Source organism: Mobula hypostoma, chromosome 5 (assembly GCF_963921235.1).
Source record: "Mobula hypostoma chromosome 5, sMobHyp1.1, whole genome shotgun sequence".
Classification (NCBI taxonomy): domain Eukaryota; kingdom Metazoa; phylum Chordata; class Chondrichthyes; order Myliobatiformes; family Myliobatidae; genus Mobula; species Mobula hypostoma.
The window spans coordinates 154,969,363-155,113,541 of NC_086101.1; the positions used below are offsets into that span (position 1 = coordinate 154,969,363).

The 144,179-nt window shown below is 41.4% G+C and overlaps 1 long non-coding RNA gene across 1 annotated transcript; it reads left to right on the top strand.

The window, feature by feature from the left end:
* The first annotated feature begins 6,442 nt into the window (after nt 1–6,442).
* On the top strand, nt 6,443–57,067 carry LOC134346319 (uncharacterized). Its single transcript, XR_010017903.1, has 3 exons — nt 6,443–6,661; nt 50,100–50,195; nt 56,661–57,067. It is a non-coding gene; the product is annotated as an uncharacterized LOC134346319 (long non-coding RNA).
* The last annotated feature ends 87,112 nt before the right edge of the window (nt 57,068–144,179 follow it).

The following is a 144,179-nucleotide window of genomic DNA, read 5'->3' on the forward strand; positions in this document are numbered from 1 at the left end:
AATACCTTGATGCCACCAGTCATATTTGCACTGCCGGTTTTCTTGCAGGTGTTCATCTCCAAAGCGAGAACATGTATTTAATATTTAATGGCATTATCACATCTAGTTACCCACTGATAACTTCCTTGAGTTACTGTTAAATTGAGAAAGAATGAGGTCAGAATCTAAATATTCTCTGATGAGTAAAATGTAGGTCCTACCACATTGAAGAAGCTTGATTTTATCAAGGACAAGGTAAAGCAGTTGATTATCATCTAATCAATTTCCTAAATAGTCATGTTTCCATGACCAAAAGATTGTGGCTTCCGTGCGTACCATCTATAACATTTATGACTGAAACTCACCAAGGTTTTGTGACCATTATTTGAAAAACCTGTAGCATCGCCCAACACTGCTGTTCGCAATATTGCCTCCAAGGTATATAATAAAATGAACTGGAAATGATGCTGTATTTAATAATTCGTGCAAGTTTAATACTATGAAACATTCATGTAATGTCAAGAAGGTGAGTCCTCTACGGTTTTTCAAGGGCAATTAGGGATGGACAATAAACCTATGACTTGTTGGTGATGCTCAGATTCCCAGGGAACAGAGCAAAGGAGAAAAAAGGTCTGCATTTTTATCAAAGTTTTAATGTGGCATTCAGTCTGTTGGTGTATATCCACAGGATCACCGATCATGCATGAAAATCAAAAAATCCAGTCAATATTCCAGACTATATTTACCCATCAAATCAAGAACCGAATTATGAAACCTTGTGCAAATAATGTGTCCTCTAAATGCCAAGCTTTCTTGCATTAATGTTTCTGCATCATGACTGCAGCAACAATAATGTATGAAAGAACTTGTAGATGTCATGGAGGGAATACAGTAAAGATTTACTGAACGCATTCCCAGGAAGTTAGGAATGAGATTTGAGGAGAGATTGGGGTCACTTGGCTTATGTTCACAGGAGTGATCTCAGAAAAAAGCTGCACATTCTTAAAGAACTACATGGAGACTCTGCATTTGGTATATTGTGCTCAGTTTTAGTCATTTTGCTACAGTAAAGATGCTACTAAGCTGAAAAGAGCACAGAAATTATTTATGAGGACATTGCCTGAACTCAGGGGACTGATGTAGAACTGATGTTCATTGGGGTAGAGGAGTATGAGGGATGACCCTATAGAGTTGTATAAAGTCATGAAGTGCATAGAAAGGGTGATGAACACAGTTATGTCCCCCTCAGGGTTGATGAATCAAGAACTACAGAACATTTGTGTAAGGTGAGAGCAGGGATATTTATTAGGAAATTGAAGGAGAATATCTCCATCTGGAGAGTGGTCCAGATATGGAATGAGCTGCCAAAGTAAATGGCTGAGGCAAGCATATTAACAACATTTACAAGGCCCTTGCAGAAGTATGGCATCTTGGTCAGTATGGATTGGCTTGTCTGAAGGACCCACTTCCATGCTGATTCTATAGAATAAATATGGGGAGAATATTCTCTATGACAGGAGAGTCCAGACTCAAGTAACGAGATATCATGTTAGTATGAGAAGAAGAGAAACTTTTTCACCTGAAGATTGTTAACCCGTGAATTCTCTACAACAAATGTGAATGGAGATCTTGTAATTAAATGCACAGTGCCTCTAAGAAGTATTCACCCTCTTGGAAGTTTTCATGTTTTATTGTTTTACAACATTGAATCACAGTGGATTTAATTTGGCTTTTTTTGACACCGATCAATAGAAAAAGACTCGTTCATGTCAAAGTGAAAACTTATCTTTAAAAAGTGAAGTACATTAATTACAGATATAAAACACAGAATAATTGATTGTTTAAGTATTCACCCCCTTCAAGTTAGTATTTAGTAATTACACCTTTGGCGGCAATTACAGCCTTGGGTCTGTGTGGATAGCTCTCTATCAGCTTTGTACATCTGGACACTACAATATTTTCCCCCTTCTTCTTTACAAAACTGTCAGATTGCATGGGAATCATGAATAAAAAATCCTTTTCAAGTTCAGCCATAAATTCTCAATTGGATTGAGGTCTGTACTCTGACTTGGTAACTCCAGGACATTAACTTTGTTGTTTTAAAGTCATTCATGTGTAGCTTTAGCTCTATGCTTGGGGTTATTGTCTTGCAGGAAAACAAATCTTCTCCTAAATTACAGTTCTCTTGCAGACTACATCAGGTTTTCTTCCAGAATTTCCCTGTATTTTGCTGCATTTATTTTACCCTCTACCTTCCCAAGCCTTCCAGAGACTGCTGCAGGGAAGCATCCCCATAGCATGATGTAACCACCACCATGATTCACGGTGGGGATGGTGTGTTTTTGATGATGTGATGTGTTTGGCTTACGCCAAACATAACGTTTAGTCTGATGAGCAAAAAGCTCAATTTTGGTTTCATCAGACCATAGAACCTTCTTCCAGCTGACTTCAGAGCATGCCTTCCGGCAAACTCTAGCTGAGATTTCAGATCAGTATTTTTCAATAGTGGCTTTCTCTTTGCCACTCTCCCTTAAAGCTGGGACTGGTGAAGCACCTGGGCAACAGTTGTATGCACAGTCTCTCTCATCTCAGCCACCGAAGCTTGTAACTCCTGCAGAGGTTTCTTGATGGCCTCTCTCACTAGTCCCCGTCTTGCACAGTCACTCAGTTTTTTAATGATGGCCTGTTCTGTGCCATATTCTAGCTGAACCCCTCACTTGGTGAAACAGAAGGGACAATTCAAGCATTCTACATTCCCGCCATGGTTCCTGCTGGATCAAATGTCTCCACTTTGCTTTTTTTGCTTCAAAATTGCTAGTAAGATGTTCCACCATTGTCTATATATTCTCTTTATGTCAGCAATAGGCTGCTTATGGATCTCTCAGCAAGGATATGAAGGAGAGTTGCATCCCGTGGTCACTTGGCAGCTATCCTAAGGATTTCCTGGTTTCGATGGATGCTGGCTTGGTAGATAGTGCAAATTAAAGTGCTCATGCACAATTGCTCCTAGGTGATCTGCAAATTAGCTGTGCAGAGCAGCATTCTGTTTATGAAGCTGATTGCATCAGTGGTTTTCAAAGTGTCCTGCCGCAGAATAAAATATAGCAACTTACATTGCTTGTACTTTTCTTTGGGAATAAAACTAATGAAAATATTCAGTTTGACAGGTAATTCATCTGTTTCCAAGTACAATGCTGAGTCGTTGTTCTGTCAATATTTCTGAGATGAATGGAAATGGTACACAGGAATTAAGATCAAGTAATTCTAACAAAGATGTCCATCTTATCAATGGACAGTTTAACTGGAAAAAATTCACATATCCTAATGGTTGTCTCCTTGGTTAGGCAGAGTTCAAAGGAAAAAGAAAAGTTTGCAAATATATATGATTGCAGTGCATTGTCGGTTTAAAATTTCCATCTGCCATGGACAAATGGAGTTCCTAGGTTGCTAGCTATTTCAATTCCCCTCTCCATCCCCGCACCAGCATATCTGTCCTTGGACTACTCTAAACACAACTAGAGGAACAGCCCCTCATATTCTGCCTGGGTAGTTTATGACTTAACAGAATGAGGATTAACATTTCCAGTTACAGTTAACTTGCTCCCCCTGTCCCTTTTCTCTCTCTTCCTGATCTACCCAATCTGACCACATCCCTCCATTATTTGGTTCCATGCTCCAGCTTTCGTTACTATCAGATTCCATCACCTTTAGTCCTCTGTTGTCTCTACCCATTGTTATATTTTGCAACTCCAAACTTGAAAAGTAATTGAAAGCAAAACACAGAGCTGAGAATAGTGTGGGTACTCTAGTTTCACTTTTACTTCAGTTGGTCACATGCATATGATGCAGTGGTATTCACATACTTTTACATTTAACCCATAAACAACAAAAAATGTTTAATCAAACAATATATTTACAGTATTACTCAAATATTAAATGCATACCACTCCTCCCTGCTTAGCTATGAACTCCAATTCAATACAGAATTCATATCAACTCAAAAATGTAATGTATTGCTCTCTAGTTATCGTATATTGAATTTGTGTTTATAGCTATTCAGGAAGGAGTGTTGAACTTTTTATGTTCCTCCAGCATTGCTTTGAATTTCTAGCATCTGCAGCATTTCTCGTGTTTATACTAAATTTTAAATTGTCATTTAGGCTTAAATATTTAATTACTGTGGAGGATATTTTACTCTTGTTGGATAATGTCTTTCTTGACTGGTGGGGGGAGGTCACTCTGTTAGGCATGTGAGAACTCTGGCTCAGGTGAAACAATCTCAGTCTCTGGGGCTTCCTCTTTGGTGGTTGTAAGGAATTGTCTTTGGGACTGCAGGAAGTGGTTCTCACAGCTCTGAACACCTTTCTTCTTCTTTGTTGTGTTGGCATCCTGAACAGTGCTTGGCAAACCGCTCGTTTATCCCAGGCTACCAGAGGAAACTTTGAGCCAATGCTTTCATTTTGATCAGAGTGCAGCTCCTCCAGCATTTTAGCTTTCAACTTGGATGGTACAACTGCCCTGTCAAGGGCAAGTTCATCCTAGCGCTGGTAAAAGTGGGCGAACTAGAATTTCTGCTGAACAATGCAGCTATGTTGGTTGGCCATGTAAAAAAGGGACAGAGTGGGGTCTTTTCTAGTTTCCCTTTGGATCATCTCTGCTGTACTAGGGAGACTATTGATTTGAGTTAGAGAGAATAAATCAAAAGGAGTGTCAGCTTTTGAAAATTTTTCAGTTATTTCCTTTTCCAAGGATAAACAGGACAATTCAACTGTCACAATCGTGGGCCACTTGGAGCAAGGGTGGACCCAAATGCAAGACACATCTTGTGAGGTTAATTAAATTTAGTTTATTGTTCGATACCAGGAGAGCTAGGCAGGAGCAGGAGTAGTGAACTGGACAAGGACTGAGGACTATGACTAGGCTGGGACCAAGGGTCTAGGCTAGGACTCTGAATCAGCTCCCAGAACTAGAGGAGACATGAAGAGGCTAGGGTATGGACTCCGAGCCCGAGACTGGGCAAGGACCCAATACCTGGGACTTGCCTCGGGCTCGGACGCCAGAACCAGGCATGGACATGACATGGGTTAGGGAGAGGAGGAACATGGAAAACAGAGCCTTGGTCTCGGGAGAGCAGGTACATGGAACCATGGACACATTCACAGAACACAGAGTCGGGACCCCTCCTTGGGTACAGGACATAGGGCTGGGACTCACACACAGAACAGAGAGCCGGGACCCCTCCTTGGGTACAGGACATAGGGCCAGGACTCACACACAGAACAGAGAGCCGGGACCCCTCCTTGGGTACAGGACATAGGGCCGGGACTCATGACCCTCCGCGGGGCAGCGGCAAGATGGCCTGACTTACCCCACGGAGGCAAGGACAAGACAAGACAGAACATGACCCCCCGCGGGGCAACGGCAAGACGGCCTGACTTACCCCACGGAGGCAAGGACAGGACAAAACAAGACCAACATGAATGAGCACCAGATAGTACCTATCTAGCTCCGGTGATGGAACTAGACTGAAGTGCAGGTGAGGGCTGCAGATGAGGGCTGAAGGCGAGAGGGGCAGAGAAGGGATTCAGACAGGGGGGTAGGACAGGAATCACAGACCGCCAGGGCCAGGACTTGACTCCGAACTGGGAAGCCGCCAGGGCCAGGACTTGACATGGTACTTGAATGCCACTGGAGCCAGGACTTGGACATGGCACTTGAATGCTGCCAGGGACAGGACTTTGACATGGTACTTGAATGCTGCTAGGGCCAGGACTTGGACGTGGTACTTGAACACTGCCCGGAGCCAGGACGTGGATGTGGTACTTGGATGCCGCCAGAGCCAGGACGTGGATGTGGTACTTGGATGCCGCTGGAGCCAGAACGTGGTGCTTGGAACCTCTGGGTAGTGCCGAGCTCTCAACTCGGCCCGGGAACAGTAGACAGCGGCTCTTGATTCTCTCCGGCGGGTTAACTGACGGACCCACCTTGATGAGGAAACTTTGCAGGCTTGCTTCGGCGAGGTAACTGGACAGGGTTGCTCCGGTGAGGAAAGGTGAATTACCGGCGCTCGCTTCGGGAAGAGACAAGGCTTGCTCCGGCCAGATGACATTAGCACGCCGTGACTTTGCAGACGCTCCCGCGCCGAACGGCTGAAAGCCAGAGACTATAAACTACCGGTTCAGCCGAACGTTAATTGCCTCTAATCACCAAAGTCGAGGGACACGGGAAAACAGGGAATCAACGGTCCAGATCGTAACATAAACAAGGTAAATTTAAAGGGACCCTGATCCGGGCCATGACATCAACAGCGTTTCCATGTTTTGTCATCCTCCTGAAATTGACCTTGAAATTGTGTCCTCCAATAAAAAGCACCCATTTCTGCATTCATGCTGCTGCTGTTAGTGGAACACCCATCTGTGAATTGAAAATGGACACTAATGATCAGTATTTAAGGTAAACTTTCTCCCATACAACTACACTGGTTGAAATGTTTTACACTCCAAACCAGTCTCAAGGCCTCTCTGTTAATATATGTGTAATTTTTCTCTGCAGAGGTAACGGAACGTGATGCAAAGGCTCAGATGTGTTCACTACCATCACTCATAATATGTGACATGACTGCATCTATACCATAAGGCGAGGCATCACAGACAAGATTCTCTGGTGATGTAGATCATGATGTGTGAGTATAGTGCATGATATCACCATCTCCTTTGCCTTTTTGAAAGCCCCCTCATACTGCTTTGTCCCAATCTTTAGTAATGAGTTCAAGGGGAGGAGCACAGTGGCCAGGTTTGGCAGGAACCTCTTTTAGTGATTGGAAAATCCTAAAAAGGACTGCAACTGTGGCACGCCCTTAGACTTGGAGCATGCACCGCTGCTTGAATTTGCTCAGCATACTTGTGTGTCAATGGCGTGACCACAGTGAATGATGCTTGGTTTAAAAAATTCACATTTATTCATGAATCACGGTTTCACGAATCCATCCCAGACATGGCCATCCAGCGTATTTCAATGTGTTTCATGCTGACAGAAACCCAATGATCTCAGGCAAGACTCATGGTAGCGGAAAATGTATTTACATAAATAAGAACTGTTGTACGGACGCTTTAGCAGAGGCATCCCACTGTTCACCGATGAATGAGCTCATTTTTGTGAATAGCAGACCGTTTTATATACCAAGGGAGTTCACTACAATTGTGTTGGTAGCTGTATATATCACCCCCACCCCCCCGGCCGATGAGGCACTGCGTGAGCTCTACAGTGCCGTCAGTGATTTCAAACCAAACACCCCGATGGTATCTTCGTTATCACAGGTGATTTTCACTATGCAAACCTAAAGGCAGTCCTGCCTAAATTCCACCAGCATGTTTATTTTGCTAGCAGAACTGAAAACACACCACATCTGGTTTGCACTAATATATTTAGAATTTAGAATTTATTTAAATCTTACAACCATTCCACAATGTGAGGGAGTAAAAATCTTTGTGTTACGACTCCGTTACAATGTACAGACATGTGAATGTGAAAGTCTAATAGCTTGTAGAAAGAAGCTGTCCCATAGCCTTTTGGTCCTGGCTTTAATACTGCGGTAGAACTTGCCAGACGGAAACAGCTGGAACAGTTTATGGTTGGGATGGCTGGTGCCCCCATTGATCTTCCAAGCCTTCTTTCTACACCTGCTGCTGTAAATATCTTCAGTGGAGGGAAGTTCACATCCACAGATGTGCTGGACTGTCTGTATCACTCTCTGCAGTGCCCAACGATCAAGGTTGGTGCTGTTCCTGTACCAGGCGGTGATACAGCTAGTTAGTATGCTCTCAATGGTGCCCCTGTAAAAGGTCTTGAGGATTTGGGGGCTCATGCCAAACTTCTTCACTTGCCTGAGGTGGAAGAGACGTTGTGTGTTTTTTTGCCACAAAGCCAGTATGTACAGTCCAGGTGAGATCATTGGTGATGTGTACACCGAGGAACTTGAAACTACTCACCCTCTCAAACTGCACACCTATTGATGTTGATCAGAGCGAGCCTTTCTCAGTTCCTACTGTAGTCCACAATCAGCTCTTTTGTTTTTTGGACATTGAGGGAGAGGTTGTTATCTTAGCACCACTGCGTCAGGCTGTCAACCTCTCCTCTGTAGGCTGTTTCATTACCACTAGTAAAAAGGCTTATCAAAGTCGTTTCATCTGTGAATTTGATCAGCAGATTGGAGCTGTGTGTGGCAGTACAGTCAGTTTAAAGGAAGTAGAGAAGGGGACTCAGGACACAACCCTGGGGGGCATCTGAGTTGAGGATCAGAGGGGCAGAGCTGAGGAAGCCCATCCTCACCACCTGTCTGTGATTCAATAGGAAGTCTAGGATCCAGCTACACAAGGTAGGGTGCAGGTCAAGGTCTCTGAGCTTCTTGTCAAGGCTGGAGGGAATTATGGTGTTGAATGCTGAACTGTAGTCCAGGAGCAGCATCCTAACGTATGCATCCCTCTTCTCCAGGTGAGTGAGGGCAGTGTGTAGTGCTGTGGCTATGGCAGCATCAGTAACCGGTTCCATTGTTAGGTGAATTGTAGGGGTTCCAGTGTGGGTGGTAGCATGCTGCAGATGTAGTCTTTAGCCGGCCTCTCAAAGTGTTTGCTTTTAATTGAGGAGAGTGCAACAGGATGGTAATTGTTCAGGCATGCTGCTTTGGTTTTCTTTGGTACCGGGACAATGATGGATGATTAGATTAGATTATGAGGACACGCAGTCCTCTTTTATTGTCATTTAGTAATGCATGCATTAAGAAATGATACAATGTTTCTCCAGAATGAGATCACAGAAACATATGACAAACCAACTGAAAAACTAGCAAAACCATATAATTATAACATATAGTTACAACAGTGCAAAACAATACCATAATTTGATAAAGAACTGACCATGGGCACGGTAAGAAGTCTCAAAGTCTCTCAAAAGTCCCATCATCTCATGCAGATGGTGAACCTCCAGCGCCGCAACTTGCCGATGCAGCATCCTGGAAGCATCTGACCACAATCCGACTCCGAGTCCGTCCGAGAACTCGGAGCCTCCAACCAGCTCTCTGACACCGAGCGCCGAGCACCATCTCTGCAAAGCACTTTGACCCCGGCCCCGGCAACAGGCAATAAGCAAAGCCGAGGATTTGGGGCCTTCCCCTCCGGAGATTCTTGATCGCACAGTAGCAGCAGGAGGGCACTACACACTGGGAGAGGGAGAGATTAAAAACGTCTGCAAACACACCAGCCAACTGTTGAGCACACACTTTGAGGACTTGCCCTGGGATGCCATCCAGCCCTGCTACCTTGCATCTGTTGACATGTTGGAAAGGTCTACATACCTCAGCCTCAGAGATGACCAAGGAGCAGTTCTCATTGGTGCCTCTCCTTGGAGGTTCAGTCCTATCAACCTCGAATCGAGCATAATAAACATTGAGCTCATCCAGGACTGAGGCAGCAACGTTGGCCGTACTACTGTGTTTCCTCTTGAAGCCCGCGATGGTGTGCAGTCCTTGTCATATGCTGCGTGTCATTGTCACAAACTTGTGACTGGATTTTGTCCATTTTGTCGTTTTGCCACCTTGATGGCTCTACGTAAATCATAGTGGCATTTCTTGAGCTCCTGTTGGTCTCCAGAGGCAAAGGCTTTGTCCCTTGTGCCAAAAGCAACACTACTGAACTATTTATCCAAGGCTTCTGGTTTGGGTAGACCTGGACCAACTTTTGGACAACAATATCTTCAATGCACTTTTGAATGAAGCTTGTGATCACCTCAATGTATTCAGAGATGCTCTCAGGTTGAAATACCTCCCATGAGTTGCTATCAAAGCAGTCTTGTAACGTTGAGCCAGCAGTGGATAGTTTTCACTGTGGCCGCTTCCTACTTCTGTATCTGCCTGTAGGCAGCAGGAGCAAGATGGAGGAATGATCAGACTTTCGGAACAGAGGATGGAGAAGTACTTTGTAGGCACTGCGGAAGGGAGAGTAGCAGAGGTTGAGTATGCTTCCTCCCCCATGTGCTCACCTCCATGTGTTGGCAGAACTTTGGGTAAGCTTTGGTTAGTGATGCTTGGTTAGTCTCCAGCGATGATGAAAGCAGCCTCTGGGTGTGTGCTTTCATGGATATTGATGGTTTCGCAAAGTTTATTGACAGCCAGATTGGTATCGGCTTGTGGTGGGATATAAACAGCTGTAATAATAGCAGACGTGAATTCTCTAGGCAGCCAGAAAGGTTGACGTAGCAGCATAAGGTACTCCAGATCTGGGGAGCAAAAGGATTTGTGGGTGTGCCCGCTACCTGGGACGCACAAACCATTGTTCACCACGAAACATTCTCTCCCCTTTACTTTTCCCAGAGAGGTCATTAGACCTGTCTGCTCCGAACACAGAGAACCCAATGGGTTCACTGGCTTGGTCTGGTGTTTTCTCCGACAACCAGATTTCCGTAAAACATAAGATGTCACACTGCTTTGTTTCCCATTGGTAGGATATTCTGGCTCTCAACTCACACAGCTTGTTGTCCAGGGACTGTACCTTAGCCAGGAGTATGCTAGGGAGTGGCGGCTGATTTGTGCACTGTCTTAACCTAACCAAGATGCTGGCTCCTATTCCTTGCCTCCAGTAATGTTTCCTTGGTAATTCCAGTGTGGTGAATGAACCTGACATGGTTCGTGCAAGCTGGGGTCCCAGTGGTAGAAAGCTGGCACATTATGATTGAATGCCATCTTTCTGATGTTCAAAACAGTCAATCGATCATACCTGATGTGACTTTTAGCTTCTTGTAAGAGAAGTGCAGAAAGGAGTAAAGAGATAAGCAGACAATTACAACACCAATTCGGAGTACACAACAGGCTGCCATATAATGGCACCATCTTGGAAATCAGATGCCTATAAGGCAGTCCCTTAGCCCCACATTGGACTCCCAGATCACTTGTCTGTAATGTTGATTCCAGCATACAAACCAGTGATCAATTGGGTCAAACCAGTTCTAAAGGTGATGAAAAAACCTGACCTGAAGGTGCAATCTCTACACCGCAGGACTGCTTTGATAATATGAAGAGACGGCTACCAATAGCAACCATGTTAACATGGAGGAATATGCGGATCCTGTGACCAGGTACATAGAGAAATGTACTGAGGATATTTCCATCATGAAACACATCCAGGTGAGGGCAAATCAGAAGCCATGACTTACTGCAGAGGTCTGTGTCGGGCTGAGGGGTTGGGATGAGGCCTTTATATCGGGGGATGCAACTGCTCTCCAGGAAGCAAGAACTGTGCCTTCCTACTCCATCAAGAAGGCGAAATGGGAGCATTCTCAGAGAATTTACAGCCACTTCTGCGATACCAGAGACACGCGTTGCAAGTGGCAAGGAATTCAGAGGATTACAGAATACAAGTCTACCCTGTGCGCCAGTGACCTGGATATTTCACTCCCTGAGGAGCTGAATGCATTCTATGCCTGGTTTGATGCCCAGAACAGAGTGCTGGTGAGGAAAGCACCCATCCCCCACCCCCCAGGAGAGCAGGCACTCCGTCTGGCTGAAACTGAGGTGAGGAAGACCCTGGCCAGAGTCAACCCACGCAAAGCTGTGGGGCCCGATAACATACCAGGTTGGGTTCTGAAAGACTGTGCAGCCCAGCTGATGTAGGTGCTCACTGATAAATTCAACATCTCTCTGGAACAATCCATTGTCCCCTTTACTTTAAAGGTGGCAACCATGTTCCAGTGCCAGAAAAAGCAGTAGTAACCTGCTTAAATGACTAAATGACTATCATTGTTGACATTGACGTCAATCATTATGAAATGCTTTGAGTGGCTGGTCATGGAGCATATTAAAACCTTTCTCCTGGCTACATTGGACTCTTTGCAGTTCGCATATTGCTCAAATTGATCCACTGACAACGCAATAGCCTCTGACCTCCTCTGTTCTGTCCCATCTGGAAAGTGGAGTCTCATGTGCCAGACTGCTGTTTATAGAATTCATTTTGGCATTCAACATCATCATACCCCAGAATCTGGTGGGAAACTGTCCTCACTGGGTCTCAACACCGCCCTCTGCAACTGGATACTGTACTTCGTAACAGTAAGACCACAGTCAGTCCATGTGTGCAGCGATGTCTCTCGTCCCATTACACTGAGCACTCGTGCTCCCCAGGGCTGTGTGTTCAGCCTGCTGCTGTTCACACTGCTGACAATGACTGTGTTGCAGGATCGAGCTCAAACCTTGTCATCAAGTTTGCAGATGACACAACAGTGGTTGGCCATATCAAGAACAATGACGTATAGAGAGGAAGTGGAGCAACTGGTGGATTGATGTGAGAACAACCTACGCCTGAACGTGGAGAAGACCAAGGAAATCATTGTGGACTTCAGGAAGGTGCGGATGAACCATCCTTCTCTGTGAATACATGGCTCCTCCATAAAGGGAATTAAGTGCGCCATGTTCCTGGGAGATCATATCAGAGATGACCTCATCTGGTCCTTTAATATCATCTCCCTGAACAGGAAGGCACAGTACCTCCACTTCCTAAGAAGAATGATGTAAGAAAGACTCCTCTCCCCCATCTTAACTGTGTTTCACAGAAGCACCATTGATAGTGTCCTGACAAGATGCATCAGCAACTGGTATGGGAACATTCGAGCATCAGACCAGAAGACCCTACAAAGGACAGTGAGAACAACAGAGAGGATCACAGTGGTCTCTCTACCATCCATTGGGGAGATTTATCAGGAGTGCTACTTACACAGGGCCCTTCGTGTTATTAAGGATTCTGCCCATCCATCCACCCAGCATCCTCTTTGACTTTCTACCATCAGGCAGTAGACTACAATCTATAAAATCAAGAACGGTAAGAATGAGAAACAGTTTCTTCCATCAGACCATTAGGCTTCTGAACACCCTGCCTCATCATATTTGAAGTGTCACTGGTTAATCTGTTCCGTATCTTGCAATATTTAACATTAATGCACTTTAATTTGTTATGTATGTGTGATTCATCTGTAGATTTTATCATACCTTCATAAGATATTGTGTGTTATGTGTAGTACTTTGCTTTACTCCCTGGTTCAAAGACATGTTGTCTCATATGTATATACATTATATGGCTATACATGTTATATACATGTATGTAGTTAAATGACAATAAGCTTGCATCATGATCTGAGCCCATAATCGTCTAACATCATCTACTGAAGGCTAGATATGTGGCATTCAATTCTGGCAACCCAGGCTGTACTAGAAAATCAGGTAGGATTTGCAAAGGGCTATTTCAAAGGCGAAGGGACAATTTCAAATGAGGTTGGAAGCAATATCAGATGCATGGCAACTCCGGCAGGGACTGCAAGATATTACTTTCTACAAAGCGAAACCCAATAGTATGAATGACAACGATGCTTCATTACCAGATGAACTCAACACTTCTATGCATGCTTTGAAAGGGAGAACACAACTACAGCTGTGAAGATTCCTGCTGTACCTGATAACCCTGTGATCTCCGTCTCAGAGGCTGATGTTAGGTTGTCTTTAAAGAGAGTGAACCCTCGCAAGGCAGAAGCCCTGATGCAGTACCTGGTAAGGCTCTGAAAACCTGCGCCAACCAACTAGCAGGAGTATTCAACGACATTTTCAACCTCTCACTGCTACGGGCAGAAGCTCCCACTTGCTCCAAAAAGGCAACAATTATACCAGTGCCTAAGAAGAGTGATGTGGGCTGCCTTAATGACTATCGCCTGGTAGCACTCACGTTGACAGTGATGAAATGCTTTGAGAGGTTGGTTATGACTAGACTGAACTCTTGCCTCAGCAAGGACCTGGACCCATTGCAATTTGCCTATCATCACAATAGGTCTATGGCAGATGCAATCTCCATGGCTCTTCACACGGCGTTAGACCACATGGACAACACAAACACATACGTCAGGATGCTGTTCATTGACTATAGCTCAGCATTTAATACCATCATTCCCAGAATCCTGATTGAGCAGTTACAGAACCTGGGCCTCTGTACCTCCACTGTAACTGGATCCTCGACTTCCTAACCAGAAGACCACAGTCTGTGCGGATTGGTGATAACATATCCTCTTCGCTGATGATCACCACTGGTACATCTCAGGTGCGTGCATAGTCCACTGCTCTACTCTCTGTATACACATGACTGTGTGGCTAGGCATAGCTCAAATACCATCTATAAATTTGGTGATGATACAACCATTGTTGGTAGAATCTCAGGTGGTGATGAGAGGGCATACAGGATTGAGATATGCTAACTAGCGAAATGGTGCCACAGCAACAATCTGGCACTCAGCGTCAGTAAGACGAAAGAGCTGATTATGGACTTCAGAAAGGGTAAGACGAAGGAACACATACCAATCCTCATAGAGGGATCAGAAGTGGAGAGAATGAGCAGCTTCAAGTTCCTGGGTGTCAAGATCTCTGAGGATCTAACCTGGTCCCTGCATATTGATGTAATCATAAAGAAGGCAAAACTGCGAGCGGCTATGCTTTATTAGGAGTTTGAAGAGATTTGGCATGTCAACAAATATTCTCAAAAACTTCTATAGTTGTATCGTGGAGAGTATTCTGACAGGCTGCATCATTGTCTGGTATGGAGGGGCTACTGCACAAGACTGAAAGAAGCTGCAGAAGGCTGTAAATCTAGTCAGCTCCTCCTTGGGCACTAGCCTACAAAGTACCCAGGACATCTTTAGGGAACGGTGTCTCAGAAAGGCAGCGTCCATTATTAAAGACCTCCAGCACCCAGGGCATGCCCTTTTCTCACTGCTACCATCAGGTAGGAGATACAGAAGCCTGAAGGCACACACTCAGCGATTCAAGATCCTTCCCCTCTGCCATCCGATTCCTAAATGGGCTTTGAAGATTTGGACACTACCTCAGTTTTTTTTTAATATACAGTATTTCTGTTTTTGCACATTTTTTAATAATAATAATACAGAATTGATTTACTTGTTTATTTATTATGTTTTATTCTATTTATGTTTTGTTCTCTCTCTCTGCTAGATTACGTATTGCATTGAATTGCTGCTGCTAAGTTAACAAATTTCATGTCACATGCTGGTGATAATAAACCTGATTCTGATCTTTTTAACATTGTCTTGAGATTTTGGTGATGTTCCTTGTCATGCTTACCGGTAACAGTGATGTTATCCAGGTAACACTGAGTGCCTGAGCTACCTTGTAACATCTGGTTCATAACTTACTGCGAGATTGCAGGTGCAGATGCTACTCCAAAATAAGCATATTATAGCAATAAAGCACTTTGAGGGTGTTCATGTTGAGAAAGACTTTGGACACATTGTCCATCTCCATCAGTAGGCAGGATTCAGCTAAGTGTATTTTGCTGAAGTGTTTCTTTCCAGAAGGTTTTGCAAAGGTGTCATATATCTTGAGCAGAGTGCATTGATTTACTTTCAGTACTCAGTTGATGGTGACCTCAGGATCACCATGGATCCTGACAGACCCATTCTTCTTGGCTGCTGGGACCACTGGCATTGCCCATGGGCTTCATTCTCACTTGAAAGAATTCCTTCAGCCTCCAAGTGGTCCAGCTTACAGACTACTTTATCAGGGGTAGTATAAAGGACCAGATTGTAAATCTTCGGCATAGAATTTTCTTTTAACCCAATTTTAGCCTTGGTATGATTGAGTTTTGCAGTGTCATCCTTCAACACTCCAGTGACATCATCCAGTACCATTCTTAATTTGCTTTCATTTGACTATGTTACAGGGGATGTGATGTGCAAATGCTGGATGGATCTCCAATCAAATTGTAGTTGTTTCAGCCACTCAGCGCCGGTCCTCATGTTTTTACCAAGCTCAATGTGGCTTATTGGTTGCGGTGTTCCACTGTTATTAATGTCATTATCTTTTCTTCACCATAAATTTTCAGTTGGTTATCTGCAGGCTTCAGTTCAGTATTTATGAAATACGATTCAGACTTATTTTGTGGAGTTACTGAAACAGCCGAGTCAATGTCCAGTCCTATGTTAATTAACTTGCCATACACTTCCAGTAAAAGCCATATTGGTTGCCTTTTGCAAAACACATAAACTGGTGGAGGAATGTAGCAGATCACTTAGCATCTAAGGAAATTAATAAACAGTTGATATTTCAGTCGGAGATTCTTCTTCAGCACAGATCTAAATATTATGCTCACATCTCTGTAGCAGAAGTGAATCAGATTCAGAGGTGAACTCAGCCTAGTGAAACCAGATTTCCTCTGGTTCCACATGGTCCATTGGTCAGGTTTCTTTGGGTTGGACTTATAAGATAAACTCCAGAAAAGTGGATCTATAATTGAACTATTGAATCAATTGACACTGGTGCATCCCAACTAATTAGGTTTTATGCACATACTTAGGCTGCTTTTAACACTAAAAAAAATCGCATTTGTATTCTGAGAGAGTCTGAAGCCATCAGTATGCATAAAAAAAGAGAATGATGAAGAAAAAGAAAGCAACACACATAAAAGTTGCTGGTGAACGCAGCAGGCCAGGCAGCATCTATAGGAAGAGGTACAGTTGACATTTCGGGCTGAGACCCTTCGTCAGGAGAAAGAAAGTGTAACTCTATAGATACAGTAGATGGAAAATCTTAGAGTGAACGATATAATTATTTCTTTAAGCTGTTTAGTATCATCTTTGTGTCCCCAAAATTTTCAGTTACTGGGGGCTTTTGTTTTCTTCTCTATAAGCCATCTGTCAATGTCAGAGATGAATTGCTTCCATTCAATCCTCTGGGTTCTGGTTGCTATCCCGAACCTGCAGACTTAAAAACTGGAGAGGCAAGTGGGTCTTGGCAAGCCTGTTGAGTAGGTTGTCTGGGGTTCTGATTCTCCCCCATTTGCCTCTGGCTTGTTTTCCATTTGCTTCTGTTAGAGCAGTTAAAATTGTACAAGATATCTTTGGTATAAAAATTGAAAATATTGGAGTCGTTGTACAGAAACTGTAGCATCTGATGAGTGAGAAATAATGTTTTGGGTTGATGATCTTACAATAATTTTGGTGAAAATTAACCAAAGTCTAACATTACTTCTAAACAATTTAATTTTCAAAAAATATTCTGTATGCTGCTGAGAATTTACAGCACTTTCTGTTTTTACTTCTGATTTCGAGTATCTTTAGTGTTCTGTTTTTTTTTTGCAGGGAGCAGATGTACACACACACATAAGTGCTGTTACATATAATAATATAGTGACTACATTTGGAGTTAAGGAGAGATACAGTACAGAAGCAGGCTGTTTGGCCCACAGCATCCATGCTTACCTTAATTCTCATTTCTTGGTTCTGCGGTGGAGATGATGATGATTGAATACTTTATGATTTGACTTTGGAGGATAACTCCTAAAATATGTTAATTGATGTTTGGTGAGATAGGAACTGGTTACTGGATAAGATTGTCACTGATGACTGACTTCCAAATTTGAATATTTTAGAGAGTGATATGCAAGTATATTTCCTAAAGACTACTTCCATTTTTTTAAATTTTGGATGTTTTCAAGCTGCATTACACCATATATCGTGTAACAGAATTCCCAGCAGTTCCATTGTGATATTGGTGCTAAATGAATTTGTTCTGTTGCAGTTGTCACTGAATTACTCTGGCCAGTTCTAGCATCTGACTCTCATTCTTGTACAACTCACTTCACGTTCTTTGTCCAGTCCTTCCTTTGTCTACCTCTGACGTTTTATTGCATGTCAGCAGCTTCACAGAGGAATCATATTCAAGCTGTGAAATATGCAGTGTTGTAGCTGTCTTTGCTTCAATTGTTTTTTTTCCTCAGTCTATCTTCATGTTATGTTATTCTTGCCACTTTGAATACATTATGTATTCTTCTTGATCAGTTTCTACTTTTAATGTATGATCTCTTGCACAGCGCATTTTAGCACTGAAATCCATATAATAAAATTCTGTTGATAAACGCTTCAGAAACTGATTATTTGTGATTTTACCAAAGACTTCCGTGTCCTATTTAATCTTTCAAGAGCTGCAAAAACAAACACAGTCCCTCTTTTGACATCTTTTTCTTAACTTCCATTTTCTGACACCAACCATCAGCACAAACATCTCTAGATTTAGCTTTATCCTTGTATCAGTGCAACTTGTTACAGATTTTTAAAAATCAGTTAGCATGTTCACATGTACTCGATTCACATGTGCATTGTATAGCCTCAAAGTGAAATGATTACTTCCCTCATCTGGTAAATATATTTTTGCTTCTTTTTTTCAAAGATTTAAAGCATCTGAAAGTAGAGTTCTTATAAATTTTATTGCAGGCAAATGTTGATAAATATAAACATATATTTTTTTTTCATCGACAAGACTCACAATGACAGCTGTTGCTATTCACACATATATCTCCCCCGCATTAACAGTTCCTAACAGTAATTTGCTGGCCGTCACTTTATAATAGCTGCCACTTTTTATGTGCAACCTCAAAACAGGTGTTGCTTCTCTCTGTAGAATTCGTAAAAGCCAAACATAATCATTATGATATCAATACAATACATCATTTTCCTGAAATAAAATGTCTGCAATTTAATCACAAATTTCTTTGGAAAAAAATTACAAAGAAACATTCAGATATTTACAGAATATTTTCTTTAATCTTGTGTTGATGCCGGAGATGTGCAAACTGCACTTCTTCAGAAGGTAATTTGTGTCTTCACTGCTGAACATTAAACTGCTTCTGCCCATTAAAACACAAGAAATAGGAGCAGGAGCAAACCATTGAGACCTTTGAGCCTGCCCCATCATTCATCAAAATCATTCTCAGTGCCCCCATGCCCTGTGATTCTCTTAATGACCATAAGCTTGAAATCTGACCATCTCTGTTCTGAATATACTCAGATGATCTGCCTCCACGGGGAGTTGACTATTCTGAGAGAGACATTCCATCCACTTCAGTCCCAAACAACCCCCCACCATTAGGTTGACAATGAACCCCCGATCCTATCCTCCTCAGTCAGGGGAAGCATTTTACCTGTGTTAAGCTTGTCGAGAAGCTGCAATGTGAAAACCCCAGTTAAAGCCATCTCCCGCATGTGTGCTTTTATTTAATGCATATGTAGTTGTGCACAGACACAACAAATTGGGAACGAATGCAAACCTGGATGTCAGAAAATGTCACGAACTGCAGCAGCAGTTGCAGGACAAATAGCGAGAGTTGAGCTGCACGAGAATGACAAAGGTCCCACGAGTAACAGTGAAAGACGGGCTGAATTTAAAATGAAAATAATGTAGTGATGTCTTCAGTTGGGGAAGTTAATGAAATTGTTAGCACTAATGAAGGCTGGGAGTTGAATGTCGTGAGGATGGAACTATACTGTAAAGTAAACAATGTGGAAGAGCAAGTGAAAGCCCTGACAGTTTTAATGGGCCCAAGAACATACAACCTCTTACGCAACTTAGTAACACCTGCAAAGCCAGCAAGCAGAATGTTCGACAAAATTGCTACAATTTTACAAAATTACTTGAGCCCTAAGCCGCTGGTAATAGCTGAGTGATTTAGATTTTACAAAAGGAACCAGTCAAAAGCTGAAAGCCTTTCTGGATACATTGCAGAACTGCACAAACATTCTCAATACTGTGACTTTAGAGATGGACTTTCTGTTGCATTAAGGACTGCCTTGTATATATCATACATAGTCAAAGCACTCAAAAGAGGCTACAGTCCAAAAGAGACTTCACCTTAGAAAGGCATTAACCATTGCAATATTTTTAGAGACTACAGCAAATGATGTAATAGAACTACAGAAAAGGAGGTTAGAATGTGAAATTCTCAAATGTCCCTAAATGGCACAAAGAGCCAAAAATGTCATCAATGTGGTAAAATCTCCCATGATGCAAATGACTGTTGGTACAAAGATAATCTCCGCAGAAAGTGTCACAGGCAAGGTCATATAGAGACAGTGTGCAAGTCAGACAAAAAGCACAACGAAAGAGAAAAACCACACAGAGTAAAGAGTTTCACACACAAAACTAAGCAAATGCATAAAGTGACCAATTGTGAAACAAACAATGCAGAGTCTGATGAAGTGAGATGTCATTCCTAGAATTGCATAGTATCACTGAAGCAGATCACAAAATCATATGGATCACAATCGACGTGTCTGGTGTAAAACTGAAAATGGAGCTAGACACAAGAGTTAGCATTGTCCATAATTTCAGAGGCTGATGACAACAGACTGTTTTCTAAGATACCATTAGAGAAGACCTCAGTGATGCAAAAGATCTACACAGGCGAAAATGTGTCTCCCAAAGGCATACTAAAGATAAATGAGATGTATGAAGGCTGCACACAACAGTTAGAGCTTTAAGTATTGAAAAGTGGAGGACCAACAGCTTTCAGACCTGAATGGTTGAGAAAAAATCACACTCAATCAAAGCTCTCAGTGTGACATCAACAGGCAAATGCAGCCCAAATGGTAGCACTAACCAGAGGCTGTCATAGCTGCTTAATGTAATCAGAAGGGGTTCGAGAAGGGAATAAATAAACAGATTGAAGACTTGACCAAAAGTCTGAGGGTGGATAAATCTCCTGGACCTGATGGAATGCACAATCGGGTTCTGAAGGAAGTAGCTGGAGAGATTGCGGAGGCATTAACAATGATCTTTCATGAATTGATAGATTCTGGCAACGTACCAGATGACTGGAAAATTGCAAATGTTACACCACCTTTTAAGAAAGGTGGGAGGCAGCAGAAAGGAAACTATAGACCTGTTAGCCTGACATCAGCAGTTGGTAAGTTGTTGGAATCGATTGTTAGGGATGAAATTTTGGAGTACCTGGAGGCACATGACAAGATAGGCCAAAGGCAGCATGGTTTCTTGAAAGGAAAATCCTGCCTGACTAACCTACTGCAATTTTTTGAGGAAATTACAAGCAGGGTAGATAAAGAAGATGCAGTAGATGTAATGTACCTGGGTTTTCAAAAGGCCTTTAACAAGGTGCCACACATGAGGCTGCTTAGCAAGATAAGAGCCCATGGAATTACAGAGAAGTTACTAGCATTGGTGCAGCATTGGCTGATTGGCAGAAAACAAAGAATGGGGACAAAGGGATTCTCTTCTGGCTGGCTGCCAGTTACTAGTGGAGTTCCACAGGGTTCGGTGTTTGGACCACTGCTTTTTACGATATATGTCAATGATTTGGACTATGGGATTAATGGATTTGTGGCTAAATTTGCCAATGATACCAAGATAGGTGGAGAAGTGGGTAGTGTTGAGGAAACAGAAAGTCTGCAGAGAGACTTAGATAGTTTAGGGGAATGGGCAAAGAAGTGGCAAATGAAATACAATGTTGGAAAGTGTATGGTCGTGCACTTTGGTGGAAGAAGTAAATGGACAGACAATTATTTAGATGGGGAGAGAATTCAAAATGCAGAGATGCAAAGGCACTTGGGACTTCTTGTGCAGGATACCCTAAAGGTTAACCCCCAAGTTGAGCCGGTGGAGCAAAAGGCAAATGTAATGTTGGCATTCAATTCTAGAGGTATGGAATAGAAGAGCAGGGATGTGATGTTGAGGCTCTATAAGGCACTCGTGAGACCACACAGAGTATTGTGAGCAGTTTTGGACTCCTTATTTTAGAAAGGATATACTAACATTGGAGAGTTTCAGAGAAGATTCACGAGAATGATTCTAGGAATGAAAGGGTTACTGTACGAGGAACATCTGGCAGTTATTGGGCTGTATTCATGGAGTTCAGGCGAATGAGAGGAGATTTCATTGAAACATTCCAAATGTTAATAAGCCTGAACAGATTAGATGTGGCAAAGTTATTTCCCAAGATAAGGGAGTCTAGGACAATTGCACGACTTCAGGATTGAAGGATGTCCATTTAGAACAGAGATGCGAAGAAATTACTTTAGTCAGAGGGTGGTAAATCTGTGGAATTTGTTGCCAAGTGCGGCTGTGGAGGTCAAGTCATTGGGTGCATTTAAGGCAGAGATAGATATGTTCTTGATTAGCCAGGGCATCAAAGGGTGTGGGGAGAAGGCAGGGGAGTGGGGATGACTGGAAGAATTGGATCAGCCCATGATTGAATGGTGGAGCAGACTTGATGAGCCAAATAGCCTACTTCTGCTCTTATATCTTATGGTCTTATGGTCATAACAGCTGTTCAGAATGTTAAAAAGTTCAAAATGCACCCCCACAGGTACCAATACACCGCTAGGAGTTGACATCTTCACTATGGCAAAGAATATATATTGACTTTTTTGGGCCTTTCATGGACTCCACGTTCCTGATTGCTGTGAATGCTCATTTGAAGTGGCCTGAGATTATACCAATGAAGTCAACAACCTGAGCAAAGACTGTTTCCGCTGTGAGGAATATCTTCATCAGAGGTGGGTTGCCAGGACAAATCATGAGTGACAGCAGACCAGAATACACGTCAGAAGAATTTCAACTGTTCATGAAGTTAAAAGCCATCAAGCATTTCAAGTCAGCTCCATTTTTTTCCCGATGACTCCATCATCGGGACGCCGTCGTGACAGCATTTTTTTAGCAGACTTTCTTACTTTTATGAGGCCGAGTTGCTAGCTCGACGCTCAACCCAGCACGGATGGAAAGCATGCAAGGGAGCAGGCTGGATTCGAATTCGGGAGCCTTCGCTCCGAAGTCTGGCGCTGACGACACTACGCCACCAGCCGGCCAAGTCAGCTCCTTACCACCTAGCAATGAATGGTTCAGCTAAGAGATTTATCCAAACCTTCAAAAAGTCCATTAAAGCGATGGACAAGGAGAACATTTCTGTACAGCACAAGGTGGACAATTTCCTTTATGTGTATTGGAACACTGCTCATATGATGACAAATCAAGCACCTGCAATGCTGTTCTTGAGCAGGAATCTGAGAACTCCTATCAACCTCCTGAAACCAGACATACGGAGGGAAGTGCAGGATAAACAGTTCAGCCAGTTGACAAGTGAAGCAGCAAGGAGCTTTGAAATTAAACAGGAAGTCCAAGCATGTGATTACTGAGAAGGCAAGTGGATACCAGGTAGGATAGCTACAAGAACTGGACCACTGATGTACACAGTGTATGTTGGATATCAGATATGGAGGCGTCATGTGGACCAGATTCTGGATGCTCAACTGTAGAACACACCTGAGTCAACTGCATCCAACAAGACAGACACACTACAGTCACCAGAATTACCTCTCAGTGATGATCATGTCACTGACAACAACCTTGTCATTTCTAACATATGATATCTGCCAAACCTGATGCCACTCCGAACGTTCAGCGGCGGGGGGAAGGAATTGCTTGGAATGGGGTATGGACTTGATGGACTGTGTGACCTCCACTATCAAAAGGAAATATAAGACCATAAGATATAGGAGCAGACTGAGGCCATTTGGCCCATCAAGTGTGCTCTGCCATTTCAGCTTGGCTAATCCATTTTTCCTCTCAGCCCCATTCTTCTGTCTTCTTCCTATATCCTTTTATGCCTGACCAGTCAAGAACCTATCAATCTCTGCTTTAATCATACATGAATACTTGGCCTGCACAGCTGCCTGAGACAGCAAATTCCACAGATTTACCACTCTCCGGCTAAAGAAATTCCTCATCATCTCCATTCTAAAAGAACACCCTTCTATTTTGAGGCTGTGTCCTCTGGGCTTTGACACTCCCACCATAGGAAACATCCTCTTCACATCCACTCCACCCTATGAGGGTCTTTCACCATTCGATAGCTTTCAGTGAGGTCACCCCTCAGTCTTCTGAATTACAGTGAATACAGGCCCAGAGCCATCAAACACTCTTCCTATGACAAGCCATTTCGTGAACTTCCTTTGAAATCTCTCTCGTGTCTGCACATCCTTTCTAAGATCAGGGACCCAAAACTGCTCGCTATACTCTAAGTGAGGACACATCAGTGTTTTATAAAGTCTCAACGCTCCATCCTTGCTTTTATATTCTAGTCCTCTTGAAATGAATGCTAACATTGCATTTGCCTTCCTCACCACAGACTCAACCTACAAATTAAACTTTAAGGAATTCTACACAAGGACTCTGAAGTCCCTTTGCACTGCAGTTTTTTCTATTTTCTCTTCATTTAGAAAATAGTCAATTCTTTTATTTCTTCTACCAAAGTACATGACCATACACTTCAACTCACTGTATTCCATCAGCCAATTCTTTGACTATTATCCTAATCTGTCTAAGTCCTTCTGTAGCCTCCCTATTTCTTTAAAACTACCTGCCCCTCGACCTATCTTCGTATGTCTGCAAACTTTGCAAGAAAGCTATTAATTCCATCATCCAAATCATTGACATATGAAGTAAAAAGAATTGGTCCCAACACAGAACCCCATGGAAAACCATGAGTCACCCGATCCAACCAGAACAGGCTCCCTTTATTCCCACTCTTTGCCTCCTGCCAAACAGCAACTGCTTTATCCATGCTAGAATCTGTCCTGTAATACCATTTAGCTTGTTAAGCAGCCTCATGGGCACCTTTTCAAAGGCCTTATGAAAATCCAAGTACATAACATCAGTTGATTCTCCTTTGTCTATCCTGCTTGTCATTTCTTTAAAGAATTCCAACAGATTTGTCAGACAAGACTTTCCCTTGAGATAACCATGCTGACTACAACCTATCTTATCATGTGCCTCAAAATATCCCAAAACCACATCCTTAACAATCGATTCCAGGACCTTCCCAACCGCTGAGGTCAGACAAGCTGGCCAATGAGATTGTTGCTTTGGCCCCTCTCCCTTCTTGAAGAGTGGAGTGATATTTGCAATTTTCCAGTCTTCTGGAACCATCCCAGAATCTCTTGTTTCTTGAAAGATCATTCCTAATGCTTCCGCAATTTCTTCAGCCACCTCTGCCAGAACCCCAGGGTGTAGACCATCTGGTCCAGGTGACATGTCTAAATTCAGACCTTTCAGTTTCCCAAGAACCTTCTCTCTAGAAATGGCAACTTCACACACTTCATGACCCCGACACCTGAACCTTCCACCACACTACTAGTATCTACCACAATGAAGACTGATGCAAAATACTTATTCAGTTCATCTGCTATTTCCTTGTCTCACATTACTTCCTCTCTAGCATCATTTTGCAGCAGTCTTAAATCTACTTTTGCCTCTCTTTTACACTTTAAATATATGTAAAGAACCTTTTGGTATCTTCCTTAATATCGTTGGCTAGCTTATTTTCAGATTCTATCTTTACCTTCTTAATGTCTTTTTTAGATGCCTTCTGTTGGTATTTAAAAGCTTTCCAATCCCCTGACTTCCCGTTAAGTTTTGCTATATTATATGTTCTCCCTTTGGCTTTTATGTAGGCTTTGACTTCTCTTGTTAGCCACAGTTCTGTCACCTTGCCTTTAGAATGCTTCTTCCTCTTTGAGATGTATATATCCTATGCCTTTTAAATTGCTTCCAGGAATTCCAGCCACTGCTGCTCTGCCGTCATCCGTGCCAGTATTCTTTCCCAATCAATACTGGCCATCTCCTCTCTCATGTCTCTGTAATTCCTTTTACTCCCCTGTAATACTGATACTTCTGACTTTAGCTTCTCCTTCTCAAATTTCAGGGTGAATTCAATCATGTTATGTTCAATTTCCTCTAACGGTTCTTTTACCTTAAGGTCTCTAATCAATTTTGTTGTTCCCCACCCCCTCAACCCTGAATAGCTGATCCCTAGTGGGCTGAAACATGAGCTGCTCTAAAATGCCATCTCGCAGGCACACCAAAAACTCCCCCTCCTGGAATCCAGTCATGATCTGATTTTCCCAATCTAGCTGCTTATTGAAATTCCCATGACTACTGCAACCTAATACTTTGTATGTGTTTTCTATCTTCCATTGTAACTAGTAGACCACATCCTTACTACTGTTTGGGGGTCTAAGTATAACTCCCATCAGGACCTTTTTACCCTTGCAGTTTGTTAGCTTTATCCACAATGATTCAGCACCTTTCGTCCCTATGTCACCTCTTTCTAATGATTTAATTTCATCTTTTACCAACAAAGCCATGCCACCTCCTCAGCCTTCCTGTCTATCTTTTTAATGCAATGTGTATTCTTGAACATTAAGCTCCCAGATATAATCAGCCATAATTCAGTGATGCCTACATAAAATAAAATGGAGCAATTAAATGACATAAAATAGACTTTCCATTAATATAAAATTCTTTACTTATTTATTTAACCTTAAAATGACAGTGACTAGGTAATAAAGTCAAATTAATTGCCTGGAACTTACAGAGAACACAGCAGTATTATACTAACAGAATATTGTTTCTCAGCCTCACTTTCCCATTCCCTTCTTTCTATCCTTTTTTACTTCCTTCCTGGTAATTTTAATGTGGTCCCATATCAGTTATATTTGAGAAACACTGGATAGTAATTGTTGCTAAAATAATTAATGGAAGGATTGTTCTGCTTTCAGCATGAGACATGTTGATGCAGGCTTATTTTCACGTATCAAAGCTAACAAAGATCAGACACATTGAAAACTGAGATTCATCTATGCGAATGATTTGATATACAGCAGCCAAAACATCTAAAGCAATTAGGAAAGGAAAGTTTCAATATGGCTCTTTGATGTGTGATCTTTCATAGGATGCCATTTTTTAGGACTGTTGTCTTTGATACCATACTGTCTGGTGTGAAAACGTTAAAATCTGATACAATTTATACAGCTAGATGTAAAAATTTCTGTACATTTATTAGCCGAGTGGATGTTACTCGAATAAAATGTATCCTACAGTAAGTCACGTTCACATTAGATGTGGTCCCAGTGAGCATTTTGGGAAGTAAAGAGTTCACAGAAATAACAGTGAGTTCTCTTTAGATCACATGATGAATAGTTCTGAGCAGTTCTGGGTATCAAAGGCAAGATGTTAGCTGCACTACCATAGTGAGGGCAGAACAGTCAGATCCAATTGGCTGTGAGACACTAACAAAACACTGGTAGACTGGGAAGGCACCAGCTGTCCATTGAGCCCCAACTACTCTTGTAGGACTCAGTCACAATATCCCTATAGGTTCACAGAGGTATTGTTCTGAAAACCCCGTTCAGCCATCTGAGCTGCTGTTTGGTGGGAAAATTAACCCACGTGCAAGTTAGTGAGGCAGTCACTAAGTACATCAGGCTGAGAGCTATGATCTTCCTGGAACTGATCACATTGTGCAGTGTGGTCTTTGAACTCTGTGTGAGGCCTGAGATCAACTGGAGCTGATCACATTCTTGCTCTGAGCCATTACATTCAAGCTCAGTGGGAGAAACCCCAGTGCACCAAGTGAAACACTTGGGGCCTGGAGATCAACAGTTGGATTCATTTGACAAAGCCACCCATGACTTATTGAGGAATGTAGTAGAGATAAACCTAGCCTGTCAACTTGAGATCAGTGGTGGGAAAACTAGTGGAGTGATTAATCTGGGGGTAATATGAAGAGGACTGCAGTTGATATTTTCTCAATAAACTTTCAAAATGCATTTGGTAAAGCACTGTATTATTAGTGATACAGAAGCCAATGGGATTAAAAGGCCAATTACAGTGTGGAAACAGAAATGGCTTAGGGATTGAAACCAGAACATTATAAGGAATGATTGCTTTTTCAGACTGGAAGACGTTATGCAAAAGTTCAAGGTCATGTTCAAGGTTTCCTGTCACTCAACCATACAGGAACATCATGAATACAGCCAAACAAAGAACGGTTACTCAGGGGCCAAGGTGCAAAACACAATACCAAAAGTCACACACAGCACAAGGCACATATAACACATAAGAGATATCAGTAAAATATAGTCACACAAAAAAAAATCTATAGTCCAAAACCGAAAATTTATAGTCCAAAAAAAAAATCTATAGTCCGAGTGAACACTGGGAGGGAAGCACCAACTCTAATTTTGACACCATGTCACATTGTTTTCAGTGGAGTGCACCAGCTGATGTCAGCCAATGCTGACGGAAGACATGTCTGCATCACTTAAGGGCAAGTACTTTGGGGATGGAAAGGTAAAAACTGTAGCACAGAGTCTGAAAGCCAGGGTAGGGCATGAACAAGGATGAGTAGCCAATTTTCCAAAGCAGCCCTTGGCTCCCTATGACTGAAATGGGAGAAGAAGAGACATCAATCCACAATTCAAGAGGTACAAAGTATTGTATCATTTTCTATAGCCTTTTCCTTTTTCTTTCCTTGGTAATTGTGTTTCCACTCCAGGTCATTATATAACTAGTTAGGTTACTCTCCACTGTACGTCTATTGAAGTTTGTCAAAGTTTTTGGTGACATGCCAAATCTGCGCAAACGTCTTAGAAAGTAAAGTTGCGGTGGTGCCTTCTTTGTGTTGGCACATATGTGTTGATTCCAGAACAGAACCTCGGAGGTGTTAACACTAAGGAATTTAAAGTTATTGATCCCCTCCACCTCCTTTCCCCTGATGGAGACTGGCTCACGGTCCTCCAGTTTTTTTCCCCCTCTAGTGGATATTCAGCTCTTCGGTTTTGCTGATGTTGCTGTTATGGCACAACTCAACAAAATTTTCAATCTACACACACACAGAAAAAATGCTGGTGAACGCAGCAGGCCAGGCAGCATCTGTAGGAAAAGGTACAGTCGACGTTTCGGGCTAAGACCCTTCGTCAGCACTAACTGAAAGAAGTGATAGTAAGAGATTTGAAAGTGGGAGGGGGAGGGGGAGATCTGAAATGATAGGAGAAGACAGGAGTGGGAGGGATGGATCTAAGAGCTGAGAGCTGGAAAGTCGATTGGCAAAAGGGATATGAGGCTGGAGAAGGTGGGGGATCATGGGACGGAAGGCCTAGGGAGAAAGGGGGGGGGAGCCCAGAGGATGGGCAAGGGGTTATAGTGAGAGGGACAGAGGGAGAAAAAAGAGAGAGGAAAAAAGGGGAAAAGAAAAAAAAAAAAATAAATAAGTAAATAAGGGATGGGGTACGAAGGGGAGGTGGGGCATTAACGGAAGGTAGAGAAGTCAATGTTCGTATCATCAGGTTGGAGGCTACCCAGACAGAATTTAAGGTGTTGTTCCTCCAACCTGAATATGGCCTCATCTTTACAGTAGAGGAGGCCGTGGAGAGACATATCAGAATGGGAATGGGATGTGGAATTAAAATGTGTAGTCAATTCCACGTCCTATTCTCCCAGTGGCCACACATTTTAATTCCACGTCCCATTCCCATTCTGATATATCTATCCACGGCCTCCTCTACTGTCAAGATGAAGTCACACTCAGGCTGGAGGAACAACGCCTTATATTTCGTCTGGGTAGCCTCCAACCTGATGGCATGAACATGGACTTCTCTAACTTCCGTCAATGCCTCACCTCCCCTTCGTACTCCATCCCTTATTTATTTATTTGTTTGTTTGTTTGTTTGTTTTTCTTTTCCCCTTTTTTCCTCTCTCTTTTTTCTCCCTCTGTCCCTCTCACTATAACTCCTTGCCCATCCTTTGGGTTTCCCCCCCGCCCTTTCTTTCTCACTAGGCCTCCTGTCCTATGATCCTCCCCCTTCTCCAGCCTCGTATCTCTTTTGCCAATCAACTTTCCAGCTCTTAGCTCCATCCCTCCCCCTCCTATCTTCTCCTATCATTTTGGATCTCCGCCTCCCCCTCCCACTTTCAAATCTCTTACTATCACTTCTTTCAGTTAGTCCTGACGAAGGGTCTCAGCCCGAAACGTCGACTGTACCTCTTCTTATAGATGTTGCCTGTCCTGCTGCATTCACCAGCACTTTTTTTGTGTGTGTTGCTTAAATTTCCAGCATCTGCTGATTTCCTCGTGTTTGCAAATTTTCAATCTCCCTTCTATATGCTGAATTGTCACCACCTTTGATTTGCCAACAGCAGTGCTGTCATCAGAAAACTTAAATACAGCATTGAAGTTATTCTTTATAATAACACATAATCATACTCTAAATATAAAGAAATTAGATCAGAGCATTAAGCGCACAGTGCTGTGGTCCATCTGTGCTGATGGTGAGTGTAAAAATGTTATTGCCAATCTGTACTAAACTGGGTTCTGCTTGTGAGGAAATGAAGTTAGGTTATGAATGCAATCATAAGCCATTGTTAGTAGCATCAGATTTGAATGTTGACCAGTGAATTGCCTCTGTGGATGGTGGCATCTGCCTCCCTCGGGAAATTCCTTCTCCGACAGCCAAATACATTCATCTCCCTGTTTGTAAAGAGTGATATGGTAGCAGTTTTGTAACACCATTGGGTAGCAGCTGATGTGGTGACCTGCTGCTGAATAGAAGAGTAACGCTTTCCATTCTTGTCATCTATCAATTATATTAAAGTCATGCCTGACCCTTGACAACATATCATTTGATTAGTCACTTTAAAACCTTCCTAATATAATAATGTCAGCTCATACTTTCTGTACAATTGCTTTTTATAAATGTTACTGTGAAGGATTCTGTGTATCCAATTTTCACATCTTCTCAACCTATTTTCTTTACTTGTCCCTTGCTCATTTCATTGTTTTGTGACATAATCGCTTTACATCCTTACACCTTCTTTCTCCTTACCCCTGTACCTCATCTGCCTCTGTCCTCAAGAACAAGCTATTGGAACATTTAACATCGTCCAATGAAAGGACTTTATTCTGAAACATGGTTTACTTTCTCATCTGAAGTTGTTTTATCTGCTGATCATTTCTATAATTTCCTGCTATTTCCTCATTATGATGTGTGACCTACGTTTAAGTGACACCACTAGATGTCTCTTTGTTTTACCAGGAGTCCCTCTGATGAGAAGTGCTCAGAACATGCCAGTTTATTTCTATGATGTTACATTATCCTGGTTGGGGAGAAGCGAATAACTGTGTGGCTTAGAATCCTAATACCCACATTAATGGTTTCCAGTAATTATACCATTTGTCCATCTTAAACAAGCATATTGAGTGGCTACTTAAAAAAATGGAAAATTGCTCATTAAAATTCAATTGTGACAAATTTGCATAATTTCAAATGAGTGTGAAGCAACGTTGGGGAAAGGTTAATGCTGAATTAATATTTGGGCAGAAATATGGCAGCCGAGCTGTTAACCCCACTTCCAATTTACTGAAGGTCATACATAGGTACATAGGGCATTGAGTGCACAGGTGTAGTTGATTAAAAAGGGATACAACCTCTTGGTGACGGCTTTAATTGGTGCTTTAGTCAAGTAATAATAGCCTATAAAATCATATATATTATGCCAACACAAATGGAAAACAGTACCAATTCTATGTCAGACACTTCTTAATGTATTGATAGCAATATGTCTCAGTCTCAGCCAATAAAGGCAAATTTCATTTTGCCTCTTACCCTCCCTGACTATGTGCTCTGCTATCTTCAGGAATGAGTGATCATTAATCCTGACTACGTTGTTGCTCTTCATTGTTTGGTAGCTTTCCATTTGCTGTACATACCTTTTCGTAGGACCAGAGAATTATCTGCCACTTTGATCAGTAAGCGAACTAACATTGCAATTGAGGACGTCCTGACTTGGTATTTTAAACTTCTAAACTATTATTCTATAGTGAAATGCTACTACTTAAAGTTGAGAGATTACAGTTATCTTGTGCTGATACAAGTATGCTCTTTCCTTTCTTGCTATGTCTTCTTACTACAAGTTAAAACGTGTGTAAACACTAAGCCTCCATTGTTCATAAGGAAGAGGGATGAATTTACTGTGGCTACTAGGAAACTCAGATATAAATTGGACTTTCTCCTGTCTGCCCAGTTCAAACCCAAATAAATATACATGCCATGTGTCCTATAACATTCCAAGTGCTTTAACGTACCTTAGTAAATGTATTAAAATGCTTTACTTGTTGAAAGGAAATATTAGCTATCAAGGTCAAAGAAGTTTATTGTCATATGCACAAGCACATGTATACACAGATGTCATCTTCCTGTCAGTTTGACCAGTCTGGACATTCCCTTCTGACCTCAGTCATTAACAAGGCTTTTTGCCCACAGAACTACTGCTCATTGGAGGGTTTTTTTTGTTTCTTGCACCATCTTCTGTAACCTCAAGAGACTGTTGAGCATGAAAATCCCAGGAGATCAGCAGTTTCTGAAACCACCCCATCCAGAACCAACAATCCATAGTCAAAGTTTAAAAAAAAAATTCTTCCTCAATCAGATGTTTGGTGTGAACAACAGCTGAACCTCTTGACCATGCCTGCATGCTCATGCTTTTACGCATTGAGTTCCTGTCACGTGATTGGCCGATTAGGTACTTGCATTAATGAGCAGATGTACAGTTGTACCAAATAAAGTGTCCACTGAATGTACAGATCTGTGCTTTGAGACCATTGTTAATGAAGATTGAGTGTATTCAGCAGCAAGTTTGGGGTCAATCCGCCATCAATTTAGTGAAGTGTCTCCAATGGAAAAAATAATTCACTTTCTCGACCAAAAAAAACTGCTGGAAAAATTCAGTGGGTCAAGCAACAATATTGGAGACAAAGAAATTGTCCCATTTTCTGCCTAAAATCTTATGTCAGATGCTACTGAACCTGTTGAATTCCTCCAGCAGCTGGCTGTTGCTCCAGATTCTATCACCTGCACTTCTTTGAAGTTGGTCTACCTGCTGGTGACTGACTAGTTGACCGTTTGTGATGGCAAACCATTTCTCTTGGCTACAATATTGCTTTGACTGAGAGGCCCCACTTTGAAGGTAAAATCCCACTGCCCACAGCCCACAGCCAATAGAAATGGCAGAACTATTTTTGATCAGTTACTTTTTTTTTACTTCTTCCATGTGGTTGAAACTTTCTGTTTCATTCTAATCAGACACCTGTGTCAGCTCACTTTAATAATGAGTGTGCAGCTAAAGTGTGGAAATCAAAGTTTTCAAATATCCCAGCGTCTGCCTTCTTCTTTTGCACCAACGTAAATCTACACCACTCAGGTATACCTATTTTGGTATCTGTCCCCCACTTTCCTTCGCTACATCGACGACTGCATTGGCACTGCTTCCTGCACGCATGCAGAACTCGTTGACTTTATTAACTTTGCCTCCAACTTTCACCCTGCCCTCAAGTTTACCTGGTCCATTTCCGACACCTCCCTCCCCTTTCTAGATCTTTCAGTCTCTGTCTCTGGAGACAGCTTATCCACTGATGTCTACTATAAGCCTACTGACTCTCACAGCTATCTGGACTATTCCTCTTCTCACCCTGTCTCTTGCAAAAACGCCATCCCCTTCTCGCAATTCCTCCGTCTCCACTGCATCTGCTCTCAGGATGAGGCTTTTCATTCTAGGACGAGGGAGATGTCTTCCTTTTTTAAAGAAAGGGGCTTCCCTTCCTCCACTATCAACTCTGCTCTTAAACGCACCTCCCCCATTTCACGTACATCTGCTCTCACTCCATCCTCCCGCCACCCCACTAGGAATAGGGTTCCCCTGGTCCTCACCTACCACCCCACCAGCCTCTGGGTCCAACATATTATTCTCCGTAACTTCCGCCACCTCCAACGGGATCCCACCACTAAGCACATCTTTCCCTCCCCCACTCTCTCTGCTTTCCGCAGGGATCGCTCCCTACGCGACTCCCTTCTCCATTCGTCCCCCCCATCCCTCCCCACTGATCTCCCTCCTGGCACTTATCCGTGTAAGTGGAACAAGTGCTACACCATGCCCTTACACTTCCTCCCTTACCACCATTCAGGGCCCCAAGCAGTCCTTCCAGGTGAGGCGACACTTCACCTGTGAGTCGGCTGGGGTGATATACTGCGTCCGGTGCTCCCGATGTGGCCTTTTATATATTGGCGAGACCCGACACAGACTGGGAGACCACTTTGCTGAACACCTACGCTCTGTCCGCCAGAGAAAGCAGGATCCTCTGGGTTCCCCCCCCCCTTGTCTTTCTTCCCGGACCTCCTGTCCCATGATCCTCTCGTATCCCCTTTTGCCTATCACCTGCCAGCTCTTGGCTCTATCCCTCCCCATCCTGTCTTCTCCTATCATTTTGGATCTCCCCCTCCCCCTCCAACTTTCAAATCCCTTACTCACTCTTCCTTCAGTTAGTCCTGACGAAGGGTCCTGGCCTGAAATGTTGACTGCACCTCCTCCTACGGATGCTGTCTGGCCTGCTGCATTCACCAGCAACTTTTATGTGTGTTGCTTGAATTTCCAGCATCTGCAGAATTCCTGTTGTCTACACCACTCAGTACTTCTAAATGCTTCTTAGTACAAAATTCAGAGTTATCCTTTGTGCCAGGATCATGAAGGCTGGCCTTTTGTTATTAAGCACTCAAGTGTCCACAGTTGCCAATTTTCTTTTAATATTTACCAGCTCTTCTATTTCTCAAAGCCCACAGTCTATATTCAAACTTTTGTAAATGTTGCTTCACTCTAAACAATGATGGGAAGGTGTAGGTTTTGGTCAGTAACTGAGTTCTGCATACAATCTTGTCTATATTGTACAGTGTCTCTGTGGCATCCACACGAGGAAGTGTTGTTATAGGCCCCAAGTGTTGTTTGGGGCCTCAAACAGTCTTTCCAGGTGAGGCAACACTTCACTTGTGAGTTTGTTGGGGTCGTCTATTGTATCCGGTGCTCCTGGTGCAGCCTCCTCTACATCGGCAAAACCCAACGCAGATTGGGGGACCGCCACAACAGACAGGATCTCCCGGTAGCCACCCACTTCAACTCTGCTTCCCATTCCCATTCAGATATGTCCATACATGGCCTCCTCTACTGCCATGATGAGACTAAGCTCAGGTTGGAGGAGCAATACCTCATTTACCGTCTAGGTAGTCTCCAGCCCCTTGGTATGAACATAGAATTCTCCAACTTCCAGTAATTCCCTCTCTCTCCCTTCCTCTACCCCTATTTCATTCTGCCCCTCCCCCAGCTGCCTATCACCTCCCTCATGGTTCCGCTTCCTTCTACTACCCATTGTGTTTTCTCCTATTCCTTCTTCACCTTTCCTGCCTATCACCTCCCTGCTTCCCCTCTCCCACCCCTTTATCTTTCCCCTTACTGGTTTTTCACCTGGAACCTACCAGCCTTCTCCTTCCCATCCTCCCCCACCTTCTTTATAGGGCCTCTGCCCCTTCCCTCTTCAGTCCTGATGAAGGGTTCTGGCCCGAAACGTCAACTCATCGTTCCAACGGATGCTGCCCGACCTGCTGAGTTCGTCCAGCATGTTACGAGTGTTGTTATAGACAGTCTGTCTTCTCACAAGAGATGCAAAAGAGCACAGATGCTGGAATGTAGAGGAACAAATAAAATGCTGGGTTAATTCAGTGGACCAAGCAGCATCTATGGAGAGAAATGAATAGTCAATGTTGACTGCCAAGTTGATGACTTTCCTTCTTTCCACTAACTACATATTGTCAACTTTTGATTCATCTGCAGTTTTGAAGGAGACAGTTATCAAACATTTGCAATCATTGCTACTACACCTCACTGAATGAGATAGTTTGGGCTGATGCTGCAATAGCAGACAAACAGATTTAAAAATTTATAAAGCATCACATTAATTGGAGATGTAAAGTAGCACTTTAATGGCAATCCTGATACTGTTCATTCATCCATATGAGAAAGTAAGCAAAGCTGGAACTCAAAATTATTGCATCTTGGCATTCAGCAGAAGTCGCAACCTCAGCTATTGTGCTTTGCAGATGGAATGATATCAGGGTTTTCTCTGTGTAATACTAATTAATTTTTAATCTTGCACAAGATGAGAAAATACAATTGGATGAGAGTTGTGTTTAGCTTATCTGGCTGGGAGGAAATTTGCCTTATTTTTGTTCCCTCTCCTCTCCCTCGCTGTCTCATGGCATTAATTTTATACCTGACATCAGCTTGGTGCCCAGACACATTAGATCATGTTGTAAAACCCATCTCCTGGTAGTTGTGCCTAAACAATCTTATGGAGCTTTTCAAGGAGGTTACTATTACTATGAAAGTTGATGAAGGAAACACAGTGGTCATTGTCTACATAGCATTTTGCATGTCTTGGACAAGCTAAAAGTCCTGCATGGGAGGTTGGTCCAGAAGGTTCAGTTGGTTGGTATTCAGAATGAAATAGTAAATTTGATTTAACATTGGTTTAGCAGGAGAAGCTAGAGAAAAGTAGTAGATGGTTGCCTCTCTAACTGAAGGGCTGCAACTAGTAGTGTGCTGTAGGGATCAGTGCTGGGTCCGTTGTTGTTTATCATCTATATTAATAATAATGTGGCAAAACATATCAGCAAATTTGCAGATGACACCAAGTTGGGGGCTCAGTGGACAATGAAGAAAGCTATCAAAGATTAGAGTGGGATCTGGACAAGCTAGAAAAATAGACTGATATATTTCAGATTGGCAGATAGAACTTAATACAGACAAGTTTGAGGTGTTGTACTTTGGGAGGACCAACTTATGTAGGAATTACAGAGTGAGCCCTAGGACACTGAGGAGTGTTGTAGAGCAAAGATATCAGAAAACCGATCCATAATTCATTGAAAGTGATGTTACAGGCATAACAGGTCAAAAAGAGAGTTTTCGGCCAATTGGCCTTCATAAATCAGAGTATTGAGTACAGAAATTGGGATGTTATGTTAAACTCGCATAACTCAATGGTGGCATCAAATCTGGCGTATAGCAATAAGATTGAAAAGAGTACAGAGAGAACTTACAAAGATATTGCTGGTTCTTGAGTTACAGAGAAATATTGAATAGGTTAGGATTTTATTCCCTGGAGTGTAGGAGAAAGAGAAGAATACAGAGATGTGCAGGATTATAAGGGATAAATGCAGGCAGGCTTTCTCCACTAAAGTTGGGTGAGAATAGAACTAGAGATCATAGCTTAAGGGTGAGAGTGTAATATTTAAGGGGAACCTGAGGGTAAACATGTTTACTCAGCAGGTGGTGCGAGTGTGGAAAAAGCTGCCAGCTGAAATAATGGATGAAGATTCAAATGATAAGCTTGGATAAGAACATGGGTGGGAGGGGTATGGAGGGCAATGGTCTAGGTGTGTGTTGATGGGACATGGCATTATGACAGTTTGGTAATGACTAGATGGGCCAAAGGGCCTATTTCTCCACAGTAGTGCTCTATGGTCCTATGACTGTGTGACCAATTGGCACTGTGTTTCCACTTACTTTCAATTGAATGAAGTGGCAGCTGAAAAGCCAGTTCCCTGCTGTCAAGTATATCTCTGATATAGGCATTGACACACAAAGAAAAATGAGTCAGCAAGTCTGATAATTATCATCATCGGCCTCAGTTTCAAATGTTCAACTCATCAAAGGTATTTTGGTCTGTATTCTTTCCATTGTCAGTAATGACGAGGTTTCTGATTAGTTCACTGACATGGGCATTGAAAGAAATTCCAAGAATCGGCAGCTGAAATTAAGCTGAAGATTCCCCTGCTTGGAAGCAGCAGAAATCACTGTGCTGTCATACAGATTATAGAGATGAGAGATGGAAGCTGTGCAGCACCGAATGCTCACAATTTATCTCTGCATTACTGGACGTTCCTTGGTCCAGATCCTCAACATAACAAGGACAGAGGGGCAGGCTTGGAGTATTATATTACAAGAAAGATGCCAGCAGCTGGAAAGAGTGAAGAAAAGATTTATGAGAATGTTGCCATGACTTGAGAGACAAAGTTATGAAGGGAGTTTCAGCAGATAAAATATGTATCCCTTGGAGCATAGGAGAATGAGGGGTGACTTTATAGATGCACGAAATCATGAAGGGCGTAGGCAAGGTGAAGTCACACAGTCTTTTTCTCTAGGTTGGGGAATCAAGAACTTGAGAGAATAGATTTAAAGTGAGAGGGGAGAAATTTAACAGGAACTTGAGGGGTAATTTCTTCATGCACAACGTGGTCCATACTTGGAATGAGCTGCCCAGGGAAGCAGTTGAGGCAATACAATAACAATATTTAAAATACATTTGGACAGGCACATGGATAGGAAAGGTTTGACAGAATACGGTCAAATGCAAGTAATTGAGATTAAATTTGATGAGCACATTTAATAGCATGGATGAATGGCTGAATGCCCTGCTTTGGTGACACTATGGCTCTACAAAGTGTTCTCCAGAAGAAGGCAATTCCTGAAAAAGAGGAGGGAAGTAGTTCAGCTTTAATGGAGAGTACATCAAGAGGAACCTCCCTCATTATCCCCCTTGCATCAGTCAAGAAGCTGATTCCTCAGTAAAGTAGTGCAAGAGGGAAGCACAAAGTAAACTTGGATTTTAATGTGTGTGATTACTGCAAATGATTTCATAGAAAACAAAATGTCTGTGGTCATAAGAACGATAATGTTAATTTCATGGGATGTTTTCAATCTAATGGACTGAATAATGACATGTGAGATTGCTCTGTAATTTGCTGGCAAGACACAGACCCTGCTCAAGGTTTAGGTTTTCGCAAGGCAGCAAAGGATCAGCAATGAGGTAAAGGATTTTGGTGGAAGGACAGGCATTATTTGGTTCAGTCAACATTTATTGAGAGAAGACTTGTAATTCTCACGTTTTGTCAGTAATGCATCCTTTGCTCCATTTCCTTTCCTTCATGTCTCTGCTGATGCTGGGTGGTAAACTTCTCTTTCATCAACATCTCTAACCTCACTGTAGTCATGATGAGGAACTTTCTGTATCAGGATATTTTACAGAATATGGCAGAGCAGAATGATTCTGGTGGTTTATTTTGAAATGTACAGTGGTTCATTACTGGAGTTATTCAGCATTTAGTATAAGAACCCTATGAGCTGATTGACTAACCATGTTCTGAGTAATCTAATAAATCTTTTCAATCTGTAAATGCAGTGGTAATATTACTAGTGATAATTACCTTTATTTGTAATTCCTAATTCCAAAACATGCAGTCCAACGTTTTCCATCTGTTTCATATATTCAACAGGAATACAGAGAATTCGATTGGGAAATCTGTTTACTCAGCTGAGAAACCTACTTTCTTAAATATGGTCAAAATTCTTCATGTTGCAACAAAAAACCTTATGTTAAATTATACTTCATATATGATAAAAGGTCCAAAGACATGATGTCAGATAAATTATTTAGGATATTGGTAGACATAAGGAGAAGTTTATAGATTTAAAGTGTCATCAAAGAATAGAAATGGTCAATAAGGAGAGAAAGAAGGAAAAGGTAGTGTTTCAATATACTAAGAATACAATTCTGTCATAAGGTGGTGGCTGGGAATGGACCCAAGTGCAAGACACAGACACTGAAGTACTCGGGACAGGACTAGGATACAGGGCGATGGCAAGGACATGGACAGGAAAACCAGGAATCTAGAACAGGACTGGACAAAAGAGCTAGGAGCCCGGGCTTGGACTCCAAGCCAGAGACTGGACAAGGACCCGGTACCTGGGTCTTATCTCTGGCTCGGACCCCAGAACTAGGCAAGGACGAGGCTTGACAGGCAGGCAGGACGAGGCAGGAATCTTCAGGCTTGAAGCTTGAGGCTAAAGGCTAGAGACTTGGCTTGGCTTGGCAAGAGGCTAGAGACTGGGCTTGGCTTGGCAAGAAGCTAGAGGCTAGAGACTTGAGGCTTGAGACGAGGCTGGAGGCTGGAGACCTGAGGCGAGGCTGAAGGCTGGAGACCTGGGGCGAGGTGAGGCTGGAGGCAGGAGATGAGGCGAGGTGAGGCGAGGCTGGAGGCTGGAGGCAGGAGACTTGAGGTGAGGCTTGGCAGGAGGCAGGAGACTTGAGACTTGAGGCGAGGCTTGGCAGGAGGCAGGAGATTTGAGGCTTGAGGTGAGGCTTGACAGGAGGCAGGAGACTTGAGGCGAGGCTTGGCTCCTCCTGGGCAGGGTGCGGTTCACCTGGACAGGGCGCGGTACTCTTGGGCAGGGCGCTGATCACCACCCGACAGAGGCAAGGGATAGGAAGGGACAGAACCAACCCCAGGTAACGGCAAGACGGCCTGGCTTACCTGGGCGGAGGCAAGGGACAGGAAGGGAGCTAGGCACAGGGTTGCTCCAGGACCAGACAGCAAGACAAGGCAAGGATACTGGCAAAGCAAGGTAAGACAAGAACTTCAGGCAAGGCGAGAGTTACTAGCCAGACAAGACAGGGCAGAGCAGGGCTTCAGGTGAGGAAACAGAAGGCAGAGGAAGGAATCCAAGGAGTAGGGACAAGAACAATCCAGCAGCCACACCTGGGTCTCTGGAGGTATTCGTGCAGCCAGCCCCAAGAAGCATCAGCTGCCTCGATTAGCTCAACAAGGACAGAAACAGGGTAGATAGGAAAACCTGGAGCAAGGGTCGATGGACCGGACCGTGAACCAGAATATGGACTTCACGGACCGGACTATGACAAATTTGCATAGTAATATCTTTTATGCTTCAGTTTAAATGGTGTCCACAGATTTACGTAACATAAGATTGCGAGCATTGTTAAGAAGAAAATATTAGGTTGGGAAATAACATTGAAGGGAAAGACTGAAGTCAGCTGCTTTCCTCTGCAGGGATGGAAGGATTTGTTTATCGTGTCAAGGGGTTACTTAAAATTCTTTGGAGAAGTTAGGAGTCTTGAAGAAATGAATCACATCTGGTGCATTGAAGTAAATCACAGAATTTCAGATCAGTTGTAGCATGGAAGATCATTGAGCTCGTCAAGAACAATCTAGCTAATCCCTTTCCTTTGACCTCTCACAACATTCTTCCATTTTTCCCCTTTCAAGTAGTTACTTAATTTCTTTTGAAATTCGCCTCCATTCTTCCCCATCGCATTCCATCCACACCCAACACTCAATGCATAGGTTAAACGTCTTTTCATGTCTTTTTTTTTTGCCTTTTATCAGTGTCTTTCACTCTATTCTTTATCTTTCTGCCAATGGAAACTGTCTTCACACTCTATCTAGATCCTTATAGCTCCTATCAGATCCCCTGATAAATTCTTCAGTTTAAGAACAAACCAGTTTCTTTATTTGATCTGTGTTTCCAAAGTCACTTAAGAAAAAGAGGTTTGACCAGTGACCATCCGGTATCTGATATTGATTAGCAAGAGCAAATTAAAGCAAGGCAGGGGCAGCTGCAGTGGCCATTGTCTGAGTGGACATAATCAGAGAAAGGCAGGAAGACCTCCAGTGTCCCTGATGACTACAACTGTGAAAAGTACATCCAGCTGCAGCTTCAAACAAACTGCGTTCAGGAGTTGGAGCTGGAACTGGATGAACTCCGGATCATTTGGGAGGCTGAGAGGGTGATAGATAAGACACAGAGAGGTAGTTACATCCAAGGTACAGGGCACAGGAAACTGGGTGACAGTCAGAAAGGGGAGAGCAGTTGAGGAGCCAGTGCAAAGTACCCTTGTGGTCATCCCCTCAACAACAGGTGTATCATTTTGGATACTGTGGGGGGGGGATGACTAACAGGAAAGTCACAGTGGGGACTGGGTCTGCCTTTGTGTTGCTGAAGGGCAGGGGGCAGGGAAGAAGCATACTGTGGTGATAGGGGATTTGTTATTTAGGGGAATGGACAGAAGGTTCTGTGGTCGAGAATGAGATTCCTGGATGGTATGTTGCCTCCTGGGTTCCAGAGACCAGGATATCTTGGATTGAGTCCTCAGCATTCTTAAGTGGAAGGGTGAACAGTCAGAAGTTGTGGTCCATGTAGGTACCAATGACATGGGTAGGACTCGGAGTTAGGTGCTAAGTTAAAGAGCAGGACCTCCAGGGTTGTGAACCCAGGACTGGTACCCATGCTAGGTGCTAGTGAGGCCAGAAATAGGAATATTATACAGTTTAGTACATGGTGAAGGAGTTGGTGTAGGAGGGTGGGCATAAGACTTTTAGATCATTGGTCTCTCTTCCAGGAAAGGTGGGACTTATACAGAAGGGACGGTTTGCACCTGAACTGATGGGGTCTAATATCATAGCAGGAAGTTTTGTTAATGTTGCACAGTGGAGTTTAAACTAGAGTTGAAGAGGGATAGGAACCAGAGTCAGAACAGTTAGTGGAGAGGCTGAGGAGGCAAATGCTGGTAAGAACTCAGACAAAGTTAGGAGTCAGAAGGTTGAGTGTGGTACGACTAGTGTCCTGAGCTACATTTCAACACAAGAGGATCACAGGAAAAGCGGATAATAGTGCTGAAGGTGAGATAGTTGGTTTACAAACAGAGGCAATATGTAGAGAGGTAGGCAGTTGATAGGGAAAAATTGAAGTCAACAGAATGAGTTGCAACGTTGGCAGACAAAATCGAAAAGAGTGAATACAGGACTGAAGGTGTTGTATTTGAATACAGAATAAGGTAGCTGAACTTGTAGCACAGTTGCAGATTGACAGGTATGATGTTGAGGGCATGACTGAATCATGACTGAAAGAAGATTATAACTGGGAGCATAATGTCCAAGGATTTCACATTGTATTGAAAGGACAGGTAGGAAGGCAGAGGGGGCGGCGTTGCCCTGTTGGTAAAAAATGCAATCAAATCATTATAAAGAAGTGACTTGGGGCAGAAGGTGTCGAATCATTGTCGATTGAGCTAAGGAACTGCAAGGGTGAAAAAAAACTCTAATGGGAGTTATATACAGACCTCCAATCAGTAGTAAGTATGTGGCTGACAAATTACAATGGGAGATAGAAAATGGAAATCAAAAGGGCAATGTTACAATAGTCATGGGGGACTTCAATATGCAGATAGATTAGGAAAATCAGGTTGTTGCTGGATTCCAGGAGGGGCAATTTCTAGAGTGCTGATGAGATGGCTTTTTAGAGCAGCTCGTGTTTGAGCTCACTAGAGGATCAGTTATTCTCGATTGGGTGTTGTGCAATGAACCAGAATAGATTAGAGACATAGAACATGGAACACAGAATAGTACAGCACAGTACAGGCCCTTTGGCCCACAATGTTGTGTCGACCCTTAAACCCTGCCTCCCATATAACCCCCACCTTAAATTTCTCCATATACTTGTCTAGTAGTCTCTTAAATTTCACTGGTGTATCTGCCTCCACCACTGACTCAGGCAGTGCATTCCAGGCACCAACCATTCTCTGAGTAAAAACTCTTCCTCTAATATCCACCTTGAACTTCCCACCCTTTACCTTAAAGCCATATCCTCTTGTATTGAGCAGTGGTGCCCTGGGGAACAGACCTTAAGGTAAAAGAATCCTTAGGGAGCAAGTGATCATAAAATGAAAAAAATCATCCTGAAATTTGAGAAGGAGAAGCTAAAGTCAAATGCATCAGTATTACAGTGGAGTAAAGGGTATTATAGGGCCATCAGAGGGGAGCTGGCCAGAAATGATAGGAAAAGAACACTGGCAGAGACGAGGGCGGTGTGGCAATGGCTGGAATTTCTGGAAGGAATTTGGGAGGCACAAGATATATACGTCCCAAAGAGGAAGAAGTATTCTAAAGGAAAGATAACAGCTGTGGCTAACAAGAGAAGTCAAAGCCAAAGAGTGGGCATATAATGGAGCAAAAATTAGCGGATGGAGATAGAATACAAAAGAAAGCTAGCCAATAATATTAAAGAGGATACTAAAAGTTTTTTCAGATACATAAAGTGTAAAAGAGAGGCGAGAATGGATGTCAGACCACTGGAGAATGATGCTGAAAAGGTAGTAATGGGGCAGAACAAAGTTACAGGTGTCAGGACTCACGAAGTGTGTGAAGTTACCATAACTAGAGAGAAGATTCTTGGGAAACTGAAAGGCCAGCAGGTAGATAAGTCACCTTGACCAGATGGTGTACACCCCAGTGTTTTGTAAGCGGTAGCTGGAAAGATCATTGAGGCAATAATAATAATCATTCAAGAACCAATATGTTTTGGAATGGCTCTTGTAGACTGGAAAATTGTAAATGTTACTCCACTCTTCTAGAAGAGAAAGAGGTAGTAGTAATGAAAACACAGGCAATTAAGCAGACCTCAGTGGTTGGGAATATGTTGGAGCTGACTTTTAAGGATGAGATCTCAGGGCAATTGAAAGCACATGATAAAATAGCCTACAGTCAGCACCGTTTCCGTGTGGGAAAATCTTGCCTTACAAATCTGTTGGAATTCATGGTATTACTGGAAAGATTCTAGCATGGATAAAGCAGTGGCTGATTGGCAGAGGGCAAAGAATGGGAATAAAGGGAGGCTTCACACATCAAAGTTGCTGGTGAACGCAGCAGGCCAGGCAGCATCTCTAGGAAGAGGTACTGTCGATGTTTCGGGCTGAAAGGGAGGCTTATCTGGTTGGCTGCTGGTGACTGGTGGTGTTCCACAGGTGTCTGTGTTGGAACGGATTCTTTTTACGTTATATGACAATGATTTGGATGATGGAATTGATTACTTTATTCCAAAGTTTGCAGATAATATGAAGATAGGTCAAGGGGCAGATAGATTTGAAGAAATAGGGAGACTACAAAAGGACTACTGGCAGGGATGACAGCAGAGCAGCAATTACGTGTATTACTGGGGAAAATGAGGAAGATGCAGGATGTAAGATCATGTGTCTTCCATAAATGAAGAAGTACTCAAATGGTAAAATAGTACAACCGTGGCTGACAAGGGAAGTCAAAGCTATTGTAAAAGCAAAAGAAAGGGCATACAACAAAGCAAACAGCAATGAGAAGGTAGAGGATTGGGAAGTTTTTAAAAACCTACAGAGAGCAATTAAAAAACTCATTAGAAGGGGAAGGATGAAATATGAAAGTAAACTAGCAAATAATATCAAAATAGAAAGTAAAAATAAAAGAGAAATGAGAGTGGATTTAGGACTGCTAGAAAATGAGGCAGGAGAAATAATAATGGGGGACAAGGAAATGGCTGATGAACTAAATGAATATTTTGCATCAGTCTTCACTGTGGAAGACACTAGCAGTACACCTGATATTGTAGTGTGTGAAGGAAGAGAAGTGGGTGCAGTTACTGTTACAAGAGAGAAGGTGCTCAAAAAGCTGAAAGACCTAAAGGTACATAAGTCACCTGGACAAGAGGAAATGCACCCTGGAGTTTTGAAAGGTAGCGTTTGAGATTGTGACGGCATTAGAAATGATCTTTCAAATATCATTGGACTCTGGTATGGTGCCAGAGGACTGAAAAATTGCAAACGTCACTCCACTCTTTAAGAAAGGAGGAAAGCAGCAGAAAGGAAATTATAGACCAGTTAGCCTGACCTTGGTGGTTGGGAAGATGTAGAGTCAATTGTTAAGGATGAGGTGATGGAGTACTTGGTGACACAGGACAAGATAGAATGAAGTCAGCATGCTTTCCTTCAGGGAAAATCCTGCCTGATGAACCTGTTGGAATTCCTTGAGGAGATTACAAGTACGATAGATAAAGGGGATGCAGTGGATGTTGCATATTTGGACTTTCAGAAGACCTTTGACAAGGTGCCACACATGAGGCTGCTTATCAAGTTAAGAGTCCATGGTATTACAGGAAAGTTACTAACATGGTTAGAGCATTGGCTGATTAGTAGGAGGCAGCCAGAGAAAATAAAAGGATCTTTTTCTCGCTGGTTACCAGTGATTAGTGGAGTCTGCAGGGGTCGGTGTTGGGACCACTTTTTATGCTATATATAAATGATTTAGATGATGGAATAGATGGCTTTGTTGTCAAGTTTGCAGATGATATGAAGATTGGTGGAGGGGCAGGTAGTGTTGAGGAAATAGGATGCAGAAGGACTTAGACAGATTAGGAGAATGGGCAAGAAAGTACAAATGAAATACAATGTTGGAAAATGCATGGTCATGCACTTTAGTAGTAGAAACAAATATGCAGACTATTTTCTAAACAGGGAGAAAATCCAAAGATCTGAGATGCAAAGGGATTTTGGAGTCCTTGTGCAGAACACCGTAATGGTTAACTTGCAGGTTGAATCGGTGGTAAGGAAGTAAACGCCATGTTAGCATTCATTTCAAGAGGTCTAGAATATAAGAGCAAGGATGTGATACTGAGGCTTTATAAGGCACTGGTGAAGCCTCACCTTGAGAATTGTGAACAGTTTTGGGCCCTTCATCTTAGAAAAGATATGCTGGATTTGGACGAGGTTCACAAAGATGATTCTGGGAATGAAAGGGTTATCATATGAGGAAAATTTGATGGCGCTATGTCTGTACTGGCTGGAATTCAGAAGGATGAGGGGGATCTCATTGAAACCTTTCAAATGTTGAAAAGTCTAGACAAAGTAAATGTAGAAAGGATGTTTCCCATGGTGGGAGAGTCTAGGACAAGAAGGCACAGCCTCAGGATTAGGAGGCGCCCTTTCAAACAGAGATGCGGAGAAATTTCTTTAGCCAAAGGGTAGTGAATTTGTGGAATTTGGTGCCACATGCAGCTGTGGAGGCCCGTTTGTTGGGTGTATTTAGGGAGAGATTGATAGGTTCTTGTTTGGACATGACATCAAAGGTTACAGGGAGAAGGTTGGGAACTGGGGTTGAGGAGGAGATCGAAAGAAAAGGATCAGCTATGGTTGAATGGCGGAGCAGACTTGATGGGCCAAATGGCCTAATTATGCTCCTATGTCTTATGGTCTTATGGATTTAGACAGATTAGTTTAATGGGCAAAGAAATGGCAGATGGAATACAGTGTCAGCAAGTGTATGGTCATGTACTTTGGTAGAAGGAATGAAAGGAATGACTATATTCCAAATGAAGAGAAAATAGAAAAATCTGCAGTGCAAAGGGACTTTGGAGTCCTTGTGCAGGATTCCCTAAAGGTTAATTTGCAGGTTGAGTCTGTAGTAAGGAAGGCAAATACAATTTTAACATTCACATCAGGAGGACGAGTATATAAAAACAAGGATGTAATGTTAAGACTTTATAAAACACTATGAGCCCTCACTTGGAGTATTGTGAGCAGTTTTAGGTCCCTTATCTTGCAAAGGATGTACAGACACTGGAGGGAGTTCAAAAGAGGTTCATGAAGCAGCTTTTCATAGGAAGAGCATTTGATGGCTCTGGGCCTGTATTCATTGTAATTCAGAATACTGATGGTTGACCTCACTGAAGGCCATTGAATGGTGAGAAGTCTTGATATAGTGGAAGTGGTGAGGATGTTTCCTATGATGGAAGAGTCTAGGACCAGAGAACACAGCCTCAGAATAGAGGGGCTGAGATGAGAAGGAACAGAGATGAGGAGGAAGTTCTTTAGCCAGAGAGCAATCAACCTGTGGAATTCTTTGCCATAGGCAGCTGTGGAGGCCAAGTCTTTATGTATATTTAAGGCAGAAGTTGATAGATTCTTGATTGGTCAGGGCATGAGGGGATACAGGGAAAAGGCAGAAGACTGGGGTTGAGAGAAAAATTGGATCAGCTATTAAGAAATAGTGGTGTAGACTCGATGGGCCAAATGGTCTAATTCTTCTACTATATCTTATGGTCTTAAATCTTTTCTGGAGATACAAAGGGCTGAAGATGCTGGAAACAATAAGTTAAAGAAACTGAGTAGGTCATGTAGCATCCATGGAGGTAAATGGACGATTGATGTTTTGGGTTGAAATCCTTTATCTGAAATCTCTGCAGAACCCTGTTGAAGGCTTTCACATCTTTCCAAATATCTTCTTTACCTACTTCTGGGTTTTCTTGTATCTTACCTTCCTTCACCTCCTCAGTTAGTTAAATTCTGGACAGAGATTTCTTCAGTCTTTGCTTTAATGGTCAAAATTGTCTCCCTGCCTGTGGTTTCTACCTCAAGGATACCACTTAGTTGATTGGATTACCAATTAAATAATTACAGTGACTTCAGAGGATGCATGAGTTATGAAGCTGGGGTAAGAGACACAGAAATACTAACAAATTCAATTTATTCTCAATTCCAAACTGATTCTTCCCATTTAGCCACACCCATGATTTCATTAAAGAAAGGTAAAAAAACGATCAAAAATGTTACCAATATTTTAATACTTAAAACACATCTGCCTAAGTATTTTATCATCCAACCAGAATAAAGGACTGGTTCTGTTTCCTTGGCAACGATTTCTAATGTCCAGTTTGTGAGTTGACTACTTTGCCTCAAGCAAAACCTGATTTAGATGACCGTGCAGTGCAGAATCAATTGGATCCTGACAGTGATAGATTATTTCAAATGGCAATGCATTCATGACTGTTCATGAAGAATAGCAACAAAAATCCAATGTAATGCTTAGTTATCTGAGAAAGCAGAAAGATCACCAAATTTAACAATTAACGGGTAAAAAAAATCAATACACAATGGAAAATAATGGAGCAAAATCCATTTTCTTCAAGAAGACAGGCAGAACTTATTTAATAAAGTTTTGCCACTGTAACTTGATCTAAAAACAAAATCTATAAATTACTAATAAAATGAAAGATTATGAAAATAGAAATGTTAATCTACAAATGTAAATAGAGGAACTATGCTGATACATTAATAATAATGAACAAAGCAAATATAGATAAGAAGCTAAGATTTCTTTTTGTAAGGAAGATATGATTCAGCGTATTTAATTAACTTTCTACAGAATCTGATAAATTCTCCCAGCCACCTTCAGAACTCAGAATATTGAAGGATAGCTTTTTTTTTGTTTTTTCACATGAAAATTCAGCTTCCCACATTATCTTCCAAGCAACACACAGAAAATACAGGAGGATCTCAGCAGGCCAGGCGGCATCTATGGAAAAGAATACTGTCGACATTTCAGAATGGGACCCTTCAGAAGCACGCATTATCTTCCTATAGAGATGTGTTGCAAATAGTACTGAGCACATCTCAGTTGACTGCACAAATTCCCTTCCTCTTCCTGGAAATGTGTTTGCAAAGTCATTCGAAAGTATTTTGTTGTTAAAGAGAGGAATAATGCAAAACAGGTCTTAAAAGAAATGTAAAATTCTAGAATGTAAAAAGAAAGAAAATATGCAAATCTGATTGAGAAAATCAAAATAAATAAAGCTCTAGAGGATATAATGAGGCAAAAATAATGACTTCATCAAGATAACTGACTCTTATCTCCCCCTTCTTTCCTTTTTGGCCAATATTAGAATTAGTATTGAAGGTCAATCCAGAAACTAAAAGTCCTGTTTTTTGTGCTGAATCTCACTATGACTTGGAACTTACCACATAATTAAATTTATTCCAGAAAAGCAAGTTCGATTATTTATTGACTGCAACTACATTTGCCTCATTAAAAAAAGCTGGATAACTTCTGGAGAATGAGGACAGTGGTAGTAGATGATTGTCTCACTGACTGGAGGCCTGTGATTTGTGGTGTGCTGCAGGGATCGGTGCTGGGTTCGTTGTCCTCTAGATCAGTGATCTGGATGATAATGTGTTAAACTGGATCAGCAAGTCTGAAAATGACACCAAGATTGGGGGTGTAGTGGACACAAGGAAGGCTATCAAAGCTTGCGGTGGGATCCGGACAAGCTGGGAAAGGGAATTGGAAAATGGCGTGTAGAATTTAATACAGCAACAGTACTGTGCAAAAATCTTAGGCACATGAAAAAATTCTGTAAAGCAAAGATGCTTTCAAAGAAATGAAATGGAAAGTTTCTAAATATCAAATAAATTCCTATAAAGAGCAGTAAACAGTTTTAAAAAACTAAAACAGATCAATATTTGGTGTGACTACCATTTACCTTTAAAACTGCATCAATTCTCTTAGGTACAGAACATTAGCTGGTGGGTTTTTCCAACCATATTCGAGAACTTGCCACATTTCTTCTGCAGACTTTGGCTATCTCGCTTGCTTCTGTCTCTCCAGGTAATTCCAGATAGGTTTGATGATTTTGAGATCAAAGCTCTGTGGAGGCCATACCATCTGTTGCAGAACTCCTGTTCTCCATTCACTGAAGACAGTTTTTTTTATGATCTTGGCTGTGCATGTGGGGTTATTGTGCTGCTGCAGATGTAGTTCGAACCAATCAGATGCCCCCCTGCTGTTACTGCATGATGGATAAGAATCTGTTTGTATTTCTCAGCATTGAGGGTAACATTAATTCTGATCAAATCACCAACTCCATTTGCAGAAATGCAGCCCCAAACCTGCAGGGAAGCTCCGCCATGCTTCATGGTTGACTACAGACACACATGCATTTAGCACTCTCCAGCTCTTCTAGAGGCAAGCTGCCTCCTGTTTGAGCCAAAAATTTCAAACTTTGAATCATCAGTTCAGAGTACTTGCTGCCATTGTTCAGTACCTCAATCCTTGTATTTTTGTATTTAGGGAGTCTCTTGACTTTGTTTCCACTTCAGAGGAATGGCATTCTGCTAGCAACACCTCGATGAAGATCACTTCTGACAAGACTTCTCCAGACTGCAGAGGGATGCACTTGGATTCCAGTGATTTCTGTGAGTTCAGAGTTAAAAACAGTGCTGGACTCCTTCCAATTTAGAAGGGAGGTTGATGTTTGAAGTATCTCTCATTTGTTGCACTCAGTTTCTGTGGCTGACCACTGAGTTTCGGGTTCTCGACCTTGCTCATTTCTTCATGGCTCTTCACGAAATCTTGGACAGCATACCTTGAAGCTCCTGTCTGCCACATAATACTGTTTGGGGGAGACCTTGCTAGTACAGGATGACCACCTTGTGTCTTGTTGCTATGCTCACTCTTTCCATGGTGTAAGAATTGATGATTTGAAGGTTAAACTGTCACATCAGCTACGTACATCCTCACCTTTTGTGTTTGTCCTTCGCTCAGTTTGATTCAATCCACGCCCATTTCTGTTTTCAGTTCATCAGTTTAGTTCATTCAATTCATTATGCAATTGACCATGCCCTTTTCTCATTGTTACCATCAGGTAGGAGGTACAGAAGCCTGAAGGCACACACTCAGTGGTTCAGGAACAGCTTCTTCCCCTCTGCCATCCAATTCCTAAATGGACATTGAATCTTTGGACACTACCTCACTTTTTTTTAGTATACAGCGTTTCTGTTTTTGCACGTTTTTTAAAATCTATTCAATATACGTAATTGATTTACTTGTTTATTGATTATTATTTTTTCTATTCAATATACGTACACTGTAATTGACTTATTTATTTATTATTATTGTTATTTTATTTTGAGTTTTTTTAATATATTATGTATTGCATTGAACAGCTGCTGCTAAGTTAACAAATTTCATGACACATCCTGGTGATAATAAACCTGATTCTGATTCTGATCCTGTAGTGCAGTTAGAGATTGGCAGGTATGACGTAGTGGGCATGACAGAGTCGTGGTTGAAAGAAGATCATAGTAGAGATGTTAACATATAAGAGCATAATTTGTATCGAAAGGACAGGCAGGAAGGCAGAAAGGGTGGGATGGCTTTGTTGGTAAAAAATGAAATCAAATCCTTAAAAAGAAGTGACATAGAATCAGAAGATGTAGAATCCTTGTGGATCGAGTTAAGAAACTGCAAGGATAAAAACACCTTAGTGAGAGTTATATACAGACCCCCGAACAGAAGCCACTGAGTGGGATATAAATTTCAATGGGAAATAGGAAAGGCATGCAATAAGGGCAATGTTATCATTGTCATGGGGAATTTCAATATGCAGTTAGACTGGGAAAATCAGATTGGTTCAGGATCACAAGAGAGTGAATTTGCAGAATGCCTGTGAGATGGCTTTGTAGAGCAGCTTGTGGTTAAGACCACTAGGACAAGGGCAAGTCTGGAATGGGTATTGTGCAAATAATCTGTCATAATTAAGATAAAGGAACTGTTAGGAGGCAGTGATCATAATATGATAAAATCCACCCTTCAGTTTGAGAGGAAGAATATTAAGTCAGATGTATCAGTATTATTGTGGAGTAAGAGGAATTACAGAGGCATGGAAGAGGAGCTCGTCAAAGTTGATATGAAGGTTACACAGGCAGGATTGACTGCAGGGCAACAATGGTTGGAGTTCCTGGGGACAAATCAGTATGTGCAGGATACATGTATCCCAAAGATGAATAAGTATTCTAAAGAGAGGATGAGGCAACCATTGGGTGCCGAGGAAAGTCAAAGAAAGCATAAAAGCAAAAGAGAGGGCAAGCAATATAGCAAACAATAGTAAGAAGTTTTGAAAAACTAACAGAAGGCAACTAAAAAAACCACAAAGAGAGGAAAGATGAAATGATGATAAGCTAGCCAAAAATATCAAAGGGAAACCAAATTTTTTTCCAGATATATAAAGAATAAAAGAGAGGCAAGAGTTGATATTAACCACAGGAAAATGACGCTGTAGAGGTGCTAATGGGAAACAAAGAAATGGCAGGCAAATCTTATAAGTAGTTTGCATCAGTAATCACTGTGGAAGACACTGGCAGCAAGTCAGAAATTCAAGAGTCTGAAGGGCAGAAGTGAGTGTAGTTGCTATTACTAAAGAGAAGGTGTTTAGGAAGCTGAAAGTTTTGAAGGTAGGCAAGTCAACTGGACCAAATGGACTACACCCAGGGATTCTGAAAGAGCTCGCTGAAGAGATTGTCGAGGCATTAGATTCTGGAAAGTTTCACTAGATTCTGGAATGGTTCTGTAAGAGTGGAAAATTGTAAATGTCATTCCACTCTTTAAGAAAGGAAGGAGGCAGCAGAAAAAAAATTATAGGCCAGTTAGCCTGACTTCAATATGTTGGAGTCCATTTTTAAGGATGACATTTTGGGGTACTTAGGGGCACATGATAAAACAGGAAAACAGGAAAAAGTCACCATGGTTTCCTTAAGGGGAAATCTTGACTGACAAATCTGGTGGAATTCTTTGAGGAAATAACAGGCAGATTAGACAAAAGAGAGTCAGTGCACATTGTTCACTTGGATTTTCAGAAAGCATTTGACAAGGCTGCTTAACAAGATAAGAGTCCATGGTATTACAGTAAAGATCGAGCATGAATAGGTGGTTGTCTGTTTGCCAGGAGGCAAAGAATCTGAATAAGGGGGGCCTATTCTGTTTGGTTGCTGGTGTCAAGTGTTGATCCATGCAGGGTTCAGTATTGGGACCGCTTCTTTTCATGTTATATGTAAATGATTAGGATGACGAAATTGATGGCTTTGTGGCCAAGTTAGCAGATGATAAAAAATAGGTGGAGGGGTAGGTAGTGTTGAGGAAGCAGGGAGTTTGCAGAAGGACTCATACAGATTGGGAGAATGGGCAAAGAAGTGGAAGATGGTAGGGAAGTGTATGGTCATGCACTTTGGTAGAAGGAATAAAGGCCGCAGACTATTTTCTAAACAGGGAAATATTCAAAAAATCAGAAGTACAAACAGATTTGGGAGTTCTTGTGCAGGATTGCCTAAAGTTAGCATGCACAAGGGTCCCCAACCTTTTTTGCACCGCGGACCGGTGTAATAGTGACAATATTCTTGTGGACCGGCCGACCGGGGGGTGGGTTGTGTTCAAGTAGGGTTAATCTCACTTCAACATGTCTTTTACAGTTATATAACCATATAACAATTACAGCACGGAAACAGGCCATCTCGGCCCTTCTAGTCCGTGCCGAACTCTTATTCTCACCTAGTCCCACCGACCTGCATTCAGCCCATAACCCTCCATTCCTTTCCTGTCCATATAGCTATCCAATTTAACATTAAATGACAACATCGAAACTGCCTCAACCACTTCTGCTGGAAACTCGTTCCATACAGCTACCACTCTCTAAGTAAAGAAGTTCCCCCTCAAGCTACCCCTGAACTTTTGCCCTTTGACTCTCAACTCATGTCCTCTTGTTTGAATCTCCCCCACTCACAATGGAAAAAGCCTATCCACGTCAACTCTATCTATCCCCCTCATAATTTCAAATACCTCTATCAAGTCCCCCCTCAACCTTTTACGTTCCAAAGAATGAAGACCCAACTTGTTCAACCTTTCTCTGTAACTTAGGCGATGAAACCCAGGTAACATTCTAGTAAATCTTCTCTGTACTCTCTCTATTTTGTTGACATCTTTCCTATAATTTGGTGACCAAAACTGTACACAATACTCCAAATTTGGCTTCACCAAAGTCTTGTACAATTTCAACATCACATCTCAACTCCTATACTCAATACTCTGATTTATAAAGGCCAGCATACCAAAAGCTTTCTTCACCACCCTACCCACATGAGATTCCACCTTCAGGGAACTATGCACCATTATTCCTAGATACCTATGTTTCACTGCATTCTTCAATGCCCTAACATTTACCATGTATGTCCTATTTTGATTAGTCCTACCAAAATGTAGCACCTCACATTTATCAGCATTAAACTCCATCTGCCATCTTTCAGCCTACTCTTCTAACTGGCCTAAATCTCTCTGCAAGCTTTGAAAACCTACTTCATTAGCCACAACTCCACCTATCTTCGTATCATCTGCATACTTATCCAATTTACCACCCCATCATCCAGATCATTAATGTATATGACAAATAACATTGGACCCAGTACAGATCTCTGACGCACACCACTAGTCACCGGCCTCCAATATGACAAACAGTTATCCACCACTACTCTCTGGCGTCACCCATCCAGCCACTGCTGAATCCATTTTACTACTTCAATATTAATACCTAACGATTGAACCTTCCTAACCACCCTTCCATATGGGACCTTGTCAAAAGCCTTATTGAAGTCCATATAGACAACATCCACTGCTTTACCCTCATCAACATTCCTAGTAACCTCTTCAAAAAATTTAGTAAGATTTGTCAAACATGACCTTCCCCGCACAAATCCATGTTGACTTTTCCTAATCAGACTCTGTCCATCCAGAAAATTATATATGCCATCTCTAAGAATACTTTCCATCAATTTACCCACCACTGATGTCAAACTCACAGCCCGATAATTGCTAGGCTTACTCTTAGAACCCTTTTTAAACAATGGAATAACCTGAGCAATATGGCAATCCTCCAGCACCATCACTGTTTCTAATGACATTTGAAATATTTCTGTCAGAGCCCCTGCTATTTCCACACTAACTTCTCTCAAGGTCCTAGGGAATATCCTGTCAGGACCTAGAGACTTATACACTTTTGTATTCCTTAAAAGCTCCAGTACTTCCTCTTCTTTAATCACCATAGTTTCCATAACTTCCCTACCCGTTTCCCTTGTCATACACAATTCAATATCCTTCTCCTTAGTGAATACCAAAGAAAAGAAATTGTTTAGACTCTCCTCCATCTCTTTTGGCTCCACACATAGCTGTCCACTCTGATTCTATAAGGGACCAATTTTATCCCTCACTATCCTTTTGCTATTAATATAATGGTAGAAACCCTTGGGATTTATTTTCACCTTAGTTGCCAAAGCAACCTCGTATCTTCTTTTAGCTTTTCTAATTTCTTTCTTAAGATTCTTTTTACATTCTTTATATTCCTCGAGCACCTCATTTACTCCATGCTGCCTATATTTTTAGTAGATATCTCTCTTTTTCAGAACCAAGTTTCCAATATCCCTTGAAAACCATGGCTCTCTCAAACTTTCAACCTTTCCTTTCAACCTAACAGGAACATAAAGATTCTGTTCTCTCAGAATTTCACCTTTAGATGACCTCCATTTCTCTATTACATTCTTCCCATAAAACAAATTGTCCCAATCCACTCATTTTAAATCCTTTTTAGGGTTGCCAACTTTCTCACTCCCAAATAAGGGACAAAAGTAACAGTCAAATACGGGACACTTGTGTTTACCCCGAGAAAGACTACCATGACCATGAAGCCTTGCGAGGGCACCTGTGTGCGCATGTGTAATGTGCGCATGCATGTACATGCCGATTTTTTTCCCCACAAATCGGTTTTTGCTTAATCTTTCCGACTACACTGTGCATACATTATTTCTATTTAGGCTTTATGTGTTATTTGGTATGACTTGGTAGATTAGTTTTTGGGTCTGGGAACGCTCAAAAATTTTTCCCATATAAATTAATGGTAATTGCTTCTTCACTTTATGCCATTTTGCACGAACGGTTTCATAAGAACGCTCTACCTTAGCAGAGGAAATGCGGGACAAGGGCGGTACCGTATGGGACAAACCAATTTAGCCCAATATACGGGATGTCCCGGCAAATACGGGACAGTTGGCAACCCTATGTTCAAGTTCAACAGTGCGTGATAGGGAATAAGGAAAGGTGCAGCTCATTCATATCATTTCTTCGCGGCCCGGTACCAGTCCGTGGCCCAGTGGTTGGGGATCGCTGAGCTAGCAGCTTGAGCCAGTTTAGAAAAATGTGGGGGGATCCCATTGAAACTTCTTGAATATTGAAAGCCCTAGACAGATTGGAAGTAGGGAGGAAGTTTCCTCTAGTGGGTCAGTCTAGGACCAGAGGGCGTAGCATCAGAACTGAGGGACATTCATTTACAACAGAAATGAAAAAGAGTTTCTTTATCCAGAGAGTGATGAATCTGTGGAAGTCATCTCTCTGGATGGCTGTGGTGGCCAAGAGATTGAATATATTTAAAGCAGAGGGTAATAGGTTCTTAGTTAGTTGGGGCTTCTAAGGTTACCAGGACAAATCAGGAAAAGGAAGGAAAATTGAGTAGAGAGGGATCATAAATCAGCCATGATGAAAGGCAGAGCAAACTTGATGGGGCGTAGCCTAATTCTGCTCCAATGTCTTATGGTCTTATGAGCTAAACATTATAATTGTACCCGCCTTTCCTTGTCCTTTGACGGCTCATTCAACATGTCCACAAACTTCTATATGAAATCTTGCCCCTCAGACCACCTTTAAGTCTTTCCTCTTTTACCATAAATCTAGGCCTTCTGGATTTAAGCTTTCCGATTCTGTGAATATCTACATTATTGTCAGTCATGAAGACAGAGTCCTGATGCACGGTTCCAACTCAATGCATTGTGGTTCATTTTCTCCCACAGATTCTGCTCAATTGACTGAGTTCCTCCAGCAGACTGATCATTGCATTGACAACTATGTTGTCCAGTTGGATTGAATCTTCAGTGTGCTTCTCACTGCGCCCAGTTTGGATTTTGCTTAGATACTTAGCTCCTGATAAAGCCCTCAGTCTGGCTGTCATCTTTTGTGCCAGTGTAGTGGCAGTGTATGCCATCTATGAATTGAGATAACTGCCTGAAATGTATGGACATAGGCTACTTGAAGAGTACTCTTCACCAAAAAGATCGAGTGTAATAAAGAACAACACCACTTATAGTTTCTGTACACCATCAAATGTTGGTCATTTGTCCTAGTGTCACCTTATATGCCTTCTGTCTGAAGATTTGTTTCTTCATATTTCTGGGACTATTGCTACATTCAGCAAACTACATTTAGACGGTTGTTTTAGTTATTGATGAGATAATCATGAGACAGAGCTTTCTGCTGTTGGTATATTAAACCTATATTTTTACATTATACTTACTGTGTGACTGGTTAATTATAGAGCAATACACTTCGCAGGTTTAATCTGTCAGTTAAAATCTGAACCTCGATTAACCTTACAAGTATAATACATAAACATCAACCAAGTTGCTGTGTTCGAGACAAAAGACAATATATTCAGTAATGAATTGTCTCTCAGTACTGTATTAAAGTATCATTCTCCTTTGTCAACTAACACACTGATCTGGGACTTGAACGAATAATCTGCTAACTCCAAAAGGAAAACTGCATCAACTGAGCCAATCGTATCCTGTTCTAGAAAGTCAGCCCTTGGCTTCATGGATGTCCTTAATGTTTCACAAGACACCTAAAAGCAGAGGAGACTAAAACACTGGTGAGGAAATAATCATCTACCGTCCTCCTTCAGTTGATTAATGAGGACAAAGGCTTGCACAAAGCCCCCTACCCACCGAGTAGACTGCTGGGTCTCAGGCACTCATTCTCTTACAGGAATGTTGTAAATGAGTCTAGAAAAGATTCTTGACACAATATGTAGACTGGCCGATGAGTGAAAAGGCCATACTGGATCTGGTATGAGGTGATGAACTTAGTCAGACCACAGATCTCTCAGTGGTGTGCAGCCCTGAGACAATGATGTCAAATACCTTACCTTTAGCATAACTTTGGGCAGGAGCAGATGTTATGGAAAGTATTTAATTGGGGGAGGGTGAATTATGATGTTATTAGGCAGGATCTTGGGAGCACAAATTGTGACATATATACTCAGGGAAATGTACAAAAGAAATGTGGAGTTTATTTAGGAAGCCCTTACATGGGGTTCTGCATAGGTTTGTCCCACTAAGCCATTAAAAGGGTGTTAGGGTAAAGGAACCATTAGTCACGAAGAATCTTAAGAAGGGATTTAGGTGACATGAGAAAGCCTTGGTGAATAATATTAAGGAAAGCCCTCAAGGAAATTTACACATACATAAAGGACAGGAAGATGACTACAGTGAGGGTAGAACTGATTAGAGATAAAAGAGGAGATGAGTTGAAGTTGGAGGATGTAGGTGAGGTCCCTAATGAATACATTGATTCAGTATTCCCTAGTGAGAAGGACTTCGATGAGTGTGATGACAGCATAGAACAGGCTAATGCACTGAAACATGTCCATGTCAAGAAAGAGGATGTGTTGGAACTTCTGTAAAATGTTAGGGTCAATAACTCCCTGAGGCCAGATAAGATATACCCCAGGGTACTTCAGGAAGTGAGGGAAAAATATTTTGCATGTTTGTTGATGTTCTTTGCATCCTCACTGGCTATAGGAGTAGGACCAGAAATTTGGAGGGTTGCAAATGTTACTCATTTATGCAAAAAAATATTCATAGAACTGTGAATCTTGCTTCAGTAGTGAGCAAATTACTGGAGTGAATTTACATGTATTTGAAGAAACATAGTTGGAATATTTGTGGTCGGCATGGCCTTGTGAGGGGCAGGTCATGCCTGATTGATTTCTTCATGGAAGTTATAAAATAAATTAATGAAGGTAGAACAGTGGATGTGGTGTATATGATTTTTTTAGTGAGGTGTTCGACATGTTTTCCCATGGTAAGCTCATTCAAAAAGTCAGGGGCATGGGAACCAGAGAAAGTTAGAAGTGTGGATTCAGAATTGGTCACAGAAGGCAGAGGATGGTTGTAGATAGAATGTATTCTGTCTGGTTGTTAGTGACTTGTGGTGTTCTGCAGGGATCTGCTTTGGGAAGTCCATTCTTTGTGATTTTTATAAATGACTTGGATGAAGAAAAATGAGGGTGGGTTAGTATGTTTGCAGATGATACTATGCTTTACAGTGTTGTGGGCAGTGTAGAAGGTGTATGTTAGAATGGGACATTGACAGCATGCCGAGCCAGGCTGAAATTTGGCAGATGAAGGTCAATCTGGAAAAGTATGAAGTGAAACATCTTGGAAGGTCAATCTTTCAGGCAGAATACAAGGTTAATAGCAGTGTGGGTGAACAACTAGATCTTGGGGTCCTTTTTCATAGATTTCCTCAAAGTTACTGTGCAAGTTGATAGGATGGATAAGAAGGCATATAGTGTTTTGGACTTCGTTAGTCAGGGGTTAGAGTTCATGAGCCACAAGGTAATGCTGTAGCTCTATAAAACTCTGTTATAAAGCCTCCATTTTAATAAATACTTTTACCTTTAAAATACTTGTTCCTTCTTTTAAATCCTTCCCAGAAGTTTGCTCCTGATTCACCTGCACTTACTTCCAGCCCAAGAAACCTCTGATGTATTTGCCACATTCACGTTCAGGTCTTTTAATCCCTCTATAGGTCTATAAATACATTTTGGCAAACATTCCTTCAAAGTTGACAAGGTTGAAAGCTTTGGTATATCCTTCTTATGAATGTTCATCTCTATTTAACATTCCTCCTTCAAAGTGTCCTTTAAAACCTACACATTTGACAAATTTTTGGTCACCTGTGCTAAGAACTCACTTTGTGGTTCAGAATTGATCTTTTGTTTGATGACATCGTATAGGCGTGTCTCAGGATGTTTCATTTTGTTTTGATGATGTTCTCCTGATTTCATTTTATGCCCAGCCAAACTTTCAAGGGTAGTGTGGGTTAAGTTATGGAGGTTGACAGGCAGTAACTGTTTAAGATCTGGAGAAAAAAAACAAGAAGATTGCATTGGCATCATGGTGATTAAGCATCAAAAATGAAGGGAAAACTTCAAAGGAAGCTCTGGAGAGTCAAAATGTGAGGTTCAATGATTGGTGAAAGGAGGCCTTTGTCAAATTTGGGGAACTATCAGAATAGAGGGTTAATGACTTAGGAAGAAATCAACCCTTGTCTTATTCCGAAGATAGTAATGGTGGGTGTAATAGAGGAGGGAGAGAGTTGCCATGGCATCAAAATGTGTTCTCACTAATTTTGTTGCAGGATGAACGTTTACTGAATGAAATATTTTTTGGGGAGAAACTGACATTGCGCGCACGTGTGTGTGTGTGTGTGTGTGTGTTGCAGTTTAATTATGCAATTTTGAGTAAAAGCAATAGATACCTTCCCACTCCTTTAAAAACACATCAGGGACTTATAACTAATATATATTAGTAACTGAAATAGTAGAGTCCTATTCCTTTGTGACTGTTATGCATACTGAGGGATTTTCCGGATAAAACTCTACCTCTTCTCTATCATTTTTTCTCGCTATCTAATTTCGCTTCCTTTATATTTTCTGCAGCTAATAAGACATACTTCACTCCATTCCTATTTGCTATTTGTTTCTTTCTCTATGAATGAATTTCATTGGTTAAATTGCACCAGTAGCTTCATTCATTGTCAATTCAACTATTCCTTTACACTTACATAATTTACAACGCAAAAGGCATTTGAGTGTTAAATCTCTCAAACTGGTACATGTGATTTTGACTGTTTCTGAGAATTTTGTATTTTTTTTTGATATGTTGGTACATTGTACTAGCTAGGCAGCACTAAGATCAGTACTATACTTCAATAGTGAATTCAAAACAATACAAATTCCTTCAAACAAGATAGCAACACAGAATGCTTTGTGCCCAGCATGGGATTATAAATGATTCTGACTTTCCAAACTCACACTCACTCCACAATATCTCTGGCAATAAGCAAATACACTAAAAGCATCAGTGCAGAAAATCAGGTCCACTAGCATCTTGTGCATTTATCATACATAAACATGATGCTATTCGGGTGAAATCCTACACGTGTTCTTATTTCTGAGTAATAATATTCTCAAAGAGAAATTGGTCAATGAACTTTGTTCAGTTCATCACAGGACAGCTGATTTTTTTTCCAATATTGCTCATGGTCCGAATGAATTTATAAACTTTGGACACACATTCCCTCCCTTACGGAATAAATTGGATCATCTGGGAACAACTTGGTTAGACCACAATTGGAGTATTGAGTGCAATTCGCACTTCAGGAAGGCTGTGGAGGCTTTAGAGAGGGTGCAGAAATGGTTCACCAGAATGTTGCCTGAATCGGAGTTTATTAGCTACAAGATGAGGTTGGACAAACTTGATTGTTTACTCTGGAGTGGCAGAAGCTGAATGGTGACCTGATCAAAGTACAGTATATAAAATCATGAGAGCCAGAAGCAGGATAAACGTCAGAGACTTTTTTCCCTAGGGTGGAAATGTCGCATATTAGAGGCCATAGGTTTAAGATGCGAGGAGAATGTTTAAAGGAGAGATGTTAGTTCTTTTCACACAGAGAGTAGCAGGTGCCTGAACCATGCTGTCAGGGGAGGTGGTGGAAGAGATATGATAATAGCATTTAAGAAACATTTAGACAGACATAGGCACAAGTATAGAATCTAGTGAAGTGGGATTAATTGAATTGGGCATCATGGTCAGTGCAGACAGAGTGGGCCAAAGTCCTGTTTATATGTTGTACTGTTATATATTCTGGGTCTTATGACTTTGCTGAACAGTCAAAGAAAGCTGAAAGCACATTATCCTTTGTGATGACTGTTAAAGTTTTCCCACTCTGAAGTCAGTGCTGTCCACAGTCTCTGCCAACCTTAGTATCTATATTCCGAATGGTTGAAAACTTCCCACTGATTTTCCCTTCACTGGATGCACATTCTACAACTCCAGAGCCCTTTGTCACTGAGCAGCGGAGTGGGTTTGCTCGTGGTTTAGCATTTGGTCAAAACAGAGCATCTTCTCGGTGGAGATTCCTACACTTACAGGATATGCCATTTGGCAGTGTTCTTCTCATGTTGCCACTGGGGAGAGCCTCTACAAGGAACGGTATCCTCCTAATAATGAATACAGCAAAGACAAAGCACTTACAAACAAGAGAAAATCTGCAGATGCTGGAAATCCAGACAACACACACAAAGTACTGGAGGAACTCAGCAGGCCAGGCAGCATCTATGGAAAAGAGTATTGTTGACATTTCAGTTTGAAACCTTTCAGCAGGACTCAAAACTGAAGGGTTTCATCCCAAAACATCAGCAAGACATAATGGTTCCTATCTTCTTATACATTTGACAATGGTAACAATGTAAATCTAGCTTTCACACTGGATTTTAGGTGTAAGCTACCATAAGTTGTTTCTGACATATATTCTGACAAAAATATGTCAGAGCCCTTTATGAAGCACAGTGCAACTGATCACTGGACATAGGAATACAAAAACTCATGAGAGTGGGGCCACACATCTGCCTTTACTGCTTAAACCAAGGGAGACAAATGCCTCGCTTATTTATACATTCCCTTCACACAGCAGTGCAAGACATAGTGGGAAGCTTTGTTGATGCCTGGTGTTCTGGTATGGAAGGACCAGCGAAAAGCTACTCAGTGGTCACTTTGGACTCATTGCTCACAGGTGCATCTGTCCAAAACTGACTCTTGCAGCTCTAGCTGCAACAGCTGGCAGATCTTTGTGATCATCTCCTTCAAGAACCTCTTTCTCAATTTGCACTCTTTCTCAGGAGGATATTGATCACAGAATAGAGGTCAAGGTCCCAAGGTCGGTGAAGTTACATCCTTAGATTATGCTAGTAGCACAAACGACACATTTCATTGTATGATGTATCAGTTTTGATGTACTCATGATAAAAAATCTAATCTAACCCTTTAGGTTCAGAGCCCTTCTCATCTTCCAACACAGAATACTCAACAGTATCTCTCTCCCTCTTCGCTACTTATTATGAGGTCCCCGCAGGTTGCAGCCATCTCAGCGTGGCTCAGGCAGGCAGAGGTGGAAACCAGTCAGTGGCAGGTAAATACTGACAACACCAGCTCAATAGTCATTGAAGCAGATTACCACATTTTTCTCAGGCACCAGTAAAATTGCACCATGCTTGAAGCAGGTGGGAACCTAAGACTGCCAAAACAAGAGGTTAAAGTGATTAGTGAGAACTCCAGCCAGTTTATCAGCACAGGTCTTTAGGATTTGGCCAGGGACCCTGTCTGGGCTGCATGTTTTCTGTGAGTTCACCCTCCTGAAGGATGCTCTCACATCAACATCAGAGACAGAATTCACAGGGTCATCAGGGGCTGTGGGAGTGTATGATGATTGCCCCATGTTTTGACAATCAATGCAAGCATGAAAGACATTGAGCTCATCTGAGAGTGAAGCCTTGTTGTCACCTATTTCGCTTAGTTTCGTTCTGAAGGAGGTGATAGCATTCAAGCCCAGTCACAGCTGTCGAGTATCGTTCAGTGATTCTGGTTTGGTCTGGAATTGCCACTTCACACATGAGATGGTTTTCTGGAAATCGTGCTTGGATCTCTTGTATTTTGCTTGATCACCAGTCCTGAATGCCACTTACCTGGCCCGCAGCAATTTGTGGATCTCATGGTTCATCTAATTCCGGATGGGGAGGACTTCAAAGGATTTTGGGGGACACTCATCTATGGCTATTTTTATAAAGTTCATACATAAATACAGTGAAGTAACCATATATAACCATATAACAATTACAGCACAGAAACAGGCCATCTCGGCTCTTCTAGTCCGTGCCAAACACTTACTCTCACCTAGTCCCACCGACCTGCACTCAGTCCATAACCCTCCATTCCTTTCCTGTCCATATAGCTATCCAATTTAAAGTAGTACAAAGGAAAAAAAGTACTGAATGCAGAATGTAGTATTATAGTTACAGAGGAAATATAGTTCATGTAGACAGATAAGGTAAGATGATGAGACTTAGAGATCAAGAGTTCATCCTTATCGTGCCAGAAATCTGTTGAAGAGTCTTATAAGTCTAGGATAGAAGTTGTCCTTAGGCCTTGTGATGTGTGTTTCAGCCTGGTTGTACGTGTTTGAGTCAAATCCTCTAATTACATTTCTTGTACTCAGAGATTACTTTGAAAACTTTTCGGGTAACTCATCAAGCTTGATGTAACAAACTTGCAAGGACCTCATGATGTGGGGGAGGAGAGAGTGAGATGCCAGTGAGCAGGCTGCAATGGTAGGAGAGGCCAGAAGATGAGAAGGGCTCTGTACTTGAAGGTATATTCTCCAATCTGGGATCCTTATCTTTCCGAGGAAGAACATGAAAGGAGAGGGAGGTCTTTAAAGGAGATGACCATCAGGACCCCCATCTGCAGCAGGGGGAACTGTAAAAACTCACCTGTGAATGATGGTGACCATTGAATTGTTTGTTTATTGTTCCTCCCACGCAGGAGTGCCAGGTATCACATGCATGACAGTTTGGGGTAACTGACTAATTGAGAGAGGCATTCATCTTCCTTGGTTTGGCCAGAAAGTGCAGATGCCCCACTGACATCATGAGTTTCCCAGAATCAGATCTGTGATGCATAGCCTCAATTGCTGAGATTAGTGTCACCTTACTGTGCTACTTTCAATAGTATCTCTGATTGGAGCTGCATCGGTGGCAGACACACCCCACAGATCACAGCTGTCCGGGACTGAGGGAACCAATAAATCTGCTCAGCTCCCTGAAGGCTCTTTTGGGACTCGGGAGCCAAAGGCAGCAGGTAACCCAACAAAACAATATGTGTATTGTCAAATGTCCTGTATGTTAAACATAATTTATGTACTGACCTGTATAACTTCTAGTCAGAGCTTTTCCTCTGAATTTTGGGCTTATATTGTTTATCTCCTCCATGTTTTATTATAAAATACTTCCAGTGATTTAAAACTTAGCTCTATGCACTTGACAAAAGCAACTTGGGAATAAAATTTGAGAATAGATATACTGTAGTAGAGAATGGTAGGATGATTGCAAAACTCTGTTTGCACTGTTCACAAAGCAGAGTTTGTAGATAGTCTGTTTCAAAGATCTATCTGCTTAAGATCACAATGATTCAACCTCCACAGTCCTTTGAGAATTCCCAAGGTTCATAATGTCTGGCTATGTAACAAATTTTCCTGAAGGATAGGATGTGGAACAGTTTCTATTGACTCCAATTTTACTGCTGTTTACCTTGAGAATGTTCTAAATTTATTGTGATCCTCTCAGGGCTTGAAAAACAGAATGGATTTTTAATTTGGAGCTGTGTGTGAATCTAGCAGCTCGAAGAATATTGGTGGCCTAGTTGTGGAGGGAATTTGATGGGGAATATTAGAGCATGAGATTACTAGATTACCTGTCCATCTTTCAAAAACTTAATGGCTGATCTGTCCAGGCCTCATCTCTGTGCCTGTTCCCCATAGCCTTCAGCTCCCTGGTCTTTCAAACATCTATCTGCCTTCTCCTTAAAATCCCAATTATTTAGCCTCCACAGGCATCTGAGAATTCCAGAGATTCACCACATTTTCACAAGAAATTCCTTGGCACCCACAATGAAATTTGTAGAGAAAAATAAAACACAGTGGGCCCTATATATTAATGAGAGTGATGTTTAAACACATTTTCACATTTAATGGTGCTTACCTAATTGTTTCCTGGAACATTGCCACATGCTTCTGCTGTTCAATGTGTGGGTGACAGATCTTCTTGGTATCAACATCAATCAACTTCTTCTTCTTACAGAGGACATCAAGTGAAGCATCATTAAAGGGTGGTGCAGTATCTGAGCACATTATGACAACTAGTTAGAAGCTCTTGAATGTTGAGTAAATGTTAACCACATTGTGGTCTGTTAGGAAAGCTTCAGATCATGATTAAGGATTAATTATTTTCATAGAGAATTGTGTGTGCTTCCTTGATAACAGGAGATCTGAAGAAGCTTCTTAGATGTCCTCCCAATGAGCTGTTTTTGAGACGATGCCTGTAAAATGCTCTTTCACATAATGATTGAAATGAGTGCAGTTGTGATCACAATACTATTATTGTGGTATCAGTTAAGAAAAAAAAATTCAGTCAGTATATTTTTTGGATTGACTGCTTCATTAGAACTAACTTACCTGACACTGTTGACATCCTGTTATAAATTCAATAGAAATGAAGAATTTTTATTTCTTCATTCACTCATATCCTTGTAATCTTTTACTTTCTTTTTAAGATACAAATAGAAATCCCCAATGACGTTGCAACAGCCTCTGAAACCCACATCCTCAATTTTTTCCAGAAATTGTTCATAGAATGGAGCTAGCTTATAAGCAGAGAGAATGTACATAATCATGTTGACCCACAATCATGAACATTGATGAAGATTGAAACTTCAGCAGATTAATACTACTTTGCTTTCACAATTTATTTTTATTTCAATATTATTCACCACAACTGTCAATTCAAATCCACCTCAAGAAATTGAACAGGTGATTCCTTTCATATCTAATATTCCCTAGTTCCGCATAATAACTGACACATGTGAAAGCTCAACACAGTATTTGAAGTGTGTCAAGAAGTCTATGAGAAATCCACAAAGCTGCTTTCTTTGTTTTGGATTGTAGAACTTATTAAGAATATTTGATTCATCCAAAACACTGAGGTTGACAACATTATGTTTGAGCAACTTGAAAGTGCTCTGAAGAAACTGTGGCTTGTAAAAGTCCTACTGTAGCCTTTCCATGATGTTTTAAACTATGCCAACTAGTGGAATGGTGCCGCAGCAACAACCTGGCACTCAACGTCAGTAAGATGAAAGAGCTGATTGTGGACTTCAGGAAGGGTAAGATGAAGGAACATGTACCAATCCTCACAGAGGGATCAGAAGTGGAGAGAGTGAGCAGCTTCAAGTTCCTGGGTGTCAAGGTCTCTGAGGATCTAACCTGGTCCCAGCATATTGATGTAGGCATAAAGAAGGCAAGACAGCGGCTATACTTTATTAGGAGTTTGAAGAGATTTGGCATGTCAACAAATACGCTCAAAAACTTCTATAGTTGCACTGTGGAGAGCATTCTGACAGGCTGCATCACTGTCTGGTATGGAGGGGCTACTGCAAAGGACTGAAAGAAGCTGCAGAAGGTTGTAAATCCAGTTAGCTCCATCTTGGGTACTAGCCTACTAAGTATCCAGGACACCTTTAGGAAGCGGTATCTCAGAAATGAAGCGTGAATTATTAAGGACCTCCAGCACCCAGGGCATGCCCTTTTCTCACTGTTACCATCAGGTAGGAGGTACAGAAGCCTGAAGGCACACACTCAGTGATTCAGGAACAGCTTCTTCCCCTCTGCCATTCGATTCCTAAATGGACTTTGAAGCTTAGGACACTACCTCATTTTTTTTTAATATACAGTACTTCTGTATCTGCACATTTTTAAAAATAATCTATTCAATATATGTAATTGATTTACTTGTTTATCTATTATGTTTTATTTTTTTCTCTCTCTCTGCTAGATTATGTATTGCATTTAATTGCTGCTGCTAAGTTAACAAATTTCACATCACATGCCAGTGATAATAAACCTGATTCTGATTCTGATCCCTTCTGAAGAAAAGCAGATGCCCTCTTCATTACTTCAGCAACAATTTCACCCCATTCAGCAACGTGACAGCAGTTACATGGATGGACTGGAGAAGCTGAGGCACTTTTTCCTCAGAACAAAGGAGGACTGGCAGAGATCTGTTGAGATGTTTAAAATCCTCCAATGGCCCAGAAAGAGCAGACTGTGAGAGACTGTTACCAAGAATCATAATAAAGTGGATTGACAAAACAATCAAATATAATGTGAAAATGAAATTCTTTTTATGCAATGTGGTTAGAATCTGGAATACACAATTGAAAGATTCAAGCATAGAATTCAAAAGAGGGATGGATAAGAACCAAGTGAGAGAAAAAAAGCATGTGCAATTTTATTTGGAGAGAGCAGGGGAGCGTGACCAGTTGGAATACTCTTGCACAGATCTGCCACAGACTCAAGGGCATAATTCCTTTCATCTAGTTTTTTTCTGCTAAATGATATTTTATTTCTCTACAGCAAAATTGTCAAAATAATTTTACTTTCTTCTGACTTCTCTTTTCTCTCCAGTAATGTTGCTGGTTTGAAAATATTTCAGCAAGGCCCTCTGAGAAACCTCTTCAGATCTCCTGACCTATATTTAACTATGAAGCTGCAGTTGGCTATCATGTATTTGGGTTCTCTGCTATAAGTAGAGAACTTAAAGAAACCTCTCTTATGGTGTCAGCTGACGGATTAAAACGAGGCATGTCATAGACAACAGCGCTGGAGCTAATTACATGAATCTTAAGGTGAAAGGTACCCCAATCCTTACCCAAAATAACAGCTTCACTTAGTGGTTAATGTGCAGGAGACGCCATACAAAATGCGTCTACTACATTGGCGAGTAAGTTTCCATTGGTGGGGGGCAGAATTTAACCCCAAAGTGAGTGTTATGTAGAAATGTAACTAATGTCGGATTCTGAGACAAGTAATTTTTGAAGGCACCTTGTGAGTTTAATAGAATTTCTGTGATGATCAGGTTACAATAATTGTCAAGGGGTCAGGATGATGATTTATATCATTTGGGTGCTCCGAAGATGATCTTACTCAATGTTGGCATTACCACTGGTTAGCTGGATCTCCTGGGCAACTGGGGACAACAATCACTAGGTGGAGTGGTTAAGTTATTCTCCAGTAATTGTCAGCTGATACTTCCCTCCATCCCTCAAAGCAAACCTGACATCCTCCTCTGCCTTTCCAAAATCCTCTGTGGCACACAATTCCCTCTATCCTAGCCTCAATTGTCATCCTTCCACAATCAGTGTTTTTCTTGCTTTCTTTTTGCACTACTTTTTTGTTCAATTTATATATACAGTATATAGATAGATAGAGATAGATAGATACTTCACTGATCTGAAAGAAAATTACAATGTCACGGTTGTATTAAAAGTTCACAAATGTACAAATCTTAGAAGAGAAGTAAGAAAGAATAAAACAATAAGTTATCTTAAAATAAGATGTACAAGGTTATATGTCAAAGATTACAAGATTTACAAGTTCACACTGATAAGATGGTCGTGCAAGAATTACCATAATATTATGCAGTAATGGGTGCACATTCACACCGTCCAGTTAAGAAGTGATAGTATTATTGCACAGTATTGCACAGAATGTCTGCGATAGCAGGTTGTGATAAACAGAGCTAAAAAGAGTTTAAACAGAGCTCTGGTAAGCAGAGGTTAAAAACCCTCTAACAGGATGGGGTCATCACTTCCCCAGCTATAGGTTGACTCATTATAGAGCCTAAGGTAAGAATGACCTCATATAGCACTCTTTGGAGTGGTGCAGTTGTAATAATGTATTACTGAAAGTGTTCCTCTTCTCAGCCAAGGTGGTATGCAGACATTGAGAAACATTGTTCAGAATTGCCGGGATTTTTGAAGGGTCCTTTGTTCTAACATAGTCTGCAGTATATCCAGTTTGACTCCTATAACAGAGTTTATTGAGCCTGTTGGCATCATCCATGTTGATGCCATTGCCCCAGCACAACACTGCATAGAAAACTGTACCTGCAGCAACAGACTGGTAGAACATGTGAAGGAGAGGCCTACATACTCCAAAGGACCTCAGTCTCCTCAGAAAGTGAGGCAACTCTGGCCCTCCTTGTCAACAGCCTCTGTATTGGTATTCCACTCAAGTCTGTCATCCAGGTGCACCCCAGGTACTTGTATGTCCTCATCACATCCACGTCCTCATGATTAATAGTAACAGGGAGCAGTGCAGGCCTAGTCTTCCTAAAGTTCATCACCATGTCCTTTGTCTTACCAATGTTGAGCTGCAGATGATTCAGTTTGCACCATTTGACAAAGTCCTCCTGGGCCCTATATTCATCCTCCCATCTGCTCTTATACAGCCAACTATTGCTGAGTCATCGGAGAATTTCTGCAGATAACATGACTCAGTGTTGTATCTAAAGTCCGAGGTATACAGGGTAAACAAGAAGGGAGCCAATACAGTCCCCTGTGGGGCCCCAGTGCTGCTTATAGCCACATCTGACACTGAGCTCTGAAGCCACACAAACAGGTAGTCCATTATCCAGGATACAGTGAAAGTGCCGACCTGCATTGAACGGAGCTTTTTCCCCAGCAACAAGGACTGTGTGGTATTCCAGGCAGTTTTGAAATCAAAAAACATGATCCTCACAGTGCTACCCTGCTTATCCAAACGGGTGTAGGTTTTGTTCAGTAGGTAGATGACTGCATCGCTGATTTCAATGTGCTCCTGGTAGGCAAACTGCAAGGGATCAAAGGCTGATCTGCCCAGGGGTCAGAGGTGAGCCAGGACCAGCCTCTCTAGGGTCTTCATGAAGTGTGAGGTCAGGGCTACTGGATGGTAGTCATTTAAGATCTACGGTTCGCCCTTCTTGGGTATTGGGACCACAAATGTTGCTTTCCACATGGTCAGACCCTTTTCCAGGCTGAGACTCAGATCGAAAATGCATGGAGAACTCCACACAACTGCTCAGCACACTCCTTCAGGATCTTGGGATTCACACCATCCAATCCTGATTCCTTGCCATGTCTGAGTTTCCCCAGAGCCCTTCTCGCCTGCTCAGTAGTGAAGCTGAGTCTGTGATGAGTGGGGACTTGGTGGAAAGTGGGGGGGGGGGGTTGCCAGGGGAGGTAAAGATCAGGAAAATAGCAGTTGGTATATGGAGGTGTGGATGGTAGGTGCAGGACAAGGAGGGGATTTAGACAGAGGGAGCAGGTGTTGTTTATCCATATGTTGAACTGGAGGGGGTAAGAGGGAGGAGGGAAGGCGTTCGTGTTCAGGGAAAATTGGGTGCCTCGGCACCTGGGCTGGTATGCTGAGGTGGGGGGCGGGGGGTGTGTTTGTGATATCATTGCAGTATTGAGAGACTGTATCGGGAAGGTGGAATGTAGACAACGAGCATTATAGCGTGGCTGAACTTGCATGGTAGATAATAAGGACACAAATTCATAGCAAGCAGTTCGATGTCCAGACCGCAGATTCGTTCTTTCACAGAAATGTGACCAGGGCTACTCCTCTATTGTTCACAAGAACAACAAGCCCACCTCCCTTCCTCTTACCACACTGCTGATAAACTCTGTCTGCTCGCAGCATCGCAAACCCATTCACAGTAACATTCGAATCCAGGATTTGCTCCTGTAGCCATGTCTCAGTGAAACATATAATGCTGCACTCCCGATATTCGTTCTGTGTCCTTGTGAGTATTGCTAGTTCCTCCATTTTAATTGCCAGCAACCTTACATTCCCAATAATGATAGACGGGAGATATGATTTATATCTCCGTCTCTTGTTGGACCATTTTTTACTTGATCTGTAGCCTCGGTATCTCCATCTCAGCTTATCCACAATATCGAGCTTTTGCTGGTCAAACAAAGGCTGCTTTTTGGCTGCTAGTAGCTGCTCCCTCATAGAAATAATGATTGCCTCTACTACTGTAGTCACAGCACTTGATGGAATAAAGTATCCCAAGAGCCAGAAGGATGATCAACATGTTCTTAAACAGATTAATGTCCATTGTTAATTCTCAGTGCTGCTAGCCAGTGCAAATAAAAAAAAAGAAAGAAACATGTTAAATAGCATTAAGACAAACAAACACACGGAGCTACTGGAACGTGCTGCTGCCTCACATGGCAACCACAGCAGAGCAAATGTATATACTTCTTATTGTAATTTATAGTTTATTTTACTATGTGTTACAGTGGACAGCTGCTGCAGAAAAAATATATTTCAGACATATAGTATGCAGTGATATTAACCCTGACCTGATTCTCCTCCCTCAACCTCCAGTACCCCTGTGGATGCAGACACCATCATTATCTACCTCTACTCACTCTCAGACACCTAAAACAAAGTTTGCCCTCTTTTATTCCTTTTATGTAGACTATTCCAATATCAAGTAATCTGCCTCTCAATTGGCTGGGATTTCCATAGATCATAGAACAGCACAATACAGAAACAGCACTTAATCCCCCAGTGTTTGTGCCAAACATTATTAAACTAATAGTCTGTCCGGATGTGGCTCTGTTCCCTCCATTCTCTTCATTCTCTGTGACTGTCTAAATGCCTCTGTAACTGCGTCTACCATTACCCCGGTAGTGCATTCAAGACACCTCACTTATCATTCTCTGAGCAAATCATAAAGACAAGAGATTCTGCAGATGCTGGATATTCAAAGGTACATACACAAAATTCTGGAGGAATTCAGCAGGTCAGGATTAATTTATGAAGAGGAATAATGTTTTGGACTGAGACTCTTCACCAAGACTGGAAAGGAAAGGAGAAGAAACAAGAATATGAAGGTGGGTGGAGGGGAAGGAGTACAAACTAGAAAGTGATAGGTGAAGCCAGATGAAGAGGAAGGTAGGTGGATGAGGGAGGGAGGATGAAGTGAGAAGCATTGAGGTAATAGGTGGGAATGTCACAACCAGGGGTCGTTTTTAAAAAAAAGAAGTCTTTTTTTGAGTGGTGAATCCTTGCCTGGTGAAAATCTGTCTGTGTATCATGAGTAATTTCAGTTCATCAAAATTCTGTGCAGTTTTCCTGAGTTCTTGTTGGTTTTGCTGGTTAATTTCTGTAATAAATCTTTTATTTTGTTTGAATTGCCAAAGTCTCTAGGATCCCTGCACATAAGTTTGCTGGAGATCCTGACAGGAATAGGTAAAGGGTTGAAGAAAAAAGAATCTGATAGAAGAGGAAAGTGGACCAGGGGAGAAAGGGAAGGAGGAGGGGCACCAGTAAGAGGTGATAGGCAAGCGAGGAGAAGAGAAGGGATAAGAGGGGAGACAGAATGGAAAATGGAAGAGCAGAGAAGGGGGTGTGGGGAAAAATTATCAGAAGTTGGAGAAATAGATGTTCATTCTATCAGGTTGGAGGCTAACCAGATGGAATGTGAGGTGTTGTTCCTTCAATCTGACAGTGGCCGCATTGGGTCTGTAGAAGGGGCCATGGACCAACATGTTGGAATCGGAATTGAGGGTGAAATTAGAATGCTTGGCAACAGGGAAATCCTCCCAGTTACAGATGCAGAGAAGATGCTCAACAACCTTTCCACTACCACTTTCTTTTTGATCCTCACACTCAACAATTTCTCTTTTGACTTCTACCACTTTCTGTAAACCAAGGTGTAGACGTGGGCTGCTGCAAAGCCCACCCTTTCATTGGCGACATGGAACAGTCAGTGTTCTCAATGGATACTGCCTGACCTGTTGAGTTTCTCTAGCACTTTGTGTGTGCTATTCTGGATATCTTGTATTCATGATTTACTTAGCGTGATATGTGCCTTGAATGGACAGGCAAGCGTAATGGTAGAAGTAGATATGACAGAGACATTTACGCAGACACAGAACATGAAGAGAATGGTGGGATATGGTTCATATGCACAGATATATTTAGCTTAATTTAACATCATTGTGGCCCAAACATTGTGGGGTGAAGTGCTGTTCCTGTAATGCAGTGCCATCCTTACTCTTTCCTCATCTTGTGACTAAAATTTTTGTTCCAAGCTCACTCACTTGTTCAAATATAAAGCTAAGAATACATGAATTCCTGGAATTCACTTAGATGCAGTGGAGCAAGTTCCCATCTGGATGGAATGTTAATCTTGGTAGTTAGATGTTGACCCACACAACCTTAGTGACAAGGTTAACTGATTTTCACATAGCTGAAATAAAATTGAATGCTGGAAATATTCAAAAGATCAGGCAGTGTTTGTGAAAGAGAAATAAGGTTAATGCTTTAGATTTATACCCCTTCAACAAACTTGAGAAAAGTTAGACATCAAATGTGATTTAAGTTGCAGACAAGTAGGGGAAGGGAGGTTGAGAGAATAAAAAAGATATGTATGATAGGCAGGAGTTGAAGAGATGGTGTAAGTGCTAGCTGAGACAAAATGTGATACCAGATGACCATCCTGAAGGAGATATAAATGGAAAGCAGATGTGAGTGACTATGGGATATAAAATCCTGAGAAGAACATTAGAGATCTCAGACTCCACAGCTTGGGATTATATAGGAAGGCTAAAGTGGAGAAGTTCAACATCTTGTTGGGCTAGGAAGAGAGATGAGTTCAGAGGATGGTGGCAGGGAAGTAGGAGTAAAAATAGTCAGGAACAGCTGAAGTCTGCAACCTTTGATACCCAAAAGATGTTTTTGTTTAAATGGGGATGTTACTTTCACTCGAGAAAGAGAAGCTAGGAATGAAGTTGAGGCCAAGCCTTTCCTTATTATGCTCAGAGGACAACTCTTGCCTTTCCTAGCTACATAGTAGATAAGATAGAAAACATGTACAAATAGATTTTGGAGCCTCTTCTAGTCCATCATCGTGGAAGTCTTGAAGAAAGTTTTCTGCACTCTTTCATGCCGTCAACTGGTACAACTTTTAAAAAGGACCTTGGGAACTTAAGGGGAGCAGGTGCAAATCAGAACCTGATTTCAACTTAGTCTGATTTTAGTTGTCTGGTTTCCACTCGGTGTGTTGAGTTAGAATTATTTACTAAGACAGCAAACTCAGTAATTAAAGGCATCTTTGGATTGGATTTGAAAAAATCCACTTGGCAAATAGCCTACAGTGCATTGATTACTAATTCTCAATTAAATGAAAATCAAAGCAGATCTGCAAACTAGGAAGTTAAATAAATGTGTTTGTATCTCCACCTCTAATCAATTGAAGACTAAACTTCCAATAACATCCAGAAGGTGAAAATAAGAAGCAATTGCTTTTGCCTGATGTAAGGAACAAATGGAGAGTTTGTTCTTGGTCACTCACAGAGAAGCAATGTGGGGGATTCCTTTGTAATGCACTTCTAAAACTGGCTACTAGCAGAAAGTAATTAAGGGTACAGTAAGTCAAAATGATAGTTTTCAAGGTGATCAAGATCACTTAAACAGATGGACTGTGGGACAGCAGATAGATTTTAACATGGATAGATAAATAGGCAAAGCACATCAGAACAGGACATGTGAAATGTAGCCAGATGAGAATGAATGTTTGTGCATTACCAAGACAAAAATGGGAGTGGATGCACTGTATATATCAGTATTCCCTTTGTGTGTGTGTATTGCTGAAATGTTGTATTTATTGGCATCAGCCAAAGTGATCAAACATCAAGGGTTTTCACTTGGAAGTCAAGAAAAAAAGAAGTATTTTAGTCTTGTGTAATTCATTTTTTAAATTGAATTTAAATTAGAGCAAATTTTACACAACCAATAATGTTTTAAAGGATCAAATAAGCTTTCATTGTTTGTATAGTATTGTATTTTCTGCAGTGTTTCTTCCATTGAATTTCTTTCCCACACTTGTTAGATTATTAAGATTAATTTTAAGGATTAAATTCATGGAAAATGTTAAAAATCTCTTTAAAAGAGAAAATTCAGTTTTGTAGACACAACAGATTCTGCAAATGTTGGAAATCCAGAGTAACACACACAAAATAGTGCAGGAAAACTCAGCAGGAAAAGCAGCATCAGTGGAGAGAAGTAAAGAGTTGATGTTTTGGGCTGAAACACTAGATCAGAATTTTGACTATTCATTTCCATAGATCTTGAGTTACTCCAGTATTTTGTGTGTTATTCAGTTTTATAGGCCCCATAACCTGCACCTACGGAAGAAATGTTGGAAGGCAGTATTGCCTGCTCATTGCAATGAATGCAACATTCATCAATAGGATACTTCAGCAAAAGGTCAATATCGTGAGTGGGTTGCTTGTCTAAATCCAGATCTGCATCAGTAAGAGCCAACCTACTCTTCTCAGTTAAGATGCATTATGGCTTTCTCCCATCATCAAGGATATCTTCAAGAGGCAGTGCCTCTAGACATTGACATCCATCATTAATGACTCTCACCATCTGAAACATGCCCTCTTCTTGATATTATAATTAGGGAGGAAGTATAGAAGCCCGAGGCCCCACACTCAGTGATTCAGCAAATGCTTCTTCCCCTCTGCCATCAGATTTCTGAATGGTCCATGAACCTATGAATACTAACGTTATTCAATTTTGTGTGCACCAGGTTTTTTTTTGGTATTTTGATGTAATTTTTATATCTTTGCAGTGTATTGCTGCCCCGAAAACAACAATGTCCTCCCGGGAGGGGGGAGAAGATGGCAGCGTGACGACAGTGTGCGCAGCCACTTCGGTGATGAATATCTGTTATTTGTCAAGTAGGGGACTGTGCACAATCCTGATTTGATGGAGACAGATGTGAGAGCACAGCGGAACATCTGGAATACTACTGAAATGACTGCTTTGCTACCGCTGCTTCTGTGTGGTAACTGGATTCTCCAGAGCTGAAGGCCCCAAAATCCTCGGCTTTACGTGTTTCAGCGGCCAGGGAGAGGTCGAATGCACTCGGCAGAGGATGGCACTTGGGAGGCTGTATCGGAGAGGCTGCTCGGAAGCTTGGAGTTTTCGGATGGATGGAATCAGGGTCGGCTGTGGTCGGCTGCTTCCAAGGTATCGGCAAGTTGATGGTGCCTGGAGGTTTATGGCAGGGAGTTTCTCCCTTCTGCCGCCGCTATCGGGGACTTGGGAGTTGATCGACTCGGGGAGTTTGAGAACTTTTTTTTTTACTGTGCCTATGGTCTGTTCTTTATCAAATTATGGTATTGTCTTGCACTGCTGTAACTATCATGTTATAATTATGTGGTTTTGTCAGTGTTAGTCTTTGGTCTGTACTGTTTTCTGCGATATCACTCCGGAGAAACATTGTATCATTTCTTAATGCATGTATGCATTTCTAAATGACAATAAAAGAGGACCGAGTGTTCTCAAAATCTAATTTCACATAATCTAAGTCTGTGAATATGAGTCGAATTTTGATTCTATTTAAAGTACATTGGAGACAGCCTAGAAACTCAGCATCAATACCATGTACTACTCACATACAGTATAATTTCTAATCCCTTTAAATACCATTGTTTGTGAGGAGGGGTGCCGGTTTTCTTCTTTGACCATGTGCTCAGCTGTATGTGTTTAATGACAGTGGAGACAAATCTACACTTGTGACTGATTGTCCTCCAGATCTCCTGTTCTGAATAGATTTGGTGAGACTTCAACACGTTCTGGTTGATGTACTCATATGATGTCCAGCATACCTCTGGCATTTTGAGGAAAGTTTCCTTAGGTACCTGTAGTTCCCACATAATTGACACTGGTAAATTGGATTTTGCTCTAAAGATGAGGAGTTGCTCGTTAGGTCCTAGTTACCGTATGGGTAATGCTACTGTTTTCTCAGGATTACAATACTCATGACCCATCCATTGCTGCTGTACAGTGTGCCTGCAGTTGCAACAACATTGGCAAGCATTAGGGTCACCTCTGTCATAAAACTGAACTAAAGACCTGACTTTCCCTCCAATACCATTATTGATTCCACGTTATTGTATTAAATACTTGCAAATTTTGAAGGGGCGCTGCATCAGGCATCAATGCAATTACAGCTCTATGTTCTACATGAATCCTTAGCTCATATTTGCTTCTAAAATAGAAGTTGGATGTATGCAAACAACAGACAGGAGAAACAATACTCAATATTCCTTAAGGCTTGGATTCATAGTTAACAGTTATACTTACCAGAAGATAAATCTTCGATTAAGAAAGCTAAAACTCAGAAAGATAGCACAGGCCACGTTGCCCTTGCTGTATCTTTTAAAGAATTGCACAACTGGTTTCATTTTCCTGTTCTTCCTTCATAGACTTACAAAGCTTTCCTTTGCGAAGATACACCTAATTTCCTCGTAAAGGTTATTATTAAAATTCCTTCCAATGCACTTTCAAGCAATTCACCTGACTTATCATGATGCTTTAATTGCACCTATTTCTGTATCTTTTAAATTACAAAACAAGTAGAATATAGCGCATGTTAACTATCTGGTGTACTGTGAGCATTAGATTTTGATAGTTGGACGAAGAGAATGATGGAAACAACAATTCTTTTATAATTATTGCTAGCTAAAATTGTAAATCATGCAAGTCTGGTATAAAGTGCACCAGTTTGATAATAATTGCAATATTTTTGATCGCTCTCATTCTTACAGCTTATCACTGTGCATTATAATATATTCCCAGGTTCATAATAATCATTACATTTGCTCAAACTTCAATGAGCATTTTCTCAATGGTACTTCAGTTTCCCCATCATCTTGTCCCTGTAGATACTAAATTATATTTCAGCTACCACATGAAAATAATATTTTAAATAGATATACTTTATATACAGATTTGTTAGTATAGTAATTTAAATTTTTTGTCAAGACGAGAGAAGTGACAAGTATTTCATTTCTCGTAGAAAATCTGTAAAGAAAATATTTGCTGTCATGATTTCATTCCCATGGGCTGTTTGACCTTTATATATGCAATCCAATGATTGTTTCATTGTTTAATGTGCATTTTATCTATCAATAAATAGCAGCTGCTAGTGTGGCATTCTGAAAATTAGCTCTCCATGATGTTTAGTCTATATGGCACTGAAATAATATATTCTTCCACCATTTGGCTACAGATTATTTCACTGGCAGGTTTGATGACAGAAAGCAATGTTTACAATTTTTTATTCACCTCTGATAATATGATGTATATCCTTCAAGTTGTACTGTGGATGTCTCAGTTTGATCAGTGTTGTGTCTGGGTCATCTTGAATGATATTTGCAATCAATTAAATAAAAACACAGAGCACAGGAGAGTGAAATACAAAATAGGAAAGGGATGATTGAAAGTTATAGAAGTTATTGAAAGAAAGAGTTCAAAGTTCAAAATAAATGTATTATCAAAGTACATATACATCATCATATACAACCATGAGATTCATTTTCTTGCGGGCATTCATAGTAAATATATGCAAACAAATAAAAGCAATAAATATCAAGAACGTGAGATGAGGAGTCCTTGAAAATGAACTCATAGCTTGTTGGAATAGTTCGGTGATAGGGTGAGTGAAATTGAATGAAATTATCCCCTCTGGTTCAACAGCCTGATAGTTGAGTGGTAACCTGGTGGTAGGGAGGGCTTTACCTCTGATGGCCTGGGCTGTGTCCACAACTCTTAGAGGATTTTTCATTCAAGGGCATTGGTGTTTCCATACCATGCAATCAGTCAATATGCTTTCCAATGCACATTTGTAGAGGTTTGTCTAAGTTTTAGATAACATGCCAAATCTTCACGAACTTCTAAGAAAATGGAGATGTGGTCATGGCACTTCCATGCTGGACCCAGGACAGATCTCTGAAATGATAACACCGAGGAATGTGAAGTTGCTGACCCTGTCCACCTCTGATCTCGCGTTGAAGACTGACTCATGGACTCCCAGTTTTCTCTTCCTGTGGACAATAATTAGCTCCTTGTTCTTGTTGATATTATGTGAGAGGTTGTTGTGGCATCATTCAGCCAGATTTTCAATCTCCCTCCTACATGCTGATTTATCACCACCTTTGATTAGGCCAACGACAGTGGTGTCATCAGCAAACTTAAGTATGGCATTGGAGATGTGCTTAGTCACATAGCTTTAAGTATAAAGTGAGTAGAGCAGGGGGCGTAGCACACATCCTTGTGTTGATTGTGCTGATTGTGATTGTGAAGGCAGATTCAGTATCAGAATCAAGTTTAATATCACTGGCCTATGTCGTGAAATTTGTTAACTTAGTGGCAGCACTACAATGCAATACATCATAATATAGAAAAAAATAAATAAGTAAACCAATTAACAGTAAGTACAGTGTTTATATGTATATTAAATAGTTTAAATTTAAAGTATTGCAAAAACAGTAATCATATTAAAAAGTGAGGTAGTGTTCATGGATTCAGCATTCATTTAGGAATCGGATGGCAAAGGGGAAGAAGCTGATCCTGAATCGCTGAGTGTGTTGCCGATCTGAACTGACTGGGGTCTGCAAGTGAGGAAATTGAGGATCTATTTGCACAAGGATGTACTGAGAGCCTTAGGTCTGAGCTTATTGATTAGTTTTGAGGGGGTGATAATATTGAATGCCAAGTTCAGTCAATTGAGAGCATCCTGATATATGCATTTTCACTGTCCAGATGTTCCAGGGTTGAGTGAAGAGCCAATGAAATGGCATCTGCTATTAACCTGCTGTGACAGTAGGCAAATTGGAGTGGATCCAATTTTCTTTCAGGCAGAAAATCATATGTTTCATCACCAACCTCTCTAAAAACTTCATTACAGTGATGTAAGTGACACTGAACGACGTAAGTGCTAGTTGGTTCAAGAACCAAATGGTTGAAGGGAAGAAACTGTTCTCAAGCAACACACACAAAAAAATACTGGAAGAACTCAGCAAGTCAGACTGTTTCAATGGAGGGAAAGAAAGAGCTGACATTATGGGCCAAGACCCTTCAGCAGGACAGCTAGTCTTGAACCTATTTGTATTGATCGTCAGGCTTCTGTATTTCCTGTCTTATGGTAGCTGTGAAAACAGGAAGGAATGTATAAAAGGAGAGAAAACATAAAACCACAATGTAAGAATTAAAAAGTACAAGCAGAAAAGGAGCAAATGGCATTGTGTCAGTGCATGCTGTGCTTGTGCTCCAGAGGTTAATGAGAGAATGGCAGAGTAGGTACACAAAATGTACAAATAACCTTGTCCCATAAATGTGGGACCAGCTATGTATCAATGAAGCAGTGAAGTACACCCCTGAGAGTTCTTCTGTGTTGTTATTGTTACGTACCCCGTAACTGGGTTGACAAACCAGCAGAAATGGACCACTTAGTTGGAGTCTGGATTACTGGAACTAAGAAAGTTTTATTAAAGAAATGAGTAACACAGTACTCTAATAGTAAAGATATAAATGCAACAGGTTATCAATGAATAAACACACATGTACACAGAACTAGGGTAATAGGATCAATCAAGCTCTATCGCAGTCTAGAGGTAAAATGATTGGTCTCAAGTGACACAGAGTTCAGTTCAGTTTCAGTTCGCAGTAATCGCCGTCGTGCCGTTGGGGAGAGAGAGAAAGAGCGAATGCTGATATTCAAATCGGATTCAACAGACCTTTGATATTCCTCGCAGTTAGCTTTTGGCGCGAGCTCTCTTTAATGTCTTCTGAGGTCACTGACTGTGACCCCTCCGTTCCGGATACAATCGTTCTTCTACAGTGAACCCGGCACCCAGGCAAGGGCGGACACACACACACCAGGTTCCTACCGATCGTACCGTCACACCCTATGCGTCTATGGTTGGTCCCGCGGCCAGACCTCCAAAACTCCCACCAACTTGTGAGGGGCACACCGCACTTCCAGGGTCTCGTTATCTTGTGGTGTTGTGTGTCTCTTGCCTTAGCGAACCTGTTCCTTTTATCCCCCTGCTGGGGTATTGCCTGTCCATCAAACTTCAAACAGTTCAGGTTCAAAGCAACCGGTCTCGGACAATACTCGGAACTGTGTCTCCTTTTCGTTAATCCCTCACTTCTCTCTATTATTAGCATTTTGAATGCTTCCCCCATTTGTTTCTCTCTTATCTCTTTTATCGGCATCTTCTGATAACTTGGTCACATTATCAGTTACCAAATGAGAAAACGATCCAGATCTAATTATCTTCTACAATACTATTAGCACAATGAAAATAATGATAGCAAGCTGTTGACCAATCATAGTGTTCAACCTCCATCAATGCAAGAACCACTGATATTGTGTAAAATATAAGGGAAAGTCATTATTAACCTCAAAACTATGTTACAGTGTCAATAACTCTTGTACTCCAACAGTACCTATGATCAAATGCTTATGTTACATCAGAATTATGATGCAGTATGCAGGACAATTTTGAAGGCTGTAGTAATGATTTCTGACCTATCATAGCACAGCAAAAAAAAGTACAATCAGGACCAAAAAAGGAACCTTTAAGGACCAATATTTGTTGTGGTTGTTCAGTTGTTAAGTCGAATCCAACTTTTCATGACCTCATGGACTCCTCCACACCAAGCCTTCTTGATAGAAACTGTCTCTCTAAGATACCCCAAGGTTATACACATTGTCTGAATAATATTGTCTATCTATCGTAGCCTCTGTCATCCTCTCCTTCTTTTACTTTCTGTTTTACCTAATGAGAGTCTTCTCCAAGGAATCCTGTCTTCTGATGATGGCCAAAATATTTGAGCTTTTGTCTCATAATCAAGCCTCCAAGTGAGCAGTCTGGCTGTATTTCTTCAAGTATTGACTTGTTGGATCTTCTTGCTGTCCAACGAACCCTTAACACTTTCCTCCAGCCTCCAAGTTCAAAGGCGTTGATTCTTTTGTATTCAGCCTTATAAATAGTCCGGCTCTCAGAGCCATACATCACAACTGGAAATATCATAGACTAAACATATGGATGTTTGTAGACAATTCTGCTCTTCAGTATTTTATCTAAATTTGCCATTACTGCCCTCCCCAGAAGTAAGCTCCATTTAACTTCACGGCTGCAGAAAGGACCAATATTACCTGCAGTTAAAAAATGTCTGCAGCTTCACTGATCCTGGTATGAATTTTCAAGTCTGAATGTGAAGTCGGAATTATAAGGCATGTCACTATCCAGGGCCCTCTACAACATACCGGGCTTTAAAGCAAAACTATTTCATAATATCAAAGCAACACATACAAAATATTGGAGGAACTCAGCGAGTCAGGCAGCGTCTATGGAAATGAATAAACAGCCGACATTTCAATAAATCTGATAATTTCTTTCTCATTAGTAATGGGAAAATGAAGGCAAAAACAGACTTTATCAACAGACTTTAAGGTAAAAACAGACTTTAGGGTAATTTTCGATAAGCACAAATTGTACCAAATCTGGAGAGGACCAGAGTTCATGGTCTCTCTTTATCCATGCAAGTTTTCAGGGATTTCATAAATTAATATTTATTAATGATTATTTCTTAATTCAGAGTGTCCAACTTTATAGCAATTGCTGGTCATGTAACTTTGCCATGCCAGGTTGTTTCACTTATGTAATAGATTTGTGAAATTAAAAGGCAATTAATCACCATGGTTTCATGAAATTAGAAACAAATGTCAGAACTAAAATTGGATTAATTCAGTTCATGATTAACATTTTAAGATGGTCTAAATATATATTCCTCGAGGGTCTTTTACTTTCTCTGTCATATCTCCATTCTAGCACCTAACACAACACATGATTAGGCTTTATAGGCTTTCATGTGAACTGCAGCTCTCTTTCTGAATTACAGCTTCATTGGGCATCCACAATCAATCCAGTCACCCAGTGCAAGGTATTTCTAGATAGTAATTTTGACTTGCTGACATCTACATGCAAAGTTTATTGCTTAATGCAAGCACTTCGTGGCAATTCTTGTTCTTAGTGTAAAATTCATAGTTTTTTGGAACAAACTATATAAACTGTCATTTGTACACTATTCAGCCATGTGTATTAGTAATTTCACTGTTATCTTGAAATAATTTATTCAACAGTTTGATGTCTTCATTCTTTGGAATGTAGTTATACAAATATTCTCATTGTAGTGCACCATGTTTAACATCCTTAGCAACACTGCAGTATATACTTCCGCATATTTTAATTTTATTTTCCCCATAAAGAGGAACAAGCATTTTCAAGGAAAGCTAATTACATTTTTTTTCTTAAAACAGCCTATATGAAGCATAACTGGAAAAGATGCTAATTAGTATAAATACTGCAAGCTATGCTCCAGCCATTTCTGCTACCTTCTGTTCACGACTGACTGGTCAACTAGTAAATCAGTTTTGTTTTTGTCACAAGAGGTGAAGTACAAAGAAAAATGTTGTTTATGCTTGCCATCCAGTAGATTGCATCTTTCTTTGTTTACCTATTGAAGACTATCACAGAGAGAAATCGTTTTGGCATTCACACTGTGCCTCCTCATACTCACACAATCAAAGTTGTGTCTACTGAGCCACGGCTTTAATGTTCATTGGAAACTTTTGTAGCAAAGTAGCAGAACATTTGCTCATTGGTCCATGGTCTTATATTTATTCTCTGACGGTACAGAAGACCTCCACATGCAATCCGTCTTAACTGTCAATCTAACCTTCCAATATTTTCTGTCTGCCATCTCCTTAAAAGTACCCATGCTCCTGTCTTCATTTCTGCTGTACTTTGAGGAACCCCAGTGCTTTTTATCTAATTTTCTTGGTCTTCCTAATGTTTGTTATTTTAGTAATTTATGTTTCTGTATACCTAGCTCCTTCACCTGAAATTGTTGCATAGGAAGTTGATGAATAGCTCAAACGCTGATGGTTTTGCAGGCTTAAATTGTGCTCATTGGTTTTAATGAAGACAGCACACATTTGTGATACTCATTCATAGTAATGATTTCAGTATGCAGACTTTACTAACATCACCTGTCTTATTGCCTCAGCATAATTGCATTTCATTGAGAGCACAAAGAACTTAAGGTGGTCTGCTTATTTTAATCCAAGCTGTAAACCTGGAAGTAGGGTGGAATTGTGTCAGCAATAGTTGACAGTAAGTTCTGATCTGGGATATGGAAGTGTGAAAAACTATAGAAGCTTTTTAAACTCAGCATTAGAAGCCTTGGTTGAGCAAGTAGAAATGGGTTGATGTCCTTTCTCTGAAGATGGATAGGATGTACTTCAACATTGCACTGTGATAGTTAAACAAGGAACGAGCAATGTGTGTTGCGAGCATGACACCAGGTTAAACTTATCCCTTCCTTCTGTACATGATCCAGATCCTTTCATTCCCTGCGTATTCTTGTGTTGATCTAAAAGCCTCTTAGACAGCCCTATCTTATCAGCATCACTTGAGAAAGTAGGAGCAAGAGTAGGCCACTCATCCCTTCAAACTCTGCTGCAAGATCATGTCTGATCTACCTTTGGACCCAACTCCTCTCCTGTACCAGATCTCCATTACCTTCAATACCTCACTTTTTCAATCTGTAAACATTGCTCCTTCACCTGAAATTGATGCACAGGAAGTAGATGGATAGTTCAAATACTGATGGTATTGCAGGCTTAAACTATGCTCACTGGTTTTAAGGAGGCAGCTTTGGAGCTGACTAGAAGCAGTTAACCTGTAAGGCACAATTTTACTTATAAGAAAGCTACCAAGATATTCCTCTGTTACCCTTCTGTGTCTCCAAGGCACGCTTCAGCACAATTACTATATGTCTCAATATTCAAAGCAAGATGTCTTCTCTGCAGTAGTGATACACAGACTTCGCTGCTGTTCCAAAACTTGTTCACTTTTTAATTTTGTTAGTTGGAAGTAGTTTATTTCCAAAGCTAACAAAATTGGTTGGGAGGTAAATGAAACTATATAAACTGATTCTAGGAGAGTTTTAAATTAATTTATTACTGTGGTCATTTGTTCATATTTTTAACTCCTAGTGGCCAGAGCTACAGCGTCCTGCTTGCTCTCCTGAATAATTCCATTTAGTGGATTTTGTTTGCTCTTCCATGGGAAAATCTTGGAAAAAATGCTGAAAGGATCAACCGTAACATTACTAATTATATTATTAGGCTCAGCACTCCATCACTACAATCTGCAACCCACAATAAACTGTAGGCATGTGGAACATTTGGGAGCTGAGTGAATAGAGAATATCAGGAGCTTTTGAAGGAACCACATATTGGCTATAAAGGCATCCAGATCAGCATTGGTAATTGTATAATTTGAAAGAATTCAATCCCATTCCATTAACATTCATCTGGTCTAGAGCCTCAGCAATATACTTCTTCAGGTAAGTTCACCAACAGGGATGATCTCTTCATTGCCTGCCAATTCACACTTACAAAATCATTCAATCTTCCAAGCTGGTTTACATCCTGGGTATTCAGGACAAAGGCCAGCTGCCAAAAAACTTGGCCTTTGTGTAGATACTAACCAACACAGCACAGAAATGCTGCAAACCAATTCTTATTTTCTCCTATGATGTAATCGATAAAGCAGTGGAATGATCAGCTTGTGTTCAGCCCTCTTCTCATTGTTGCTATCAAGAGGGCAGTAGGCAGTACGGAAACCTGAAGGCACACACTCAGTGATTCAGGAACAGCTTCTACCCTGCTGCCATCCAATTCTTAAATAGACATTGAACTCATGAACACTACCTCACTGCATTTTTTATTTCTGCCACTTTGCGCTACTTATTTTTAACTTAACTATTTAATAGACACACACACACACATATATATGTAACTCAGCTTTTTTTCTCTTTATTTATCATGTATTTCATTGTACTGTTGCCATAGTTAACATATTTCATGATATATGCCAGTGATATTAAACTTGAACCTGATTCTGTTTTAGGAGCCCTGACTAGGTCAGAAAGGTCATTCAATATGTACCAAATTAGGCATAAAAATGGTACACAGTCAGAATCTTTTTTCTCCCCCCTTGATAGTGGTACTGAAAACAAGAGAGCATGGGTTTTAGGTAAGAAAAATTAGTGGATTTTTTTAAAGCAGAGTGGTTGATATTTGCCAGAGGGTATGATGAAGATATACTTTTAAAAGACATATAGACAGACACTTTTTCAGCCAAGGTGGAGAGGGATATGGTGCTAATGCAGGCAAATGGGATTAGTAAAGATGGGCAAAAACATTCTAATGGTGGGCTGTAGCCCACTGTGCTGGACCACTTGGTGACCATAATGATGGAGTGATGCTGGGTACTCCATCAAATAGGGCAGCACCAAGGGCAGGAAATAGGAACAGAAATTACACAGACTCCAAACAAGGAACAGGAGAAGGAGGATATTGAAGCTGCAGGTGACAGAGGTGGATTAGTACTCATTTTGAACAGGATACTTGGAATGTAGTCAAAGATGCTATGTTCAGTTATTCACAAGCAATGATGACACATGAAATCTAGATAGCATCCCAGTTTTGCAAATCCTCCTTCCAAAAAAATACAAGTATTTTTGCCCAACTATCAATGCATTCAAAGGCAGCTTATTGTTCAACAAACAGGTCCTGATCAGATCCATACAAGTGTCATGAAACTAAATTCCAGGCTTTATACAGGAAATATGCAATGTTATTCACATGAAAGAAGATAGAGCAGATGATTTAGATTTTCTTTTGTGAAGATAACATCAATCTACTATTTCATTACTTCCTTAATTTCTCCTGTCTGTCTCTAGGGGAATCATATTTGCCCTTCCTGGACTTATTATTTTCAAATACCTACAGAAACTCTTTCAGTGTTGTTTTATGTTTTTTTTTCTTCTGCTGTCTTCTATTTTCTTTTTCTTTATCAAAGTTTTAGTCACCTTTTTTGAACTCCAAAATGCTCTCAATTATCAGGCTTACAGCTTTTTCTTGTGATTTTATAAAATTCTTCCTTTGATTTAATCATATCTTTAATTTCTTCAGTAATCTATAAATGGAATACATTGTTCATGTCAGGTAGTATTTTGTTAGATCTTTGCTGTCATCCTGTTTATTGATGGTTTCCAGCCCAACCCAAACAAAGTGTACCTCACATCTTCATCATCTAATTTGTTACATAGAGAATGCAGGCTTCAGACTGACTACAACACAATAAAGCCAAATGTAAAATTCTATCATATTATGGTCAATTCTTCCCTAGTGATCATTTACAACAAGTCTATTAATTAGTTCTTTCTTGTGATACAGTATTACTTTTAAAATGATGTGTTCCCTAACTGATTCCTCAACATCTTGATCTAGAAATCCATTTCGTATACACTTCAAGAATTCTTCCTCCACATCATTCATACTAATTTGATCTGTCTATATGTAGATTGAAGTTCACTTTGATTAGTCCATTAACTATTACATGCAGCACTAATGTTCTGATTCATACCATGATTTTCCTCACAACTATTTGCAAAAATATGCAAGAAGAATGCGATGCAGTGGGATGGTGTGGAGAGCAGAGCAGGCAGTTCAAATCCGGGAGGTCAAAAGGGAAACTATAATTACACATGACAATTACCTTATAGGTGAGCAACCTCAGTCTCTGTGTCACTTCAGTCCTGGCACAGGTGAATTGGTCAGTCACAAAAAATCATATCTGATTAGATAATCTCCAGACTGATCCCTTAAACAGTTGTGAGAATGCAGGGTTCAGCTTATATCTCAGAGGGATAAAGGCAGAGGGCATCACAGTGTTAGCCACTGTAGTAAGGTTACAGCAATTTCTCAATTTCAAGTAATTCACCAAAGAAAAGGAATTCCTAATTCCCTTGGTTGGATTCTTGCACAGCTGGAAGTTTAGGAAAATGATATGCATACCAAGACAGGAAAAGCACTAATCCTGAAATTACCTTTGAATATTCTCAATGACCGAGTGTCTATGGACCAGTGACATTGATTTACTATGAAAACATGGCTTCTCATTTCAGTCTTAAATCGCTAGCCACTTATCTTGAGAATATGTCCTCTTTTTCTAGACACTCAGTCAGAGGAAACACATTCTCAGCATTTATCCTATCACATTCTTTGTACTAGTGACCTAGGCCATTAACAACAGTGAAAGACCTAGGATTTGAATCCAGCCTTGGAGAAAAAAATACAAATGGTCAAGATCAATGACCACATCAACAAATTTCAGATACCAATAACTGTATTGATTCTTATCCCTTTCCCCATGCTGTATATTCTAGTCAGCCTCAATCATAACTGCAAATGCCACACCCTCACAAGTTTTCCAATTCTTTCCAAATCTTGAATCTTACAGATGACAAGCCCTCCCAACTATTTCAAAAGCATACATAACAAAGACATATCACAACACAGTGCATAATACACTCCCCACTTTCTGGCTGTGAAGGAAGGTGCACACTTGTTGATGCCAGTAATAGAACAGTAGTAGATAATAGCATGCCCATTGACTTGATGGTCTGTGGGAGGAAACGATGGCCATAGTTAGAGTAGCTATCACAGAAGCTAAAACCAGCAATAGTGCAGGAATTAATAAAAATGACAGTATGCTTACACCTAATCTATATCCCTATATCACATTTCCCCTCATTCCATACTCTTCTAATTTACAAGGTATCACAACTTCCTTGTCTCACTGCAGATCCACAGAGCCAAAGAAGTCATTGGCTCAGGACAGGATGAGGATCAACATTATAGTTTCCCCATTCTGAGTACTTTCACCAGTACCGCATGATTCCAAGTGTTGAGTATTGTGAGCTATGTTGACAATACATGCCTGCTAATGAAATTATCAGCACATTGGCAACAAGAATACAAAAGGAACAGTTCCATTCACACCTCATTTAACTCCCCTGCTGCTCTTGTAAACTCAGTTCAACATTATTCCTCCACTTTTTATGTAGAAGCATAACATTTTCCATGGCCAAATCTGTAAACGGATGTGGAATCATCAGCCAGCAATTGACTTCACTTCAACACAATGAAGATCTGATCTTCTATAGATCAGCTCTGTAGAACCAAATCTACAGAGCTGAGTATTGCTGGTGGGCACAACTTGTATGTATGTATCACTACTAGAGATCAAAGTTACATCTCCCTCACTTTACAAGTCCACATAGTGTCTCCTTTTGTTTCTTTACAGTGTTATTTTGTACCCTGCTCAATGCTGCTCTTAGATGACATAACTTATATTTCAAATTTTAAAAAATGGTGAGCTGCTACAACAAAATAATTTTTCAATTCCTCACAGCCAAATAGAACCAGCAGAGAAAATCTTCAGATTCAATTTTAAACTTACAGTCAGTAGCAGAAACAAAGAGGAAGAAAATTGTCTTTGCTCATTCATTTTACGCACTGAACGTGCAAAGAAAGGAAGCATCAGACAAACAGAAATACATTTTCCCAGTTGTGATGTGAGCAACTGACAATTCTTTCACTATCAGAATTTAATTTTGGCTCTTTCCTCTTGTGTCACCTCTATTCCCTCCTTGAAATAAAGCAAAGTTCATTTGTGCAAGCTTAACCTATTCCTGTTTAATTGGCCAAGTGTAAACTATTCACAAGGTACTTTTAGAAAGAGAGACTCAGGTTATTATGTGCCACCTGAACTCATTTCCATTCCAATTTATTGCATACTATAGTTGAAAACTCTTCAACTGTTTGAGTAATTATAGTGGCTGTGTCTCCAAGGATTTCCAAGTTGTTTATGACATGTTGGCTTTATGCCAAGGTTGGTGATATGAATTACATCAAATCAGCATCCAATTAGAATAAACGTTGAAGATAAAAGTTCAACTAAATTTTGGGTGGATTAATTGGATTAATTCAAATTTGAATGAATCAGAAATAAAGGTCTGGGTTCTGACTATGGTCTGCTTATACTCAACCAAGAATGAAAACAATTTGCAGTTGGCTTATATAAATCCACTTTATCAGAAATAAACAGAGTTGCCGTGTGCATTTAATCTTGCAAGAGATTAGCTGTAGCAAGTAACACACATCAAAGTTGCTGGTGAACGCAGCAGGCCAGGCAGCATCTGTAGGAAGAGGTGCAGTCGATGGTTCAGGCCGAGACCCTTCGTCAGGACTAACTGAAGGAAGAGTGAGTAAGGGATTTGAAAGTTGGAGGGGGAGGGGGAGATCCAAAATGATAGGAGAAGACAGGAGGGGGAGGGATGGAGCCAAGAGCTGGACAGGTGATAGGCAAAGGGGATATGAGAGGATCATGGGACAGGAGGTCCGGGAAGAAAAACAAGGGTGGGGGGGAACCCAGAGGATGGACAAGGGGTATATTCAGGGGACAGAGGGAGAAAAAGGAGAGTGAGAGAAAGAATGTGTGTATAAAAATAATAACAGATGGGGTACAAGGGGGAGGTGGGGCATTAGCGGAAGTTAGAGAAGTCGATGTTCATGCCATCAGGTTGGAGGCTACCCAGACAGAATATAAGGTGTTGTTCCTCCAACCTGAGTGTGGCTTCATCTTTACAGTAGAGGAGGCTGTGGATAGACATGTCAGAATGGGAATGGGATGTGGAATTAAAATGTGTGGCCACTGGGAGATCCTGCTTTCTCTGGCGGACAGAGCATAGGTGTTCAGCAAAGCGGTCTCCCAGTCTGCGTCGGGTCTCGCCAATATATAAAAGGCCACATCGGGAGCACTGGACGCAGTATATCACCCCAGCCGACTCACAGGTGAAGTGTTGCCTCACCTGGAAGGACTGTTTGGGGCCCTGAATGGTGGTAAGGGAGGAAATATAAGGGCATGTGTAGCGCTTGTTCCGCTTACACGGATAAGTGCCAGGAGGGAGATCAGTGGGGAGGGATGGGGGGGACGAATGGACAAGGGAGTCGCGTAGGGAGCGATCCCTGCGGAATGCAGAGAGGGGGGGGAGGGAAAGATGTGCTTAGTGGTGGGATCCCGTTGGAGGTGGCGGAAGTTACGGAGAATAATATGTTGGACCCGGAGGCTGATGGGGTGGTAGGTGAGGACCAGGGGAACCCTATTCCTAGTGGGGTGGCGGGAGGATGGAGTGAGAGCAGATGTACGTGAAATGGGGGAGATGCGTTTAAGAGCAGAGTTGATAGTGGAGGAAGGGAAGCCCCTTTCTTTAAAAAAAGAAGACATCTCCCTCGTCGTAGAATGAAAAGCCTCATCCTGAGAGCAGATGCGGCGGAGATGGAGGAATTGAGAGAAGAGGATGGCGTTTTTGCAAGAGACAGGATAAGAAGAGGAATAGTCCAGATAGCTGTGAGAGTCAGTAGGCTTATAGTAAACATCAGTGGATACGCTGTCTCCAGAGACAGAGACAGAAAGATCTAGAAAGGGGAGGGAGGTGTCAAAAATGGACCAGGTAAACTTGAGGGCAGGGTGAAAGTTGGAGGCAAAGTTAATAAAGTCAACGAGTTCTGCATGCGTGCAGGAAGCAGCGCCAATGCAGTCGTCGATGTAGTGAAGGAAAAGTGGGGGACTGATACCAGAACAGGCACGGAACATAGATTGCTCCACAAAGCCAACAAAAAGGCAGGCATAGCTAGGACCCGTACGGGTGTCCATAGCTACACCTTTAGTTTGGAGGAAGTGGGAGGAGCCAAAGGAGAAATTATTAAGAGTAAGGACTAATTCCGCTAGATGGAGCAGTGTGGTGGTAGAGGGGAACTGATTAGGTCTGGAATCCAAAAAGAAGCGTAGAGCTTTGAGACCTTCCTGATGGGGGATGGAAGTATATAGGGACTGGACATCCATGGTGAAAATAAAGCGGTGGGGGCCAGGGAACTTAAAATCATCGAAAAGTTTAAGGGCGTGAGGAGTGTCACGAACATGGGCCGGAAGGGATTGAACAAGGGGTGATAAAACCGTGTCGAGGTATGCAGAAACGAGTTCGGTGGGGCAGGAGCAAGCTGAGACAATAGGTCGGCCAGGACAGCCAGGTTTGTGGATCTTGGGTAGGAGGCAGAAACGGGAAGTGCGGGGTGTGGGAACTATAAGGTTGGTAGCAGTGGATGGGAGATCCTCTGAGCGGATAAAGTCGGTGATGGTGTGGGGGACAATGGCCTGGTGCTCCTTAGTGGTGTCACGATCGAGGGGTAAATAAGAGGAGATATCCGCGAGTTGTCGCTGTGCCTCGGCAAGGTAGAGGCAAGTATTGTCTTTCAGAAACTCAACCAAGGGATAGGCCGGGAATATTTTCACTTTTGCAATATTTCATAGAATCATCATGTCATACGTCACAGATATAGACCCTTTGGCCCTTCTGATCATTGCTGAACACAATGTCCATTTAAGCTTGTTCCATTTGCCTGCATTTGGCTCATATCCCTCCAAACCTTCCCTATCTATGTACCCGTTTAAGTGTATTTTAAATTGCCCTGATGTACCTGACTCAAACATTTCCTCTGGCAGCTCATTTGAAAATCAGAATCAGAATCAGGTTTAATATCACAGACATATGTCATGAAATCTGTTAACTTTATGACAGCAGTATAATGAAGTAAATAACAAATAAATATAGAGAAAAATGAATTACAGTAAGTACATATATATGTCTAAATCCTGAATTGCTGAGTGTGTGCCTTCAGGATTCTGTACTTCCATCCCAACGGTGACATTGAGAAGAGGGCAGGTCCTGTGTGGTGGGGATCCTTAACGATGGACGCCACCTCTCTAAGGCACCACTTCTTGAAGAGGTGTTGCATAATATGGAGGCTAGTACCCAGGATGCAACTGACTCCTTTTACAAGCTTCTGCAACCTACTTCGATCTTGTTTAGTGGCTACCCATACCAAACAGTGAAGCAGCCTGTCAGAATGCTCTCCACAGAATGTTTTGAGTGTTTTAATTGACAAACCAAATCTCCTCAAACTCCTAATGAAATATAGACACTGACTTGCCTTCTTTATAGCTGAATCAATATATTGCATCTAGGTTAGGTCCTCAGAGATCCTGACACCCAGGAACCTGAAATTGCTCACTCTCTCCTCTTCTGATCCCTTTATGAGGATCAGTTTGTGTTCCCTCATCTTTCCCTTCCTGAATTCCACAATCAGCTCTTCCGTCTTACTGACACTGAGTGCAAGGTTGTTGTTGCAGCACGACACTTAACTAACTGGAATATCTCATTCCTGTACGCTCTTTCTTCACCATCTGAAATTCTGCCAACAATGGCATTTGAGCTGTGCTTAGCCACAGTCTTCTGGGTGAAAAGGCTGCTCATCAGGTTCCTCTAAAATTTTTTCCTGCTCACGTTAAAGCTGTTCTTGATTTTCACAATCACTCTACGTATAACTGTCATGATCTTATAGGCCTCTTCAAAATCGCCCCTCATTCTCCTATACTGCTCAACTTTTCCCTTTGACTCAGTTCCTCATGTCCTGGAAAATGTATTCTGGACTATTCTGTTTTAATAAAAGGTGACCAAAACTGAACACAATACTCCAAATGCGGCCTCACCAATATCTTGTACAACTGTGATATAACACTTAAACTTCCATACGCAGTGCCTTATGAGCCTAAAGCTTTCTTCACCTTTTTGTCCACAAGTGGCTTGTTAAACAAATTAAACAAATCTTTTAATTTAAATCAGGAATAATAAAATCATTATTTTGGCCTAAGACCATAAGTCCGTAAGACATAGGAGCAGAACTAGGCCATTTGACTGCATCAAGTCTCCTCCACCATTCCATCATGGCTGATTTATTATTCCACTCAACCATATTCTCCTGCATAACATTTGAAGTCCTGATTAATCAAGACCCTATCAACCTTTGCCTTAAACATACTCAATGATTTGGTCTACACAGGTGTCCATGACAAAGAATTCCATGGATTCACCAGCTTCTGACTAAAGAAGTATTTCCTCATCTCTATTCCAAATGAATGTCCCTCATTTCTGAGGCTCTTCCCTCTGGTCCTAGGCTCCCCCACAATAGGAAACATCTTCTCCACATCCACTCCATCCAGACTTTTCAATATTAAAAGGGGTTCAATGAGATCTCCCCTTATTTTCAAAACTCAAGAGAGTACAGCCCAAGAGCCACCAAACGTTCCTCATATGTTAATCTATTCATTCCTGAGATCATTCTTATGAACCTCCTCTGGATTCTCTCTAATGCTAGTACATCTTTTCTTAGTTAAGGGCCTCCAAATTGCTCACAATTCTCCAAGTGTGGTCTGAATAATGCCTTATAAAGATTCAGCAATGCATCCTTGCTTTTGTATTCTAGTCCTCTTGAAATGAATGCTAACATTACATTTGCCTTCCCAACACTGACTCAACATACAAGTTAAACTTTAGGGAATCCTGCACTAGGATTCCCAAGTCCACCTGCACCTCCGATTTTTCTATTTTTTTCTCCAGTTGCAAGATATTTAGTTAACCATCCTTATATCTGGCACCATGTCAAAGACCTTCTGCAAATCCAAATGAACATCCACTGAAACTATCCTGCTTGTTATTTCCTGAAAAATTTCCACTGATTTGTCAGGCAGGATTTCCCCTTTAGAAATCCATGCAGACTTAGGCCTTTTTTATCATATGACTTCAAGAGCACCAAAACCTTATCCTTAATAACTGAGTCCAACTTATTTCCGACCACTGGCCAAGTGAGGGAGGTAAATTGGCCCATAACTTCCTTTATTTCACCTCCCTCACTTCTTAAAGAGTGGAGTGATATATGAAATTTTCCCATCCTCAAGAACCATTCCAGAATATACTGATCCTTGAAAGATCTTTCTTAATGCCACCACCACCACTTCACATAGCTCTTTCGGAACCCTGGGGTGTAGTACTGCTGGTCCAGGTGACTTTCCAACATTCAGATTTTCAGCTTCCTTTAAGTAGCAGCTACACTAATTTCTGCCCCATGTCACACTCGCACTCCTGGCATTCTACTAGTGTCTTCCACAGTGAAGATTGACACAAAATACTTACTAAGTTTGTCAGCCATTTCTTTGTCCCCCATTACTAACTCTGCAACGTCATTTTCCAGAAGACTGATACCCACTCTTCTCTCTCTTTTACTCCTTATATAATCTAAAAAAAAATTGTGTCCTTTTTCATATTATTGGTTAACAAACTGGCATTTACCAGTTGAATCTCCTGATGACCACGGAGTGTCAATGTCTGCACTTTTTGTGCCTCCATTTGCTCCACTGTTCACCATGTGTGTTGATGCAGACTGAAGGACTGCAGGTAATCATTAAATGGCTCTGCACTGCCTTAACTAGTGATTATTCATAAATTAGTTTAACAATAATTATTGAGAGATATTTGGTTGATGGATAGAGGAAATCCGCACCAGTCTAATCCTCATATTTTCTGCAATTTTCACCTGAGTAATTTCCAAAATTTAGTGTGTTATAGTCCTTCCTCCACATGTGGTAAGGTGAAGAGAAGTCGTCTCTTTATTCTTCATATGGCCTTATAGTTTATATTATATCAGATGTGGTCTTCATAAGAATGAGCAGGGTTTATTTTCCAGTCTCCTGAAAAATGAAGAGGTGAGTCAGCTTATTGACGTGCTGCAGTGCAACCATTGCTGTGGTGAAATCTCTCCCACAGGCAGGGAGTTTTGAGATTGAAATTTTGTGATAATGAAGCAATACTGAGATTTTCAATTCAACAAGGTATGTGACTTGTAGGGAAACCTGCAGATGATGCTGTACGGAGAGTTCTTCTGCCTTTGATCTTGAGGTCAAGAGTTTGCAAAGTGTTCTTGGAGCAGTGTAAGTGAATAACTGCATAATAGTGTGACATTTTATTGATGGTACACATTCAGTCATAATCTGCCAGTGATGGAGCGAGTAAATATTTAACCTGGTGTCTTGAGTACCTTTCAAGTGTGCTGCTTTCTCTTGGATGGTACCAAGTTTCTTGAAGTGCTAGATATCCAGCAGGTGGAGGTATGCTATTGCCATTCATTAAATAAAAGGTAGATGTTCTGGAGCATGTTGATATTAGGGGAGAGGAGGTGTTGGAGTTGTTAAAATACATTAGGATGGATAAGTCCCCGGGGCCTGATGGAATATTCCCCAGGCTGCTCCATGAGGCGAGGGAAGAGGTTGCTGAGCCTCTGGCTAGGATCTTTATGTCCTTGTTGTCCACGGGAATGGTACCGGAGGATTGGAGGGAGGTGAATGTTGTCCCCCTGTTCAAAAAAAGTAGTAGGGATAGTCCGGGTAATTATAGACCAGTGAGCCTTATGACTGTGGTGGGAAAGCTGTTGGAAAAGATTCTTAGAGATAGGATCTATAGGCATTTAGAGAATCATGGTCTGATCAGGGACAGTCAGCATGGCTTTGTGAAGGGCCGATCCTGTCGAACAAGCCTGATAGAGTTCTTTGAGGAGGTGACCAGGCATATAGATGAGGGTAGTGTAGTGGATGTGATCTATATGGATTTTAGTAAGGCATTTGACAAGGTTCCACAAGGTAGGCTTATTCAGAAAGTCAGAAGGCATGGGATCCAGGGAAGTTTGGCCAGGTGGATTCAGAATTGGCTTGCCTGCAGAAGGCAGAGGGTGGTGGTGGAGGGAGTACATTCAGATTAGAGGATTGTGACTAGTGGTGTCCCACAAGGATCTGTTCTGGGGCCTCTACTTTTCGTGATTTTTATTAACGACCGGGATGTTGGGGTAGAAGGGTGGGTTGGCAAGTTTGCAGACGACACAAAGGTTGGTGGTGTTGAAGATAGTGTAAAGGATTGTTGAAGATTGCAGAGAGACATTTATAGGATGCAGAAGTGGCTGAGAAGTGGCAGATGGAGTTCAACCCGGAGAAGTGTGAGGTGGTACACTTTGGAAGGACAAACTCCAAAGCAGAGTACAAAGTAAATGGCAGGATACTTGGTAGTGTGGAGGAGCAGAGGGATCTGGGGGTACATGTCCACAGATCCCTGAAAGTTGCCTCACAGGTAGATAGGCTAGTTAAGAAAGCTTATGGGGTGTTAGCTTTCATAAGTCGAGGGATAGAGTTTAAGAGTCGTGATGTAATGATGCAGCTCTATAAAACTCTGGATAGGCCACACTTGGAGTACTGTATCCAGTTCTGGTCGCCTCACTATAGGAAGGATGTGGAAGCATTGGAAGGGGTACAGAGGAGATTTACCAGGATGCTGCCTGGTTTAGAGAGTATGCATTATGATCAGAGACTAAGGGAGCTAGAGCTTTACTCTTTGGAGAGAAGGAGGATGAGAGGAGACATGATAGAGGTGTACAAGATAATAAGAGGAATAGGTAGAGTGGATAGCCAGCACCTCTTCCCCAGGGCACCACTGCTCAATACAAGAGGACATGGCTTTAAGGTAAGGGGTGGGAAGTTGAAGGGGGATATTAGAGGAAGGTGTTTTACTCAGAGAGTGGTTGGTGTGTGGAATGCACTGCCTGCGTCAGTGGTGGAGGCAGATACACTCGTGAAGTTTAAGAGACTACTAGACAGGTATATGGAGGAATTTAAGGTAGGGGGTTATATGGGAGGCAGGGTTTGAGGGTCAGAAAAATATTGTGGGCCAAAGGGCCTGTAATGTGCTGTACTATTCTATGTTCTATGTTCTAAAACTTAAATACAAAAGTCTACTTAATCTGTATAACTAACTCTCCAAACAAAATATTGATGTTTTGGGCTGATACCCTACATCCAGAACTGCTGAAGTGTCTCAGCCCAAAATGTTGATTCTTTATTCCTTTCCACAGATGCTGCCTGACCTTCTGAGGTCCTCCAGCATTTTGTATTCTAGCTTTTAACATCTGCAGAATCTTTTGTGTCTCAAACAAAGTGTCCTTTATATTTTTAGAAACAATGCTTGTCACGTCCAATATTAGGCATTAGGCCAATGTACTAAACCAACACCAAAAAAATTAACTCACATGTGGTTGTAGATTATTTATACATCAATAGGTTTCGCAGCTTTGCTGAGAAAGCGATCAGAGAGTAAGGAGAAAAAGAGAAAAGGATGTTGGAAAGGAATTATTAAAGAAGGTGTATTGAAAAGATTGTGTCAAGGGAAGTTCGTGAGAGGTATGAGAATAAAGTGAGAACCAAGATCATATAGCGGAGTTTCTGTTTTGAGCTCAGAGAGGGAGTTATATTTCTGGGGCAAGATGAATTGCATTGCTTTTCACTGGACTGAGCAATGACTAGAATATGTCCTACATGCTTGAGGAATATACAAGTCTAACACACGTAACAATCAACTCTATTGCATTATAATAATAATATTACAATCATAACAACAAAAATAATAATTTTGTTATATTGACTGTCAAAAAACATTTGATTCTGTCCCACACTCATGGTTAATAGAAATTTTTAATTTATATGAACTACGCCCGATACTTGTGAAATTCCTTCAATATCTAATGAACCATTGGCATACTATAATCACCTATCTACTAATAACCAAAAAAGAACAACCACTGTTAACAAAATAAACTGAAGCATTTTCAAGGGTGGCTCTCTAAGCCCATTAAGGTTTTCTCTGGCCTTAAACCCTCTCTAATTAACTGAATCAGATAAAAATAGGGTATCAAATCAGAGACAGCCAAGTGAATTACACCTTGACACACCTTCTATACATGGATGATTTAAAATTATCTGGTCCCTCATCAACAAAGCTAAAGTGTTTAATTCAAATAGTAGAACTATCTTCTAACAATATAAATATAAACTTTGGACTAGATAAGTGCAGAACATTAAACATAAAGTGCAATTGAATTACATACTAGAATATAAAACAGATCAGCAGGATACAATATAACCAATAGATGAATATGAAACATGTAAGTATCTGGAATATCAACAAGCAAAGAAAATAGTGTGATAAAGGGAAAACTTTAGACATAATATCTTGATCTGAAAGTGATCTGGAAAAATTACGAAAAAAAATAAGAACTGAAAAGACAAGTTTTAGAAAACACTATGTACACTTGAACACACTTAGATTAACTCTACCTAGGAAAGAAGGAGGAAGAGGAATAACAGACATAAAAATTTACACAACAATCAAATAAAACTTTTAAGGACATATTTTCATCAATGAAAACAAGATTCAGAACTCCACGCAAGCATATATAATTCTGATAAGAAGTATACACCACTAAACTTAAATGAGAGCACAGCCCAGAAAAATGAAGAAAGCGTTAACCAATGGAACAGCACGTCCTTCCATGGAAGACATCCTCATGATCTGAGCAGACTAGATGCTGACAAGGAAGTATTGAATATCTGTCTCAGAGCTGGAAGCTTCTTTCCAGAAACAGAGTGGCAATATAGCAGTAGGATGGGAACACAAAATATTATCAAAAATACAAAATAAAAGACCAACAAGTTCAAGGTGATAAGTACAGGAAATGCAAAGAAAACATAGAAACAATCCAACATGTTACAGGATCCTGCTGTAGTTTAACTCAATCTGATTACCTACACAAAAAAGAGACAAGCATCATTCACCAAAATCTTGCTTTAAAAGAAACTTATAAGACACCATATCTTACTATAAGTACAAGACTGATCCAGTTTTAGAGTCAGAGTTCTACAAATTATATTATGACTGATCCGATCCATTATTACAGATAGGACAATCCATAATAACTGTCTAGATATAGCATTACAGGATATACATGCAAGAACAACTTACTTAATAGATATAGCCATTCCAAACACACATAACGTACAGAAATCAACAAGTGAAAAAGACCAGAAGTATGCTTAATTAAAAGAAGAAATTAAAAGACAATGGCACATGAGCATTGCAAACAAGAGAGAATCTGCAGACGCTGGAAATCCAAGCAACACACACAGAATACTGGAGGAACCCAGCAGGCCAGGCAGCATCTATGGAAAAAAGTACAGTTGACGTTTCAGGCTGAGATTCTTTGGCAGGAATGGGGAAAAGAAGATGAGGAGTAGATTTAAAAGGTGGGGGAAGGGGAGGGAGAAATATAAGGTGATAGGTGAAACTGGGAGGGGAAGGAATGAAGTAAATAGCCGGGAAGTACAAACGTTTGTATATCGGTGAAAGAGATACAGGGCTGGAGAAGGGGGAGTCTGGTAGGTGGGGATAGACAGCCATGGAAGAAAGAAAAGTGGGAGGGAGCACCAGAGGGAGATGACGGGCAAGCAAGGAGATAAAGTCAGAGCAGGAAAAGAGGGTGGGGATTGGTGAAGGAGAAGGCGGGGGTGGGGGAGATGGCATTTCCGAAAGTTCAAGAAATTGATGTTCATGCCTCAGGTTGGAGGCTACCCAGACAGAATATAAGATGTTGTTCCTCAAACCTAAGTGTGGCCTCATCATGACAGTAGAGGAGGCCGTGAATTGACATATTGGAATGAGAATAGGAACTGGAATTAAAATGGGTGGCCACTGGGAGATCCCACTTCTTCTGGCAGACTGAGCGTAGATGCTCAGCGAAACAGTTCGCAATCTACTTCGGGTCTTACCGGTATACAGGAGGCCACACCGGGAGCGCTGTATACAGTATATGATCCCAACAGGCTTACAGGTGAAGTGTCACCTCACCTGGAGGGACTGTTTGGGACCCTGAATGTTAGTGAGGGAGGACGTGAAGGGGCAGGTGTAGCACTTGTTCTGCTTGCAAGGATAAGTGCCAAGAGAGAGATCAGTTGAGAGGGATGACTGGACAAGGTAGTTGCATAGGGAGTGATCCCTGAGGAAAGCAGAAAGTGGGAGGGAGGGAAAGACGTGCTTGGTGGTGGCATCCTGTTAGAAATGGTGGAAGTTCCGGAAAATTATAGGCTGGATGGGGAGGCTGGGGGTGGGGTGGTCTGTGAGGAAAAGAGGAACCCTATCCCTGGCAGGGTGGTGGGAGTATGGGATAAAAGCAGATATGTGTGAAGTGGAGGAGATGCGATTGAGGGCAACGTTGATGGTGGAGGAAGGGAAGCCCCTTTCTTTGAAAAAGGAGAATATCTCCTTTGTTCCAGAATGAAAAGCCTCATCCTGAGAGCAGATGCGGTGGAGACAGAGGAATTGAGAGAAGGGAATAGTTCCCTCTTCTCCAGCCCCGTATTATCATCCCAGTTAGTTACTTCATTACTCCCCTCCCGGTTTCACCTATACCCTTGTGTTTCTCTCTCCCCTCCCCCACATTTAAAATCTATACCTCATCCTCTTTTGCCAGTCCTGCTGAAGGGTCTTAGCCTGAAACGTCAACTGTACTTTCTTCCATAGATGCTGCTTGGCCTGCTGTGTTCCTCCAGCATTTTGTGTGTGTTGCAGGGTATACATCATCCCAATAAGAATATCTACAATTGCTTTAATTCCAAAGTCACTACACAATAGCATTAAACAATTACACCTACACAGTAATATTTATATAAATCTTCGGAAAGCCACAATACTAAACACCACTAGAATACTCCAAACGTTCCTAATAATAATTGAGAAAATGAGCATGCTTGGCTATGCCCATATGACACGTTTTACCAGCTTGAGCTGAGAAAAAAAATACAATAATAATACACGTAGAACAAGATTTGGTCAAGATATTTTCTCCAGAAATGCAGAAAAACACAAAGTCACCAACTAGATTTATTGGCTGTGGTACGTGTACAGAAGATGTCCTAAACTGTGGGAGAATCTAAAAGTAGAGGTCATAAACATAAGATAGTGCCAACATAGGATGCAAAGAATTCAAACCATTTTTCATTACTCAAAAAGTGCTTTGAATGCATGACTTCACACCCTCATGGAATAGTTAAACTTTAAAAGTAGAAAAGGAAGCTAGATTAGCACACAAGGGAGAAATGAATAAAAAAATCTGTAAGGATATGTGGATAAATGTAGATGAGGAAGGAGATGAAGGGGCTTATTTGAAGTCTAAATTTTTGCATAAACCAGTTGCCCAATGCATATGTAAAGCAGCATGAACTATGTGCGCTGCATTGAAAGAGGAATGTTTTTACAGATATGAATTTATTTTCACTGTGCCAGCATTTCAGCCTGATAGATACAGCATTTAATAATCATATAGTAAATTTATGAAGCCTTCGTTGAATACAGGACGTCAACTGAAAACAATTATACTGGAGGTTTAATTATCAATGTGTGTAGCGAAAATACGTGTGTGTGTGTGTGTGTGTGTGATAAATATTATAAAGTCACGCATAGTGCAGCTTTTCCTGGATTTGATTTTTTTCTCTGTAGATCTGAATGAAATATTATTTCCACTGAACTCAAATTAATATATGAATACAATGAAAACTGAAGCATCAGTCTTTCATTATTGAGCTCACTTGGAGCAGTACACCACATGAGAGAGTTTAAAGTAAAGCCTGCAGAGTTTGCTGAAAGCAACTGGGTGATTTTCAAAAATTCAATAGGTTTATTATGAACTGAGGCAGGGAAAATGAGGGGGGAAGCAGGTGCATCTTGATTAGATTAATAATTCCAAAATTATTTCAGTTCTGTATTAAAATAATATTCCTCGTAGGGACTGAATGATAAATTTAATTTGTACAAAGCAAAATATACTGGGAAAATATTATTCTTCAGGAGTCTTAAAAGACCAACTCTGATGACAATACTAGGATCATCAGGTCAGCATATCTAATATATAATTAAAAGTTTAATGTCAGCTGCACTTGGTTTGCCTGTGGGGTGGGAAACATCGTGATTAGCTGAAATTTTTCATTTGTGAAATGATGAAAATATTTGAAAAATCCCTTAACCTGTTGCTGATCAAGAGTATGGTGGCTTAGTGCATGAGTGACAGATAGTCACGGAAGTCAATGCAGTTCACTGATATCCTTCAACACTGTGAATATGCTGTCATTAACCAATGTAACCTACTTGTGATCCAGACAATTAATAACTTTATTAATTCATATTAGCTCTTTGAAATAGCTGGTAACCACTCAATGGAGAATGGAGTATGTTTGTTTTGATTGCAATGAATGAACTTAAGGAAGAACATATCAGGAATAGTGATGTAAGTTGCAAGTTGCAAGTTAAGGTTACCAAGAGCAATCAACTTGCACCAGTCCTTTCTCTCATTATCTCAGAAGCTATTACAATCTCTACCTTACTCCCTGGCCATGGGCTTTTTCCATTGCTGTGATCAGTACTGTTCGTGATTGACTTTGAGACCTAAACTTCAGTTCGTAATTGAGAGACTGGAATTGGAATGCAAATGTTGGATTATTGTCAACGTACCAAGATTCAGTGAAAAGCTTGTCTTGCATACTGATCATGCAGATCGAATCTACCACAGTGCACTGAGGAAGAACAGAATGAGATAGAACAAAATAGGTGTAACAGCTACAGAGAAATGCTATATCCAGTAAAGAATAAGGTGCAAAATCATAACAAGGTAGATTATGAGGTAAACAGTCCATCCTATTGTACTAGGAAACTTTTCAATATTCTTATAACTGTGGGTAGAAGCTGTTCTTGAGCTTGGTAGTATGTGATTTCAGGCTTTTTATCTTCTGTCCAGTGGAAGAGAGGAAAAGGGAGAATGGGGACTTTGATTATGCTAATTATTTTAATGAGGCAGCAAAATGGATAAACAAATTCCATGGAAAGGTGTCTGGATTCCATGATGTGCTGAGCTGTGTCAACAACTCTCTGCAGTTTTGTCAAGTTAGTTGCAGAGAAGTTGCCATTACCAATCCATAATGCATTCAGATGGGATGTTTTCATAACGTATCAATTAAAAATTGATAAAGGTTGATGGGGATATGCTAAATTTCTTTAACCTCCTGACAAATTAGAGGTGCTGGTGAGCTTTCTTGACCATGACATCTATGTGCTTGTATCAGGACAGGTTATCAGTGATGTTTTCTCCAAGGAACTTGAAGCTTTCAACCCACTCTACCTCAATACTCTTGACATAAAGAGAAGCATGTTCACTATTCCCCCTTCCTGAAGTCAATGACCAGCTCTTTTGTGATGTTGACATAGAGGGAAAAGTTGCTGTCATGACACCATGTTACAAAACTTTCCTTCTCCTTCCTATACTCTGACTAATCATTATTGGACATATAGCCCATGCTGACATTATCAACTGAAAACATGTCAATAGATTTAGAGCAGAATCTGGCCAAGAAGCTTGAGTGTACAGGGAGTAGAGTAGGAGGCTTCGGACACAACATTGTGGAGCAGCATTGTTTAGAATAATCATGGGTAGAGCTGCTGCTGCCTATGCTTACAGATTGCAGTCTGTTGATCAAAGATCCAGTTACAGGGGGAAGCATTGACTACTAGGGTCTAGGGTTTGGTGATGAATTTTCTTTGAGAGATATAGTCAATAAACAGTAGTGTGATGCAGATATCTTGAATGTCCAGATGCTTCAGAGACGAGCATAGGGACAGGATGACAGCTTCCACCTTAGACCTGTTTCAATGTATCCTATCTGTTGAGAGATTCTGTCTCAATTACACACAGAAGTGATGCGGGGAAGAGCTGATACAGAAAACAAGAAAGAGAAATCCAGAGGTCCAGATCACTTGCTGCAAGGCTTGTAGGTCCAGTCCAGACTGAACAGAAGCTCAAAGCTCCTGAGCACAATCTGAGTTGCTTATTTCAAACATTATTAGGCACAGGCCTCAGTTCTGGTAGACTCCAAATGGAGTCTAACTTTGCAGCACAGACTGTTAGACTGGCAAACTGATCACTGCTACTAGACTCAATCTCAAGCATTCACTGGGAAGAAGTGATGGCTCAGGGCATGAGAAGTTGCCTTTAGTCAATAAGTTTAAGTGTATTTAATTATTTTAAGTGTGTGCTTCATTTTATAGAGTCTTCATTTAAACAGAAATACTTTTATCATATTGTTTGTTTATGTCAAGATCAAATAGATTTTTGCATAGTAGGGGAATTAAGGGTTATGGGGAAAAAGCAGGTAGGTGGAGATGAGTCCATGGCCAGATCAGCCATGACTAGAGGGGCAGGCTCGACAGACCAGATGGCCTACTCCTGCTCCTATTTCTTACGTTTTTATGTTTGTTTTTTTTATATAGTTCTCACATGTTTTTGAATGCCCATGGCTGTCAAACAAATTCACAAACATTCAACATCTGTTATGATTCTGAAATGGTGCTGGAGGACTAAAGGTTGTAAATATCACTCCATTTCTTAAGAAGGGAGGGAGAGAGAGAGACAAAAGACAGGAAGTTATATGCCTGTTAGTCTCACTTCAGTGTTTGGTAAAATGCTGGAATCCATTATTAAGGATGAGGTTTCGGTGTACTTGGAGGCATGTGATAAAATAAGCTGAAGTCAGCATGATTTCCTTAAAGGGGAGATTTGCCTGACAAATACGTTGGATTCCTTGGAGGAAATAATATACAGAATAGACAAAGAAGAATCAGTGGATGTTGTTTTCTTGGGGTTTCAAAGGCTATTGACAAGATACCACACATGAGACTGCTTAACAAGATAACAGCCATGAACTTGAAGTATTGCAAGCAGTTTTGGGACTCTTTCTAAAAAAATTATGTACTGGCAATTGGAGAGAGCTTAAATGAAGTTCACAAGAACGATCCCTGGAATGAAAGGGTTAATGAATGAGGAGCATTTGAAGGCACTGGACCTGTACTCACATGAGTTTAGAAGAATGAGGGGGGATCTCTTTGAAACTTATCAAATATTGAATGGCCTAGAAAGAGTTAGTGTCAAGAGGATGTTTCCTACAGTGGGGGAGTCTAGTACCAGAGGGCGCAGTCTCAGAATATAAGAATGTCCCTTTAGGACAGAGATGTGGTGGAAATTCTTTAGCCTGTGGGTCAGAAATCAGTGAAACTCATTGCCACAGATGGCTGTGGAGGCCAAGTCATTGGGTATATTTATGTGGAGGTCGATAGTATTTTGATCAGTAGGAGCGTCAAAGGTTACGGGGAGAAGGCAGGAGAATGGGGGTGAGAGGGATAGTAAGTCAACCATGCTGGAATAGTAGAACAGTCTCAATGGGCTGAATTCTGCTAATATGCCTTATGGTCTTATCAGTTATAGCTTTGATATGTGTTGGTCCTGGAAGCAAGGCCTTGATGGTAATCAAAGTTCAACTATCCACTTCCTGGTAGAAACTTTGCTCTTCACTGTGTTGATCTGGCCTTGTCTAATAAGCTGGGAGCAAGGTCCCTGTAGGATATTGCTCCCAGGACCATGTCTGAAGAAGCATTGGATGGTGAAGGGCAAGAAACATTAAGTCCTGGGATCAGTAAACCTTCCCTGTTGTGATCCGTAGAAGTCTATGGCACAAATTTACCTTGTTTAATGCCGTGAGTATTTCTCTGTCTACTGAACTTCGACTTTGCAAGATTCATATCCTCACCATCTGGTTGCATCTAATATCTCTATCAGTCACCTCAGATCTAGGCCGTCATGTTCCTAGCAGCTATGCCCTTCTGTACTCTATGCTTAACCCCTCCCTCACCATGACAGGTTTCTACACTTCATTGTAAATCTCATCTCTACCTCCTCTCTTCAAAAAAGATTAAGATGTCCAATTTCTCCTGACAACTAAGCTTCTCCATCCTTGGGAGAAACATATTTAATGTTGCAAAAAGCTGAAAAGGTGGAAGGATGAAAAGGATAAGCAAGAATTTTAGCAACAGAGTGAATGCACAGACAATATCACAGGAGAATAATTAGTTTTATTCCTGATTCTCTTGTGGCAAAATACTTTTCAGGTATAAAGTAGCAAAATAATTAGAAAAGTAGGATTTACATCAAATTGTAGCTCGAACTTCCATGTAAAACATACATAAACATATGCACCATGATATGGTCAATGACACAGTGCTCAAAAGTTGAAGGTGACTCAACGGAACTGAGATTGGTAGCTAATTTATTATCATCCCATGTACCAAGAAAGAGTGAAAAGCATTTTCTTACATGGTATCCAGACATATCACCCCATACATAAGTACATCAAGGCTGTGAAAAGGAAAAAAACAGAATGCAGAATATAGTTACTGTAAAAGTAAGTTAATACTAATTAGGATAATGGGGGATTTCTACTTCTGTTCTTTTTACTTCCGGTGAGCTTTGTATATAGTGTCCCTGTCATGTATATACATAACGGTTTTGAAGTTCGAGATAACGTTTTTTCTTTGGCATGAAGTTGTCAAGTGTGCCTTTTTCAAAGTAGAAGTTACCACAGTTCCAGCCAAAGTGCAGTGCAGGTAAACAAGTAATATGCAAGGGCCAAAAATGAGAGAGTCCTGTACAATCCTTGGTCATCCTTTAGTACCTTCGTCAGCCCTGTTGCATATTCCACTGCAGATGACAGCCTATAGAAGGTGATGTCAAAAACAGAAATCCTATTAAAGAACAAAAAACACATGACCATAGAAGTCCAAAGAAGCTGTGCTCACTAGCCAATGATGACATTTAACATTCACCCACTGGCTTCCCATTAGTGCTGCTTTTAATGTTGGTTTGTTGAGTCTGTTCCCTATGAAGACCTGATGACAGTGTGTCTGTCCTGATGAGCAGGTAGTGTTTGAGAGCCAGAGAGGGCGTCAAGCCTCTGACATCTTCAGAAGGGACAGCAAAGGACAACCCTAAACTTAACTCTTGCTCAACAAAATGTCAAGCTATCACTAAGGTATCTAAAGCTGCAAAGTCCTAAGTCCTATGTCCTCAACTTTAAGTGTCCACTGTCATCAGTGGGGCTCAGACTGCAGTGCAGTGTTTCATTGTCCCGACTGCATTCTGACAGCCCATGGGAGAGAAGACAAGCTGAGCAGAAATCTTTGTTTCCAAAGAAAGCAATGCTGAAGTGAAAGTTGTCATTCAAAGTTGGGCAGGACGCGTTCCAGAACTTGTTGTCACTCTGAGGAATACTGCTTTGCCTTGACATCTGAACAGCTGTGTAGGACTAGAGCGGGGGGGGGGGGGGTGTTGTACAACTGTGTTGTATGGCTTTACCTATCTGATTGATGCTCTTGAGTGCTTAGAATTATCTAGTAAAGCAAATTAAAGTAAAAACAATGTAAAGATACTTGGTCATCTTCCAGCATCAAGTAGCCAAAACCTTGTAACTTAGTCTAAGATGATTCAATTTACAAATATCACTGCCCCAGATTTGTACAAGACTCGCTCGAGGCAGCTGTGTATAATCAGGTGGCAACACTCAAGACTTTGACTGGAATGGAATTCACAGAGGCCTCTGTTTCAAAGAAAACCGGGGATGTGAAGAGGAATTTAAATTTCAAACAAGAGAAAATCTGCAGATGCTGGAAATCCAAGCAATACACACAAAATACTGGAGGAATTTAGTAGGCCAAGAGCAGCATCGATGGAAAAAGTACAGTCGATATTTCGGGCCGAGACTATTCAGCAGGAATATAAACTTGACTGGTTTTAAAGATACACCTTATCCAACAGTATGATATGTATGAGACACAAGAGACTGCAGATGATGGAATGTGGAGCAAATTAACAACTGATGGAAGAATGCAGCAGGGCGGGCAGCATCAAGGCCCTTCATGCACAACATTGGCTCATGATATATTCTTAATGATAATAGAGAAGGTGAGGGGAAACAGGCTGTGGCCTCACTTGTCCCTCTGTGTTTACAAGTAATGGACGTGGGAACTTGTTCCAACAGCTTATGAACTGCAAGAGTGCTGGAACTGAGATGCCCACCAGTTATTGATCAACATTGATGTATTCCTGGTCTTAAGAAAACATTGGAGAAGGACCCTGCCATGCTACTAAAACCTCTCACAGGTTTTTGGGTGGGTTGAACATAACTTTGCTTTGACATCAGCATTCCCATTGTGGTCTTCATTCCAGCTCTGCTGAGAAAAATTAGATGATGATATCACTGTCAGACCCACTGACTTTCATAACCTTTTATCTTTACTATTGTTAGATGAAATGCTTCTAGTATATATATCTTTCTAGTATATATATCTTTTCCTCCTCATCAGGCAAGTCTTGCTGAAAAGTGTAAATAAATTAAATTTTAGTCTTTTGGTATCAGCTCTGCTGTATAATTAAACTGAAAGAAAAACGAAGCTTTATACCCAGATGTGAGCAAGTTGCAGACAATGGCCTTGATACTTAATTGCAAATCTTGTAATTTTTGGAACCATAGCACAGAAATGGTGGTACTTCATAAAGCAGAGCGGGCACTGCACAATCTTTGGAAATGTATCTATGATTTCACAAGTTAACTATTGTTGCAAGTGTGTTTACTTATCAGGATTATTTTGTTCTTTCAATTACCTTTGTGAAAGTAGTTTGTAGTTTGTAAAGTATTCCGCACAATAAGTTTTAGGTGGTTGCTTAATTTTACTTTCAATAAAAATCAATTTCTTTTTGCAAAAGTTTTTAGAGTCAAGACTGATAGCATCTTCGGCCCAACCCATCCATGCTGACCATGCTGCCCACTGGAGCAAATCTCTTTTGCCTGCTTTTGACCCATTTTAAACCATTCTTATCCATGTGTAATGTGCTGGAAGGTTTCACTGCTAATGTAATGGCCTCTCTGTAATGTTTCACAGCTAAGGTAATGGTTTATCTGTAGCAGCAATGTTTGGGTATGACTAGAGAGAACGGGGGCTTTGGAATGTATGCTAGCCAATGAGAGGCATGTTGTTCTTTCTTGTGGGTCTGGGAGCAGGGATTTTGCAATCTTTTGTTGGCAAGAGATAAAGAGGGAAGATGCGAGTGGAGGGAGTTGGTAGACCGCCGGACGGAGTGGACTGGGAGTGAGGGTTCGAAGGTCAGTGACACACAGAGGAGATCAACGGAAACGTGAGCTCCAATGTGCATATTAGACTGTTTCATTAAAATGGGCCCTTTTTCTTTTTATTTTCTTTACTAACCCTATAGTCAAATTAAGATTTATAAAGTTCAATCGTATAATTGCATATGGTGGACTGTCTGTTATTTTGCGGTTCGGGTTGGTCACTGGCTAACACATCACGCAACATCCACACGAATGAGATTTCTCAGTTTGGCTGGGCCAGAGGCTGTTTTCCCTGAGACGAACGTATGCTGGCTGAACTTTAGGGTTACAATGGTGGGGGTATCGTTCGAGGATTGATTCCATTGGATGCTGTGTGATTGCCCTGAGCATTGAACCAGTGGGTTGTGTGTTTAAATCTGTGCTGGTCTGGATGCTGCCGAGGTGAAGTGGTGGGGTGCCTCCATGGGGTTACTGGTAACTAATGCGTGCGTGTTGAGTGGGGTGGAAATTCATACCCTGGATAAATTGTTAATTCGATTTTTGAGTACAGTTAAAGTTGTTGACAAAATTGAGGTTGTAGCACAGAGATTTGATAAAACAGTGGGCTCAGACCTTGTTTTAGTTCAGACTAGCGCTGACGAAATGGGGCCGAGTCACAAGTCGAGCTTCCCGTAGCTGGGGAGACAGAGACAGGGTTTTGTCGTTTCTGAGGAGTGAGGGGAAGCAGTGGTTGGATTTGGAATGTCTAATTAGTCCCTGTCCCCCAATGAAGAGTGAGAGTTCCGGGCTGGCATCAGCCCTTACCTCTCTGGTGAAGAAGTGGCCCAGTGCACAGGCAGAGGGTCCCCCAGAAGCTAAGAATATTCTCCAGGATAACACCCAGCCTCGAGGGGGAGGAGGAGTATGAGATGTGGGTGGAGCAGACCTCTCAGTTGTTAGATGAGTGGCAGTGCTCTGATGACAAAAAACGACAGAGATTGGTTGAAAGTTTGAGAGGGTTGGCCGCTGATGTGGTGAGAGCTGTGAAAACGTGCCAACCCTCAGCTAACCTTGCCGACTATCTGGGCACATTGGAGCGTGCCTTTGGTACGACAGGGAGTCCACTGGAGCTCATGGTGGGGTTTCAGAATGTGCATCAGGAGAAGGGGAGAGAAGCTTTCTGCTTATATTTTTCAGCTAGAGAGGCAGCTAAATTGTTTGAGGTGCAGAGGAGGCATTCAGGTAGCTGAGGTGGACAAGTTAACAATGGACCAGATAGCCAAGGGTGCCCAATCCCAGGACATGATTGCTTGGGGTCTCCGACAGTCTGTAAGACGTGCATCCCTCCCTCCTTTGTTGAGCTAATCAGAGAGGTATGGGAGGAGGAGGACGTGTCGGAGGTGTGGGAGGGCTCTGTCAGCAGGGTACAGTCCTTGGTAGTAGCCCCTTGTGGTGAAGTGATTGCGACTAGCCCAACACGGGGGATGGTAAAGGAGATTGTGGCAGAGCTGAGAACTGAGATGTCCTGGGTGTTAACAGCGGGTGTAGACCCTCCTTGTAATAGAACTGGTAGAGAGCGGTACCCCCGCACCACCAAAGACTTTTCTGAAGTATGTGTGTGACATGAGAAGAGAGCTAAAAAGGGCTTATGAATTAGCTGGGGTCGCAGATTATGATCAAAAGATGAGGTTCTCCCAACTCCTGCTGGGAGACCTGGTCCTCATAAGGAATTTGGGGCTCCCTGGGAAAAAAAATTGGTGGACCGCTGGGTGGCTACGCCCTATGTGGTGGAGAGTCAAATTGCAAACCTACCAGTTTTCTGGGTGAAACCAGAGGATGGGAATGGGCCTGTCAAGATTCTCCATCGGAACCACCTTCTGCCTCTGGGACAAGAGGTGCAGGTAGACTCAGAACCTGATCTGGAGTCTACACCTAGTAAGAGGACGCTGTGGCAATGCGAAGTGACTGCAGGGCCCACAGCAGGAGAAGTTAGGCTGCCTCCTACCCCGGCCCTGAGAGGGACACTGATTCGGAGGGTGAGGACCTGGAGGTGTGGTATATGCTGCCTTTTGCTAACTCTCCATTGATGAAGAAAAGAATCCAAGCCCTTCTCTTACTGAGTCAGGTAAGTGCCGGGGGGGGGGGTGCTATTTTTTGAGCAGCCTGGGTTGCAGTGGGATCCTGCAGGGGATGAAACGGAGCTTGGCCATGGGACAGAGGGATCTGAGTTGCAAGTGGGCACAAGTGATAGGTCAGGGGAGGCCTCCCCAGGTAGACTGAAAGTATTCCCAGTAATGTCTGAACCTGAAGGGTTAGGTGAGGGGATACAGAGGTCTCAGAGAATTAGGAGACCCCTGGATAGGCTGGCCTACATACCACCAGGAGAGCAGAGTGTGACCCCTACCGTTTTGGGGAGCTACCTCATTGCCTTTTACACCTGGATTGGGCTTTGTGTTTTGCAGGAAGGCTGGTGAATTATCTCAACATCATGAAGACATGACTAAATTTGGTGGGGGGAAAGTGTAACATGCTGTAAGGTTTCACTGCTAATGTAAGGCCTCTCTGTAATGTTTCACTGCTAAGGTAATCATTTCTTTGTAGCAGCAATGTTTGGGTTATGACTAGAGATAACAGGGGCTTTGGAATGTATGCTAGTCAATGAGAGGCATGTTGTTCTTTCTTGTGGGTCTGGGAGCAGGGATTTTGAGGTCTTTTGTTGGCGAGAGATAAAGAGGGAAGACGCGAGTGGAGAGAGTTGGTAGACCAGCGGCTGAGTGGACTGGGAGCGAGGGTTCGAAGGTCAGCGACGCTCGGAGGAGGTCGATGGGGGATGAATGGATGAATCTGTGAGCTCCAACATGCACATTAGACTGTTTCATTAAAATAGGCCTTTTTTCTTTTTATTTTCTTTACTAACTGTAGTCAGATTAAGAATTACAAAGTTCAATTGTTAAATCGCATCTGGTGTACAGTCTGATATTTTGCAGTTTGGATTTGTAAGCGAGCAACACATCACGCAACATCCACCCAAATGAGATTTCTCAGTTTGGCTGAGCCAGAGGTTGTCTTTCCCTCGACAAACACGTGCTGGCCAAACCTCAGGGTTACCCATGTACCTTTCTACATACCTTATAAACATTGGAATTGCTCCCTCTTCTACAGCTTCCTTTGACAGCTCATTTCATTCCGTGTGAATAAGTTGCCCGTCGTGTTGCCTTTAAACTTTCCCCCCTTACCTTAACCCTATGCCCTCTAGTTTCAGACTCCCAAAACCTGCGAGTATCTGCCTTATCTATGTCTCTAATGACTTTATATATCTCTGTAAGATGGCCCAGTAACCTACATTCTAGGAAAAAGTTTGCAGACTATACAGTATCTCCTTACAACTCAGGCACTCCAGTCCCAGTCCCAGTGATTTTTTTCTGTACTCTACCTGATAACCTGTCACACTCTGGATTTTAGTGACTTTCCAGCCTATTGGATGTTTAATAACTTCAAGCACCTTTAGTTCATTAAGATATTAGACAGAATTGTCATAAATATTCTAATAAATACAGTGAGTGAGAAGGGAACACTGGCACCAGGGCTCTGCCATGTTGGAAGAGAATACAACTGGTGATCCATGTGTCAAAGATTTGGATTTCTGAACCGTCTGATAGCGGAATTTTAGTTTTACTCTATGTATTTCTCATGACATTGATTCAAGCATATGTAATTGTAAACAGAGTATGGACCTGATCATCAGTGACTAACTTGCATCTGCATGAGTTAGACTAATCTTTTCCACTGTTTCTCGATTGTATCTCCGAATGTAAGTGTTCCAATTCTTCATTGTATCTTCCCAGCTCTGTGTGCACAACATCTAACTGTTCACTGTATCATCGTTTTCCTTCAATGGCTCTGTCTTTGTGAACTATGCATCTCATGCTGTGCCGAACAGCTGGTTGCCTCCTGCTGCAAGTTGTTGATCAAACTCAGATAGACCTTCAAACAACCCTGTATGAACCAAAGCTTCAATAAACCTTCTTAAGTTTGTTGAGTATGTACTCTGTTGGTGCAAAACTCTATTTATTTAGAATGTTTAATGTACTGGAACTTTTGTTCCTCTTGGGACTAGACACAAAAGTTTATCAGCTGTCCTTGTGAATTCAAAACTGATTATTATTTGTAACCTGCAATTACAGGTAGTTTGAAGGCCGATCCTTGTTTGCATTAACAAATTCGATTGTTACAATACTCTATACCTGCGGATTATATGTTGATGGAGAGGGAGGGAGAGCAACCAGACATCTTGGTACATATTGGTGCCAATGACATAGGAAAGAAAAGCAAAGAGGTTCTGAGAGAGAATTTAGAGAGCTTGGTAGAAAGCTGAGAAGCAGGACCTCCCAAGTAGTAATTTCTGATAGCTGCTTGTGCCACGTGCCAGTGAGGGTAGAAACAGGATGATCTGGCAAATTAATGTGTGGCTAAACGGTTGATGCTGAGGGCAAAGCTTCAGGTTCTTGGATCATTGGGATCTCTTCTGGGGGAGGTATGACTTACTCAAAAGGGACAGGTTGCACCTGAACCCAAAAGAGAACTAATATTCTAACGGGCAGGTTTGTTAGAGCTGTTGGGTTTAAACTAATTTGGCCGGGAGGGGTGGTGTGGGAACTGGAGTGAAGAGACTCAGAATAGGACTGATGATTAAAAAAAGAAAAGATAGTATGCAGTCAGACTGTTAGGAAGGGACAAGCAGATGATAGGATGTAATTGCAGCCAACAGGGTGAGTATCAGTGCATTAGGGATGCAGAACCAAAATGGATAGCAAACTCAGCAGTCATAGTGTTATCTCACAGTTCATGGAGAACAAGAAATAATGTGGATGATCTTGTTGCACTATTACAGATTGTTGCATATGATGTAGTGGCCAGCAGTGAATCATGGCTGAAGAATGGTTGTAGTTGGGAGCTGAAGGTACGCAGAGAAGGTGGCTCGGCTCGGCTGGTAAACAATGGCATCAAATCAATAGGAAGATGTGACATAGGATCAGATGATATTGAATCCTTGTGAGTTGAGTTAAGAAACTGCAAGGGTAAAATAGTCATAGTCATACTCTATTGATCCCGGGGGAAATTGGTTTTCATTACAGTTGCACCATAATTAATAAATAGTAATAGAACCATAATAGTTAAATAGTAATATGTAAATTATGCCAGTAAATTATGAAGTAAGTCCAGGACCGGCCTATTGGCTCAGGGTGTCTGACCCTCCAAGGGAGGAGTTGTAAAGTTTGATGGCCACAGGCACGAATGACTTCCTATGACGCTCTGTGCTGCATCTCGGTGGAACGAGTCTCTGGCTGAATGTACTCCTGTGCCCACCCAGTACATTATGTAGTGGATGGGAGACATTGATCAAGATGGCATGCAACTTAGACAGCATCCTCTTTTCAGACACCACCGTCAGAGAGTCCAGTTCCATCCCCACAACATCACTGGCCTTACGAATGAGTTTGTTGATTCTGTTGGTGTCTGCTACCCTCAGCCTGCTGCCCCAGCACACAACAGCAAACATGATAGCACTGGCCACCACAGACTCATAGAACATCCTCAGCATCGTCCGGCAGATGTTAAAGGACCTCAGTCTCCACAGGAAATAGAGACGGCTCTGTCCCTTCTTGTAGACAGCCTCAGTGTTCTTTGACCAGTCCAGTTTATTGTCGATTTGTATCCCCAGGTGTTTGTAATCCTCCACCATGTCCACACTGACCCCCTGGATGGAAACAGGGGTCACCGGTACCTTAGCTCTCCTCAGGTCTACCACCAGCTCCTTAGTCTTGGCAGTTATAGACCCTGATGGCAGTTATATACAAGCCTCCAAACGGTAGCTGGGACAGGATCCACAGATTAGAACAGGAAATAGAAAAGGCATTTCAAAAGGGAGGTTCTCAAGCATGATTCCAGGAATGAAAGGGTTATCATACGAGGAATGCTAATATTCTGCATCTGTACTTGCTGGAATTTAGAAGGATAAGGGGGGGACTCTCATTGAAACCTTTTGAACATTGAAAGGCCCAGACAGAGTAGATGTGGTAAAGATGTTACCCATGGCGGGGGAGTCTAGGACACGAGGGCACAGCCTCAGGATAGAGAGGTGTCCACTTAAAACAGAGATGCTGAGAAATTTCTTTAGCAGAAGGATGATGAATTGGTAAAAGGGATATGAGACACTACCCCTTACCTATCCTCTGGGCTTTTCCCCCCTCCCCCTTTCTAGGCCTTCTGTCCCATGATCCTCTCATATCCCTTTTGCCAAATAACTGTCCAGCTCTTGGCTCCATCTCTCCCCCTCCTGTCTTCTCCTATCATTTCAGATCTTCCCCTCCCCCTCCCACTTTCAAATCTCTTACTAGCTCTTCTTTCAGTTAGTCTTGATGAAGGGTCTCAGCCCGAAACGGCAACTGTACCTCTTCCTAGAGATGCTGCCTGGCCTGCTGTGTTCACCAGCAACTTTTATGTGTGTTGCTTGAAATTCCAGCATCTGCAGATTTCCTCGTGTTTTGTATCTACCAGCTGCGTCTCTCCTGTGACTTTGTTCACATTACAAATCTGTCAATTGTCCTTATGATCTACTGTTTATACCTTGTTAAAAGAAAATCCTCATCGCTGTTTAGCAACTATTTTAGGAATTATTTGCTTTAGTCAACAAGAAGTAGAATTACAAAGCCAATGAAAGTGTATTTCACGTCTTTGTACTGGAGACTGCATTGACCCGCCTATCATATATGAGAAGTGTATTTTTACTGACGAGAATAGAACGTCCTCAATGGTTTCAATTTTATCAGTTGTCTTTCTATTCAGTGCAGATTAATTTGAGAGAATGCGGCAGGGGAACGGACCAATTTGTCCATCAAATCCATTCTGACCTTCAGCCACCCATTCGCACCAGTTCTTCACCAATATAATTCTATATTCTCATCATGTTCCCATCACCTCTCCATTTCACCGTTCATCTACACACTAGGGGCATTTTATAGCATCCAATGAACTGTATGTCTGTGTGCACTGTCACAGGGAGACTCCACACGGACAGAACCCGAGGTAGGAACTAAACCTGAGTCCTGGTGCTGTCAGGAAGAGGCTCTTTCAGTTGTGCCACCATGGTACCTGCAGTCAGTTGTGGATCGGATAGAAGAATCCTTGTGGGTTAAACAGAAAACATCACCCTAACAGCCAGCAAAGTAGCATTTAACCAACAGATTAAATTAGTTCCTGCTGTTACAGGCACAGTTAAAATGGCTTTTCCTTAACCCAGCTTCATACATGCCTAGAAATCACACTGTTCTGTTTTATAATAAATCCATTTCAATTTTACTCTTTTTTCTGACTTTCTTCAGCAGAGCAAGTGAAAATATGCCATGGGCAGTAACAGATGGGAGGCATGGAATAACTGGCTACATCCAGCAACCATCTCACCAGCATACAATTAGCTCTTCTTTAATCAAAATCTCATTAAAATGAATTCAATTTAATATTAACTCTGTATCACTCACTTATTGAAATTTGCAGGTTGGAATGCTCATAGACGTGTCCCTCAATATGCTATACAACTTCTGCTCTTAAGCCATTCTCGAAAGCCAAAATTAACAGTAAAAGTTCTGCTTCAAACTCCTTTTATAAATTAGTTTGTCACATGGCTTACATTCTTCCCTCAAACAACATGATCAAATTAAAATAGTTATTGAATATTTGGTTCACTTGAGTTAAAAGCAGGACATCATTTAGATAGGGCGAAAATATTTCATATGGCAGGAGATTCAGGAACAAGGGGACATAATCTCAAAACTGAAGTCAGATTATCCAGAGATGAAACCCTATCTGTGAGACCTTTGTAATGGGTAGAGGAACTCATTTGTTATAAAGCACTCTTGAAAACACTGTGGTTATGTAAAGGTGTTTTACAAATGCAAGATCATTCTCCATTCCTTACAGGAAGCTACTGAGGGAATCTTTGGCTAAATCCCCCTGAAGCAGAGCAGATTTGGTTAAGCCTTACTGCTGTGAGACCTATTAAATTATTCTTTATTTTCCATTTTTCTGAATCTTTGCCTCTAACCTTCCCATCAGTTGCCTTCCATATTGATGAGAGATTTTCTGGTTGCTTCTCATTACTTACAATTGAGATTTAGCTTTGTTCAACATCCCAGATGAACATTTAATCTAACTAAGCAAAGATCTAGTTTTAATTATATTTTTCATTATGAATACTCTATGCCCAATAGAGCAGACAAACCTTAAGAACATCTCTAGCATAATAATATTAAAGCAAACCAGTTACAGCGGACGGATAATCAAATTATGATTCAGTTTGTGGATTAAATAGATTAAAATATCTTTAAGTTTTTGTCAGATTTTAAAAAGAGAATCACTTTATTATAATGACCATACCTGGCCTTATATTTTATATATTACTACACTACTAATCCAGAGGCTTTCACCAATAATCCAAAAAGATTAGTTCAAAATTCCCCCAAGTCAGGCAGTGGAATGGAGTTTTTTTTTAAATAACTGTATCTCAAATTAGTCGCTAATGGAAGTTTCATAGTGCTGTTAGAAACTTAAGTGGTTTCTGAGAGTATATGGTGAGGTCACCCGTGTTAAGTTTGTATTTTAATATAGACAAACAGAGTGGGTAAAACAAACACATTTTTATTTACGGTACTCATTCTAGCTCCACACAAGCGCGTGCAACCAGTTCACCAACGTCACTTATGGTTCTGGGTGAAACACCCACATTGCACACTGGGAACTGGAGTTCTTTATTATGTACACACATAATAACACAAGCTGCACCAGATCCAATCTGACCCACATTGTCATTCTCCTGTACCAGACTGCTACAAGGAAAAGCAGAATATAAGGAAGCATTTAGGTTATGCGCATAAATTGGATTCAGATAACACAAAGGCCCAAAGATTTGACCCTGCCAACTCCTAAATCCCAGTTCTGTGAATGGAATCAGCTCTGGAAGAGCTGGTTATGGGTTATTTAAGCAGCTTGACATGGTGTCCTTAGTTAATCATACCTGTAGTCAGTACTCACACTTCTCAACCACTATCTCTGGGAATGTTCCACTGCACATCATCTCCCAGAGATTCTACTCAGAGGTGTATAGTCAGCAAGGAGTGTCAGTGGGAATCTTCAATAGTAACTCTAAGCCCTGGCCGCAAGTTAAAAATGAGCAAGGCTGCTCTGGCTGACCTGCTTGAACTCAGCTGATGGATTTGTGCTTATCTTAGAAATATCGAAAGTATGAGAACACAGATTGTATCCCAGGTGGGAATTTCATATCCATGCTCAAGACTGAGTTGTACCATCACAGAGTGAGCTGCCTGAAGCCCAAGAGTGTTGGACTGGATGTAGAACAGCGTGTAGAAGTAACAGAAAGCAAGCACCTTCTTGACTTTGTCTTTAGTTACCTTCCAAAATATATATATAATACAATGGTAGTAATGGCAGGAGTGACCATCACATGCTTCTGTGAACTTCAGTTCTGTTTTCACATCTAGGACAGTTTATTGCCATGGGCAATATACTCAGAGTATTCAGTATATGCCATGAAAATTAGACTTCTGCAGCAACAGCAGCATCATGACAAATTTGAAATGACAAAAGTTATACATAACTTACACATAAGAAAATGAAAAATAAACATAAATGACATTAGGACAATTTGAGAGAAATATAATCTGAGGTAGTATTAGGGTTTTAATTTTGGTTGGTACAAGAATTTGATGGCAGTGTTATTGAATTTTGAGATGTGGGTCTTCTGACTTCTGTACCACTTGCCTGATGGCATGTAGCATGGAGAATTGCGCATGGCCCGAATGGTGGGGATCCTAAATGATGGATCACGGAGGATGAGAGGTGACCTGATAGAGGTGTATAAGGTGATGAGAGGCATTGATCGTGTGGATAGTCAGAGGCTTTTCCCTAGGGCTGAAATGGCTAGCATGAGAGGGCACAGTTTTAAGGTGCTTGGAAGTAGGTACAGAGGAGATGTCAGGGGTAAGTTTTTTACGCAGAGAGTCATGAGTGCGTGGAATGGGCTGCCGGCAACAGTGGTGGAGGCGGATATGATAGGGTCTTTTAAGAGACTCTTGGAAAGGTATATGGAGCTCAGAAAAATTGAGGGCTATGGGTAACCCTAGGTAATTTCTCAGGTAAGGATATATTTAGCATAGCTTTGTGGGCTGATGGACCTATATTGTGCTGTAAGTTTTCTATGGTTCTATTTTCTACCTTCCTGAGACTTCACGTTTTTGATAGTGGGGTGGATGTACCTGTAATAGATCTGACTGAGTCCATCACTCTCTATAGGCTCTTGTGTTCTTGTGTGTTGGAATTCCCATTCAAGAACATGATACACCAATCAGAATGCTCTCCTCTTCAATGACATGCTAAATCTCCTTAAACTTCTAAGAAAGTAGAAATTCTGGCCCCAAAGCATTCTAGTAGTAGGTGAAGAGCAAGAGGATAAGACATGAGAGAATAGGACCAATCAAGTGTGACAATGGAAAGGTGTGTATGGAACTGGAGGAAATAGTGGAGGTATTTAATGAATACTTTGCTTCAGTATTCACTACGGAAAAGGATCTTGGCAATTGTAGGGATGACTGCAGTGGACTGTAAAGCTTGAGAATGTTGATATTAAGAAAGAGGATGTACTGGAGCTTTTGGAAAGCATCAAGTTGGATAAGTCACCAGGACCAGAGGGATGAACCCCAGGCTACTGTGGGAAGCGAGTGAGGAGATCGTTGAGCCTCTGACAATGATCTTTGCATCATCAATGAGGATGGGAGAGGTTCCGGAGGATTGGAGGATTGTGATATTGTTCCCTTATTCAAGAAAGGGAGTAGGGATAGCCCAGGAAAGTATAGGCCAGTGAATCTTACTTCAGTGGTTGGTAAGTTGATGGAGAACATCCTGAGAGGCAGGATTTACGAACATTTGGAGGGCACAATATGATTAGGAACAGTCAGCATAGCTTTGTCAAAGGTAGATCATGCCTTACGAGCTGATTAAATTTTTTGAGCCGAGAGGTAATGTTGCAGCTACATAGGACCCTAGTCAGATCTCAATTGGAGTACTGTGCTCAGTTCTGATCGCCTCACTATAGGAAGGATGTGGAAACCATAGAAAGGTTGCAGAGGATATTTACAATGATGTTGCCTGGATTAGGGAGCATGCCTTATGAGAATAGGTTGAGTGAACTCAGCCTTTTCTCCTTGGAGCGACAGAGGATGAGAGGTGACTTGATAGAGGTGTATAAGATAATAAGAACCGTTAATCATGTAGATAGTCAGAGGCTTTTCCCCAGGGCTGAAATGGTTAGCACGAGAGGGCATTGTTTTAAGATGCTTGGAAGTAAGGTACAGAGGAGATGTTGGGGTAAGCTTTTTTTACACAGAGAGTGGTGAGTGCATGGAATGGGCTGCTGGTGGCCGTGGTGGAGGCGGAAACGATAGGGCCTTTAAAGAGACTCCTCAATGGCTACATGAAGCCTAGAAAAATAGAGGGCTAAGGGTAAAGCCTAAGTAGTTCTAAGGTAGCGACATGTTCAGCACAGCTTTGTGGGCTGAAGGGCCTGTATTGTGCTTGATATTTTCTATGCTTCCATCTTTTTCATGCTTGCATCCAAGTAGAGAGCCCAGAATCATCCTCTGAGTTATTGACACCCAGGAACTGGATATCCTCAGTTGCATTTTTAACTACTATGCTAAATAGTCAGAGAAACGATGACCTACCATTTCATATCTGACCTACTATGAAATGCTGTAGGCCATGACTAGTATGAAATTAGTATTCTGACATAACACTAAATCTCAGATATCTGTCAAAACCATCACTCAGTTAATAATATTAATCCAAAATTTAAAAAAAACTGTAATCCACGTCAGAAAGTTTAATTCACATTAAATCATGGGACCATTCCTAGTTCATCAGGAAGTGAAGTAAAAATGTTGGTCTTAAAGTTACAATATTAATCTGCAAACTAGCCAATTAGGTTAAGAGAGCAGTTAGTTGTGTACATACATCTACTGATGCCTCTGGACCATCTACAGTGATGTTCCTGGAATCATTGGAATCATCGGGTGTTTCGTGTCTTTCAACATCATACAACCTCCTCCAGGTGACCCAGCCGGGGCTGATCAGACCCCAGCTTGTGTCCAGATGGCTAGCTACTTATGACTCCATGGCTCCCCTCTTTAGAGCCACAGCCATCTTAAGGCCCTCTCTGCCGCATCGGTGGTACTGCGGATGGCTCTCCTCTTCCTCTCTCCCTCGATGCCCAAATTTCTGAAGGCTCTAGCTGAACGGGCTGCGAAGCCCCTACAACCAACCTCCACTGGGAGACACCTCGCTCTCCACCCAGCCTGCTGACAGTTGCTGACCAGTCCTGCGTTCTTGGAGAGCTTCCTTTCAAAGGCCTCTTCCAAGCTATCTTCCCATGGGACTGGCAGCTCCAGCAGCACCACTTGCTTAGTAGACTCAGACACTAGGACAATGTCTGGTCGCAGGGTGGTGGCTGCGATATGGTTGAGACATAGTGACAAACATCATAACGGGATCTTGCAGAATATACAGAGTAGATACAATTCAATGTCGAAGACTATTTCCAAAGAATGATCCAAATTTAAGTAAAAGTGTTAAAAACAGCATCAAACTAATGGGAAAAGCTTCAGAATAATGCAAAGAACTGCAACAGGTCAGAAAGCTGGAGAGTATGAAGTATGCAATGAAAGACAAAAAAAAAAGATTTTTTTAAAATAATAAAGTGGGTCATAAAAAGAAGAATAGTTGAACAATAATGTCTGCAACACTGGTTGTCAGTCTTTGTTTATGTACAGTTTTGAATATGCAAATTCTATTGCACTTGTACTGTATTTTCCTGTTAGTGCCTACAAAAAATATATAATTTGAAGGTAGTGTACTGTATAGTGGTGTATATATATATTTTACAATAGTCTTCATTATGAAAGTTATATCTTAAATCTCAGAAATATTTCTAAATCAGGATTTAGAAGGAAAGGAGGTACGTGGGAAAAATTGCAATCATCAGGGAACTGGCACCGAATAAATCATTGGAGCTACAGGCCTACAAGTCTCCAGATCTTGACAGATTTTATCCCAGGGACATGAAGTGAACATTGAGATAGTGTCACATTTGTTTTAATTTCTGGAAATTCCATTGGGCAAAGTTCCAATTCATTAAAAATAGCAATTGGAATTCCTTCACTCATTAAGGAAAGGGTACAGAAAACAGGAGGCTACAGGCCAGTTAGCTTAACACTCACCTGAAAAAAAAATTAGAATCTTTAAAATCAGTAGAGAAGGACACATTGTAAAGTTTTGTGAAAAGGAAATCATGTTTGATCTTTTTTTGGAGAATTTTGTCCATGACAAAAATTGCTATTTTTTTCCACTGGGTTAATATTGTGCAAATTCACACATGACAGCTCTATGTTTGTCTGTCACTCAGGAAGTATATTAGCACTCTGTTCTCAAGGGAAAATAAAGATGGTCAATAAATCCCAGTCCTGCCAGTAACATCTACATCCTTAAATGGAGAATATGCAGAATACATTCATATAGAGCACAAATATAGGACGATTAAATGACAGCAGAAATTTATTTTCTGATTTCTTGTGTTTCTTGTACCCATGTTATGACTTCTTATCCTTGTACTTGTATTGTAGCTATAATTTTAGAACAGCATCAGCTTTGAAAGCAACACACAGCCATTAACTTTTAAACAATTGGCTCCCTCTGCACAGGCAGCTTTTCTAACAAGTATCTGGAGGCTGCAAACATCATTTAATACTTATAAACAGCTTGATAATCTTCATCTTACTTACACTGAAATACAAACTTTAATTTTCAAATCAAAAATTGACAGGTAATTCCCAGTCAGACAAATCTATCCGGATGTGAAATTAACTTAAAGAAGCAGCTACCTGCATACAAGCAAGATTCAAAAGTACCTTATTATTGGGTTTACAGGTAACTTGAAATTATCCCCCATTTATTGCGGAGTGTCTGCCCACTGACAATGTTTTTCACTTTTACACATATTCAACAGTGGCAATCAACATGCTTCAATTATGTTTCTGACAAAAAACATAAAACACAAATGTATTTGTTGATTTCAAAAGTAAGGATTCACTTTGGGGAAGAAGAATTGCAAAGTTACATTGCAAAATTACTTAAAGTAAATCAAAATGCAAACATTGAAAGCACAAAGCAATTGAACTAGATTTATAGAATCATATGGTCTTATATTTCTATGTATGACCATAAGATATAGGAGCAAAATGATATAGAACCATTTGGCCCATTGAGTCTGCTCCACTAATCCATCATGGCTGACCCATTCTTCCTCTCAGCCGGTCTCTTGCCATCTCCCTGAATCCCTTCATGCCCTTAATCAATCAAGATTCTACCCTCTGCTTTAAATATACACTTAGCTTCCACAGCTGCCTGGGGCAATGGATTCCATGAATTCCACAAATGTGGCCCAATGTAAGGGAATGATAAGCAGGTTTTGAGGATTCAGATCAATTAGAGAGAAGGAAGAATCCAAAGATGCTGCAGGGTATTTTATCAGGGTATAATAAGTGACAAGGAAAAAACATAAAGATATATAAAACATAAACCCAAAACGCTGTAAAATAATTGATAAAAGGGCAAATCCTACACTCTTCTACTAAGTGATGCATAGGATTAACACAGCAGCAAGTCTAAAACAGAGTACAGAATAATTAAAACAGTAGCAAGCCTCACACCCTTCTCCTTGTCGAGAACTCCAATTTACAATGACTCTTAGATGCCCTTGGCACCAATCATGCTTTCAGTCCGAGGACAGAAATCCAATGAGCTTGCTCTCTGTTCATACTTATATAAACAAGGAAGTCCACACTTCCTTTTTAATCTGTGCCTACCAATCAGCTATAATTTTTAAGTTAATTATTTCTTAATGATAGATATATAAGGAGGATTCTGTGTTCCCACTGAACTGGTCTCTCTTATTTCCAAATATCTTATCAGTCACGACTTTACTTTGCCAATTGAAATACTCATCCTTGATAAAGAAATTAAGTTAACATATTCCCTTAATGGCTTACATCTGTTTACTTCAAGGTCTCGTGGACCTTATGATTCAAGGGCTTATGCAGTACTTATCTTTCTAACTAACAGGCTTCCTCATTATAAATACTGTGGATGGATAACCCTTTCCAAATAAAAAGATCTGTTTTTAACCCTCTCATTACACCCAAATGGTCCATACTAACCAAGGATGCAACGAGGCTAGTCCTAATTGGCCCATGTCACTATAAACTAATCCCCAATATGTCCTCAGTTCCTCTTGTCAGGCTTGGACATGCAGGCTCCCCTTAAGTCTCCAACCAACTAATTGGAGTCACTGTCACTCATTTCTAATTCATCACCTGTAACCTGCTTAAACCTAATTCTTGTTCACTCATCAAAATACCCAGCCTCAATCAGTTGCCCCTAGCCTTTGGTTACCTCATTTCCTGTGAACTCAGTATCTGTTCTCTCTTGTTTTGTGCACCCCCCCCCCCCCGTGGCATGTTATTTTGCGGTTGATTATATTAGGTATTGTTCACCACTAAATCATCTCTGCTGCTCTGCTTTTGGGTCAAGCCACCTCTACATTTCCTGACAGGATGAGTGAGCCCTCAATTGACCCAGCAGAGTATGTTTGCCAAAAGCAGAGGTTCCTAAGCATTTTTATGCCATGAAGCCCTATCATTAACTGAGGAGTCTGCAGATCCCAGGTTAGGAACCACTAGCCTAAAGGAAATCATCCATTGATATGGATGGAGTGGAGTGGAATAAGGTTGGAGTGCAGAGAAGTCAAGTGCCTAAGAGACAAAGATTTCTAGATTTTAAAGGCACAATAAATGCAAGGGCACTTCATCGAAATGCTTCGTAACAAGATCAGTGAACTTGTGGCACAAATCAGTATAAAGGGGTATGATTTAGCGGCCATTACTGAAATGTGGTTGCAGGTCGGAGAGTGTTGGGAACTAAATAACTAAGTATATGAGGTAATACGGAAGGATAGGCAGGAAGGTAAGGGACGTGGGGTAATACCCGTAATTAAGGATGAAATCAGGGCGGTAGTGAGAGACAATATAAGATCTAAGGAGCAGAATATTGAATCCGTCTGGGTAGAGATTAGGAATAGTAAAGGAAAAAAAACACTGGTGGGAATTGTCTATCAGCCACTGAATAATAACATTACAGTGGCACAGGCAATAAACAGAGAAATATCTGAGGCATGTAAGAATGGATCTGCAGTTATCATGAGGGACTTTAACTTGCACATCGACTGGGTGCATCAAGTTGGTTGAGGCAGTCTTGAGGAGAACTTCATAGAATGCATATGTGATAGCTTTCTTGAACAGCATGTTATAGAACCTACAAAGGAACATGTTATTTTAGATACGGTCCTGTGCAATGAGACAAGTAAAATTAGCAATCTTATAGATCCTCTTGCAAGGAGTGACCACAGCATGACTCTGAGCTGTTCATACAAATGAAGGGTGAAATAGTTTGATCTAAAACCGGTGAATTATGTCTAAACAAGGGAGAATACAACAGGATGAGGGAGGAGTTGGATAGGGGTAGACTGGTGTCACGGACCCCGTGACGGGGATAAAGAACCAGCAGAGATGGAAAACACTTTGGAGTCTCGTATTGCTATAAGCTACTGATATTTATTAGTAACTACGCAATACAGTAATATAAATGTAAATAGATCAAACAGGCTAGCAATGGTTATATATAAAAGTAAGTGTGGAATATATAAGTATGAAAAAACTAAGCTTCTTTAAGTCTAGGCGTAAAAAGATACAGTCTTATGATGTTGAGTAAAATTCAGTTCAGTTCAGTTCGTGGTATTTAGTTGAATAGTGGTGGAGAGAGAGAGAGAGAGTGAGTCGAGTCTTCAGGTGAGCTGATGCCGCTGATCTTCTCGTCATCCTCCGAAATCCTTCAAAAGTCACCGACTGTGACTTTAACCGGGGGGACTGGTCTTCCTGTGGTGGAGCTATCACCCCGGACACAAAGACAACTCCCCACCAGTCAACCCCTTCTCCTTCAACTGGAATAGCAATTTGGATCAATCTGCCTGATTGATCCTCCAAAACCCACTTTCTCTGTGGGCACAACAATGCTCATTCAGTGTCCAGATCATGTGTCCTGAGGTCTGTATCATCTGACCTCCCATTTATTTCACCAGGCTGAGCATCATCTGTCATTCAAAGAGTCCCTCCTTCCTTTGTCTGTAAAGGAGTGCACAAGCAGGCAACCTGTCCTTGGAAGTAACATCAACAACCTGTTGAAAATCATAACATCGAGTGTCCATTAACTAACACTGCCTTCGGTCACCATAGCAACCTTCGAGATGCTCAGTGCTGTCTCCAACTCCAAACTCAGTAAAAATCCAAAGTTACTTCCTCTCTTTTCCAAAAGCAACATATCGGTGGTAAATACCTCTGTCTCTCTCTCCTTTCTAAACAAACCATCAATGATAAACGTCTCTCTCCAAACAGTTAATAGGGGCACTCCTGGATCCTCTCACACTGGGAATACAGGCTATATGGTGGGATGGTTAAGGAACAGTGGAAGACTTTCAAAGGGATTTTTCATGGTGCTCAATAAAAGTATATTCCAGTTAAAAGCAAGTTCAGTAACGGTGGAGAGCGCCAGCCATGGATAACTAAGGAAATAAAGGAAGGCATCAAACTGAAAGCTCATTCATACAAAGTTGCCAAGAGTAGTGGGAAACTGAAAGATTGGGATAATTTTATGAAACTGGGTGGTTTCCATGGCTGTGTGAGTCTCCGGTCCCGCCAAACTCGTGAGACTGAGATGGCACTCATGCCCCAAACCCCGGTTTGTGTGGATGCTGTGTAATTTGCCACCCTGTTACAAAAATAACAGACCGTACACTGCAATTAACGGAATTATATTTATGAATCTTAACTAATGGATAGGTACAGAAAATCAAAAAGAAAAGGGCCCATTTTCATTAAACAGTCAAGTGTGCACAAGTTGGAGTTCATTTGAACACCTCTGTCACTCACACACTGGGCCCTCGGTCAGCATGAAAGCACATGCCACCTTCCAACATCGCTTGCAATCCATCTGGAACAAATGAGTCTCCCACCGGATTGTATCCTACAACTGGTTCTCCCCAGCGTCTTCCCTTTTCATCTCTCACTGAACCAAAAAAAAACCCAAGAGAAATCTTAGTGTCCCTCACTGGGAAAACCTCCTTCTAACTGGATGGCACACATTTCACATCATCCCTTATCTTGAACAATAACCCAAACAGGCTGAAAGCAAAACAAATTGCTCTTACCGAACTGCTAAATGAAATACCTACAGAATATCAGTAAAGGGGTGAACCAGGGCATTACATTTACAAAGCAATAAAGAACCTTTAAGCGAGCAATAAAGAAAGGGAAGATCGATTATGAAAATAAACTAGCACAAAATATGAGAAAAGGAAAGTAATTTTTTTATAATTATATAAAGTGGAAAAGAGTGGCCAAAGTGAATGTAGGTCCCTTGGAGGATAAGAAGGGGGAATTGATATTGGGTAATGAGGAAATGGCCAAGGCTTTGCCTGACTATTCTATCTCGGTTTTCATGGTAGAGGGCACATCAAAGATGCCAAACAGAGATGATATGAATGTGATGGAAGGTGAGGACCTCGATACAACAGCTATCACTAAAGAGCTAGTGCTGAGCAAACTTGTGGGCCTAAAGATGGACAAGTCCTCTGGTCCTGATGGAATGCATCCCAGCATACTGAAAAATGGCAGAGGTTATTGTTGAGGCTTTGGTGATAATTTATCAAAATTATTTGGACTCTGGGCATGACCAGTGGATTGGAAGATGGTGAATGTCACGCAACTGTTTAAAAAAAGGATGTAAACATAAGGCAGGTAAGTATAGGCCAGTTAGTTTAACATCTGTAGTTGGGAGAATGCATGAAACTTTTATTAAAGAAGAAATAGCAAGACGTCTGGAAAGAAATGAACCCATCAGACAGATGCAGCATGGATTCAGCAAAGTCAGGTCCTGTTTGACAAATTTACTGGAGTTCTTTGAGGATATAACAAGCATAGCGGATAGAGGGGAACAGATGGACCTTATTTACTTGGATTTCCAGAAGGCGTTCGATAAGGTGCCACATAAACAACGTATCCATAAGATAAGGATGCATAGAGTTGAGGGTGATGTATTAGCATGGATAGAGAATTGGTTAACCAATAGACAGCAAAGAGTTGAGATGCATGGTTTTTTTTTCTAGTTGGCAATCAGTGGTGAGCAGTGTGCCACAGGGGTCGGTGCTGGGCCTGCGACTGTTCACAGCATTAATTAACAATCTGGAAGAGGGAACTGAGAGTAGTGTATCTCAGTTTGCTGATGACACTAAATTGAGTGGAAAAGCAAATTGTGTCGAGGTTACGGAGAGTCTGCAGAGAGATATAGATGGGTTAAATGAGTGGGCAAGGGTCTGGCAGATGGAGTACAATGCTGGTAAGTGTGAGGTCTTCTACTTTGGAAGGAAAAATAGAAGATCCGATTATTATTTAAATGTTAAAAGATTACAGCATGCTGCTCTACAGATGGACTTGGGAGCACTTGTGCATGAATTGCAAAAGGTTGGTTTGCAGGCTAACAAGAGTAGATTTGGAATGCTGGCCTTCATTGCTGGAGGGATTACATTTAAGTGCAGGAAGGTTATTGTGCACTGTACAGAATACTGACGAGGCCACATCTGGAGTACTGCATGTAGTTCTGGTCTCCTTACTTGAGGAAAGAGGTTCTGGCTTTGGAGGTGGTGCAGAGGAGGTTCACCAGGTTGATTCCACAGATGAGGGGTTTAGACTATAAGGAGAGATTAAGTTGACTGGGACTGTGCTTGGTAGAATTCAGAGGTATGAAAGAAGATATTATAGAAACATAAAAAATTATGAAAGGGTTAGATAAGATACAGGTAGGAAAGTTGTTTCCACTGGTAGGTGAAATTAGAACTAGGGTACAATTGCTCAAGATTTGGGAAAGTAAATTTTTGGACGGAGATGAGGAGGAACTGCTTTTCCCAAAGAGTGGTGAATCTGTGGAATTCTCTGCCCAATGAAGCAGTGGAGGATACCTCAGTAAATATATTTAAGGCAAGGTTGGATAGATGTTTGCATAATATGTGAATTACGGGTTATGGGGAAAAGTCAGGTAAGTGGAGATGAGTCCATGGTCAGATCAGCCATGATCTTATTGAATGGCAGAGCAGGATTGATGAGCCAGATGGCCTACTCCTGCTCCTATTTCTTATATTCATATATGAACAGACGATCCAAAAGCAGCAGGAACACATTGACCATCTGCTCGCCACTCTCAACCAACTCTCCTTCTCAATACAGCAGCCCCGTGACAGTCATGACATGATCTGAGACATCCCTGACCACGGCACCCTGGAGGCTATATACCTTATGGGTCTCTCCTATCTACTCCTTTAAACTATGGAAACCCTTATCATCACTACATTCTTCCTCTGCCCCCTTTCCTTCTTAGCCACAGCATGGCGGTATGGAACTGGTGGCTGAAGAAAGTGAGCGGCTGCCACATGCCTCCGCCCAACTGTTTGTGTACAGAATCCACAGCATAGCCTGACGGTCAGTAGACATGACAATGGGTGCGTTGGGGAGCAGGTCCACTAGTAGAGTTGTGTTAAAAGGATCTCATTGGCTATCATCAAGTACCCTGGTCACGTCTGCTAACCAGTCAAACACTTGATTAGGGATATTGACTCATGCACACTTTGTTTTTCAGTAGTGTGAGGCTGTAGGAAATCTATAATAGTGGCTACTTTTGACGAGAGGTGTTTCACACCTTCTGCAGAGATGCAATAGCCAAGAAAGTCAATCGTTAACTGCTCAGACTGACTTTTAGCAGGGCTAATAATCAACCCATGTTGGTTTAAGTGCTCAAAAGTGTGTGGAGATGGGATACATGTTCAGATTTGGGTGCACTGGTGACAAATATGTCATCCAGGTAAACAAAAAGAAAATCTAATTCTTTTAACACAGAGTCCACCAGCTGTTGGAAAGTCTGTGCTGCATTTTTCAGTCCAAATGGCATGTGCAGAAGTTCAAAGAGGCCAAATAGGGTTATGATATCTGTTTTGGGAATGTCCTTAGAGCACACCGGCATCTGATTGTAGCCCTTAACTAAATTGATTTTGGAAAAAATTGACATTCCGGCCAAGCATGCTGAAAAGTCTTGGATGTGTGGCATCACTTAACAGTCAGGAGTGGGTGACCTCGTTAAGGCATCGGTAATTGCCACATTGTCCACAACCACATCCACAATCGGACCTATGGAGGGGTGAAACCCAGGGGCTATTTGACTGACATATAATACCAAATCCTTCCATATTGGCAAACTCAGCCTTCACGGTCAACATCTTTTCTGGGTCCAGTCTAGGCACGGGGGTATGGACTGCTCGGCCAGTTGCAGAAATGTGGTGCCCAGTCCCATATTTTGTGACTGTAGTGGAGAACGTGGGCTTGGTGAAGCTTAGGAATTTGCCCAGCAGCAGAGTAAACTCACATACAGTGGTGCATGTGCTTGGCAGAGTGGGGAACTTACTGGGGGAGCAATGTAATGACCCAAAGTCCTTGACATCCACAGGCTGGCAATTCTTAAGGTCGACCCACAGTCCTTGGGACACAGGACATCTGCACCAAGCAGAGGTCTAGCACTTCCTCTGGGACTGTGTCCCATGTGTAACATCACCCACTGAAGCAGAGCGCTAGCTGTTAGGTCCTGTAAGTCTGGATCCTGCTGCCATCGGCGGCCTCCAGCAAAGTTATGTTGTTCTTTGCCTTCTCACCAATAGGTGATGCTGGCAGCACATTCTCTTGAGCACTCGTGTCACACAAAAAGAATTGCCCTGAAATTAATAGGGGACAACTCTGGCAGCTGGAATCCACAGTGTTCATCTGATGTCCTGACGTGCTGACACTGTCGAAGCTGCAAGGCGGTTGGCATTTCCTAGCGTTCCTACCAAAGCGAGCATGGTAAAAGCACAGGCTAGGCATAATCTGTTTTGCAGCTGCATGTGTCCTTAGGTAGAGAAAGGAGGAGGAATGATGCATCACTGCCTGGCTGAGTGTAGGCCATCAGCCATTTTAGCAAGCTCCCTATAGTCCATCGCAGGTGCATTTGTGAGGGCAATGCAAACTTGATCAGGCATTCGCTGCATGAAGAGTTCTTTAAAAAGTAAAACAAGGATCATCATTTCCCAGGAGGGACCATTGGTCCATTAGTTCCAAAGGTTTAGCATTGCCGAGACTGGGTAAAGAGAACAACTATTTGGCACGCTCAGACTCCGATAGTCCAAAAGTCTGTGAATTTTCAACGATTGGATTTTATCATGTCCAGGCGGGTGTTCTAGTAGACTCACATTCTCGCAGCTGTGGTGTTGCTGAGAAATGCTACCATGTAGAAATATTTGGTGGAGATTTCTGGAAGCTCATATGAACCAAGTAATGGCACTTTGCTCCTAAACTCGGGCAGTTTCAAAGCAACTGCGTTGGCTGACAAGTTCAATAACTCTGGATTCATCCTAGAACATTGGGGACCCCAATGTAGGTTTTCACAAATAAACTGGCAGAGGCATTTTGTGCTTCAGAAATGCCATAGCAACTCATTTATTGAACACCAAAAAACTGAACACAAAGCATGCTGAAACCTCTTTACATAATTACATCATCAGGTCAGACTAGGCTCTTAAAGTGAAACCCAACTCAACATCAGTAGTTGTGAATTATATACATTTCCACCAATTACGTTACCCTATACCTTCAGGCCTCGGATGGTCAGAGTGTCCACACAGCCTGTGCACATAAGCATCGGAGGGTACTGTGAGTCCATTCAATTTCTCCTGATCAATTCACCCAACAGTCTCTTCATCTTAGGTTAGTCCTGGCTCTCCACTCATGACCTTCATTTCACCTGATCGTCCAGTTCACTGCTGAGTTGGAGACCCACCTGCCTGTAACCTCAGTTAGCTTTTACCCAATATATCCAACTGCACCAAACTCCCACAGGAACACCACAATTTAGCAAACACCTTAAGTAAAAGAGAAGGCAGCACCTGGCTGAAAATTAGACCTCCTCCTGGGCACTACCCCTCCTTGAGATCATCTGTTCTCCCTCTACCCTCCTGAGACCCAAGCCATGAATGACTACATTGCCAAAGCACTACAGAACAGCTTTATTCGAACATCCCAGTACCCAGCCAGTGCAGGATTATTTTGTCAAAAAGAAAGATGGGGGTCTTTGTCCCTGCATTGACCACTGTGGACTCAAAAAATCACCATTAAGAAACATTAGCCTCTCGGTTGACGAATAACATATTTGAAACACTCAGTGGGTCCCAGATCTTCATCGAACTGAATCCACGGAGTGAGTACAATCTGATGCACATCCGCCAGGGGCATAGTGGAAGATGGTGTTCATCACATCTACTGGCCACTACAAATACTGATGATATCCTTCAAACTTTCCAACAATCCAGCCGTTTTTCAAGTCTTCATTAATGAGATCCTCTGAGATATGACACTCAGATATGTGCTGTCTGCCTCAGCAATGCCCTCATCTTCTCCAAGGAATCCTCAAGACCACATCTATCACATCCATTCAGTCATTCAGTGCCTTCTTGAAAGACAGCTATACTGCGAGTTAGAAAAATGCTAGTTCCACACCCCACTCATTCCCTTCCTGCGTTTCAACTTTTCACCTCGAGGCATAACCATGGACCCAGAGGAAGAATACACCACCACTGAATGACCATGACCATGTTCCCTCAAACAGCTACAACGCTTTTTGGGCTTCTCCAACTTCTATTTCCTTTTCATCAGAAACTACAGCCCAATTGCCACTCCTCTCACCTCCCTCACAATAAACTGTTCTTCTGCCATGGACCATGCTTTCAAAGATCTTAAGAGATGCTTCACCACTGTTCCCACTCTCTGCCATCTGAACCCCTCAGGGCCATTTGTGGTAGAGGTGGATGCATCTGACGTGGTCGCTGGGGCCATCCTCTCTCAGTAAGGGCCAGATGCAAATGCACACTCTTGTGCCTTCTTTGCCCATAACTTCAACTCAACACAACTCAGTTTTGGATTAAGAGACAGGGAACAACTCGCCATTAAATAGGCCTTGGAGGAATGAAGACATTGGCTGATGGGAAACACTCAGCCCTTCCTGATCCGGACTGGCCACTAAAACCTCATATCCATATACCAAACCCGTCAACTCAACCCACGTCAAGCTCGCTGGGCCCTCTGCGCAATTCAACTTCACAATCTCTTGCGAAGCGAGTCGCAAGAACACAAAGGCAGATGTCTTGTCCTGACAGTTTGACTCAGCTGAAATGGAGGCTGATCCTGAGCCCATCTGTGGTGTGGCACAAATGTTCATGCCAGTCACCTGGGACCTTGAGAACCGGATCCGCCAGGCCCTACAGCATGAGCCTGCTCAGGCCAACACACCTGACAACCACACGTACATGCCAGCTGCCGTATGCACTGAGGCACTCAGAGGGCCCAAACCTCACACCTCCAGGTGCATGATGGATTCTGGATTTTCTGCCATGCCTGTTCTGATGGTCCAATAAGTGCATAGATGTGCAACAGTTCATTGCAGCCTGCTCCAAATGTGCCCAGTCCAGTTCCTACAGACAGTGGCCTTCTAGGCTTCCTTAGCTCCTGCCAGTACCTCAACACCTGACTTCATAATGGGTTTGGCTGCTTCTGTGCTTCTGATGGGGTCAGTTTTCCAAGTCACCCCAATGCGTTGCCCTCTCCAAACTTCTGACAGTTGTTGAGACCATGGAATTGGTCCTCCAACATGTAGTTTGCCTCCACAGTTTGCTTCAGGACATTGTGTCAGAGGGGGGCCCACAATTCATCTCCCACTTCTGGCAAGCCTTCTGGTCCCTCCTCCACACCTCAGTGAGTGTGTCCTCTACCTATCATCTGCAGACCAATGAACATTCTGAAAGAGCCAATCCCCAAATACAGAAATTTCCATGATGGTTCACTGCCTCTAATCCTTCCACATGGACGAACTGCTCCACAAAATACACATCTCCTTTGCCACGGATATGCCACCCTTTGAAGTGCTTCATAGCTACTAACCCTGTTGTTCCCTACGGAGGAACCAACAGTAGAGTTCCCATCCACCAGGGCCCTGTTTTACCCATGCCAGAATGCATGTAAGAAGGTACGGAGGACAATCCTACCTGCCAACTGTGCCTACTGCCACCAGACTAACCAGCATCAGCACCCAGCCTGGGGACTGTGTCTGACTGTTGACACACCCACACACTGATTTCTGCAAGCTCTCGCTTGGTTCATTTTTCCTTTAAGACTACCCATCAGGCCAATCCAGTCACTTACCGTCTCCAATTGCCACCATCCTTCAGGACCACACCTACCTTCCACGAGCACTTCCTTAAGCTGGAGTCATTTATTGTGTCCAGTGCTCCCAATGCAGCTCCCTCTACATTGGTGAGCCCATTATAGATAGCAGGGCCGCTTTGTCGAGCACCTCCGTTCCTTCCACCAAAAGCTGAACTTCCTGAGAGCCAAACTTTTTAATTCTGATTCCCAACATGTCGGTCCATGGCCTCCTCTTGTGCCACAATGAGGCTACCCTCAGGGTGGAAGAACAACACCATATATTCCATCTGGATTGCCTCCAACCTGACGGCATGAATAGCCATTTCTCCTTTCGGTAAAACTTATACCCTCCCTCTCCCCTCTTCTTCTATTTCCCACTCCAGCCTCCTACCTCTACACAGCTGCCTATTACTTCTCTCTGAGACCCCTTCTCCTTCCACTTTTCCTATAGTCCACTCTCCTCTTTTACAGGATTCCTTCCTCTCCAGCCTTTTACCTTTCCTACGCACCAGGTTTCACCTGTCACCTTCCTCCTATCCTCCTTCCCTATCCCACCTTCCTATTTTGGAATTCTCCCCTTCCTTTCTAGTTCTGAAGAAGAGTTTTGACTCAAAATCTCAACTGTTTATTCATTTCCATGGATGCTGCCTAACCTGCTGAGTTCCTTCAACATTGTGCTTGTGTTGCTATATCATTTAGATCTTGATTCCCTTTCCCTGCGGTTAAAAATACTGTGCACATTCACCCCATCTATCCCCCTAATGATTTTATATACCCCTATAAAGTTATCCTTAATTTATAAAGAGTTGGTTCATAGTTAAATTATGTTAGGACTCTGTTCACTCCAAAGGACTGACGTTCTAAACAGAGATTACAATTACTATATGTTCCTTAAAATCAGTAATAAATGCTGTCCTACTACTATTTTAATGAAGGCTTCATGTCAATAAACTATGAGGTTATGAGGACAGTCAGTATATGGAATAAACTGCCAATGGAAGTGTTTGAGACAAGGACATTTACTTCTGGAGGTTAGATAGTGGGCAAATAACTTGATTGCAAAGAAAGGATCAAAAGTTCAAGACATTACAAAATCTTTTGAAAAAAAATTATCAGATTCAAGCATGATAGATGTGAGCTGACATTCATAGTGGACAGAAGTGCTGCATCATGAATTTTATTAAAACACACTAGAAAAAAGATATGTAATTTATCTTTTGAATTCAGGCTGGTAATTGATCTGATGTTCACTGAGTATTACAGGGAGTGGATTTACCACTCATATCTTTGACAATACAAGTAATGGTCATGCAGTTAATGTATTGTAAGTGAACTTCCAGCAGGCTTCTGATAAAGCTGAAAAGAATGAAGAAGACATTTCTGAGGATGCTGCTGGAACCTCAGGGTCCTTATTATAGGCAAAGGTTGTATCATGGAAATTTGACCTTAATCAGGTGAAAAGAATGCTTGACTCCGGAGTCCTGTTTCAGGACCTTTATTTTACTTGATACCAAGGAGAGAGAGAGCTGTTTTCCACCAGCACCCAACTCTGCTCTCCTGTTACAATAGCATCCTTTTATACAGTTCAGTATAGTAAAAGCAGACTTATTATAATATATCCAATCATTGTACAGAAATATTACTGCACTCTAACAATATGTTACCGTTTACTAAAAAAACTTAGAGAGAAAGGAGCAGTTACAGGTTAAACTATCTTGCAGAGCTCAGCTCATTAGTTTCAGTTTCTGTGGTCACAGCAGATTAGACTTATACCTTATCTCGCAAGAGTTAGCATGTAATGTTCTTCTATTTGCACACAAGGGTCTTTTGACCCTTGTCACATAGCTTATTAACCCTTTTCCTCCACAGGTTGAGCAGAATGTGACTTTATTCGTTGGAGTGTGGGAGAATGAGAGGTGATCTTTCAAAGGTGCATAAAATCATGATAGGGTGATTCCAAAGCGTCTTTTTTCCCAGGGTTGACTGATCAAGAACCAAAGGATACAGATTTAGGATGAGAGGGGAGAGTTTAATAGGAACCTGGGGAGCAATTATTTCATCTAGAGGGTAGTCAGTGTATAGATTGAGCTGCTTATGCAAGCTGTTAAGGCAGGTATATTAACAACACTTAAAATACATTTGAACAGGTGCATGGATAGGAAAGATTTGAAATATGGGCCAAACACAGGCAAATGGGGCTAACTTATATGGTAATATTGTTCAGTGTAGATGAGTTGAGCCAAAAGGCCTTTTACAAGCTGTATGTCTTTGTAATTCTATAAAGTGCCACAGAGCAATCTGACCAGTAAAGCTGAAGAATGCAACAGGAAAGGAACATCAACAACATGGGTATGATGTTATCTCAATGACGGCAACAGAGGACCAGATGAAGGTGAGGAAGCTGAACAATTATATTCCCTAGGGATCGGTGTTGGGCCCATTGCTTTTAAGACACCATGTTAAAGGCCTCGACTTGGGGCGCAAGCTCTAACACATTTATTCTTTAAAATTACACAAATCTTGGTGGTATTGTGAACTATGAAGAGTACGATGACAGATTTCAGCAGGATATAAAAGGACTAATTTAGTTTAAATATTTAGCAGAATATTGACCACACACAGACAAACGGGACTAGCTTGTACAAACATCTTTTTTGGCATGAACAAGATGGGACAAAGAGATTGTTTCCACATTGTATGGCTCTGTAACTCTGTGCGACCCCAGTAAAAGAAACCCATCAGATATTTAGACTGATACTGTCTGAATGGGTACAGATGTAATGCCAGTTAAACTCCCTTGTAAATGACTTTACGGTATGGGCTGACTAAATAATTGATTATTGGTAAATAATTTATGTTATGAACTAAATAAAAAAGCTGAAGATAAAGAACATTTCAAGGAAATCAACTAAATTTAACCGGACAACTCGGTTATATGGTAGATGTATGAAAGAAATATTTATGACAGATGAATGATAAGTAAGCCAGGATACATTTAATGTATTTTTTAATACTAATGTCTCAGAGGATGTGGTTTTCAGTGATACTAAATCTCTGTGCAAATATTACTTGCGCTGTGTAGGCACCAAAGATGATACTTGTGTCTTGGGAGAGAAAGAGCTAGTACAGCAGTTCATTGGCAATTATTATTAATAATCCATTATTGTTAATGACTTGTTTGTATTTCTTCCTTGGGAATTCAATTTCTGTTTCTATGATGATATTTTAATTAATTTTTTAATATGTCTGTACATTTTACTTTGTTCTCCTTCACTTAACTTTTCAATTTGCACCAAGATGTTCGCATGCTCAGTAAATTAAACTTTGGACTGTGCAGGACTGCTGAGTTGAGGATACAATGTCTCTGAGGTGAATACTTAGTCAATCGAATCTCATTTAGTTGAACAGGATATCTCAGTATCCATTCCTCATAGATTTTGAAAGCAGTCTTCCTAAAATAGCAACATGGATATTCAGAGATGATATTTGCTAATACCAAGATCCAATGTATCTTTCTGTGACACTCGGTAAACACTTTCCTTACACATGCGCATTCACTCACACACACAAACATTGTCTTGTCATTCTGCTGTCATTGCGGTGAGTGTACGCATTTGCTGGTACATTCTCATAGTTAACCTGTGGTTTCCCTCCACATTTCTACATGCATTTAGAGTCAGACACCAATGTTTAGTTGAATGTTATACTTATTTTTTACTTAACTGTAAGTGTGCTATTGGGTTGAGTATTGTGCTGTTTCACGCTATTGTGTCCCAGCAGTCACGTGATGTCCGCTGGATTCTAAACTGAGCTGATGAGCTCAAGTTGGCTTTATGGTGCCTTTCCCACTATACCTGACAGACTATTCCATTTCCTTAGTTATGGGATGTGGAAATGTGTATATATTGTTTTTATACTCTATTTAATATAGATACTTTTTTATTTTGTAATATGATTGTAAATGCATTGTGGGGAGCATCATATTCTAACTTACATGTAGCCTTAAGTTAATTTTGTCAGTTATTAAAGGTGGGATGTCCTGGAGCCTAAAAAAAAGGGAGCTCATCACCCTCAGTAGGAGAAAGTGATAGGGGCTGCCAGGAGTTCACACTAGACAAGAATGAGCACAGAGCTAATATTGTGTTTTTTTTTGTAGATATCATTTGGTAAATATTGGCATTTTTCTTTTCATTATCTTCACCAATTTTTGTAAGTTTGATTTTTGACGCACCTAATAAACACCATTGAACCAAAGTTCTAAGTGACTTCTGCCATTTTTCCTTTGGTCATATCTCACATATTTAACACTTTTGTTTATGACAAATAAATCTTGGGGAATCATTGCTCTCTTCATTCTGGGCTATATGGTCCCTTGGTTTATTCCATTCCAAGAATCGTATATTGAGGAGAATGAGGCAGTCTATTGACAAAAGCTAATGCTTAAAACATCAGAATTTTGGAGAGTTGTCAGGAAGTTTTTGGACGCTGTCTTGAGCATGAGAGCACCCCAACATGACATTTCATGGAATCGGGAGAACATCTAACAAATACTTACTGCAGCATCAATACTCTATCATTGATTTCTCCTGAGATAATGGTGTCTCACCAAAGATGTGATTCATCACAGTCCTTCTGTGGAACGTGTACATGAGGCAGGTGGAGTTCACACGTGCCCTTTGCATCGGCCCTTCTCAATATTGCAGGTTTAGGAGATTCTTAGAATCAGAATCAGAGTCGGTCTATTGTTACTGACGTAAGTCATGAAATTTGCTGTTTTGTGGCAGAACTATAGTGCAGGCATAAGAGACCATTTTAAGAGACTCCTGGACAGGTATATGGAGCTCAGAAAGGTAGAGGGCTATGGTAACCCCAGGTAATTTCTCAGGAAAGGACCTGTTTGGCACAGCTTTGTGGGCCGAAGGGCCTGTATTGTGCTGTAGGTTTTCTATGTTTCTATAACAAATTACCAGAATTCAAAATATAAAAACAAGTAAGTAATGCAAATAAGGATAGTGATGTAGTGTTCATGAGTTCATGACCATTTAGAAATCTGAAACCGCCCCCTCCCCGAGTTAAAAACTTATCTCTGATATCCCGACTATAATTTCCTCCAATCATATTAAAATTATACCTCTCATATTAGCCATTTCTGCCCTAGGGAATGGTGCTGGCTGTCCCCTTTATCTATGCTGCTTATCATCTCGTTCACCTCTATCAGGTCAGCACTCATGCTCCTTCGCTCCAAAGAGATAATCCCATTTGTTCAAGCCATCCAGGCAGCATCCTTGTAAACAACACACATCAAAGTTGCTGGTGAACGCAGCAGGCCAGGCAGCATCTCTAGGAAGAGGTACAGTCGACGTTTCCAGCCGAGACCCTTCGTCAGGACTCGGCCTGAAACATCAACTATACCTCTTCCTAGAGATGCTGCCTGGCCTGCTGCGTTCACCAGCAACTTTGATGTGTGTTGCTTGAATTTCCAGCATCTGCAGAATTCCTGTTGTTAGCATCCTTGTAAATCTCTCTTAGGCTATGGGTAATGCGAGGTAATTTCTCAGGTAAGGGCATGTTCGGCACAGCTTTGTGGGCCAAAGGGTCTGTATTGTGTTATAGGTTTTTATCTATTTTTCTATGTTTCCCCTGCACCCTCTAAGGATGCATAGAGTTGTGGATGATGTATTATCATGGATAGAGATTTGGTTAACCAATTGAAATCAGAGAGTTGGGATACATGGGTTTTTTCTCTGGTTGGCAATCAGTGGTGAGTGATGTTCTGCAGGGGTCAGAGCTGGGCCTGCAACCGTTCATGACATACATTAAGGATCTTGAAGAGGGAACCGAATGTAGTGTATGTAAGTTTGTTGATGACACTAATTTGAGTGGAAAAGCAAATTGTGCAGAGGATACGGAGAGTCTGCAGAGAGATATAGGTAGGTTAATTGAGTGAGAAAGGGTCTGGCAGATGGAGTACAATGTTGGTAAGTGTGAGGTCATCCACTTTGGAAGGAAAAATGGAAGATCAGATTATTATTTAAATGGTAAAAGACTGCAGCATGCTGCTGTGCAGAGGGATTTGGGAGTGCTTGTGCCTGAATACCAAACAGTTGGTTTGCAGGTGCAACAGGCTATCAAAAAGGCAAATGGAATGTTGGCCTTCATTGCTAGAGGGATTAAATTTAAGAACAGGGAGATTATGCTGCAACTGTATAGGATTCTGGTGAGGCCGCATTTGGAGTACTGCGTGTAATTCTGATCTATTTACTTGAGGAAGGATATACTGAATTTGAAGGTGGTAGAGAGGAGGTTCACCAAGTTGATTCCAGAAATGAGGGGGTATGACTATGAGGAGAGATTGAGTCACTGGAATTCAGAAGAATTGAGAGGAGATCTTATAGAAATATATAAGATTATGAAAGGGGCAGGGAAGTTGTTTCCACTGGGAGGTGAGAACTAGGAGACATAGCTTCAAGATTCACGGGAATGAATTTAGGATGGAGATGAGGAGAAACTGCTTTTCCCAAAGAGTGGTGAATCTGTAGAATTCTCTGCCCAGTGAAGCAGTGGAGACTACCTCAGTAAATATATTTAAGACATATGATTTTTGCATAGTAGGGGAATTAAGGGTTATGGGGAACATGCAGGTAGGTGGAGATTAATCCATGGCCAGATCAGCCATGATCTTATTGAATGGCAAAGCAGGCTCAATGGGCCAGATGGCCTACTTCTGCTCCTATTTCTTATGTTCTTATGTTTTTATGATATCCTCAGTGGTGGGATTGTCCATGATGGTGCTGGCTGAGTCTCCAGCTCTCTAAATCCTCTTGCAATCCTAAGCATTAGTGCCTCCATACCAGACAGTGATTCCACCACTCAGAATGCTCTCCGTGGTACACCTCCAGAAATTATCTGCAGTTTTTGCTGATATTTCAAAACTTCCCAAATTCTGAATGAAGTATAACCACTGGCCCCTTCTTCTATACCTCCTCCTTTTGAAGACTCCAAGATGAATTGCTGAGATGTTGGCCACGAAGGATTTTAAATGTTGAAGAAATTAATGAACTTGAATGAGTCAAGGACAGTGGAAATAGATAAACCAATTGTCTTTGTTCTTGCCATGTGGTTGAATGGAGGTTGCCATTTTGTGAAGCTATGCTCTAATCTCCGTTTTGTGAGCTGTCCTGTGGACTTGTTTTGCTCAAGAATAGTTGCATCAAAGTGTTTTAAAGTGGTCGCAAAGGTGCTCCTGATAATCTGCTGAACTAGAGATCATTTCCAAATAAGAAGTAATTTGTGCGCTGTTCTTTGTTATAATAGAACATGCACGTCTATGAATAGGTGTGTGTGTGTGTCTAACCTGAATAATTCAAGCCTAGTAACTGGTTGATTCAGAACAAAGAGACATTAATTACAAGTTGACACTTGCAACAGAGCAATAAAATGGTGCTGGTTTGAGCCAGAGCCAATGGGAAACTGATACATGTTAGCCAGATAGGCCAAGGCCAATGAGATTGAAACGCATCATTTGGACTGATGAGTATATTTAAGTTGGAGGCTTTGAATACAAAACCGTGAGAACTCCTGACACTGACTATTGCAAGGAAGATCCCCATGCCAGGGGCTAGGGGAAGAAGAATCAATTGTTTGGACAATGGGTCATCCTCTATTTCAGTGTTATAAACTGAAGAGATGATCTGAGTGAGTATTGGTGCAGAGGAAACAGGTTGCTTATTTCAGATTCAAGGTATATCTGATAATGCTCCAAAAATGTTGTTCTGCATTCTACATTAAACAATGTCAGTCTCTTGGGTTAACAGTAACAGAGGAGCAGAAGACTGTCTGATCAAGATGAGGCTTGTGGCACATGGAATAGGCCGGGAATAAAATACTCGTCCTGGATTTCAAATCACACTGTGTTCTTTTGGTCCTTAAGGATTTTCTGGTTTCACATCACCACAGTATTATCGAAGCTTTTTTTTTCTCCATTGTCCTCCTTCTGCCTCTTCTGCCTTTGTTATACTGTGGCCATCCTTGCTGCTTTTCACACCATCTGGAATTAGATTAAGTATTCCTGGCACTTTTATTGCTTTGTGTTTAACTTGTTATTCCCCTTTGTTATCACTCACACTAATTTCATTACTCTTTATTTGATTCTGTGATTTTAATGAAAAGAAAAATAAATATTCAGGCAAAATTAGATTATGAATTATAAAGAATGATTATCAACTAATGCATAAAACGTTTGTGTAAACATTTTTATTTTCATAATGTTTAATATTACTAGTATTTTACAGAAAACATTTTATTCTTAATCTTGCTGCTAATCAGTTTTATATTCATTTGATTATCTACATAATCTTTCATTTTTTCCACACAATAATTTGATTACTATTCTCATTCTCTCCTTTGAGGCACTGAAATAATCATAGGGTACCTAGATGTCACCAGCACGGTTGTACCATGCACTGATTTAAAAGAATTTCAGATTTCTTCATACCATATCTGTTAGCCCAGAAGGAAGCTAACAAAATGTGTCTCACAGGGAATTGAATTTCAAATAATCACATGGCCTAAAGCTTAGAGTCAAGCTGTGTGAAAAGGTGGCCAAACATGCTGTCACTGGTGCTTTGACTTTCTGAATCAGTTTCTGGTTATTGCTCTGTCA